The 144,179-nt window shown below is 41.5% G+C and overlaps 2 protein-coding genes across 7 annotated transcripts in view; one reads left to right on the top strand and one right to left on the bottom strand.

The window, feature by feature from the left end:
* The window catches only part of COMMD9 (COMM domain containing 9), a 5,116-nt gene extending 2,148 nt beyond the window's left edge, over positions 1 to 2,968 (top strand). For both annotated transcript variants that reach the window (XM_014873636.2, XM_014873637.2), the window contains 2 exons: positions 1,066 to 1,169; positions 1,996 to 2,968. In XM_014873636.2, coding sequence (XP_014729122.2) covers positions 1,066 to 1,169; positions 1,996 to 2,136 — 245 coding nt within the window. In that variant the 3' untranslated portion in view covers positions 2,137 to 2,968. The remainder of the gene's footprint in view (positions 1 to 1,065; positions 1,170 to 1,995) is intronic.
* A 23,764-nt stretch (positions 2,969 to 26,732) lies between these two features.
* Positions 26,733 to 127,880, bottom strand: LDLRAD3 (low density lipoprotein receptor class A domain containing 3). 5 transcript variants are annotated; one of them, XM_088166787.1, is made up of 6 exons: positions 127,802 to 127,880; positions 95,601 to 95,747; positions 79,250 to 79,375; positions 76,685 to 76,819; positions 33,733 to 34,078; positions 26,733 to 31,521 (listed from the first exon to the last, which is right to left on the bottom strand). In XM_088166787.1, exons 1-6 carry the CDS (start codon positions 127,833 to 127,835, stop codon positions 31,260 to 31,262), a joined length of 1,050 nt encoding a protein of 349 aa, XP_088022913.1. In that variant the 5' UTR covers positions 127,836 to 127,880; the 3' UTR covers positions 26,733 to 31,259. The 5 variants fall into 5 exon arrangements, with proteins under 5 accessions (XP_088022913.1, XP_088022914.1, XP_014729086.2 ...); XM_088166788.1 differs by having other exon boundaries at positions 26,733 to 31,518; XM_014873600.2 differs by having other exon boundaries at positions 76,685 to 76,816.
* Between the last annotated feature and the right edge of the window lie 16,299 nt (positions 127,881 to 144,179).

The raw sequence follows: 144,179 nt of genomic DNA, 5'->3' as shown, positions 1-144,179 counted from the left end.
TTAACATAAAAAAAGTGAATGGTTTCCTGCCCCTCCCAAGCCACCAGCAATCAATCTTTGAAAATTAACATACAAGGCTAAACAGATGTATTTTGTGTTGTTGCAAATGCTGCCAAGTGATGGCCCTAACAGACTGCGAGCTGTAATTTGTTCCAAAAGCAGGAGCAAGGCAGCCAGTTGTGCACTGCCCCCTGGAGCTCTGTGCAAGAAAGCAGCAGGAGCAGGGAGATAGAGCCTTTCCCCAGACAGAAAAAAAAATCAGTTAGACAATAAAGCACAGAGAGGAAGTGACTTGAGTGTCTGTAGTCAGTAGAAGGCTGGCAGCCAACCCCTGGGGAGGACACTAAGCATCTTACAATAGGCAGAATCCAGACAGGCTGCAATTGCCTACAGAGACAGCTCTTAGCAGCCAAGTTAGACCTGTCTCTCTTTCCTTGGGTGAGCCCAAGAGGTCTCAAGCTCTGAGCTATTGATGTTAGTATTGCACCTGCTAAATGGTTTCTGATAGGCTGCATGTAATTAAGATGATATTTGAAATATTTTTAAGGGATGTGAATATTGCAGTTTGCCAGTATGTTTGCTGTACTGCAGGATGCTTTGGTTCCCAGGTTGGGGAACTTGAAATAACATGTTTTATACTACTCAGCTTTCCTGAGTGCTTTCTTAACAGTTTCAGAGCAGAGCAGTAAGCATGCAGGTGCCAGAGCAACTCATGATGAAACACTGGTTGAGTGTAGTAGGCAGCAAGGCAGGTGTAAAGATGTGGAGAAGACATCTTAGTGCTCTCCTTCTCCCAGCTGCTTTGGGAATTTACCTCTGCTTCTTGCACTGTCTTTGCATGTAATGATGGGAGAACCCTTTTGGCCCTTCCAGTGTCATGAGGAGGCCTTCAGAAACTGGTTTATTCCAGAGTAAATTTATGGGAAACCAGAATTTAGTAGCAACTAAACTTGTTCGCTTCCCAGGGCCAGAAGTGGAGAGGCCTGTGCATGGTGGTAGTCACAGCTTCTAGGGTCTGGTATCATCATAACATCAGCCTAACAGAGCCATTTTTTAACCCCCCAGTCTCCCTGCCTCGGCTGGTGGACATGGACTGGAGGGTGGACATCAAGACATCTTCAGACAGCATCGTAAGAATGGCAGTCCCTACCTGCCTGCTGCAGTTAAAGGTAATGGCAGTGGCTGTGAAGGACTGAAATAATGAAGTCCAGCACCTGCCTTGCCAGGGCAAACCAGTTCAGACAGGCATCTGGTGCTAGCTTCGTACCTGGTGGGCCGTTAGGCTTTCTCAGAGATGATACCTGAAATGCCACAGAGCATGGGAATGATGTCCCTGATGAAAATTGTCTTGCACGGAAGTTTTGTGTGCATGAGGGTGTGAGAAGTCACCGTGCTTGTTCCTAGTCACCATTGTTTTCTACAGAAAAAAAGAAGATAAACCATGAAGCTATCATCCTTCAATTCTAAGCATTCCATCAGCACGTTTAGCTGACTTCCATTAGTTGGGAAATGTCTTGAGATTACTAATAATTTCCTTCACTGGCCACATCAATCATTTGGGGAGTATACCTAACTTACTGCTTGTGTTCTGTAGAGTTTTGGATCCCCCCAACCAATAAAAATCAGATGAGTGGGCTTCAGAGGAGGAATTAAAATCTAAATGTGTGTAGGGTGTGGTTAAGTATCCTATGTGCTATCTGCTGAGATGCTTTTGAAGATGCTTTTGATAGAGATGTGGCACCCTGCCACAAGTATCTTCAAAATACCCCAGTACTCATGGCAGTAGATGCTCACTTGCACTCTGTCAATGGGAGTGCACTTCACTAGTGAGGCACACAGCTTAGAAAATGTGCTGTGGTTTTTCAGGATGGAGCTAGATTCCAAATTCAAACCATTTTATTTAACCTATGTATTAAACACTGGCTTTTGTAGTGGCTCTGGAAAAACACATAAATGAATTTTTCATACAACTAACATCTGCGTTCCTATTTTAAGATTCAGGAAGATGCTGCCTTATGTGGAAATAATCCTGTTGTTTCTGCACTGACCATGGAACTGAGCAAAGAAACTCTGGACACTATGTTAGAAGGTCTGGGAAGGATTCGGGACCAACTTTCTGCTGTTGCAAACAAATGAATGCTCAAGGGCATGGATTCCAGCAGCAAGGAAGGGAAGTATTCTCTACCTACAGCTGTCAGAAACTGCAGCCTAGTGTAACATGTTGTCTATTTCAGCAAAACAAAACTAAAGAGGTTTCTTTCTTGAATTAATGAGATAGCTTTTGAAAAGCTAACACTCAAATATTCATTTGGTTGGATGCCAAAAAGTGGTTTCCTATTATGATGTTGAACAAAAGCTGTTCACCGTTTCAGAAGAGGATTTGAGGGCTCAGAGCCTGGCTTAATCACAAGGGTCATAACTGCAAACAGCAAATAGCTGCAGCCAATGAAGCAAGTTCTATCTCTGTCCTGAAATGAGAATCTGAAAGGCTCAAGCTGGGTAATGGGCTGCCTTCCAACATCAGAAAAGGAGGGTGCTTCTCTCTGGAATGTGCACGTACTGAGGTGCCTGCTGGATGTAGCACTCTCTCCCTCTCAATGAAGCACAGCCATGCTGCAGATTGTTATTACAGGATAATGCGCTGAAATAGGGCAATTATGCTACAACACATTCCCTTCTGATCAGCTTCATAGCACATTTGCAAAATGACTGTTCTGTACATCTTTAGCAGCAACTAATTTCCTCCTTCTGTTTGAAAAGACAAAAAGGAGTTCAGGTAATTTATGTTTGGGGTTTATTGGATCCTGGGCTTTGCCTTTGCTGCACAAAAACCAAACTGGGAGAATAAAGAATTGAAGGCGGTTTTCTGTGCTGTAGTAAACCCGTCTGTTGCAATACGTGCCTATACTTCTCCAGAGTGTTCTGTTGTTTGTGTAAATCTTTATTTAATTAAAGAATGAACTGCTAATTGATTTTGTGAATCCTTTTCAGTCTGGAAGAGATGTTGTCCTGGGTTACCCCAGCCTCTTTGTGATGGTGCCAAGTTTCTAGGCTGGTTTAATGGATGTTCATGTTTGTTGCTGAAGAAGGATCTTTTGTTTCCTATTCAAATTGATTTATGTTTTAAATTTCCTTCTCTTCATTGTAATACAGGTTTCAGGGCACCTCTGTACAGTATTAGAGGTGATGACCCTGACCTAGGAGTTTATAAAAATTCGTGCATTGAGAGTGTAGAGGAGTTAAATGCAGAAAATCAACAAAACTCAGATTCTTCTTTCTGATGAGCTTCTATAGAAGTGTGTATCCAAATGTGTTTATGGCAAAATCCAATCTTTCCTACAACACTGGGCTCTCCTTCAAGACACAAAATATTGTTTGCTGTGTTTGGAAATAAGAAATCATTCAAGAAGTGTGCATGAACTACAAGAACCTCGTTAATTAATTTTACACATCCCCCCAAAGTGCAGTCTAGAGTGTAAGTGAAGGCTTGTGCCTTTGAAAGATAATGGTGAAATGCAGCTCATGCATCAAGATCAACTGTGTGACAAGTCTTGAGCAAAGATTATAATGCTTAGTATGGTATCAAGACAAACTGGTACATTTCATATATAATAGGGACATCTCAAATGGAGGAGATGGATATTTAAGAGTATGTTCTGTAAGATTCAAGCTGTGAAAAACATCCCTAACAGAGTCATTCACTTCGAGGAAGTCTCGTTGCCTTGCAACCTTGCCTTAAAAAATAACAAATAGTTTATATAGTAATATTTTAGAAGGTAAGAATCACTGAGGAGGTAAATAATGCAGGATGGAGTACTATGGTGTTAGAGGAGCTGAGGAAGTCAAAACACAGAATAAATTAAATCCTTGAGGTAAATGCTGAAGTTATAGTCAAAACGTAGGGTCCAATGCAATGAAGAACTGATAGTTGTTCTCAGGTAAAACAATTATAAAATTATAGCATAGTTATAAAGAAAAGGAAGACTTAAAACTGAAAAGGCTTTTCCAGTGGCAGAGTGGAGCTCTCTGCAACTAAATGTTGCTTGTGCAGTCTTAATAAAAAGGAGTGTGTCCACTGCATCACATGCCAAACATCTGATGGCTTCAAGGGGTAGATCTCAGGTTATTCTGCAAGACACTGGTATTTTCTAGCCCAATATTTAGGATGCTGTGAGAGCTTGCCTTCAAATCTTTGCCTAAATTGTTAGGTATTTTATTGTGAACTCTTATCTCCTTAGCCAGAAGAGCTAAGACTGCTCAGAAAAAGGTACATAAAACAAAGGAGGCTGAGTAGGACTGTCATTACCCAGACAGCAGGAGAACTTCACTTTAAAGTCCTTTTTTATGGAGCCTGCTACACAGAAAGAGAATAAATTGCCTGCTACTGCAGGCAATCATATGAGATCTTTTTCATAAAATTATTGCTCTCTTAAAATGAGTTAGATTTTCATCCTCCCTCCACATATTGCTGCTATTTGGTAGGACTAGCCTAAGAGATGATGTATGTGTCTCTTCTCTGTTACCAGTCTGTTACTGTGCCAACACTGTCCTCTTTTGCCTACTTCTCTCCTGCCTTTCCATTTCCCCCTTCTGTTTAAGAAGCAGTAAAATCCCCCTTCACTTCTGACGACTAAGCCTTGTAAGTTCTATAATCTGTGCCTTTCAGAATTGCAGTTGCCATTCTTCACTTAACAGTTGCATCTCCTTTGAATGGGGTCATCACCACAAGTGTTTCTGGAGGATTGTCCAAGGACATCACTAAAGAATGAACTCTCATAGTATGTGAATCACCAAATGAACTAGGAAACCACAAGACTTCATTTTGAAGTGGAGCTTAAAGAAGCTCCATCCTCATTCGAGTATTTGAGATACAGAAAATTCGTTTTCTACATGTACACTTGGTAATGGTGCTAATTCAGTTACAGTAAGCAATATAGTGATAAGTTTATTTGTAAAACACAGTATGCAAGTTAAATTCAAATTTTAATTTCACAATCAGACATTGTGTTGAATCTGTGTCAGTGTTGAAAAAGCATTAAAAACATTAAAGCCTACTTTGTATTATTCAAAACAATACAATGTTTCCTTTTGTTGCAAGAAAATGTACACTTTAGGGTGTTAAGATTAGAAATTGTGTGTGTAGATGTGAGCAAGAAAAGCTCAGAAAGAAAATGCCTTTAATATTCTTAGCTTCTACTTCAATTACTGATCTTTAAACACTGGTTTAAAGCAGTAGAAGACTTTCTAAGACTAGTAATGGTTTGGTAAAGGTATAATAATTATATCAAAGTGTTGAGTTTAATACATTAAATTTATATATTCAAATTCTTCTGAAACTACCATGTATACAAAGTTTTTGCTTTTTTTATAACTGAAGTCTTACTGTTTCACTTCAAACAAATTATTTTGTTACTAGTAATCCGGTTTAGAATTGCTTTGGCCTAAGCTAAAAATGTTAGTTTGTATTTTTTTGCTATCTAATTTTCACTGGATATAATAAAGTTTCTTTAGCAATATAGATGGGACCCCTGCCCAGATCAGGATTGAAAAAGGCATTTTGGGATCAAGAGACCAATCTGGGATAGGTCTCTTGTTAAATGAACATATCTCTTAAAAACCACACCAGTCCAGCTTAATCTCACTTTTTGGTACTAGAAACAACATACTTGGTGTAAGTTCCTCAGCTGCTTTATTAACTGTGTTTATTCTGAGTCATAATAACCCCTACAAAAGTAGCAGTTTAATACATTTAACCACTCTTTTATATACCCTTAAAAGATTCATCTCACTAGGTGTAGAGTGGCAGCACTTCAAGTTCAAGAATCCCACTTCTCCAGACCCTTTTCTAACGTTTTGACCTCTTAGTCAGAAACTTTAGTCCATGACACAGTAATTACACAAACTCATGTATTTTTCCCCCTGTCTGCACAAATGTACAAGTAGTTGCTGATTCTTTGCTGTTTTTAATGTAAGAGATTAAAAATGCTTGGGACACTTGGGCCTGCCTTATTAAGTGACTTCTCCAAGGTATAACTTGGTTAACATTATGCAATTTAGTCTCCAGTATCACTGCACCAACACAGCCCTGTATCATTACAATGCAAGAGCTTGGCTCACCCACCATCAATATGTGCTCACTCTGCCCAGTGTTTCCATCTGCTCTCACCATTCACATTCATCTGGCCCCTGCACTACCATCACCAGTGAATTAAACCTCACAAACTACAGCACGGACACATTTATAGCAAGGCTGATGAGAAAGTGCTAGAGGTCTTGAATTTTTCCGTTACACTCAGAAATTCATAGATACCCATAAGAAGCCTCACTGTAAGGATGGCCAAACAGCCCTTGCCCTTTTAAGCACATAAGAACCTGACTGTTGCTGCTTGATGCTTTATAAACCTCTTTTCTGGACTTACTATTGCCTATGGGTCTTGCCACTGACAGTGCTGCTGCTGAAGTACCTATGAAATACATAACAAAAATACCAACGCACTACACCCACTCTGACAATTCTGGTGTATTTTACTGGGTACCACAGGAAGAAGAGGGACCACAGCAGGGTCAGAGCTGGCACTGCAAGCTCACGAGCTTCCTCAGCTTTCTATAACATTGGCCTTTAGGAAAGAAAGAATCATGGAATATCCCGAGTTGGAAGTGACCCACAAGGGTCACGGAGTCCAACTTCTGACCCTGCACAGCACAGCTCCAGCAATCCCACCGTGTGCTTGATGGCATTGTCCCAACTCCTTCAGCTTCAGGCTGGTGCTGTGACCACTTCCCTGGGGAGCCTGTTCCAGTGCCCAGCCACCCTCTGGGAAAAGAACCTGTTCCAAATAACCAGGCTAAACTTCGACAGAGAACAAGAAAATGAGCTTGGATTTACAGCCCTCCTAGTTGGCTAAAACACTCAAGCCTGAATGTCACGGAGAGAATTTGACATAACCACTTAGCTGAGTATTTCCAGCCTTCTAAACTGGTACTGCCTGGCCCGGCTGGGCTCGGCTCGGAACAGCACCTGACCAACTCCCGCCGACACGATGGGCACGTGAAACGAGAGTGACAATCAAAGGATGCCACAACAAAAGAAACATTCCTGAAAGCGCTAATTCCTTTTCCCCAGGAGGTGGCGAGCTCGGTCTCCCATTTCTCTTCCCTCCTCAGTTTCTCGGCAGGACACAGCAGTCTGGGCTGTCCTGAGAATCGGGGAGCAAAATCAGTGACTGCCGGAGTCCAAACAGCACCAAACCAGCAACGGGGATCGTATTCACTGCTCAACAAAAGGTCTCCCAACTGCTTCCATAGCTGCGGGCTGAGGCAGCCGAGCACATTTTAGGGGAAGCTGGCAGAGATGGAAGTGGCAGACGGTTCTCTGGACTGTGCCAGTCATTTTAAACACCAAGAAGAAGGAACTCTCCCTTCTTTTTGCCAGCTTGGATGCATAGTCCTCCAGGGAGGACTTAGGCACTTACAAGGGTAAGAACAACATTGCATTTAAAGGGATGCAGATAACTTTGAATGTTTCCAAACTGGCCTCTCTCAGACAATGCAAATTTTGTGTAGAGTTGTCTTTAAATAGTGATGAGCAGGACACTGTAAAAATCACGTCTGGAGAAGGAAGTAAGATGGAAGCAGGGAGAGTTCCTTCTTTCCCAAGCATATCAGAAAACAATTAAAAACAGTGCACAAAGCACAATGGCATCCTGTGCAATGTATATACAGATTCTCTTGTTGCTTTTCCACTCACTTTCGCTGCTGCTGTTAATACAAGGCCTGGGATGAAAGCATTCCCTCCCCTCGCTGACCTTCCTGCACCCCCTACTCCCAGGAGGCATCATCCTGCCAGTCTGGGAGGGGAAGTGCTAATGCACACTAGCAACACTGACACACCACACAGAGCTGTCAAAAATGCAAAGTAAACAGACAGAACAGAGGCAGTGAAATAGCACCCTGCTTTCATCCTTACTCTCTTCTAGTCACTCTTCTTGTAAAGGCTGCTTTGGAACAATAGTAGGTACGGCTCTTCCCCCCCTTCCCAAGGAAGACACAATTTGTCAAGTTGACAGCCTCCCTTTATGCAGATGAGATAGTGAGGGTTGAGTGCCAACTAGCAGCAGAAATATAATAGCATCCATCAGAGCTGTTAGCTAGAGTTGGCCAGTGCTTTTGTTTGTAATTTAGAGGGCTATAACTCAGCCTTGCAAATAAGATGCAGGAGGAACTCTACACTGAAAACCTTGCAGTGGGCCCTTTAGTTTCTTACACCAAAAAAAAAAAAAAAATCAGGTTTGCTTTGACATTCTGCACTGTGCTGAAAAGAAGTGATAAGAAACCTGGATGAGATTGCAGCATACCAGTGCTTTGCTCTGACAGGGCTAACTGGAAATGCTGATTTCTTTACAACTGTATCAGTGACTGTAGGTCCAGGGTGTTCAAACACGCTTTCTGTATCAGTAAGTCTTAAGGCAAATGGCATCTTCACTCCCAAACAAATCACTGTACAGGTCAGCAAGGCTCCCCAAGTTGTATCTCTACTCCACACAATGGCAGAGCTCAACCCACATAAAGCTCACTGCAGATTTATGACCAGAATCAGCAAGTTACCCACTATCTGAAGAATTCTAGTTCCTTAGGGCTTGGTGGCATTTAGGTACTGGGGCCTCATTCCCAAGCCTGTTTCTGCATTTATCTTGTTTTTATGCCTACACAGAGACATGACTCCTACTTTTGAATGTTATTTTTTTTTCCAATCCACTAGTGTCAGACAGTATTATTCCATGCTCTATTAAGCCAGAACGGTAGAAAGTCTAGAAAGTTTGAAGTGGATCTCAACAGACAACTGATAGGCTTTTGTGTCTGATGACAAATAAACAGTCAGAAGATCAGAGTGAAATCAAAGAAACACAAAGCATAAGTGCACTGCATAACTGAAAGTTAAGAGAACTGCATTTAAATATTACTTTTTTCCTCTCTGAAAAGAACAGCATGAAAGTGTACTTGGCCATCTGTGTCTCAGGATGTTTTCCTTTTCTTGGGCACAGATGGTAAACTTCAAACATCTCTATCACTCCCATCTACCACATAAGCCCTGTAAGCAATCTTATTTACAATTTCTAGCCATTGCTTTCCAGTGACCTCATTTCTCCCTTTGGTGCTGTCTTGGAAGTTCTGGCTAATATTAAAGGCACTGAAATAGACACATTCAACACTCCCTTGTGGGTGTGGTAACATAGTTCTCAATAAAGCAAAGACCCTTTAAACAAAATGAAAGCTAGCTACATTTTCGCCATGTCCTTAGGCAAGTAAGAAATAAAACCCCTTTTCTATGCTTTCAAAGCAATAAAATAAAACAGCTAAGCAAGAAATCCAATGCAGGTGAACCTTCATTCCACCTTGTGGTTTGCACACCACCTCTCCAGACTGCACATTCTCTGAGGCACAGACTTTGTCTTCACAGCCCCTTACAGGAGACTGACTCTGCCACTGGTACTCCATCAGTAACACCAAAGATTCTGTCCCCTGGTGCTAATGCATCACCAAAATACTGTAGTTGTTTCAGGATCAGATTTCCAGGTGCCTGACACAGCAGTGGTCTTATCTTTTCCTAGATAATTAAGGCTGATCTATGCATTTTTATGGGTGGATTGTGTCACCAGTGGCAGCTCACAGAGAAATGGTCTAATTTTCAGAGGTGTGGAATACTTACTTTGGAACTTCAGATACTTCTGATGTACTTCTGATAACCCTCCCTCTGAGCCCATCTAATCTGCACTGTCAGAAGGGATCTCAGTACAATGACCCCCAGGAGAAGCAAGTGTCGTGATATTTTTGGTCAAAATTCCTTCTTCTATAATTCCATTTCCAAAATCATTCTGTATCATACACACTGTCATTCTCCACTCCACAGCAGATTACACTCTGGAAGTGAAAGAACACCATCCTATTTCAAAAATTCAATAATAAATAAAAAGCACCAAAACTAAAAAATAAAATAAATTACACAGACTGTCCTTTGTTGAAATGGTGAAGAGAGCTATGAAGCCTTCTAGTAACTGAAAATGAACTTGACTTTCAGGTGATGAAATTCAATTAATTAGTATTTCTCTAGAGAGGGAGAAAAATCTTTGGGGACAATCTCTGCATACAAAATCAACATTCTGGTCATTAGTGATATTTATTCTGAAGTACAGGCAGCTTACTCACATCAGCAGTGCTCTGGGGAAGGAGAAACCTCTAGCATAGGGCTGTTCTAACAGCAGGCACTGGTGCAACTCTGGACCACAGCCTGGTTTTGCTGAGAGCTCTGCATGCCCTACAAGAAATCAAACTTTTCACAGCTCCTTGGCTGCAGAAACAAACAGGGCCCAGGAGCAGCTGCAGTTCCCCAGGCTCAGCAGCACGTCCAACCCTGGGTAGTGGGACTGAGTTTGGCTTGTACAGCAGACCTGGAGGCCTCGGTGTCACCTGTGGGAGCACAAAGCAGGCAGCCTGGGTGGGGTGAGAGTGAGCCCTGGAAACGCAGATCTCTGAGGGATTGTCTCTGCAGTGCCTCTGAACATCTCACTGCACCTCTGACTTCTGCCTAGCAGCTACAAAGCTATCTTACACCTATTTTGGTGGTTACAGAATAATTAATTTAGTATTAAGCCTCTTGCAGTAAAGGAACCTGCACGTGTGCTGAGCGTTTTGCCAAGACACAGATGTTGATACTGGAGGATTGAGTTCCCTACGACAGCGAAGGCTGAGATGATTTTCTGCTGCCTACAAAGAAAAAAGTGTTTTGCAGAATTTCTCTCTCTCTCTCTCTCTCTCCAGTTCCTTGGGAGCACAGTACCACAGAGCTTTGAAAATGCAACGGGGTTCAACTCCTGGACCTAAATCACTATACAATGCTCTTCAAAGGAATCGCATCCTGCTGGGCTTTACAGCTGATTGCAACCCTTCACCTCTCCCTGACCCACTTTAACAGTGTGTCCTTCTACCCCATCCATATGAAAGGCTTCAGAAGGAAACTGTGAATAAAGGCCACAGTGGAAGACCAGCCCATCTGTTTGTTTAGGAAAAACCCCCTTTGCTTTGTCTCAATTTCAGACCTGCCATGTAAATCAGATTTTCCTGCATAGTCCCCCTTCCTTTCTCCACCTCTCTAGCAGCATCTTATCCCTAGCCTTGTCTCTCCTTTCATGTAGCTGTGACTGGATGAATGGGCACAGGAAATAAATTCCATGTATTTAAAGTCTTTGCTGTATGAAGCTCATGTGCATGCAGAGGGAGGGATTATGGCACTTCCAAATGAACAAGCCTGGATGATTCTGATGGATTCACTGACATTAATTCCATTTTCACACCTAAGGTCCCTTTTGGCCGGGATGTTTTGGTTTCTATTTTTGTTTTAAATACTGGTTTCCAGGCATTCACTATAAGATATGGTACAGAATAAATATGCCCTGGGAGGCAGTAGAGCCTCAGCAGGCCTTTGGAGGTCTGCAGATACCAGGGCTGTCTCATGGGTGGAGTGATGACGTATTGCTCAAATAAACCTGAGATGAAGCAGATGCAGGGAACAGTGAAGGGGCCTTCAGCCATCCTAAGTGAAACAGAAATACAGATTTATTGTTCCTTCTGAAATCAACCAGGGACTTTATCATTGCCATTTATTGCCTTATTAACTCACTTCTATTACAGCACTTATGGTATTTGGACATTCCACACCTGACAGAGAAATGCCTGCAATGAGCTAGTTCTGTTCAGGTGTCCTTTATTTGGGCTGACCAACAAAGAACTTTACGGGTCTGTTAGTTTCCCCCTGAGATCTATTGTATATTGACTACCACAGAAAATGTCACAAGCCATTTTATAATTATAAACCAATCCCTTAACCAGTGTTTCTGCCTCTCTTCCTCCTCTCACACCCCTCAGGAGCCCTACACCAGGAGCCCTCTGAACGCATGACCAAAAAGACCCCTTGTCATTATGTGCTGCCTTTGCATGACCTTCTGCAAACAAAGGCAAACCCAAGCCAGCTCCACAGATTCTCCCTCCTTACCCCCAGCTGTTTCTCATGCCGTGGTAGCACCTTCCTGTCCAGTCTGGAGGGCAGCTCTGCTGTGAGGACACAGGACTGGGCTGTCTGGTGTTAATCAATCTGTGACAGGACTGCAGGCAGCACAGGGCTCTGTATCCAGGTGGCTGCTATTAGGAAGGCAACAACAGCATCAATACTGCTCCAGTGACTACAGCTTCCCTTTTTATTTGGTGCTAGGTGCATTATAGGGAAAAAAAGAAAAGAAAGTGAGAGTGATGCAGGGAAGGGATGGATCAATTGTTCTCTGCTCTTTGCAAGCAACCAGACTGAAAATGTTCCCTGGTCAGCCTGGTGATGAGACATGGCAGGCTGAGAGCAAGCCACTCCATGGGCCTATTTTAACATAACCTGACTGCTAACTAACCTAACTCTGGTTGGACTTAGCAAAGCCTTGGATTTAGAACAACAATACCTATATTCAGCTGAAAAAACAATTTGTGTTAAAAATATATCTAGTAATTTTGGCTATAAATGCCAGATCCCCAAGCCATGCCATGTCTGGAGTATGCAGTGAATGCACCTGGTCCTGCTGATTTCAGTCAGCTGTTCAGTGAGCCAGACCCAGTACAGCAGCAGGGAGCCAGGGAGCAGTTCAGAAAGGAGATTTAAGAATAGACAGTGCTCTAAACAGACAATTGTCAGCCAGTATTTGGAATTTAACAGTCAGCAAGCAGAAAGCCTCCAAATAAGAGAATTAACTGCTGCTTAAGGACTTTGTGCTGTCTCTGCTAGCTGACAACCAAATTTGTGCTGAATCTGATGAAGCAAACTTTAATCCTGCTGTGTTATCAATACTGTGTATTTCCAGGTTTAAACACTCCCAGTAGATAAAATGCCCTTGAAAACTCAGTCTCTTTAATTCCCAACACTTTATTTGAAAACATAATCCTAAATATCTCATTAACCAATGGCCACAACACCCTTCATCCACTCCAAGATCCTTTTCTATTTGATATCTACCACATTATCACCATCCACTGAAGCAGGCTCAGAAGTGCTGTTAAGAGACTCTGTGCAACACTGCTGAAGTCAAATGACAGATCGCCCTAAAACTACATACCCTGACATTCAAGGAGACAACTAAAGTAGAAATACTTCAGGAAAGGCAGTCTTCCAGAAGAGAAAAAAGATGACAAGGTACAGTAAAGACATTTTCACATGCCCTCGCCTGATCACAAACTGAGACTGGTTGAAAATGAATCCCCAGAGAGTAATTGCATTTTATGGTTTTAAGCTCATGCAAATCTCAGGGTTCAGCCACACACTCAGCCCACCACCTTTTAATGTAATTGCACATAAGCTCAGCCATGCCAATTCACTGTGCCTTCTGCTCCCAGTGCCTGAGAGCACACAGAACTGCACTGACCTAAACTGCAGCCATGGGCAGCTCAACACCCTTCACCTAGGACAGGACAGGCTGGAAATGCCAAGTTAAGGCCATACTGTGTCCCCTCCTGAATGGATGGGACTAATCTGTCTCATCCTGTGCCTTAAATGTGGTTTAAAGGTTTACATGTGTTTTGCAGTGCAGGAAGGAGGCCTAAAACCATGAGATATGTAATGAGATAAGCAGTGAAAGGATTTCCATCAGAGATTATGTGGTGAAGGGATTTTGTTGGCTTGCCAGTGGGCATGATGGCCTGCTGATTAATAGCTTATCAGGTGTGAGGACTCTTATTTCTGGGACTGGTGGAAGAGGGAGTGACACACTAACACATCAGGATTCTGTTCTACCCTTGCACAAACCCCAGACTGTGTAATCGCTCTCTTTGTAATTCTCCATTTCCCTCACCTCCACATACGATGGCTGCCTCCCCCCTCCCATTTAGGATGGCAACAACAGGGTATTTCGACTACAGTTTCACCTCCTCTTCTGCCAGAAGCATAAGTGGGCATTTGAAATCCTCAGTGGCAGAGGAAGAGAACACGACCCTACCTTGCAGACAGATCAACTTGCTCCTCTCTCCTCCCCAAAGCAGGGAGCCTCTTCCATCAGATTTTGCCTCTGACTGCACTGGAGTACACCCAGGAACATTTGTACCTAGTGCTATCCATTTGTATTTCGCAGGTCTGGTGAATTTATGACCAGCAATCTCACAGTAATCTGTAACCTGCTGCTCCAATAAACTGCACTACTGGTTCATCAGTGATAGTGATTTGTGCATCTTGTTAAATGCAACCAGATTTACCAGGAATTAAACCCAGACACACCCAACCCCTCTGATCTCTGAGGATCACGTGGAAAACAGGGAGGTTAATTTGCTGCCAGATTTCTGTATTTTTAACACAACAGCTAGAAGAGGATTTACAGGAGATGGACCCACTTAAGCATCCAGTCACCTGCTTTGCAAGTTTTCTGAACACACCCCCTGAATTTACCTTTGCAAGCCACGTCTGCTCCAATGGCCAGCTTGGCTCAGAGCTCTGCAGTGCTCAAGAAGAAATGGAGTGTAATTCTGCAGTGTGAGCCACCAAGCTCCCTGTTGTAACTGAGGCTCCCTGAGCAACTCTTCAGTGATGAGTCAGAGATGTGGCTCACATGCCAACACTTCCCCTTGCACACTCTGTCCCACTCTGGGAGCCTCATCTACAGCTCTTGCCTTGCAGACAGGCAGCAGCCTGGAATGATAATTGGGGATCATAACCTCAGCAAGCAGATCCCCATGGCTTTAATCTCTGGCTGTTGTGCCTTCAGCATTATCAGGAGTCAGAGAAAATCAGATGTGATGGCATCAGCATTTAGGGCAGGAAAGGGCAGGGAACACAGAAGAGTTTTTAGGAATCTGGAATGGGAAGGTTGGTGTTTGGTATTTAGATAATGAGGCTACCAATTTCAAGATAAATTCTCATGGGTTGCCAAAGGCCTCTAATTAATTCCAATTCTCTTTTTTTTTCTTATCAGCTTATTTTCCCATCTGCTCCTTCACCCAAACTCACTGTAGTCTCCATTGCTTAGGAACCCTGATGGGGAGGCTGGGGGAGGGAGGGTGGTCCCCTTACACAACTCCTGCTGCCAGGGACAGCATCCAAGCTGAGCAGCACGGGGGGCCTTGTTGTAAATAAGTGTTTGAAACTGCTTCCAGCTTTGTATATAAATGAAATATTTGTTACTGAGCAAAGAAATGCAAAGCTAGGTAAGACTGGCCACAGCCAACATCAGCAAGGAAGCAGAAGATTCACACCTGCTTATGACACCATCCAGGATGAGCTGATGCTGGGATTTTCAGCTCTGCCTGCAGGAGCTGCCACCAGTCACAGGGATAAACAGGATCTGATACTCTGAACAGCATGTCCTTCCCTCCTCTGAATTGCTCATTTGTAAGTATTTGACAGTGAAGGGGTTAACTTGGAGAGAGTCCCTCGATACCTGTGATGGATATATCAAGTGACCCCTCTGGTCAAACGTGTTCACTCAGACCAGAGCCTGCTTCCTCATTAGCAACAATAAATTCAAAGCAGATGGAAAAACTGCTCTATTCTCTGATCCAGCTTTCAAAGCTCTTTGATTTCAGAATCCCTCGGCTGCTCTTTGACTTTTCTTGCCTGTCAAGTTCCCGGGCAAGATTGATAGGAGAAGGATATCAGTGCAAATTCTGGTTCTGGTCATCTCCTCTGTCAAATTTCCTACATCTGACCATGTTAATTGCTTCTCTCTCCTCCTTTGGTGTAAAGACCGTTTGATTTTTTCCTATCTTTTCTCCATCAGCAGGTTATTACAATGCTTTGGAAGGGTCAGTGGTTAACCCTTTACTATGGCTGCCTTACTTCTCCCACACACTGCTGCCTGCATCTCTTCAGGTCAGGCTGGGAACTGCCCTAGGCTAGGAAATGTTTCTTTACAGACCAGGCTGGTTTTTTCCACACCACTGGCTGAAAGCCATGAAATAAGTGGACATCTGGAAAGGACAGCAAGAGCAACCTAAGCACTGATGTCTGGAGAAGAGTCCACAGCAAGTGTAACAGCAGGAGAGGATCAATGACTAAGCAGTGTTCAGAGCCATAGCACAGCTCACAAGGAGTCTGGCAGGTGGGTGCTGCAGAGTGACTTGGGCAGAAGGCACTTGCAGGGCTCTGAGGACTCTCCCTCAGCTGGCACAGGACATATCCTGCAGCCCAACCCACGCCTTGCTGCCTTTCTCACAAAGGTATTTTTTCCAGTCCCCAGCCTGGATGTGAATTTTCAGCCAAATGCTTCTCATCCCACCCAGATGGGATGAAGGGATCCTCTCTCTTCTTCCTGGGGCCACTGAAGGCTCCTCCCAGCTCCTGAGGCTGCTTCAGAGGGCCCTGTGAAATGAGCAGGCACTGACACACTGAATTCCTCAAGGTCACCTTGGGGAGCAATCCTGACCTTGACACCTCACCGTGGTCTGGAGGCTCAGAGCCATCTGCCTTCCCCCTGCCCCTTGTCAGAGTCTCCTTTTAGCTGCTGCCATCCTGCTGCTTCCTGCCTCACTAAAATCCCCATAACAATTAATACCCCTAAGAAACAGGCAGAGACAATGGGGAGCCCCAGTGGTAGGGTCTTCCCTCCTCCCCTCCCTGTCCCCAAAGCTCCCTTGGCCAAGGCAACACAGACTGGTGAGACGTGGCAGGCACCCCATGCACAGGGAGACCAGCTCTGCCAGTCAAACCAGCTGCTGTATTTTAATTCACTGCTAGCACTGATAAGCAAACCCCTGTTTCCCCACGGATCCATGACCCTGGCCACAGAGGTTGTGGTCCCTATTCCCCACTCTCCTCCTGGGCACTGCTCCTCACCCACAGTCCAGCTCAGGGAGCCATTTGCCATCAGAGGCTATGAAGAAACACTTCTGGAAACCGGGCAGGTCCCTGCCACCCTGGAGATGTCCTGTCAGGCCCTGGCTCTTCAGGAACACCATAGAAAAGTTTCACTAAGCAAAGTAAACTGAAATGAGGTTAAAAAGCATTGCACAGAAACCTCTAGGAAAGTATGAGTAATAAATCCAACCTCAAATCACATTAGTTTGAGGTTTTGACCTCGGCTGCTGGCCCAGGAGTCTTCCAAAGTACAGCAAAATTCACTTTTCAACATCATTGGGATGACTCCCTACTCCTTGCAGAAAGACAGCAACACACACAGCCAGAACTAGTGAATGGCTGGTGGGTTGCTTTGGCCATCAGGGCGTGTGGCAGGCAGTGAACACAGGAGGAAAACTGAGACATTGCCTTTGTTAAAAGCAGCTCTCTAGGCACTGTCAGCAGGATGGAGCTTATGATGCCCAGACCAGCAGAAAGCTGTTTCCATGCAATGAAAATCAACCATGTGCTGATCAGGTTTTTGACTAGACACTCACTTATGGCCAGTATTTGATAATCCACCTTTTGTCCTCAAAACTATTGTGGGCAATGTACATTTTCACACATCCTGTAGCAACACAGAGCGTGCCAGGGGCATACTGAACATGCATTAAGTGCTACATTTTGGAATACATAATGCATTTCTAAACTCCTCAGATGCTTTCAAAGAGCTTTCCATCATCATGCCTCTAAGCTGAAGCCAGTGCCCACAATTCAGATATTGAAAGAGCAAGCCAGGATCCAGGGGTCCTGGCCTGAGTCACACAGCAAGCCCTGTGCTGTTTCACCTCTCCCTGCCAATGTGGTACACCCAGGGTAAAAGCAGGATCATAATTTCCTGCTAGCTGAAAACCTTTAGTTCTCTGTGAGAGACTGTATAATAACCTGCATAAGGATTTTGATGCAGACTGACTGAAAGATGTTTCTCTCCAGAGAGACAGGAGTGGGTGCATGCACACAGAACTGATGTGTGTCTGCACGAAAGGAATCTGCTCTTGCTTAAGTTACATATTTGTTATTCACTAAATCTAGCAAAAGGCACCAAGTTTGTCTCTGAGATTGAGCAGCTGCCACAGTTGTTTGGGAGTAGCAGCAAGCCAGGCCATCAGGGTACCCACAGCTTCTACTTGTTTCTACTGCGGGAGATATGATCAGCACAATTTTAATAATCAGACAGAAGGAAGCTGGAGGGAACCAGAAAACTTGCCATTCAGCAAGGGAAGGTACAAAATGATGCTCAAAGACTGCAAAACTGTTGTTTGATGATTATGGAGAGACTGAAGGCAGTTTTGCCTTCCGCCTCCTTTCAGGGTGCAACTGCAGGTAGAGGAGAAACAAGGAAGCATTTTGTTCACAGCAAAAAAAAACCCCGGCCAAGCAAACAAAACTGATTTCTACTTCAGCAAGTTGGAAGAGAAAAACTTTTGGCTGTGTGTTAATGAGGCTGCTGTGGAGACTTGGGTCAACAGAAGAGCACAATTAATTTTTACTGGAAGTATTGGAACATCAGACACTGAAATATCAAAGCTCTGGAGATGTGTGCAGCTTGGATATTAATTTACTTGTCACCTCCACGGAGTCAGTGCAGATGAGGTAGGGGTTACCCTGCACATTCCTTTTCTCCCAGCTTTGGAAGCTGGAGCCAAAAGAAGGTGTCACCTTCTCCCTTCCCATCCTAAGGGACTTCATCTTAGTTTGAATGAATCACTTCCAACTTCCCTAAGTGTTCAACACCTAGGTAACTTCTTCCAGTGCCATGGTAGGGGCCAACAAAGCAGGCTGCAATGAACCAGAAGAGGGAAAACAGATGTAAAGGGGAGACACTCCATTGCTTCAGCACAGAAGCCTTTGGGAAGAGCAGAAGTAAAATCAGTTTAGGGTTTTTCCACAGCCTGCAGTCTTGGGGCAGATTTCACTACCTATTTTTACTTTGAACTTTAAATAAGTAAATTATTTGGTTTTGTCATTCTCTCTCCTCACAGCAGCTTGCAAAACCTAAGTCATAGTGCTTGCAAAGCAGTCAGCAGTTCCCAGAGATAAAGTACCAGTGAAAGGCCAGCCAGCAGCCTCAGCCAGGGCTGTCATGAAGCACAGGGAGTCCAGACACAGGGCACAGGGAGCAACAAGAGGGGAGTGATGAAGCAACCAGCTCAAGGGCCATCTTTCCCAGCCCCTTCCCTGACCGAGGGATGCTCAGCTTGCCATGATACAGTTTAATATTCAGAAGGTCACAGTTTCAACTTTTGCCTCAGGCCTCTCAGACTCCTTGGCACAGCATTTCAAATTGCATTAGTTTGGGAGAGAGGCAAACAAAAAAAGTTCGTTTTCTCCCAGGCATTGCTTAAAATAGAAAGCAAACAAATGTCATTGCTGACATGCAGAGCCCTGGAGACAGCAGTGAGATGCACAGACACAGACATGCCTGCGACTGGCCTCTGTGCTTGATCGAGACTACAGTTCTTTAACTATCAGTCCAACATTTTCTGCATAGAAAATGCTTTTTCATATCAGATTATGGAAGATCATTGGACAACTTTCCATTCACATACTGGGCCATTTGGTGAAATATCTGACTACTGTGGTGGTTTGCTCTCAGTTTTCCACCACTTTCTTTTCCACAGTCTCCTGTGTAATTTGTTCTGTCTGGCTGTTTCAAAGCACATCCTTATGATGTCCTTTTACTCTATTCAAATCACCATCTGTTTGTTTCATTAGCAGTCTCATTTGGGGGGTGGGGTGTGTTGAGGAGGTCATTCAACATTTCAAAATTAAAAGCTTGGAACTAATATTCTTCAACTAGAAAATGATAAAGTGCTTCTCTTTGGCATTTTCCAGAAGCTTGTCTAAAAGCAACCCAGTGCCAATTTCTTGATACTTGCCCTTTTCTTTTACCTTAACTGAGAATCATTGTTTTACTTGCAGACTAAAGACTAAATGCTTCACACAGTTCAAGGAGAGGTTGCTAAATAATCAGGCTAATACTCCACAGGTCCACTTATTTATCTGAGCACACAGCTTTCAGCAAAGAAATGTGATGTTACTGGACACAATCCCAGTCCCCCCAGAACCACCAGCTCCTCCTACCCTGCTTTCAGTGGGGTCAAATCCAGCCAAGAGTGCTCTAGACCTGCAGTTCATGGACCAGCACCACGTTTGATTGATGAGAGAACTGCCACACAGCTTATCTAGAAAAATGCACAATGCTGAAACATAAGCAGACATAAAGAGGGAAGCGTTTGTCACCCACAGTGCCCGTGTCACATGAGAGACAAAGCATCATTTTTCATGTCTCTACCAGGCATTGCAAGCTTGTTGGGATGTGATGGCAACTCATTGATCTTGGAAAAAAATCTGAGTAATTTCTTGCTGAACCAGAGGGGGTGCAACAAATTCAGCTTCATGTCTTCATGCCCGCCTTGTTCTCTAGCACGGGATGAAAAACAAGCCCTGCCAGAGAAGGAAAAGGAGACTATTGCATTGCATTTGATTATACTGCCTTGTGTTTGATTTTTGGGTGATGCAGGTAGGCTGCAGGGGAAAAGGAAGAGCAGGCAGACTAGAAACATGAAGGGTCACACAGTGATTTGTTTATTCACTGAGTCATTAACTCAGCAGTAACCATCTGAGATGTTTTATGGGTTTAGAACCTGGTTTTGAAAGGTTCTTCTTTAAGTTGTGACTCCTAGACTCACCAGAGTACAGCCGAGGCTATTAATTTCCCAGCAGAAAAAACAAGACACTTGAAAAACACAAACACATTATAACTAATGTACTGCTCATCTGTATGAATGCAGAATAGTGCTTACAGAGAAGTACACTCCCCCTTGCACGGGCTGCTGGATGAAAATGTGGCTGCATTAGAAGAGTGGTGTCTCAGATGGCAGGCATGTCTTGAGTTACCAAGCCAGCACAGAGTGCTGCTAGGGAGAGGCTTTCCCAACCTGCCACTTCAGAAGAGGGATGCTTAGCTGCTTCCTCCCGCTGGCTGCCTAAAGACTGTGAGCAGAGACCCAAGCAGTTGGTCAAGCCACAACAGTGCAGCCAGACCTCTATGCTGGCAAGCTTTGGGACAAAATTATCAGGAATAGTTTCAGCAATAGTGTGGCCAGCTGGGCCAGGGCAGTGGCTGTCCCCCTGCACTGGGCACTGGTGAGGCCACACCTTGAGTGCTGTGTCCAGTTCTGGGCCCCTCACTACAGGAAAGACACCGAGGTGCTGGATTGTGTCCAGAGAAGGAAAGGCTCTGGAGCACAAGCCCTGTGAGGAGCTGGGGGTGTTCAGCCTGGGGAAAAGGAGGGTCAAGGGAAACCTTCTCACTTATCTCTAAACTGCCTGACAGGAGGCTGTAGCCACGGGGGGTTGGCCTCTTCTCCCAGCTAAAAAGTGACATAGATGAGAGGAAATGGCCTCAAGTTGTGCTGGGGAGGTTTAGATTGGATATTAGGAGAATGTTTGGCTGTGAAAATATCCCATAAATCTCAGAGGTTACTTTAATTCCTTGAATTACATTTCATCAGTAGGGCACTGTAAAGCAGTCATGTGAGCTGAAGAGAAAGCAAGGGCAGAAGGCAGCTTTCAGCCAGAGCACACACAGGAGCATCAGACCTTCACCAAAGGGACATGTAATACCAAGCTGACAGAAGAGATCTAACCATAGGCACAAAAAAAATTCCAAAATTCTTCAGGGCATCTTAATAAACTCTCAGACTGAACAGAGGTAAGAGCAGACAGATCCTCTGGCATTTTCCTAACAGTTGATAGTGGTGAGAGGAAGCCTCCCCATAGCCTCAGAGATCCTTCACAGGTGACTGTGAAGTCAGACACTTGCCAAAGAGTACAGCACAAACCTGTTTCCAGGTGACAGTTCATGCTCTTATAGCCCCTTCTCCTTCTTTTCCTCCCCTTCACCTTCAGACCTGTCACAGTCCGTGTGGTAAAAATGATCTGTGCTGCTTCTGTCTAGGGAGATACTTGGATCCCATAATGTAATTTAAGGGCTTTCAGACAGACTTAGTCCTGGGGCTGCCCTAGAGGTTCAGCTCCCATCCTCAGTCACTGTAAGAGGGCTGAAATCCAAAGCCCTAGTATTGAGCATATCTAGCAATCCAAGATCTCTCCTCACATGGATCCTGGAACCACTGGCTACAGGTGATTGCAGAATGCCAGATCAGACTGCATCCCCTGAAACAAGTGCCTGTTTCTTCAAAGGAATGTGAAATTCCTGGGAGTGCCTGTGCAGGCATGTCCTGTGCACTAAGAGGTAATGAACAGCCCCTGGAGCTGCGGGTGCTAGCAGCCCACCATGCAGCAGGATTAACCTCTGCTTACAGCGGGGTTACGAGGCTCATTACCCAGCAGCTGCAGGGAGGCTCACACTGACACAGCGGGATTGCCTTCAGCTCTCGCCTCACCTGGGACTTCACCACACACCTCCAGGGAAAAAACCAAGAGCAGGGGCTGCCCTGACACGGGATTAGCAGGCAGCAATGCACCCCAACTCCCTGTTTGCCTTTTCCTCTCTAGCCACAGCCTCATCTTCTTAGGGTTTTGCATTTGGTACTCTGTTTTGGTGTCACACCACACCTTCCCCTAACAGCCCAGCACAGCTCAAAGTCCACCCCGCTGAGCACAGCAAGTGTTTGCCTACCTGGCCTGTGCTGGGAACTGCTCCTCTGCTTACTTCATCAGATTAACACAAAACATGCTATCAGCACATTGGCAGGCTCTTAATATCTTTGCTGGCAGGATTTAATGGCCTCAGGTCTTCTAAGGCATTTCATTCATCTGGTGACTGTCAGGCTGCAAGAGCACCAGGGTGCTCTCTCTCCCCCTACATCCCCTTCCTCAAAGCAGAGATAAGAGTGCAGCTATTTTAAAAGCAGGAGGTGAGATGAAAGCACTCACTTTAGTTAGGACGCTGCTGCCATTCCATAATTAACTTCACCTAAATTTTCAAAGGAAGAAAAAAAAAAAAAAGCCATCCAAAAATCATTTTGAATCACTCTCTCGCCCACGTTAGCCATCTTGTTCTTGATATCAAGAAAAGAAAGTGGGGACGACTTCTTTTATTTTTTTAATAATATTACCCTTCAAAGCACTATCTTGAGTTAATTTTTCAAATGCCAGCATGAAAGGCAGCCAGGTCACACTCTTCTCTCTGTAGTTCCTTGTATCTCTTTGGGCTACCTATAAACTCAGGGTCAAAATTACCTATCTCCCTCCCACCTCCTCCCCCTCCTTTCCCCAGTTCTACAAATCAGAAAATGTTGGTGCCAGCCACCTGACAAAGTGTTCCTTCAGGGCCTCTAGTACCTGTGGCCCTCCTCTCCACACACTGTAATTCCAGTGTGCATCTTTAAACCAGCATTATTTGCAGCAACCTATTTCCAGCACACTCCCCCAGCTCCCTTCTGGAGTCCACATATTTGTTAAGTTACAACTTTCCCTTGTGGAAACCTACAGAAATACCTACTCTAGGTTAAGACCCAGCCTGGAATCATATTCTAGAGCAAAATCATCCTCCATGTGAAGAGCTATACAGAGTTAACTATTTCAACGAGTCTACAGAAATAATAGGGCTAACAAATATCTAGAAGATAGAAGAAAATAAGGAATTCAAACATTTGTTCATGTTTTTTTGATCACTACAAGAATTTTTCACAAAAAGAACTTAAAACAGTTACCTCCATGTCCAGAGTTACGTTTTTTCTTCTCCCTCCTTAAATCTGCAAAAAATCTTCTGTTAAATGGATTGGATTTAAAAGATTTCAAATACATGGATAAGACAACACTCTCCAGCAGTCGGGAAGCTGGATCTTGGAAGATGCAGGTTCTGTTATTCCTGAAACTCATTTTGATGTCTGTCCCTGTCTCAGTTGTCCCTGCTTAAAAACAGTGCAAATCTTCCTCCTATCCCTGCAATGGATAAAAAGGGAGAGAGTGGTTAGCTGAGAAACATGATGTAAACAAAGCAGCTGAACTATTTCCATTTAGCTTCCTGAAGGAAGCTGACAATTGGTCTAGAATGATTTTCACATATTTCAGGTATCAGATACTAGACAGACTAACTCATGCTACCAAACCTGAAACAACCATTGGTTTTTCCTGTGAGTGCTGCACTTGCAGCTCCACTCAGGGTCACAGTGCAGGAATTTCTAGCCCTGACCTGCAGCCAGCTCCTAGACTGGCCTTGCTGATGAAGATCTGCATCTCTCAGATTCACAGGTTTGCTGCCTTTTTTTTCTCCTGTAGAAGCTCAGGTACTATTTTATTTTATGTAATTCATGTCTTAACCAGCATATCTAACATGATACCTTGCAAGTGGATATGTAAGCCAGTGCCTTTATTTCTGAAGCAAAGCAGCCTCCAAATCCACTTTGGGTAATTCATTGGTTCTGCAAACTCCTCTGCTCTGCACAGATTGCCAAGGGAGAACAATAAATACAGCAACAGATGCATGGAGAATTTTTGCTCTTGACTATGCATCATATTTGAGTAAACAGAAATTAGCAGAAGGGCAGCCAAGTATCAACCATACTTCCTTAGCCTGCAAATTCACTTATTGTGCAGCACGTAAATATTTCTTATTCAGGTACAAAAGCTGGAACACATAAGAAATCTCCAAAGCATTATACATATACATTAAACAGCCAACTTTATTCTCCTCCCCTTACCCCACACCTCTGTGAGACAGTGCTATTTTGGATGCAGCATTGGGTGAGGAGCATTCGGAGCATTTTCTGAAATAACTCTGTCACAAACAAATGAGAAGAAAAATCTACTCTGTCAAACACAACATCGTACTTCTTCATCACTGTGCCACAACAGGACTCGCATCTGTCAAGGAAATAGCAAGTGTTCCAAATAAATGTAAGAGTCTCAGATTCATTCAGTCAAACTGATGCTGCCAGGGTGCTCCTGGAGAAGTGAAAGGTTTGGGTGAAGTCAAGCTGTTACTCCCATTGTTTCTAGACAGGTGAAGGTCATTGCACTTTTGTGCTGAAAAATGACAGTGGTTTAAATCTGAAGGAGTTACAGGCTGTGGTATCAAATAATGAGAGATGAAAGGTTTTACCTCAGGGTAACTGATAGGAATTAACCTTAGGTAAGAAGAAACTAGGAAAAAAAAAGAAAAGCCACAGTGGCTGTTGGGAAGTGATGGTCCCAAATCAATTCTCAGTGAATGGGGGTCTTCTGCACAGTATCCAGCATCAAAGCAACTGCACATCTACTGAAACACTTTGTCCCCATTCCCACAGAAATGCTAAGGGTCAGATCAGCCCCAAAACTGCTCTACCTATTCTTCTCCAGTGGTCTCTGCAAAAAGGCTGTAAGGAATGCTACTGGGATTTTGGGGAGCAGAGAATCATGTTTCAATTTATCTGTTCGAAGTATGTTTGACAGATAAACAGAAAAGTTAATTCCCTAGAGAGATCCATCCAGTACTTTTCCAAAGTGCTTTAGGCAATATGCAGACCCTCAACTTTGCTTTGAAAAGCAAAGAGCAGTGAATTTCCACATGAAGATGTCTTTGCTTCAATTAATAACAACACATCATTTTGGACTACAGCTCCCCAAGCAGCATAACCTGCTTAGTTCTCTCTCCAACAGATAAGTGAGGCTGACTGATTAACAGACTGCTGGCAAACCAGCAAGAAAAGATGTTGCACTCAGAAATCATTGCTGCCTATTTAATTTTTAAGGTGTAAAAATTAGGATCTTAAACAAATCAAAGCAGAGAGAATAAAAAGATTAATTAGGGAGCTTAGCTGGAGAGTATGGTATTTATTATCAACATTTCTCAAGCACAGCTCTTGCTGAGATGTGACTGAACGAGCCAGCTGTGAGACCCCAGTATTCCCTCCCCTGCAGAGAGCCCATTGTGGCAGCTTCAAGAGCTCCATGTCCCTTGTGCCGCTGGTGTGAATTCTGCATCCACAGCTATTTTGGGGCAGTTTGCCAGCGCCAAACAAAGACTTCCATCTGAGAATCTGAGTCAGGGCATGTGATTTAATTAATGAGGAAAACAGTAAAACTGGCATGCCTTTGTGAAGGTAGCAAGTGGAGAAGAATCATGGAAGTGGAATATGTCAACTTCTGTATACTTACAGAGATTCAACTACTTAGACGTAACATTTGAATTAGTTCTCCTTAGTCTGGGAAAATAATTTTATATCATGGAGGTTTTTCTTACAGAAATCCTTTGAGTGACAGGACTTTGACAAGAAGTGGGCCTGGATGGTTCCCCTGATGGTGGTGGTGCCTGCACAAGGCATCTGCCAGGGGCAGAGTCCAGACTCAGGAGCACAACCAGACTCCACGGAGCATCTGCACCTGAATGTGGCTCACAGAGCTGGAGACAAACACTGGGGACATTGTGCTGGGAACATGAGTGGTGGGCAAGTGGCAGGCAGAAAGGGGGAGGTAGAGGCCAATGCTGACAGCCCCTGAGCTCTGTTGGTAAATCCAGATACAGCAGCCAGCACAGAGCATCAACCTCTGCTGTGTCTCTAGAGCTGTGCAACAAAGCAGACAAGAAAACTGGTTCAGACACCTCGTCCTTGACAGCACAAATGGGACAGCAAAATGAGAAATGATGACATTAAGCAATTTTCATTTGTATAAATATGGAGACATATGGATCAGTAGATCTTTATACACATAGATACATGTGAGTTTCCAATATTGCTTTGTTTAAAAAATATATTTAAACCCCACAGAGTTAACAGAACTTAACATGGAATGCAAAAAAGTTCATAAGAAGCCTCATGTAGGAGGCTATAAAACTAGAACAACTGAGACTTTATGAGACAGGGGACATGCTCACTTGTGAACAGTATTAAAACACCAATTTTATTCAGGAATACAGAATACATTTTTGAAGATTCCAGTTTACAAAAGTTTAAGACAAGGTTGGTTTCAACATACAACCTTCGTTAAAGCATTTAAGTAACTTCTCCATTTCAGATTGACAAAACTCCTCAAATCAGGAAAAAAAAAATACAAATGAAGGCCACAGTCCTGTACTGGGATACATTCAGGCAGAATCCAGCACAGTATTGAAATTCTTCCTGCAGTCCATTATTTTAGTCCATGGGTGTAATATAACCTTGTGTTAATAAAAAAATATCGCAGATCTAGTAAGAACTGCAAGAAAAGCCCTTGTCTTACCATTTTAATTCCAGGCATCAGATGCAAAGTAGCTTCCAATAAGCAACAGTTAAAAACAGTACTTGTCATTTGATCACCACATTAAAAACACAGCATTAAATTTTTTCTTCATCTATACAATTTTAAATATTCATTAAAAACCAGAATCAGTGTCCCTCCATCCTTTTCATCGTTAATAGTTTTTCTTATCTACCAGAACCATTTGTCTTTGCTAAGATGTCTAAAAGTAAAGAGCACAAGATTAACAAGCTACAGCATTAATTAAAGTGAGAGTCATCTCTTTCCTCCACTTAGTTTTTAAATCTATCACAAGGGCCCTATTAGCTGTATCAAAGTGAAGTGGCATAAATAAAACTGATTTGGCTTAAAAGTAGGAAGAAGGAATGCAGAGTTATTTAAAAATTGTAAAGCAGTCAGTGTTTTTGTGTATGTCACTGTAGACAAGAGCCAAGAAAATTATTCAAGGCTTTCTTAAGAGCATTAGTGCCAGTTTTCCATTTCCAAAACCAGAGAGGTAAATGGCAATTTGCCTTACAAGGAACTTCAGATTACTATCTAGCAGAATCACTAACGGCTTCATTTTAAATACACAGTACTCTGATTTCAGCAGAGGTTACAGACACTTGCAGCTCTGAATTTTGTTTATTTTTAAATGACCTTCTTTCCAACATGCCTTCATTTACTTTAAGTAGAGTTCTTCAAACTGTTTTGTTCAAATGTATGAATAGCTGCACTGAGAACTACTCAATACAGTTCTCACCATTCAGTACAGATGTGGAAACAGAATTTAGCTCTTGAAGATAACTTTAACTGATTTTACTTTTGTAAGAATGAGTCTATGAAATAACATCCATTTGTTTAAAAACTAAGTAGAAAGGAAAGCTTTTGGATGACTAACATCAAACCAAAAGGTCAAGAACAATTGCATATAATAGGATGATCAATTCCAATTCTACCTGTTACTGAAAAGAAACCCTACCACGTCGTATTGGATGAACATTTAACTTCAGCCTTACAAGCTGCAAGATTTTCAATGAAATATTTAATTTCATCAGCACATTTTCCCAAAGATTCCACTGAATAATGCAGCGTAATGCTGTATTAACACACTAGAAGTGACACATCATAAACAATTTCTGTGTGATACTACAGCAATTTCCAAAGAAAGCAGCCTAGCAAACCTGTTCTGCAAACCAGAAAACTGCAGTAAGACAAGCCACCTCAAGTTCTAGCATGCCTTTTTGGAACAAGATACTGAACTGCTGTAGTCCTTAAAGCTCAGTGGTCCCCATAAGTAACAATGAAGAGGAAGACAAGACTTGTTGCTCTTTTTGGATCTCTAGACAATGATATGTAACACCCAGAAATGCAGGTTAACAACTTTTCCAATCAACATTCAAATTCAAACAGAAAGGCACAATCTCCTTTTAAGTTGTGTTCTCAAAAACTAGAAGATTCCTATACAAAGATAAATACACCCTTAGCTTGAAGGGAAAACATAACACCACTAAGAATGTTTCTCCTTTTTTTTTTTTAAAGTCCAAATGGATTATCTTAATGCAAAAGTTACATGAATATATACATCCTCAAAGAGTATCTTTTTTAATATATATATGTACATATATGACAGTGACTGACACAGAAGACAGAAGAAACAGGCTATATTCACTCTTTTCCTACTTCTTAGCAAGGCAAGACAACGTTTTTCAGATGCCATAGGCACAGTATTTGGGCTGCACACCCTCTGGTGTCTTAGAATACACACAATGAAATGCAATCCCCTGTGGAAGGCTTGTTTGAGAGATAATGGACACAAAGATTTAGTTTTACTAATACAGCTTTAGGCAACTTTAAAAAGATACCTAATTACAATGAAACTACTACAAACTCTTCAATGGTATGTTTTCAAGACCAACATAAAGTTTCTAAAACTGCAACAGAAAATCATTAAGGTTGATTCTGTTACAGCATATTTAGCTCTCTTGCAGAGGCCAAGCAGAACCTTAATAAAAGGCAAGGGGGACAGCAGGGTCTAGTGATCACAGGAGATGCCCCTGCATCCATCTGTACTGTTAACTCATCCAGGTACCTGAGTCTGCTCTACCTGTAAAATAAAGAATAGCTGTCTGATCTTTGCAATGACAACAGTCTGCCTATGACCTTGGTCAGTCAGTAATAAAGCTAAATCCTGCTTTGTGCAGGACAGCATAATTACATTGCTTGAGTTCTCAGCAAGGATGAAATCTGACCCACTCTTGTACATTACTTTGCAAGGACCTAGGAGCATCTTCACCAGTGCACTTCACCACAGGCTGCCTAAGCCTGTAATAAAAGCTGCCCTTAATCTGCTTCCAAAGTCAGCCCAGCCCACCAGCATTAGAATTCTCCAGGACTCCCCACCATGTCCTCAGTCCTGGAATGACCTGTGCTTGTAAATTTATCTGCAAGAGGTCCCTGCCTCTTGCATATTGTGGCAATAGACTCTAGAGCTGGAAATGAAAACAAAAAACAAACAACCAACCAACTTAAAAAACAATGCACCTTAAACCCCTCCCTAAACATTCAGACTGAGACTGAATTTGAGTTGCTCCCTTACATACAGTCTAGATTCTTGGGTTCTGAGCATGTAACCTTTGGGCTGAAGAACCTACCTTACAAAGATGGGGAGGAAGAAAGTAGAAGGTGTGGGCAGTCAGTTTCCTTCACTTCCTTTAAAGAGCAAGGTCTGTTTAATGACATCATTCTTTTACACAGAAAGAGTGGGAAATGTGGGACAGACAAATAAATATAAATAACTTTTTAAGGCAAATTTCCCCCCAGACAAGAGGAAAAGACTGCACTGTTTTCTGTATACTAAGCATAAGAGTGGCATTTAAATTCACAGCTTCTTCCCTCTTGCCACTTTAAATACTTTACTTACTTACTTTACTCACGTGCTTTCACACGGTGATTCAACAAGGTGCACTGAAACACAATGAGGCCTTTATAAGACTTAGGACAGAACAGACATAAATAATTCTGGTTTTCTGCAGAAGTTAGAATTTCAACCAAATGAATGTGAATAATGCAAACTCTGTGAAAACCAATGAGTTCATCAAAAACAAAACTTTGACAGTTTAGAGTTCTTGAGGTGTAGCAGAACTAAACCCAAGTATACACTGTGTACATACCTACACACAGTATTACACATGTGTATCCAGGCATGTACATACACATGCTGGAGATGGGATGCCAAGCCCAACATCTTTCACTGCATGACCTGCTTTCAGGTATTTTGCAATTACAACAAACTACTCACTGACATGAAAAGTTTCTGTGCTGGGTGTTTGTTTCACACTAGTTTTGGTGCTGAAAACTCTGCTGGAACAATTTGGGAGTTTGTTTTGTTGTGGGATTTTTTAAGAGGGAACACATGGAATAATGTTATGCCACACGGGAAAAGAAGTCTTGCTCTGTTGTTTTGAGAAGCTTCAGTGCCTCTGTACTCAGCCTTGACATTTGACAGATAAGCCAACCTTTGTGGTGTTGGTGAGACAACCTATGCAAATTTGGCCTAGATACTGGCATCTGGGAAAAAAACCGAAAACCTTGCTTAGCTAGACTTGTTGCATCCTCATAAGCTTAAACCTCCTTCAGAGGCCACACAGAGATGAGTCAAGTAGGAGATTTTCTGCAATTTGGGCACTGCCAGGTGGTTGGCATTGGGCACCAGACCTCCAAGCAGAAGACTGCCTCTCATGTGCTTCAGTAACCACCAGTTGGCACCAGACAGCAAGAAGAAACAGCTCCCTCGTCGGCAGGATGGAAGGCAGTCTGAAAACAACAATCCTTCTGGCACAGTTCTCATGTGCAACTTCTGTAAATATTATACACACACATATATACATTCATATACAGTAAGCAGTCCAATAAATACATCATATCAGTTCTTTTGACAAAGCACTGGTGTTTCTCTTATTTGTCTGAACCAGAACTTGCTCACAGAAATACTATGGAGGGCTGATGTGACTCTTTGATTTTGGGCCTTTGATGAACCCAAAATGGTGAATTCAAACATTTACTCAGTGTGAATTCAAAGCAAGTCATCATTCAGGCACATGTCTCCCTGAAACCTATTAGCCACAGCAGCTTAACCCACACAGACACAGTAAATGCCTTCTGGCCATCCCATCCACTGGAGCAGTTACACTTCTCTTTCAGCAGTGTGGCTGACCAGAGGATCACTCTGATCCACTGTCCTCTCCAGAAGAGTTCTGTGCCCATCCGTGCTGCCATGGACATCTCTGGTCCAGCTGTCAGATGTGCCCACGGGACTTTCTGCCACGGGGGTGTCTGTGCTGGCCAAGCTTGCTGACCGAGAGCGGTAAGGAGGAAGGTCTGGCTGGTTAAGGGACTCAGATTCGGAACAATAAGGTGGTGGAGGAAGGTCAAACCAAGGTGGTCTGCTGTAAGAGATACAACAGAGTAAGAAGTTACTGAAAACAGTGGGACAGAAGATAGTACATAGTATTCCAATGATTAAAAAAAAAACCAAAACAGTATTTCTTAGCTTTTCAATTATGACACATATCGAGAGATTTCAGCCTGCTCACATGATTCAGGTGATTTCAAAATATCCACACCACCACTGGGAAGCAAGGTTTCTGGCCAAGGTGCAACACAGTAATTATAACCTGTTTAACAATCCCCACGTTGAGTTAGATGCCTATGGACTTCCAACAAAGCAGGCTCAAAGACAGCTGTGCAAGAGGTAAAAAACTTTTCTGTTTAACATTTACACCAGAGAAAACACTACAAGAAGTAAAATTAAGTGGTGGATTTACACCTATAGATGATGATGTGAACGGAAAAAGCTCCAAGGAAACTTCCACTAAGTGACAGAGACTAATAGCTTACAGTCTACAAATAAATAACAAACTGAATTCTCCACACTGATTAATCACTTTGGCTGTCATGAGATCACATGCAGAGCAACTGTTAAGTAGGCACAGGCAAGATGAGAACTGCATTCAGGAAAACTGTTCTGTGGCTCTGATAGCAAGCAAGTAAAGGGACTGAAGGTTTGACCAGATTGATAACAGGCACTGGAGCAATTAGCTCCAAAACTGCTGATGGTTTTATCAGCTCAGGTGAGAAGTGATTACAATCTGGACACCTGCTCATTTAGTTGTCCTTAACAATGAAAATATATCATTATTAAGAAAGTCAACATTAAGACAAGGCACCTGCAGCCAAAAGCAGTAGAGAATAGAAATTTACTATTATTCTTAAATCTCACAGCTCATACTAAAAATACCAACAGGGTGATAGTGAACAATCTGAATTGTTGAAGTTTGTACCATATCCTTTTTGTATAGGGAGGATGTCTGCTTACAAGTTTTGTTTGGAAAGACTTTACAGACAGTTTAAAATGAAGGTTAATTATCTACAAATAACACCAGTGTCATAACTACATTACTACAGAAACATCATAAGCCACACCCACAACAAACTTCAAAGCACTTTCAGCTATTTAAATTAAGAAGAGTTCTGTTCTTTTCTTCTCTTGGTAAAAGGTAAAGCAGTGCAGAGCAGAAGAATGATACAATTTCTTTATAGAAGAAGCGAAGAACTCTCTCACCTTTATTCTTTTCAATGTTACGACCTACAAGTTAGACGGGTTTTTTTGGTGAAATTCCAAATTCAGTTTTCACATTTTGATTCCAGATTGGCACCAGCAATCACTACCAGACAAGTGATACATCCTCCTGCCATTCTCAAAATCTTACTACCAACATGTGCTAAGAGAACATGACTTGAGTTTGCCTCAAATCCCTTTTAATGCCACTAACAGTAAATGGACTTGAGGACCTTTCCATGTACAGAAGAAGCTCAGATTTACTGAAACTGGACCCTGTGCAGGCGACAGAAGCACAGCACTGGACTTGTGTCAAAAGCAGCAGTAAGTGGAGAGCAGCAGCACAGATTACCAGAGCTGCAACCAAGCAGAGGGATGCTTTGGTGAGCCCAGAAGTGTTGGATATTAGGAATCTGGAGTTTTTGAGCTTTCTGTGCTTCCAGACACAGGCCCCTTGGAAAAACACTGCTCTGGACCTGAAACTTTGGAGAAGGCTTAATGAGTTAGAAATCACAAATGTGTAGTGGGTTAGATGTGTGTATTTTCACTGAGTGATGGGTTTTAAATTTAGAGTTTTATAGTATAGTGATGGATATGGGACAAGATGGAGAATTCTGGGTGGCGTCTTTTTCTTTGTTCATCTTCTTCTTCCTTCTTCTTCACAGAACTTAGGTAGTAACCTCTTGTTGGTCAGTCTAATGTCACTCTAAGGGTCGTGGGAATCTATTATTATTAGGTTAAAAGAATAAATAATATGGGTGTAAAAGTTCTATTGGTTTGTTTAGCTTTAAAAGGCCTTGAAGCAGGCTCAGCTGGAGCCATTTTTCCCACTTGTAGCAAGGAGCTGGAGGTGCTGTCGTACATTCTGTAATTCTTTGACAAGATATAATAAATATCCAAGTGTGAACACGAGAATTGCCTCAATCACCTTTCTAACACTCCTGGCTCAGAGGGAACACAGACGAGGCCGATGACAAAGCCCTGCTAAGCGGCGCAAAGCCCAGCACGCAGCCCCACACTCCGGAGCTCCCGTCCGTACCTTTGGTCGAGCACGGCCTCGGAATAGGACGGGGGCGAGTCCAGCTCCACGGGGCCGCGGTAGGGCTGGCCGGCCACGTACTGCACGCCGTTGTTGACGTTGTAGGTGACGCTGCAGTGGTGCGGGTGGTCGAGCACCACGAGGCGGGAGAGCAGCACGGGATGCTGCAGGCGATGCACCGGCAGCGCCATCAGGTTGTTGCGCTTGCGCTGGTGGTGCAGCACCAGGGCGAGGAAAGCCACCACGAGGACGAAGATGACAGAGCTGCCAATGATGGCGTAGGTGATGCTCGGGTAGTAAAGCAGCTGATTTTCCGAGGTCACGTAATCTTGGCCGCTCCCTGCCTCTGCAAGACAGAAGGAAAAGGAAGCCTGGCATTGGTTTCAATTTAAAAATGCTTTTGTGGACTACGCTGTGTGACAAAATAAAGTTTTCCTTTTTCCTTCAGATTCTGAAAAATGAGCTTATTAAAAGCACATGCATGCAAATTGGAGATTGGCAGAGTATCCCTCAGTCCTTCCTCACCTGCAGGAGTGCCAGCACACAAACTACTAAGGAGAGACAAGCTGAGAGAGGAAAATACACACTGTAGTGGGAAGCATGAGCATTATCATGAGAGCATCTCCCCCACCCCTACCTATCAGTCATAGCTTTTGTTTGCAGAGCTGAGACACCCAGTTCCAAGCCATAACCACAGCACCTCAGCTGCACCTGGCAAAGCTCGCTAGAATCAGAGATGTAGAAGGTGCAACACTTAGCCCTGACACCATTTAAGCCCCATGTTCACAAGATCATGCAGCCATTGAGCAATATATTTTTGGGCAGGAATTTATCTATCCTTCTGTGCAGCCTGTAATTCCTTACAGCCTCAAACAGGCTATTCTGACATTCATCTACCTCAAGAAAAATATGAGGCTGAGTAAAAACTGAACCAAACCAAACAAACAGAACCCCAAATCCACACAATTACAAGAGCATGATCCATCCAAATTCTTAATTTCTTGCTGCAGAAAGCTGGCACAGTAAGTCTTGGCATGTGATTTTCCTTTCTATTCCTTATCAAGCAAAACTGCTTTTCAGTCATTCAGAATTGCAACAGAGCCACTAACACACTTCTCTAACAACAGCTAATGAAATATACACTGGCTGTGCCCAGCATAATGGAAGACCTTTACTCAAGCACCCATTGTTTTCATCAAGATGCTTTAGATATCTCTCTCAATATTTGATTTTGGTGGTTTACTTCCATGGTTAAACACCAAACCACAACTTCCAGCATCACTAAAAATAGCTTCTGCATTTGTCAGTAAGATAATGCAACATAAAATGGCTAATCCTTTAAACATCTCCATTTTAAAGCATAGATGCTTTCATAATAAGAGATGAGATGGGGGAAAAAAAGACTGTATCAGAACAAAGAAAAACATAATTTCTTCACTGTGAGAGTAGTGAGGCACTGGAACAGGTTGCTCAGAGAAGCTGTGGATGCTCCATGCCTGGAAGTGTTCAAGGCCAGGCTGGATGGGGCTTTGAGCAACCTGGTCTAGTGGGAAGTGTCCCTGCTCACAGCAGGGGGTTGGAACAATATGGTGTTCATGGTTCATTCCAATCCAAACTATTTTGTGATTATTGGCCCTGCTACCAACTATGAAAACCACCATTCAGACAGAGCTGTTCCACTGATGATGCCACTACAACCACAGAGCAGAGCTTTGCAGGCCAGCTGCAAACCAGACTTTTCCTGATACTTGGTGTAACACCTCAGGGAGGATCTTTGCTAACTTCATTTCCCTGTGTAACTGTGCTAGAAAAAGCAGAAATCACTGTTTCCAGTCCACATTTGGTCTCCGGCTCACTCAGCAAAGTGAACCAAGTCTGCATGAGGAATGTAAATGAAAGCAGAAGGAAGGAAAAGAACTGACATGCATTAGTAATTTTAATTACAGCTCATCACATATTACTCTGGCTCCTTCAATGCACTCCCCAAATTCAACAGCTGAGAAATGAATTCATGTCATGTCTCACAGACAAGGGCCAGTGCAGGGAATATAATGACAAGCAGATCATTTTTATGCAAACATCAAGAAGTTTCTTTGCAAGGACTGACCCATGGATGAATACTACTACCTGCAGCAAGAGCAAGGAGGGTAAATCTATTATGACATCCCAGTAAAGCTGGCTCACTGGTTACAGTGCATTGGCACAAAGCTGAAAACAGGATGCCTTTGCAGACCTGATGAGACCTAACTAATTAGTTACCACGGGGTCATTCTGCAGCAGCACTCTCTTACCTGTATGATCTCCATCTTACAAAAAGGGAAGAAAAATGAGAAGTGAACTACCCATCAACTTTTCTCCCGAAATTTTCAAGTTATCCACCTGTTTAGGACAGCACCTTCTAGGTCCTACAAGAACTAGTTCTAGAAATCCAAACAAGTTAACTAGACTGCTGAAGAAAAACTGCTTTGTCAAAAGTCAGATGGGATCTGATGACCAGCTTTAGAACAGGGTGAAATAAAACATCTCTTATCTGGTTTTACAATCCTTTCCATACAACCACAGACACATTTTGCAGAGATTTGGGATAACTTTGCAGTTAACATACTGCTCTGGAGATTTGGGATTACTGTGGCTAATGAGGCAGTTTGGCATACAGGAGAATTTTACATCAAGTTTTTGCTTTGTCTTCCTATATACCTGATCATATTGAAATAAGTAACTTTTTAGAACTCCTTGATAACATTCTGGGTTTTTTTGGTAGAGCCTGATGACTATTCAGAGGTTTGGAAGGGAATGAGGGGTACTGAGCTGAGACTGCCTGATGAACCTCTTATCCATTTTGCACTCGATGTAAGAGGGAGAAGGTGAGATACAGAGAACACCTGAAACCTCTCAGTTGGACATGCACGACTACTAAAGGAAACAAAATCCATGACTCTTTAGCTCTGCTCTAATAACTTTCAGCAAATGTTTACACATCACAGAAGTCACTGAACTGAATTTCTTGGTAATTCAGTTATCCTCTCCCAGGAGAAGCAGACATTATCCAGGAAGGTTTAAAAAGTTCTGCCTGCTCTACTACTAAGTGCAAATTTATGAAAAAGAGTGAGTGGGCAAGCAAATTTAATTTAAATTCATGGAGCATTTATTATTTTGTGCTTTTTTCCCCCTTAAGAAGATCCATTTTCTATCATGCCACATATAAACAGTTTATCAATGCCACTTATGCCTATTAAACCCTAGTATCTGGGAAATGCTGAATTCACAGATTAGAGCTTTTTGGAGTGTAAAAAGCCTTGTGAATAATTTAGGAAAATACTGATAAAGGAAACATAGCAGGTTGTGCTCAGAGGTCTATTTTATTGACTGTGAACAAATTTGCTGTCTCAAAGTTTAAAAAAGATCTGAGAGTAACTGCATTAAGTCTGCCAGACATAGGGATGAGAGGCTATTATTTTATCTTTCACAAATCCTCTGCTCAAGCCTGGCTTTTCACAGTTCATTGGAGAAAAAGCTTTTGAAATACATAATCTGAGCAGACATCTGTAGCCTTAATGAGCACGAGTCACGGTCCATCTCCAACAAAGATGCTACTGTAACAACACATTTAAATTCCAACTGGTTAAAGTGCAAAGCTACAGCTTGGAAGGTTAAAGACAACAAAAATCAAATGCAGACAGACAGAGCCTCTGCACATTATTTACTTTCTGTGTTTGGAGTTCCTAGGGCACCCAGCTAAGTCTCCAAAACTCTTAAAAAATTCTTCATCCTTGATGATTTTATGTGGCACTAAAACAACTCTCAAATAGATTTTGTGCACTGAACTCTCAGAATGTTCTTTATTCTAGTGATGGTTTTGTAACTGAGTTATCTTTTTTCCCTATTGCCCTTCTCAGTGCTACAAACAAGACCTCTCTCAGACAACACAGCACCTTGACCTCATGAAGTCTCATGCTAGGTTACCATTGTTCCCTTCCTGAACACTTTCACAGTTCCCATAGACACCAGAGGCAAGGATTTGTTTCCAGCTGCATTCAAAGCATGTTTTTGCCCTGCTATGGCTTTCTCTGTTCCAGGCACAGAAGGGAGATTCACTAATGGAGGTGTTACACATACTAAACAGACCTTATCTATGGGAATTGGCCCAAGGGATACAATATGATTACACCTTCGATTAACAAGTACTTGGTAAATGGGTAAGATTTCTGGGAAGGCACAAGGATGAAGTTCCTTCCAGGTATGTCTATAGCAGTGACGGCTTCACAGACAAAGACAGACAATAGGCAGATGTCCTGGCTTCAAATGGCACCAAGGTTATCCTGTGTTTAACTCCCTGCTAATCCCAAGTGTCCCTAATGCCCACAGACCAGAACCACAGCAAACAGCACAGCTCTTGACCTAAGAAACTGGAGCAATGGGTGGATCTATTCCCAGCTCTTGAAGTTGCTCATCAGGCGATTTTCTCCACCTCTGCCTGGCTCCTTGCCTGGCTATCCCCACGTGAAAACTAGATAGTGATGTTCTCACATGCTCGGACATTCTCCAATGCTCTTTTGTACTGACAAGAACTGCATTTTCCTGAAAAGTCTAAGTGTTTCAAATATCAATCAGAAGTCTTAAATATTACTGGATGCTCTGTCTTTACCTATTCTTTCAGATGACTGGAAATTCAGTAAAGACCTTGCCTACATAAACACAGCAGGACCTCTTGATATGAAGAGCTTGTTAGCTGTACACAGATATATATATATATATATATTTTTTACATCACTGTTGGTATTAGTGTAACAACTTGAGCTCTGAGCAATGAAACAGAATTTCTCTGTATAATGCACTTTGAAGGCTCTGAGCAAAACAATGGTTATTGTTCCCAAGAATGTAAAGCTAAGCATAAGACTTGGAACTATATATAGTTATGTAAGTAGCCAGAAAGACACAGATAAACCTAAGGACAGTAAGAGTCAGCAGAACTAACAGCAGTGCCAGCATGTCTCATTCAGTGCACCAGAACGAGTGCATTACCAGTGCCTTCCTCCCCAGACTTAAATCCTCATCCTGACCACGTGCTACAAGAGCTGCGCTTTCAAGTCTTTGCAGCTGTTCTAAAAGAGCAGCTGAGTCAGCCTGAAGATCAAGAGCCTCACCTCTCACATGCCATCCTTTTTTATCTTCTGCAGGGTAGGATAATTACTCCATGCACTTCACACACACACAAAGAAAAGAAAAGCAGCAAACTGAGCAAATAAGTGGAGAACTAAGAAATACTTTGCAGTAGTCATGGCAACTAAAGTTCTAAAATTAACTTGGCAGCAACGTAAGAACCTGCAAAGCCAAAACCTGCCATAAAACACAGAAACAAAAGGTCCAAACTTGGCAGCTGGATGGAGCCCAAGGAGGAAATTAAAGTGTTACTCAAATGTAACTCAGGATTACTCCAGCATTGATCTATGCAGCAGTTCCTGGACATGTGATAGGATAGTTGAATACTTTGATTAAATCACAGCCAATAAAAAAAACAGGCCCAAAAGCAGGGGTAGAACATAAAAAAGGAAGAACTTTGTCCTGTTGGTCTTCTCCTTCTCCTTTGTAAATGAATGGTCACCATCAAGAAGTTTACCATGAAATTAGTTACTACAGTTCTTGTAACATTTTATGACAGAAGATGCCACTCGGGAAGAGTCTGGGGCACTGGAAGCTTTAGGAGCTTGTGCTACTATTGGCCCATCCCAAGCACTAAATTAAACCTGCTCTGCAGAAGGAAAAATCTGATTTTACCCACCAGAAGGCTCTTTGGTAGACCAAGCTTATAAAAGAAATCAAGAATCTGCTTCAAAGAAAGAAAAACAGTATTATCTTCATAGCATGAACATGCTCTGGTGCTCTTGCCAAGACACATGACAACTACATGACACACATGACACCTCCCAGGCTCTAGTGCCAGCTCAAACAAGATGCCCAAGTTGGAGATAACAGCCACTGATCCTAAAGCATAGACTGCTCTTTCCTCCAATCTCCCAAGAGATATTCCAGTCACAAACAGTATTCCCCAACTGCATAAAAGTCTAGGTTTGGGGTCTTTGCTTGCTGTGTAATCTCTTGCATACCATTAATGAGTACTATAGGATAGTCTTGAAAGTTATAACAATATAATGTTTTAATGGAGAAGTTAACTGTGAAATTCAACTAGCAAGATCCAAGTGTACTCAGTCTCCAATATGTAAGGAGTCATGGACATCCACTAAAATACAAGAAGTTCCACCTCATCATGAGAAAGAATTCTTTTACATTGAGGGTGGCAGAGCACTGGAACAGGCTGTCCAAGGAAATCCTGGCATCTCCCTCTCTGGAGACGTTCAAGACGTCCCTTCCAACCCTAGTGAGTCTTTGAGTCTATGATTTCAGCTTCACCTTCACTTATTTAACTAAAGCATACTATTTTCCACCAAATAACCTTGGCAACACTGGCAAATTCATGCACAAGTGCACTGTCCTGTCTTCTGCAAAGGTTAATTGGAGCTCTGAGCCAGGTAAGAGCCTGGACATTGTATCAGCTCCCTGCCAGTGCAAAGACATGCCCTACCTTGATTAATTCTGAAAGGACTTCACTACAGTTCCAAGTCAAAAGTATGAAGGAAAACACGTTTGGCAAAGGCCATGGGTGGCTTTGCCTTTCCCATTCTCTAAATGTTTCGAATCCACATTCCTTGGAATCATGTGAATATCTAGGAGGCGGAAAAACCCAACAAACAAAAAGAAATTAATTAAAATGAAAATTTGTGGATGAAATGCTTTTATTATTATCTTCTATCAACTCTGAAACTAAATTGCATTCATTGCAAAACTGTTACCAATTAATTTATCTTGAGTGAGCTACATGCCTGAAAATATGCATGTTATTTTAACAGACTGTCTGGAAAAAGCTGAACGTGGGATGCTGTGCAGGACAGCTGAATTGCATTTTTATAGTGTTTATTCTGGAGGCTGGCAAGAAGAGACACACAGTGCTCAGCTAGAATGTGCACATTAACTTTTTCCTGGGTGCTGATTAGTGCCATGAACAGCTGGAGCATAAGAAGGATAATAAGGCTTGAAGAAAAGCGGTGCAGGATTTATGGAGCCTGCAGTCAGGTATACATGGCAAGAAATACTGCTTAAATGTGATTTAAATCTATTGTAGAGTAAGTTTATAATCAGTTTATAAATTTAGTCTAATCGTTCAAGAACTGTATTTCAATGGCTCTGATTTTTGAAAAAGTGTTAGTACAACGTCCATGTCCTGTTTTAAATATTAATATCGTCAATCCTATTTTTTTTTCTAGAATTGTGAAGAAGAGATGTTGCCAGATACACAGTACACATAGCTTCACTTGTTCAAGATACTAACAATCTAGAAACTATGAGCAGGTTGTGATCCTGAGTAGAAGAAGAACCAAATCCAAAGACAGACAATAGTTACCAGTCACCTAAATCCCCTTCCAAGGATCACCTTTCACATCACCCATTCATTCACACCTACTCAATGCCCCTTCAATGACTGCCTCCAGGATGCCACAGAAGAAACCAGCAGCAAATCCCCTCCAGCAAGAGCCTGCAGGCTACCCTCTGGCTCTAGGAATCCAAAGGACACTGGAGAGGAAAGCAAGACTACAACAACTGAGTGATGTGGGTAGACACTCAGTCTAAACCAAGAGAAGCTCAGTGCTGGGCTCCAACAGACAATGCACCTGTGTGAAGTTACATTAGGAGATGCCTTGCCTCTTAAAGTTATCCTGACTTTGCATTACAATTGCTTGATGTACAAACGAATGTTTTCTTTCAGCCACAAACTTTGTAAACTCAACTCTTACCAAATAGTGGCCTCAGCTTCAGTGCGTCCAGATTCCACCTTCAGGAAGGTCTTAACAAACATTGTTCCTGGCTGCAAATCAAACTCTAAATATTTCCTTAAATATTATATGTACATACATACAACAGGGGAAAAAAAAGAGCAAAATACAACAGCAGAGACGACAGCAATTGCCTGTGAAAGCAGCTATAGCATAGCCCTTTTTGGCCCTCCTGATCACAAGACCCAGACTGTCAAAAGCCAGAGAAAGAGAGAGGGAGGAAGAAAAAACAGAAAAGCAAATGAGGCAAAGAGAAGAAAAGGAAAAAAGCTGTATTTGAAAGCTAGGGTACACAAATGGGACATTAACAAGCATCTGGAAGGCATTAGCACCAGGAAGAAGATAAATATGTGCTTTTCATCCTCTGATAAAAATCTCACTTCATCAGAAAAGATGACACTTGAAATAGGGAGTGGGAGGGAAACATCCAAAGGCTGTGGATGCCAGTGGCTCACTAGAAAACTGAAATCTTTTCAGGAGGGTCCAAAAGGCTCTGCTCTGAACCTGAAACTATTCCGTAATTACCTGAATGACAGAGAATTCTTATTCAACTTACTGTTAGCAACATCAACCCTGCTAGATGAGATCCAAAACTAAATTATTTTAAAATAGCAGAAATGGTCAGGATCACATGTAGTCACGTGTCAGCAGGGAACAGCATGTTCATTGGGAGTGAAAAATACAACCCCAACAGGAATCAGCTCTAGCAAGGTGTATGCTCGAGGATATATCCAGCTCAGGACATCACACTTAAAAAAAAGGCAAAGATGAATCAGAGCTTGATGGAGAACAACATGAATTACCAGATGCCCACACAGACACTAACTACCAAGAAGGGATTATTTAGGCTGAAGAAAACATTGCAGGGAAGTTTTTAATATTTTTAAATACAGAAGTTTGAAATGAATGAGAATCAAAACCATGCCTGCTCTAACAATGTAAGTGCAGGGCTTACAAACACTGCAGGCAAGTGTCCCAAATTACTAACATGAGAAATCACAGCTTTATTTCATACATCTAATTGATTAGAACTGTCACCTCTGTCAGTAAATAAACTGCAGTAGCACCACATGCCTCCATGCCTTTAGATTTCCAGTTACACTGACCACTCAATGTTTTATCATAGGGACTATCATTCCTGTATGTCCTCAAGAGAGTTTCTCAGAAGTTTTTCTGAAGAATATAACAAATCCTATCAATCTTAAATACCTACAACCCAGGTTGAATTTGAACCACTTACTCCCAAAGGCAAAGCACCACAAGAACTTACCACCTACATGTGTAGCTATGGTGTGAGGTGCAAAAGTGGCAAGGAGAGAATGCAGCACTGGACCAGATCCCCTGGAGTGACCAATGGCCTAGGTGTGCTTTGGAAATACCCTGAGACCTGTGAGAGTCCTGAATGTATACACTGGCCTGTAGTCAGAAATAACAACACTTTCACCCTGCCAATCAAATAATCCAAAACACCCCATAAAAACGACATTTGGGTTATTTCTCCTGGTGAGCTGACAAACATATGTTTGTTTCACCAAACTTGTTTTCAGGTAAACAGAAAAAAAGATGAGAAATGCCTTCTAACAATGAGGATGGAGATCCTGTTGTAAAGAATTTAATATCACTTGTTACATGACCCCATTCTTCTCCCAAGTTCAGTAGGAGTTCATACTTCACTGAAAAATCAATAAATTCCATAAGCCTTAGAAGCCAAGCATGCATTGAGAAAGGAAGGAGGAGCTCATCTCCTCCTGTAGAGTGCAGAGGACACTTGGATACCTTTTCCCTGTGGATGGACTCAGCATAACATTTCAGACAGTAAATCAAGATATTATAGTACCTGGGACTTTATCCAGAACCTTTTTTTTTTTTTGAAATATGCATTATAAAAATTTTGGTCTCACTTCAGCAAGTTTTCATATAAATAAATTAAGCAAAAAATATCTTTAATTGCAGAATGAAGAAAATTGCTACACTTGATGAAAGGTTGTTTGTTCAGCACTGACAAATGCAGCCTAATGAATGTGAGAGTGCCAGATTTTATTATTGCTGAAGATGTAGTCTTTTTTCTTGTTTCCAGAGAGATTGTGGAAACATTTATTTTCCCTTTGACCCTGGCTGACTGACTAAACTATTCATACTGAATTGTGCAATTCTTGACATGAAAAGCATGTGTACAATGCAAGAAAGAAATATGTACTTTAAAATTTGTATTAAGAGGCAAGAATCATAATTATTAATCACTATGTCAAGATAATTACTGTATGCAAGGGCAAATGAAGAGATTTTTGGTGGCACACTTATAGTTCTTGTTCTGTGTGAAAAGACTGGAGGCAAATAAAAATGATTAGTACAGCTTAGCATAGTTTAAAAGGCACTGAATTAGCTAATGTGTCACATGAGAACGAACCTTTATTGACAGAAACTTTGGCTAATGCATAGCAGTGGTAAAGAAGGTTAATAGAAAACTGGCTTATCACAAGGAAAGGATATTAACTGTATTATGGCATGATTCTGCAAAAGCCCAATGAAACCATGTTTGAACACTGGCAGTCTATTTTGGCCAGCTTACTTGAAGACAGAATTGGGTTGATGGATAGTACAGCACTAGAAACAAAGATGATGAATGGGGGAAACAGGGCTTAAATATCAAGAGAGAAAAAAAGCATGCTTTATTTAGTATTGAGAAAATGTTATTAAGAGGAGATATGGCTGAAGTATTTGTAATAGCCAAGGGTTATAAAAAATAAGCTCAGTGACTAATTCTTAGATTATTGGGCAGATCAGAACTAAAGGTGAACAAGGGTAAAAAGGAAAAAATGCAAGACAAATTTAATGAAACACTTCTCAAACTTCTCAAGAAGAAGAGGAGAATAGGTAAAATGATGCTTCATGACTAAATTTAAACAAAAGCTGGGGGACTGTGTGGGCTGGGTAAAAGCTTTTAGGGAGCATAATTTGTAATAACTGAGACATGTTTCCATTTACACACACACACACACGAGCATCTGCTGCAATTTTAAAAATCATTCTTAAGAAAGGTTAAGAGTTTATCTAATTTGGAAGAGGAAGAAACAAAACCATTTACTACTACTCCTTTATAATACAGATGCAAATGGCCAACTATAGTATTTTTTAATAGTACTATTCCTTTAGGTATTTAAAGACAAATCACATAAATGTTACAGTAATCCAACAAGATAGCTAAACCTATTCCTTACCTAAAAAGCAAGACTTAAATTAATAAAACCATTCACTTCAAGCTGCAGAGCTAAAGATTGTCAGTCAGGATCAGAAATTGGGAGTTCTCAGCTTCCATCAGCCATAACCTGCTCTCCACACACACAGAGACTTTAATGAATTATTTACTTTTTCTTTACTATCAAAGAGAAGGAAGTTTTATTGCTTTACTCTTAAGGTGTGCTTAATTATCCTTGAGCAACCCAGTCCTGTCCTCCCCAGCACTCTGTGGTATTTTAACAAGCTGTCTACATACAGTGTTCACACGTTAAAGATGGAGGCTGATTTAATATGCTTATGTCTCAGCTTAAAAACCTGTCTAAACACAAATTAGGAAATAAAATTAAAAGGAAAAGAAAGGACCAAATCACACTGGATTCTAGTCTAAGTGAAGCATCCCAAGTGTCTAAAAAATACTGAATAAAATTGCAAACAAAGCACATATGGACACTTGGTCTGCACCACTCCTTGCTTCCTTTACAAATGGTTTTAATTTTTTAGCTAATATTGTTCCTGTAGATAAGGACCCCATAAACAAAGATCTCTGGATCCTAAAAGCTGACTGATCCTAACATCACTGTTTAGCAGCCACTCTTGCCTTGAACTTGATGGTTCCTCATGCTCCCCTGTGCAACTCTACATCCTTCTCTTTGAACATTTGAAATACACAAACAACAAATGGTGCAATTTGCTTTCATCGGGCTTTTCACAAAAGTTTCAAGAGCTGTAAAATTGGAACATAATGGTTACCTGTGATTCATAAAGTGACAGATGACCTAGGAGACTTTTACCTAGGAAAAATAAATCCTAAAATACAATGTTCACACTCTGGGGTGTAACTACCCTGCCTTGGGAGTGTCACTGCAGTTTTGAAGGGATTAAAACAAAGAGCAGTCTCCATAACTAAGCCAGCTAAAAGTTTAATTAAATACAATTGCTTGCTGTGCTTCCCTTCCCCAAACAGCCTCATACATATTTATCACTGTAATTACAGCAGTAAAACCCTCCACAACTAATTATGCCATGCTTCTCATCTTCTATATGCCTGGAATTTTTTACATAATTACTACTGAAATTAATTGCAAGTTAGTTAATTTTGCACTTTGTCCTTTCAAGCTTAATTGAAAATTAAAATTTTTCAAACCAGTCATTCTTGAAAGCATGGTGCTTTTACCTCAGATGGTGCCATAACCAAAATGTTAATTTAATGGTTTTTAGTAATATAGCATAGAGGGGTAGTGTACGTTTTATCATTTAAAATAAGTGCTACACTTTCCATAGAAGATTCAGCCTGGTCAGTGCCACTTGGCCTCTCATGCAGTGTATTAGCATGCCAGCCCTTGAGACAGAGACTACTACCAGCCACAGGTAGCCCAGATCAAGCTGAAACATGGAATTTTATTTGACTATGGATTAAGCATTGTCCTTAATATATCAAGGGTGACTAATGATTTTGGATGTCCAGTTCTACAATTGATTTTGAAAAAGTAACAAAACACTTCCTCCCTTAAGAGGCAGGGGAAGAGCCAAAATTTGACTTGGTCTAGAAAAATAATTGCCTGAAAGTTTTTGTCTTAGCCCAGGAAGCACACAGTGTCCTCATTTTCTAGGGTAGTGTCTGTAATCAATTGTGATTTATTGATTTGCAAGTGCCTTTAGAGAAGGACACTGTACAATGCAAAATCCTCCTATCAACTAAAGAAGTATCTAAATCCCATGCTGTGACAACAGACAGAAGATGCAGAACCCCTGGATGGGGATCCCAGCAATTTCTAAAACACAACTGGTACTCAGAGGGGACCAGTGACACATTTGAGCAAACCAGAGGACATTTCAGGAGCCCACACCATATATTCCCATGTAACTCAATCCACTATTTTTCTTTTTCACTGTTATTTTCATTTAAACCTTAGATCCTTAGGATCTTATAACAGTGGCAATTTTAGGGGGTTTTGGCCCCTAAAATAGTTCGTTATTGTTTAAAACAAAACAAAGTCTGTATTTCAAACACCTTTCCAATCTTAACTTCAAAGCTTCAATCTTTCTGTGTTTATTTTTTTCCATCTGTCAAGAAATCTTGCAAATTTCTAATCACATAGAAGACTTTCAAAAACACAAGAGAACTTTGCTAGGACACAGTCTCTATAAGCCAATGGCTCAGTGGGTAACTTTTCTTTTAGAATCTTCTCTTTTCAATTTCTGTAGATTAGTTCAATATCTTGTTGCAATAAAAATCAGGGCGGTTGGGGAGTAATTAAAAAGGTAATTACTAAGAAAAAGCACTGAAAGTCAAGAGCCCAAGAACACCAAGAAAGCTCTTCAATAAGTGTTGTAAAGACCTATGACAAGTGATCCCTTAGCAGTAAAGCAAATGAATACAGTATTTGCTCTGTCTCAATAGACTAAGAGTAGCCTGTGAGTAGCTGTGAACCTGTGAGCCAAGTGTATTATTAGCTAGGAAGTTCTGAACAAACTAGATTGGTATAGTGTCAGAAAGCAATGATTTCTGTTTTACAGATAATTTGCAATTCATTCAGGAAAAATCCCTATTAGTTTACTATGTCCAGTTTAAAAGAGAAGGAAAATATAAATTCACTTGTGCATTTTCACAGACTGACTATAGTTAAATACTTCCACCCACATAAAACTGCAAAGCTCTTTGCAAACCAGTCTCAAATTTTCTTAACCGAAGAAACCTCATTCTGCGAATGGCTAGCAAGTGTTATACAGATGTATACACAAAATTACAATGAATGATTTGGTGTGAAATTCATTATTTTTGTACTCTGCACCTTTATCTGATGGAAGTCTTCTATGCTCTTATTCAAACCTCAGAAAACAGGCTTCAAAAAGTTCATGCTAGTTCAGATGTTTTAAGGATGTCTCAGTGCATACTACACTAAGAAGCATTTTTAAAACCTAAAAAGAACTAGGAAAAAAAAAAGAAAAATCAGATTCTGTCAGCCTTACAAATGTTGACAGTCATTTATTTCAACTACCCCACCACAATACTTCTGCTTTAATTAAACATTAAATCAGTCAAGTAGGCATGCAGATTTAATTACTGCTGTGGTTTAAAATGAGCTTATTTTCCCTTGAAGCCAGTGAAGGTTAGCAGGATGACCTCAGTATAATGGAAAATCCTCAGTCTGGCAGGATGCTGGACACGAATTTGTCCCTTATGGCACAGTTTAAATATCATTCTCAGTAATACAATGCTCACAAAGAAGTACTGCTTTAACAAGTTTAATCCATACATACCTGAGGTCTATGGCAACTGAATATTTGATGGAAATAAATCAACCTGTTTTAGGGAAACAGCCTGCTCAGCATTAACTTTGTCAGCTCAGTAAGAGTGGACCTGATGCAGAAATCCCCAAACATCGACATGTTTGATACTTTTCTCCTCTGAGTCATCACTGTGACCATTTCACTGAGCCCCCTCAGTACACGAGTCAGGCTCAGGGCACTTCAAGGGAGCTGGTCAGAGCTCTCATAGGGGGCAATGGGTGCTACAGGAAAGGGGACAGAAAAGAAGAGTCTTTCAGGCCACAAGGTATCAGTTCACAGCATTTCCCATCAGACAAGAGACTGAGGACTGTCACCTCGAGCACAGTCTCTTCCTGTTCACACCAGCGGTTTGGAAGAGACCCAGAACACACCCACCACGATGATGGCAAGAAGTCTAAGTCCTCTCCTGAGTTATGTCCTACAGGGACCTCTGGGATAGCTGTCAGCAATTTGAAACCCACCCACCGATTTCCAGAGCTCTGTGAAGGAAAATCTGTGTATGTCTTCATCCTTTTTCTGCACTAAGATTTTTGACCAAGAATCTCAAAGGCTGTGTGTCAGATGCAGACAGTGATTTTGGTCTGGGCAAAACCCAGGCAATGAAAGCAATTACTTGCTTAGTGATAGATCTGAGTAGTTGAAAACAGGGCAAAGCTGTTTAGTAGGAAGCAACTACAGACATTTGTATTTATTAAAAAAACATAAGTATGCAGTGAAAAGCAACTGGCAGCTGAGAAGGTACTTAGTAATACAGTCCTCTTGCATCTAAAAATTGCAGATGTTCCTGAGTATCTCTGCAACCCTACTCTAATACTCTGTCTAGACAAAAACACCATAGAATGTATAACATATGACACTTTCTACATCCTCTGTGGGGATTAAGCAATAAATCAGATTTTCAGACTAAGAAAAATTGTATTCTTTTGAAAGTGACTTGCCAAATTTCAGAAAAGGAAAGATTTTCTACCCTTGGGAATAAACCCATGATGCTTTAAGGATGAGTACCAAGAGATCACATCCAGGAAAATAATTGAACCAGTTTTAAAGTAATAGGATCTGCAGAGATCAAGGAGAAAACAATGACATATTCAATGCTGCACACTCTCTTTTTAATGCTGCATCTTACACAAACACTCCAAACTTGACACTCATTGTACAGAACAAATATTATGCATGTTCTTCATTGCATGCTAATTCTGTAACAGAACCACAGCATTATGACATTTAACACAAAATCAGTATTCTTCTATTCTCCTTCTTCACTAGCATCTGATAACAAAGTCAGTTGGGGCTGTGGGATTCTTTCATCTCCCCCAAGTTCCTGAACCTTCCCAACACCTTTAGGTTGTGGCCCAACAATTACAGAGTTCACCCAGGAAACAGGAGATGCCAAGTCTCATCTCTTCTGCAAGGACTGCTTATGCTTTTCTGTGCAGTGAAACATATAAGTACATGAACCCTACTTATGGGGAATGGAATACAGAGCTGCCTCCTCCCACGTCTCTTTTGCATTATCCTTCCTCTTTCTCCCCCTTACCTGCCCAAAGACTCCACAGTTCTCTCCTACAAAGCAATAAAATGTAATAAAAATAGTGTTTCCATCCATATACCCTGAAGCTGTAGAGTTCAAGGTTCTTTCTGAAGGTGTTTTGCTCAAAATCATTTTTGGATGAGGGCAGCGAGGTGTTCCATTCTCCAACCAAGATTTAACTAACCATGATAGAGGATGAAAGGGAAAATCAGCTTATCCTGGGTCTTTCTGAGGTAAGTGAATGCAAATGTTACATTTCTGGTGGAAATTAATCCTGTTAGTGCATGTGAGCCCTTCACCTTGGGAGTCTTTGGTAAATGAACTCCAGCTGAGAGCATCTCAGTCAGCTCCATGTGTGAAAACCAAGCCAAACTGCTTTGCTCCACCCAAATGGAGGCAGATACAGAAACTTCAGCTGCATTAATCCAGGTCCCTTTTTGGACTAACTGCTTGCTATACATTGGCACAGATCTTTCAAAACCACATCCTTCTCATTCTGCTGTCTCCACCATTACCATCAGCATATGGGGGATAGATTAGCAACAAACTTTCTATGTCTTCAGCATAGTTTCTTCATTGAAACTCCAAATGTAATTATTAATTGCTTACTAGTTGCTTGTTGTTTCACTGTTAACAGGATACAGAGCATTTCACTTAATGAACTGTACATCCTTATTTAACAATCCTTTATACTGCACTGCTTTTAAACAAGGGACTGAGTGACAAAATCTACTGCATTATATCATACAGGGCAAACACTTTCTTAAATAAGGAAAATTTCCTTTCATCTGAAGCCTACAGACTAACTTCATCGGTTCTATTTATTGCATTTGGTGAATACATGCCACAAAGCATAAGTATTTGCATGGCAATACATGGTGTGTGATAAACATCTGAAATACTTCAGGCAAATTCCTTCTTTTCCAGCACAGGAAAGCTCCTATACATCCTATACCGTGAATTTTTAACACTTCAAGGGGGTAACGTAAATAAACCCTAACTCAGACTGAATTGTATGACAATAGGCCAAGGCTCTGACTTTCTCCTGTAACTAATGAACATCCTTACAAAACACATAGTATGTGCTCTTAACTGTTTTTCTTGATACCTTATAGTAAACCAGGTGTCCTGGAATTTTCCTTTCACCCCTTCACTCTGACCTGATCATTAAAATATCATAAAAAGATGCAAGCAAGTGCTTTCATCTGTCTAGAAGAATATTCTGAACTAGGCTGAAAAGCAAGAAACAGAAGATACAGACCTCCACTATTCAAGCCACAATGCATCCATGGATGAAGTCTGCTGTTCATTACCTAAAGCTTTTTGCCAGGATCCTGTTCTCCATTAATATATGTACATGTACATCTGTTAAGACTGCATTAATGTTCACTTTTGATTGCTCTGGACAAATAGTTAACAATTAACCTGCACTGCTGACTAAAAAAAATGATCTTTCTACCGTTCCTATTTAATACAAATGCTTTTTCCTCAGGAGGAAAAATGCATTTTTCTGTAGTACCCAGAGTTGTGAGTGCAGGTTTGCTGTTCTGCCTCGTGGCTATACTGTGCATTTAAATCATACACCATTTAAGATAAAATAATAAGAAGTTTATGATCCTGTCGGTTTTTAAAAGCTAATGATATGTGCTACTTAAAGCAAACTGCAAGCCCAGTGGGAGACATTATAATTAATACAGTTTGTTCAAAGAAAAACTAATGCAATTCCCCCTCATCTGTCAGCCAGCTGCACTGCAACCTGAATGCAAGGAACAAGGAACAATAAAGCAAGTGTGTGAGAAAATCAGACAGAATTGGGACTCAATAAAGAACAGTAAGAATATAAGCCAACTGCATCGATACCAGGCAGGAAGATTTGAGTTTGTAACATCTATTTAATAAATATATATTTTCTCCATCTGTTCTGGTTTCAGGTTTATATTTCCTAGCAGACAGTACAAGGCAATTTTGAAATGCTCTCTCCTAAGGAGAGCTCTTCAATTGTACTTATAGATTATGAGAGTTTGCAAATTCAAGTAGAGAGAAAAAGCATAGCAGAAAACAGGGAAAAGAACAAAGAAAAGTTTGCACAGCAGAATAGGCCATGGGAATTTCTCTCCAGTCCCTGAAATCGCACCCACACCAATTAGTGGTGCCCCATTAGCCACTAATCTGATATTGACTGTAATCTCATTTACACCAGATTAATTACTACAATACCAGATGACTTACTACTCATTTGAAATTGAGTATGTTATACTCAGATCAGGTCCTGAACATTTTGCCAATCTTAATATTGATTCCCCCATGGCATCTAGTCTTGCAAAATTCCTCCCAGTAACATCTACAAAGCCATTCTTTTAATTTTTTTTTTCTTTTAAACAACACCACCAACAAAATTTTAAGACTGGCTGTCAAGCACTCACAACAAATTTGATGAGTACTTGGTAACAGTTTCATGCTCCAATATTAGTCTGGTACTTCCAAGCACCTGCTGAGGCTTGAAACAACAGAGACATTTCATTTTTCGCACTGACGCAAATGTAAATTCTTCAGTGTGCTGTGCTGCTGAAGTGAGACAGCCTTCATCTGAGTGACAAACCAATCTCATGGACTACAGGATAGCTTCCAGCTAGGACATGTGGATGAGAACAGGTATCCTTGGTAGAAATCTACCTAGATAATGGTAGGGACTCAAATTCCTCCCCTCCTGCTGAGCCCGAGTGACCCAAGAGCTGTCAGCTGAATATTTAAGTTGAGGTGTACATAAATGAATTACCACGTCAGTAGCAATATATTGTTGAGCACATCTTCATACACAGAAAGCTGCACAGCTTCATTTTCTTTCATTGCTGGCCTTCATTTATGGCCAACAGCTGTTTCTATCTTTAAATGATTAATACTTAATTTGGAAAGGTAAAGAAAATTGTCAAGCAGGTTTTCTCTACACTATTTATAAAATTCACCCGGCCCATAAGAGGAGTGACTGCAAGATGGTAACACCAAGAATCTTGCCCTTAGCACATTTCCTCCTAAAGCACAGGGTATGCATTTCTTTTCATTGTGTTACAACGAAATGGGTGGGTAATGACATGCACTGCAGATCTACTTAGAAACACAATTACTCAAAATTTGGCATTCATGAAGTTTCAAATACATTTTTTTCTTAAACTATTTTTTTTCCTTCCCTTCCCTGACACCTCTACAGATGTGAAAAAAACCTAATTTATACAAGTAGCAACATTTATCTTGGTAAAAAACTTGTAATAATATACTCTTTTTCAAGCAAAAAGGCAATTCTGAGACCACATAACCCAGAGGAACTCAGAATTGCATCCCTCAGCACCCAACTAGGTAAGTGAAAAACCACTGTCACCACCAGCAGCAGATCTCCTCCTCACAGTTGATTATTGCTTTAATTTTTGCTTAGCTCAGTATTATAGAGCTGTGCATGTGATCTATATATATCACACTTGTTTGAAAGTGTGACCACCATGAAGAAAAGCAATAATAGATAACTATTTTATTGCTGATTGACTACTATAAATGTTAGTAACTGTTACAGCCTCTATTCTTCTCAATGCCTTCATACTCTTTAAGGGAATGATGGTTTTGCCTCACACAACATACTGACCCCATTCGCTGAATTTTCAGCTTGACTGGTCTTTTCTTTGAACTGATGATTTAAAGTGGTAGACACTGCATTTTTTCCACATTTATTTGTCAATGAATTAATGATATCTTTTAGATTTGGGTAACCTGCGGACTGTTTCACTGAACTATGCACAGAAATTGAACAGAAGCAGCTGAATGAACAGCATTGAACAAAGAATCCACATCAATGAACTGCATAATCCACATATATTTTATGTGATGTGGGGTTTATATTAATTCTTTTCAGTATGTACAGAATCATATAAAATTCAGAATGGTAAATGGGTTTAAGGTTTAATGGCTTGCAAGTAACCTTTCAGACTCAACTTTTGAAGATGCCAAAACAAAACAGTGTCTTCTCACATACCCTAAAAAGCAATTAAAAAACAAGAGCTGTTCTTTGCAGAGCTGAGGGGGCACAGGAGTGTGCCAGCTTTGGATTGTCAATAAACCAAGAAACAATGAGTCTCCTCTCCCTAGTGCCTCCACTGCACAGGGCTGGGATGCTGTAACTTTAGGGGAATGGAGGCCACCATACACACACACTGTGTGAACATGAAGATGCCAACAAAGAAATTACTTTCCAAGTGAAAAGCCTCAATACATCACCAGATGCTTCTTCCTGCTGTTAGTTAGTAACAGCAAAAATTCTCCCTCACCTGTGTAATAGAACAAAAGCCATTTTACTGAATGAGCCTCAGTGCCTTCTCTGTTCCCATGTTTACATCATGTTTTGGGCTTCATCACTGATTGGCAACAAAAATTCCTCTATTTTCAACAAGAGCAAATCTGAATGAGCATGAACTTAACTCCTGAGGAAGCACACTCTGGAAACACTTTTAATTGCACTATTTTAGTGATAAGGTATTCATCTCTTCCTGATAATTAGTGGATTTAATTAGTAAGTACAGTCTTTCAAAGAACTAAAATCTGACTTTCTAATGAAAGCTTAATGATATACATAAAATCAGAAGTAGGGATAACATACCTAGAGTCATTAAAATTGTATGTCAAGACTACAAAAAGGCTATCCAAGCCCTTTATCTTCTCAAGAGACAAAAATTACCTGTGTAAGCAAAAAATACCCAACAAAAAAACCCAAAATGAAACAGAGAATAAGGGAAATTATAGACTTCAATTCATCATTATTTACTTGCACAGACAAAGCAAAACAGTGACTTAATCATATTCTGATACTTCTATTTAATTACTGGACTAATTTTAAATGAAAATGTAAAAATATGAAGAGGGATAAAAACATTTGATAGTGAGATTTAGAGGCCAGAGTAAGTATTTTGAGAGCATAATGTAAATGCTTATTTTGTGAATATCCTCTTGTCACCACATCATTTTTTTATACAGCTCTAAAGTGTTATAGGAATTCCTAGGTGAAATGGATCTTCAGTATTAAACTCTTCTTGCTTCTCAAGAGGATTAACAAGGCATAAAAGAGTCAAGCTAAAAAACAAAGACTAATGTCTACAATCAGACTGTATTGATCAGAAGGAGAACTACATTTTTTCTGTTGCACTTCAAATTGCTGATTGATACAAGCATTTTCCACAAACTAAAAAATGTCCATTTCACCCATGCAGAGGTCACACAGCAGTTCTGCTGGCAGCCAGCATAAGAAAGTATTAAAAGTTTTTTGGGAAACTCCATACAAGAGCTCCACATTGCTAGAAGTGAAAGAATCTACTAGGAGAAACATGATTTGAATTGAACTGCAAACACAGAGCAGGATCCAATCAAGATCACCCTATTCCAAAACACCTTGCTGTAGATGCCCTGGGGAACTGCATGAATTAACTCCTAAGCTTTCCAAGGGCATGTCCAAAGGAGAAATGGATTCCCAGCTTCTTCCTGAACTGTTTTCAAGTGAACTTGTGACAGTGTGTTTCTGTCCTGCTGGATATAAAAGACAAGACACTAATGGTTAGTGTCTTTTTAATGTCTTTTGACAAGGACAGGACAAAGAGGGTGAGTCTAAACTGAGAGCAGATTCAGATTATGTATTAGGAAGAAATTCTTTATATTGAGGGAGGTGAGGCACTGGAAGAAGTTGTCCAGAGAAGCCATGGATGTCCCATCTTGTCCAAGGCCAGGTTGGATGAGGCTCTGAGCAAACTGATCTAGTGGAAAGTGTCCCTGCCTAGCTTGAAGCTAGATGACCTTTAAAGTCCCAAGCCAAACTGGTGTAGGATTCTATGATTAAGTAAGCAATCAACAAATAGTTTATATAAATCTCTAACTATATCCTTTGAAGATAAAGGAAGTGCTACTGCTATCTTAAAAATTTGGGGGAAAAATTATTGTGACAAACTTGCTGTAAGTCACGTAGTAAGATCCCAGATGATCAAGGAACTAAATTCATTCTCTCAATTCTTTGATTAGATGGCCCAAGTGTCAAGGATGCCTTGTTTCATCTTTGAGATCTCTGGTGATGATTACAGTGTGTCAGGAAGCCTTTAGACAGATCATGCCTATATTTCTCCTCTCACTAAAAGCGGAGTAGAAATAGAAGGAAAGTATTTTTTAAAATAAAAACTATATCTTCCTTGTTTTGCAAAACCAGTTACCAACAATGTAGATCTTCTTGGTAGCACTGAGAAGGATCAAGAGCAAGGAATACCTTCACGTATTCAGCAAGTAAGCACTCTGAATTGCACTGTCAAATGTGTGACTAAATGTCAGACTCCTTCCAGCAGCTCTCTTCCTTCTCTGAATGATACATTCAAAAAGCTCCACAAATATACCTAGAGAATCCTTCTTCCCTAGAAAGATGCTCTGTTATAGAGGGATCATTAGAATCATTATAATATCAACAAAACAGCAGATTAAGATCACAAGAGTTATCAGCAATACCCTGCTCCTGAGTCTGCAGCCATGGCTATGCCAGCACAAGCAGCTGGGATGTTCTCATTTACTCTGCAATTGGCCTGGAGTACAAACAACAATAAATTCTGAAGCCATAATGGACTGGAAGATTCAGGATAAAGAAATGACATGAAAGCATCCTTCTTTACATCTCTGAGGATTAAAACAGCTCCTGCTTTTAGGTGAAGTCTGCTCAGCACAGGATGGCAGTAAATGAAGCATGCAGTATCTGCTCACAGATGGGGCTCCAATACCTTTCCTAGATTAGTGACATTCTGCTGAGCCACTGCATCCTCAGCACAAGTCTGCAGCCTAAAATCAAAAATAGCTGGGCTATAATGCAAAGTGCTACTTTGGGTGAAGAAATTTCTTAAAAACCAGTTCTTGTGTCTGAAAACATTATGCTGGATAGGCACCATCATCAGTCTTTCTTGAGCTGACCTAAACTCAGTGCTGTGGTTAACAACAGAAATACTGGCTAAATCTGTACCTCTGACTGACAGAACAGCACAAAATTCCCAGGATTAATGATTCTAGAATCATGGTCTTGTACTGATCCTATCCTCTGGTACAGGGCAGTTTGAAGGAAGACAGTATTGATCATCAATGCCTCATCCATGGGTATAATTTCAATTCTTTGGGGCTGAAAAACAGGGTGTTTGTTTCTGTGAGTGCTTTAGGTTTGTTCATTTTTGCAGTTACTGGCTACTGTTAGAAATTCTACTATAGTTCAGGGGCAATATTATTCCCATGGATCAGGGAACAAAAGAAATAAGAGGGCAAAGAAACAATCAGAGTCACACAGTTTGCATGGAAAATTGTAACAAAGAAGGCAAAAGAATGTATAATATGGAAAGATGCAAACACAAAAAGCTTACTGTTAACGTGACGTGATGCCAAAGAAATAAAATAGACTGAAAAGAAAATATGTGACAGTACATTCTCTGGATCATTAACAATGTCTAAAAATATTCTTGGTCAGCAGCTTTCCTTGACACAAGCGATCTGTTCAGAAAGGCAAGTCAGACTCCCACTAAATCCTGATCAATAAAATCCACAGGATAGAGTAACATCTTCTCTTGGCAAGTTAAATAACCAGCTTTGAACATCTGACTAAGCATGGTAGTGAGGGAACTAACAATTAAAGTAGCAGAAAGCTGTGGAGGTAAATGAGGGACAAGTGCAGAGAAGTTGGAAATATCAGTGTTCAAGCTGCACATCAAAATGCCACTTGTAAGCACTTGATTTACACAGCTGATCTGAAAACCCATGTAAATAAATATTTCCTTTGGAAAAAATATCTACTTGGCATACAAGAATCAATCACATGATTACATGTTAATAGACAGAAACAGAATGCTCTGAATGCATTTAATTATAGTAATGGGAACCAGAAGGGAAAACATTACCCACTGGAGTGACAGAGGCTATGGCAAGTTCTTCTGATAGAAAATCAAACATGTTATTCCAGAGCCTTCTATGTGTAGCCCAGAGAAAAATGATCTTCCCTTTGCTCTAACAATTCTAAACACAAAAACTCAGCACTCACATGATACCATTAATAGCAAAACAGGAATTAAAATATAACTAGCATAACCCTGGCATGGCACAATTATATGAAAGGCTGATAATCCCTGTGAGTGACTGTAACACACCAGAAAAGCTCAGCCACAACACAATCTAGAGCTGACTTCTTTATCTGTGCCAAAGAAGCACAAGAGCTCTTGAAACAAGCACAGACTTACTTAGCAACAGCTCAAGACATTTCACTCATCCATGACAGAGGCCATGTAGTTGTCAACACAGGAAATTATACATACAACTCTGACATTCAAGTGTGAAGTTTCTAATTTTAAAAGTTCATCTTGAGAAAGGTCTAGCTCAATTTTTATACAGACAAGTGTCTGAAGTGGCCTATTTTCAATTTATAAAAATGTGATGAAACAGGAATATCCACAGCAAAATATCTGGGGCAAAATATGGGAAGAACTCCAACATTCTTTCAGCTTTCAAATCAATCTCTGTATTGGACAAGGAGCAAAACAAAAGCTTTGACTGTTAAAGCCCACAGTGATGAGTTGAATATGCATGAACCAGGTCCTGGAAAATGAGCCCACCAGTAGCAGAGATGCTCTGGATCTGCTGCTCTCTGGAAGCCAAGACCATGCTCACTGCAGAGGGTGGCAGGTTTTACCACTGAACACTCCCTGCAGCTCACAATTCTCCCCTGACAGCGAGACAGCACTTGGGGTGTGACAAACCTGTCATGGTTACTGATTCAGATGAAGCCTTATCTTCATCCCTTATCTGGCTGCAGATGCCAGGACAACAAAAAATGCAACTGATTTACCTTGCTGGTGTGAGGATGAAGAGCAGTGTTCAAACCAGACTCGGCTGTAAAGACATTCCAGAAGTCATATTGAATAATTATCAAGTTACTGCTTTTCACTCTAAGATTAATATCACATGGAAGTGATTAGATTTAATATTTTTAAAAACTGGCCTTTACCTCTAGCTACATATATAATTTATTAAATATTGTGCAACAATCAAACTACAAGTCGAGTAGTGGTAAGAAGCTGCATTCTCCATGTTCTCAGCATTACACAGACCCACGGAGAAAAGTTTTTTGCCTGACATATAACTCTCTATTTAACAAGTGAAATTCACTTTCATCCTGAACAGCAATCTCAACTTCGTCGATTGCAAGCTTCAAAGTCAGAATTCATGGACTGAACCCATTTAAGGTTAAGGACATGTTAACTTACGTGCCTTGAAGTATGATCTGGAACCAACTGCTGATCGAATCCCTGTCCCCACAGTGAAAAGCTACAAGGAATTTGTTTCCACAGAAGGATGGGACAATTTGTGAATGCTATTTCCAACAGCATTTGACAGAGCTCACAAAAAGTAATTTTGGCACCATGTACCACACACTGTATCGTCACAGAAGAACACTCTTCTCCCAGTGTAAATAAATCCTCCCATGCACATCACTTGTCCCTACCAGCTCCTGCCTGTACATGACTACCACCCACAACTAGACTCTAATGAGCCTTCTAATTCTAGTTTTTTGGTAGGTGAACTACTTGACATGGGAACTCCCACAGCTGCCCTCCAGCCAGGAAAATTCCAAGCAGTAGGATGTTTCATGGGATGTTCTCATGCCCTTCATGTTGGATCAGACATACAATCAGGAACAAATACATCAGGTCTCCAGATGTTACAGGAATAAGACTTGGTCAAACATCGCTCCCCCAACAAACACTTCCTCTATTGTACTAGAAAAAATTAGGGACTCAACACTATTTTTTTTAACCTAACAGCCAGAAGTTTTTGTTCTATGTATTTTCACACAGCCTCATGACACAACCCTTTTCTTTAAGAAAGCCAGCAATTATTCAGCAGTAACCCCCCAAGCCTTGGTGGGATGCACAGAATGCCATGCAGGACATTCTCATTTGGCAAACAGCACCATCACACCGTTACATTTGTTTGGTTTATATTGTCAGGACGCTTTAAACTTTTAACGATTAGTTATAAATCAAAGCAACACGACTCTTTTTCAACAGTACAGATAGTCCTACCCAGCTTTTGCAGATGCATCTCATGCAGATCTACAGACAGACACTAATTCCCCTGGCAACTGCACAAGCTAACAAAACCACATTTACATAAAAAGATTGTGAAATAAACTCCTGGAAACCAAGAATCTCAAAGTTAACAGTCATCTCTTTGTCAATGTTAATAATGTGCATACTTGTGTGCATGTGAGTGGGCAACAATCATCTGCAAAATGAAAAAACTGCATTAGCATTAAATTTTGAATTTTCTGTGTCTTGCTCGGATTGCAGATTTAATCACTTTTTAATACAGGCTTCTTGTCCATTTTCTTAAAAAGGAAATAAATAGAGGGTTGTAAAAAATGAAACGCATCCACAGAATGTTATTGCTTTAGCCAAGTGATTATTTTAAACTGTTTTAATGTTTTGAAAGCTTTGTCTCAAGTAATCAAACACCACTTTAAGGAGGCTGTTCATGATATTTATGAATGCAATTGCTACAGCAATTTATTCTCAAGCTATTAGCTCATTGGGTCTCTTGAGTCAAACACAGGATTAGGGTAAATGAGTTTGCTGAGATGCCTGTGACAGTGTAAGACAGGAAGAAAGGGAATCAAAAAGCTACTGCCAACAGCAGAAAAGGAATCCAGCAAGTTAAATGCTCACTTTTATCAGGAACACTGCCACACTACCATGCTAAAAGATTCACAATATTCAAAGCTTTGTCTCAGACGAGAGCACAAGATCCTCACTGAAATATAGTCCTTTATTTAAAGTGTCAATACCTGATTTGCATTTATTGGCATTTTCCACAGGACCCAGATTACAACTTCCCTTAATCTGTGGGACACCACCCTCAATGCAATTCCACTGCCACAGCACGAAGTGTTCACAGAGAGCAAAGCAGTTCTTCTGTGTGAGCTCTCAGGACTCCCACTTCTGGACTTCTCTGAACACATCTCTTCTGAGCAAGCTCTTGCAATGAATTTAGCTACTGGTAGATTGCAAGGAAAAACTGACAGTAGGATGTACCTAACAGAAGACAAGACTGAAAAACCTGATCTTTGGAAGCCCATTTGGAAGCGTTTTAAGGATGCAGTGGTTAAGCTGTAAGAAATGATGGTGAGTCTGTAGGGTGGGAAATTCCCTCTGCCCTGTAGGAACGAGAACACCACCAACACTAAGGACTCCTGCTCCTCAATGAACCAAACCTGTGCTTCATTTAAAGCCCACTTGGGCAGAACACAGGTGGCATCATAATTCATAACACTAAGTGCTTTTAAATGACAACAGACAGGAGTTTTGTCCTTGCAAGGAATGAACCTTCACAATCCTCGTTAAGCAAGTGAAACTAGAGAAAGCAGCAGCTTTCTCGAGGGCTGACAGAACAGATGGCTAAGGTGCAGCATGAAACCAAGAGGGAAAAGACAATCTCTTCTGAATATGCTCCCATTCACAGTTTATAGAGAACAGACCTCTCCATCTTCTTTCTTAGACTACAGAGTGGTAAAGCACCTCATCTCCCACTTACATCTACTTTTGAACCACTTTTCTACCAACAGAACAAAAACCACATCAGCCATACCACACACCATTTACCACCAGAAGCAGAAAACTGCCCAGGGGAGGGGTGACACCAAACTGCCAAGCACACAAGGGCCAGCAGAAAAACCTAGAGCTTCTCATGTCACTATGAGACACTGTGCAACACCCTTTCAGGTGCACCAGAAAATGCCAAATAAGCTGGTGTGGGGGACACCAGAGAATTTTCCCCAGTTAGAGAGAGAAGAGAGTAACAGAATAACTATCACAAGCAATAACTGCTCCTTTATGTGGGTAACACACTCCCTCATTTCAGCAGAGCACCCCTGTCTCAGCAAATGAAGACCACTGAACATCCACCTGCCCTTCCAGACACTCTGTCTGAAGGGCAAAGAAAAGGATTTTCACCAGCAGTGGTGAGACAGGGGCTGGTATAGCACTGCCAGTTAATCAATTTGAGATGGAACAAGAAATGACAGAAGGAAAACACCTTTTAACAAGCAGCAGCAACAACTGGAAGTTTTAAGAGAGAGACTGGTGGGGCAGAAGAAAGGAAAAGTAGGACTCACAAGCTTCACTGTTATGGCCAAAGAGATCCCCCTTTCTACCTCACTGAATTCCCTCTGACAGTTTCTATTATTTTCTTCTTCTTCTCCTTCTACCCTGCCATGGAAGGTCTCCTAACCAGATCTGTTTTCTGGACGTTTCATGAAATACTTCGCTAAGTACAAATGCTTTTCTGCTGCCTGAAATCATTGCCATGCAGCTTCAAAGTGCCTAAGAAAACAGATGCTGTTGAGCACTTGCTGAGGCTGCAGCAGAGCTACCTTTAGCCACAGCAGCTGGACACCAGGCAGAGCTCCTTCCCTCCTGCAATGAGCCCAGGCCATTTCCTGGGCCAGGCAAGGGACAAGGACCTGGAATTGGATCTAGCCTAAGGAACAAGCTAAACAGAGAGGAGGAAAAACCCAAGCATTCACCCTCAGGCTTACAAGACACACTTTCAGTCTGGAACACTTAATGTAAACTATGTTGGGCAAAGTAAGGTTTAGAAATTGAGATCCATCAAAGACATAAAGAGGTAATAAATTCAGTTGGATTAATGTGATTTACCAGTCACTGACTCTGAAAATCAACCTTCATCACTTCCATCCACAGAGAGAGAAACTAGTGCCAAGAAAAATGAAAGAGAATCCTTGTTTGATCATTGTTTTGAGTTCCAGAGATCAAAAAACCCCAAACAGTATAATAAATAAAAAAAAGTGAAGTCATAACATCTGTATTCCTCCTGTACTCTTCTGAAATGAAGCACCTATACAAACACATGAGACTTGCAGGAAAAAACCCCTTGTAATAGAATGCAAAGGACAGAATGAGATCAGGCCAGGTTGAACCAGGCACAGAACGTCAACAGAAAGGTCGATGTTTGAAGATGAAACCACACAGCAGCAATTTAATAACTTCCTAATGACAAAATGGGCCTAAATGCAGCTGATCTAACCACTGGAAAAGTAACAAGCTAAAAGACAAGCTCAGCGCTACATGATCCTACCTCTGGATAATGAGAATCTTCCTTCAAGAGTTATTTTAGCAAGACTCAGCAAGAACTGGTCCACAAGACCTTAATAAAAAAATGCAGCTGGGATGGAGTGCTCATTAAAAGCAGGAAGGACATTTAATGTACAGTTCACAGAAAGAGTGGAAGCAGCCCAGTGTAGGGCAAAGCTCACTTATCTCAGCATTGGTTTTCGCCCATAACAACTGAGATAAATTCACTATCTTATTCAGGAAACCAAAACATCTAGAGAGTTTGTCCTGGAGGCAAAAGACAAAGGAAAGGTAAAAGTTAAGAGTCATTCTGCACTATAGGCTTGTAGAGACCCTGAAACCACAGAGGCTATGTAACACTTGAATTTTCCTTGGCTTTAGCACAGAGGTGAAGTTAGAACAGGAAAAACTGTGAGAGCTGCAGTTACAATAATCCCCCAGAAAGAGTAATTAAATCCTCACAGCCTGAGGCCTTGAAACTTAGACTGAACAAAGCATAGCAGAGTGGTACAGCACAGGGCAAACTGAATTGACAAGATATGGTGATCCTTTTTGAAGCCTCTACAAGGAAATAAATGGAAATAAGGATTCTGTGGTATCTGCTCCAGTCAGCATTCTTTCAAGCAGGGAGAAGCCTTGCTTGTATTAAGTTATCTTTGGTGCTTCATTATTTACCTCCTTTAAAGAAAACCCACATATATAAAAGGGTGATCTTTTCAAGTTTGCCTAAGAGCACAGAACCTACTGGAAGTTGACCTTACTTGTACATCTAAACATATTTTGGAAAAAAATCCACTTCATAATTTTTGGCTTTCTTGTTGGGACAGAGCCATAGCACACATAAGAGAAACACATTCCTTTCTCAATGTGAGAAGGGAAGAGGTGTGCAGCACCCTCTTCACTTCCTTGGCTTTCTCACTGCATAGTAAAAGTAGAAGGGAAAAGGGTATGGAAAAGAAAAGAAAGAAAAAGGAAAAATCTAAAGAAGCTGCTCCTAACTATCAGGAGAAGAGACAGAATATGATGTGATTGCAATTCCAGAGACAACTGCCATAAGAGTAAAGTAATGGTTTTGGAGAGGCAGTCCTGCAGCCCCTGGAAAGGAACAAATTGAATAAGTCTGATCAGTTTTTTTTCCCTCCTCCATCTCCCACAACTGAAAAACTTGGGGAAGAGCAGAGCAGAGAACTCCACCCTGTTACGCATGACAAAGACTTGTGGCTGAAACAAGCCAGGGGAGATTTTTCTCTGAAGCACTGCTCACAGAACTCCCAGCAGTGAGGAATGCTTCTACACAACTGCAGGCAGCAGCCTGCACTCAACCCAGCTGCAAAGGCTTCGTCCCCCTCCTCCCTTTTAATGTATGAGGGGCAACAGTTCCTGCTCTGCACCCCCATCTCTGCAAAGCCACATTTGTTGCTGTGTGCTGCACATGGCTGGGGTTGGCCAAAGGCTTGCCCCCAGCTTACACTCCAGAAGTGGATTATTAACCCAGGTCTTGTGGAAACTTCCTCCTCTAGCAGATGTTTAATGCAGTAACTTCTTTCAGGACATTCCCCCCCCACCACCTCCTTCCACTGCAAGGGCTTGCTTCTGGCATCCAATGGGAAGGTACTGCAGCCAACAAACACACCTCATGTCAAAAGCATCAGGACACTGCCCCCACCTAGCAAACCACAGGCAGGGAGCTGCTAGCAGCATCAGAGAAACTTGTGACATATGCTATAAATCATGGCTATAAAATATAAGCAGTACAAATAATATGGTAAAAAAGGCAAAAAGGAGATTCCTGCTCCAACAGCTATAGCACAACCAGAGCAGAAACTGACTCCTTTTCTCACCTGATTGTGAACTGCAGACACCACTAAACTTACATTAAATCTCTGCTGAAAGAAACACACAACTGCTACAAATAATACCAGTTCTTGTAGAGGGCCACTGTCTGGTAATCTCCTTGGAGAGAACAGATGTGGTCCAGAGATGGAACAGAAAGGAACTCATACCCAGTCTTCTCAGGGAGATGTGTGATTCCTCCTGCCTGTGGGTTTTGAGAGTTTTCTTGTATTTGTTTATGTTTTAAGCCTAGATGATCTCCTACCCCTCCAAGGTGACATTTTAATAGGAGAACAATGATTGTGTAGGAGAGATTTACCTGAACAGGGCAACAAAACTTTGTGATGTTTTAACTAGAGGTAACAGAGTAAAGTCTGGATACAGCTTACTGCAGAGTTCTCCTTGTCTGACACGTCTACAAAAGCCAGAAAAAAGCATGTGACAAAAGAGCAAGATGCAAAATCTGAAGATAAAAAAACCCCAAAGTAAACGAATAGAACAAGTGAGGAAAAGCCCCTGATGTCTTGCAGGAAAAAAAGGCAATTAAGAAAAGGGGGAAGCAGCACAAATTTGACTTAATTTCTTTACCTGAACAGTTTTTCCAACAAAAGAAAGTAGAGAATATGGTGAGGGTGAAATGATGAATGAAAGAGCACAGAAACAGGAGAAACAGGTTCAGTATGTTTCCTCTACTCTGCATTTACACCAGGCTTTCTGGAAAGATTGACCATATTGCTGATGTACAGGTAAGAAAGACACAAATCAAAAGCATTCCAGTACCTTGCTGGGAATTTCATTATTCCAAGGTTAACTCACTGCAGAGTGTTTTTCCATGTGCTTGGTTTCCACCTCAGACAGGCCATACAGTTTGCAGAGGCATCTGCTGGGATCTGTCTCCAAAATGTGGGCTCACAGCACCACATCTGCACGTTTCCTCAGGCACTTCCAGCCAGCTCTCCTTCACATACAGAGTCTTGAATTACATCTATCTTGGCCAGGAAGGCACTCCCTGAATATTTTCTTGCAATTATCAGTCGTGGCTAGAACCTGATCTCATACGGCTGCCAACTAACCATCAACTGGGATTTACATATCAAGAGGTGCAAAAGGTAGCCTGGAAAACAGGGAGAGGCCAGCAAGTGGCTTCTACAAACACTCAGCAATTCAATCACATTTGTGCTATAAATTCAATGAAAAAATGAAGAATTTGTGCTCAGGATTGTAAACCTTGGCAGCTAATTCATCACAAAACTGATCATGTGTGCACATGAACAGCAGGTTACTAACACCTCAGTCTTAATTATATGAGCTGCCTCCCACACAATAGCCATTGACAAGACCATGCCCATCTGACCCTTCCATAAAATACAATTAAAAAAAAAAAAAAAGGTAGGAGTATGGCTTAAGCCTCTACCTGTGATGTGCAGCTGCTATTTGCACAGTAAGCTGTGCTCACTGCCACCAGGCCTTTCATCACAACAGCTGCTTCCATCCTCTCATTCCTGCTGTAGCCACCCTGCTGTCTGAGCCCAACTCTGAAGAACCTCTCTATCAAACCTATCCCCAACACACCTGTTCCAATCTGGTCAGTTAAATTCCGCTTTAATAGCAAGTAAAAACAACAAAGAAAATCAGCCTGGAATTTGTTTAGTCTTGAATGGAACATATGGCCTTCTCATTCCCCTTTTTGTGGTTGATCACAGTTGACCAGTTTCTAAGCAAGGACACAACTTCCCTCCCAGCACTGCATTCCTGAAGGCACATACTTATTGTTCTCTAATTCTAGAGTATGGAAAAAGTAAATTAAATTTGATGCTCACTTACTGTAAGGACCCATACAATATTCCTGTACAGTATTCCCACGACTATGGATTCCTACAAGTATTAGCACAAGATACTTAGCAGAACTTTAATTGCACATAATATTCCCTTTCCCTCAAACTAACTCCAAACCACATCCTCACAAACCAGTCAGCCACTTTCTAGCCACCATGGACTTCAAAGTTGACTGACAGAACAGTTCAAGTTTTAGTTCAGAAAACCTCCGAGGTCTAGAACTTGTGCTGCAGCACAGTCCTTAGTCTTCTGTAGAGAATCATAAACACTATTTGCCATGGGAAAAACACTTCAAAAAGTCTAAGTGTTTTTCTGACAGCCATCACTACATTAAGGTTGGTGTTTGCTTGCTATTCAGCATGAAGGAGGTAGAGGGAAATGACAATCTACAAAAAAGCACTTGAACAAATGGAACAAGTTAGTTTTTAATTCCCATAGGTTTTAGTGCAGTGTAATGCATTTCCTAGCTTCTTAACAAAAACACTAGATCCTCAAAAGTATTTCCACTTAAAAACTCAGTAATCATTGCATTTACTGTAGTGCAATAATGCTGTTAGAAGAAATGAAGCTTTGAAAGCTTCTGCTTTGAAGCCTGAGAGGATGTGCTTCAGCACCAATGACCAGACCCCACAGTGACTGACTGGTGCATTGCAGGTGACTGACAATATTCAGAAATGGTTAATCATATTTATTTTCTTCCAATGATTTAATCTTTTACACATCTTTCAAAAGTTAAAGGTTTGATATTTTTCCCATGCAAAATAGAGATGAGGCACACAACCCAAACTGCCCAAGGTTATTTACCAAACCAGTAGCAGTGAGCATCAAACAGCTCCAGCAGCTGCCACCTCTGTGCTCAGGACATGTGAACAGCACTCCCAAGTGTCCCTGCCTTCAGCCTTGTTAATGGAAACACTATTTAATCATAGGGCATGTGTATCAACAGGAGTTCTGAACCCAATGCTTCCCACTCACCAGGCTGTGACCTCCTGTTTTGACATCTGACCTAAACTTGAACAGAGTGCTAAAAGCACTTTATGGCACCATACCCTTCACACTCCTCCCCCCTGCTCACTCTCCAGGTTCTTCTGTTTGCATAGACTCTATATTACAAATAAACAGAAAATTCATTATTCAGCTTCTAATTCGCATTGCATGTTGATGTTTATGTAATTGAAAACCATATCATTACTTTATGTTTTAACATCCCTCATAAATATGGATTTTTAACACAATGCTTTACAGCAAATTAGCACCAAAAAACTGGTAATGTGAGATGGGAGCATGAGTTACTTTGGCAAGCTCAGGGAAGAGCACAGAGACTAAATAAATACTGGTGTGATGTCTCTCATCACTTCACAATTTTCAGCAGGCAGAAGAAAATCGGCTGCAGTTCCCAGCTTTGCTAGGAAGCCTGATCAGACTCTGGGACACAAGTTTTAATGCAAGAGTAGCAAAGAAGGGAAAATCTAGAATTCTACAGCCTCATCCTTCACACATTTACAGGTACTGAAATGCTTGGCTGAGGATGAATCTCAGCTTAATCTAAAGCCTGGCAAGAAATTTCCTTTTTCATGATAGATCCACTTAGTTACCAAGTTTCATTTGCTAGTTTTAGATCAGGCAGTATGAAATACCTTTCTCTGGAACCCTGGATGCCAACTTCCTTGGGCTTTAAAGTCTCCCTCAAGCAATTTGTGCTCCACAGTGAATACAGCACACTGGTATAGCAACTTAAGTGTGATTTAGAATAAAGAAACAAATGCCTTTAGCTTCAACTGCTAAAGTTAATGCTTCCATTGACCTGGCTGGGACCAGCACTTGGAAGGAGTGGGCATGAAAATCAGTAAGGTCTGGTCGATACACTTAGACATTAATACCATCTCAGTGATTTGGTATCTCCCACAATTCAGTTTTCCATACATTTATTTGTCCTATAGGATGATATAAAATCATATTTTCTGTAAGGCAGAATAAAACTGCAGCTATGCTAGCACAGTGAAGTGAAACCACTTGGAAAAAAAACTAGAATTACCCTAATCAAGGATTTCTCAAAGTAATAGACACAAACTGCCAAGGCCTGTTGAGGTCCTGCACTCATGGAATCACCTACATTTCCAGGGACAATTCTGCATTTCTACCTGCTCTCCTTCCTACAAACCAAATGCATTGCTGCACCACAGATTCTAGCTAAAGGGACATCTGGCTGACCTGGAGTCACTGCACTTATTCTTGTTGAGCAAATGTCAGTAAAACTTCTTTGCAGAGCTTGGTACCCCGGCTCTAGGGAACTGTCTACACTGAAAATACACTGCTTAGGACAATCACAATATTGGCTATGTACTGAACTGCTACAGCATCTGAATGGAGACCCTTTCACACCTGGCCATGCTGGTGCTGCTTGTGGCTTTAGCTTTGTGTAAGAACACACATACAAGCTTTGACAGAGCTCACATGCCACAAATTATTCCCAGATATAACTGAAGCAGTGAAAAGATACAGATTTTAACCACATGCAAAACTAGTTACAGCTGGGGACAGAGTTGCAGCCTGACATTTTAGGAGCCACATCTTCCAACTTCACTGTTGGCAGCTGCAGGCAGAAAAAAACCAAACCAAAATAAAAAAACCTACCCCAAAGTCTGACACTCAAGTAGCTGAGATCTGGTTTTCCCCACACACGCAGGTATATGCAACAAAACTGGTCTTCTTGCCAATTCCACTGCTGCACAAAAAAATAGTCCAACTCCTAAAATGATGTGGTGCTCTCTGCCCAAGTCCCAGTGCAAACTGCTGAACGAAGCCACCTTCCTCAACAGTTCATCTTGGGAAATCATTTCTAACCAGTGTTTACAGACGTGACAATGCCAGACCAAGACTAACAAAGGCACTGAAGCTTAAATTAACCTCACACTTTTTGCTGATGTGGTTAATGCACACAGGTCTCAAAGCTAGACTTAGGCTATAGCATTATTACTTACCTGAGATTAATGCAAATAATCAGGCTAAACAGCAAGGTTTAACTAAAAGTGCAGGCTTGATGGGGCCAGACCTGGTGGGAGAGCCCTGCAGACCAGCTCCCAGCTGGGCTTCAAAGTAGAATTACAGGTTGGAGCAGGCCAGCCTGATGAATGAGGGTTAGAATGTGAAACACAAGACACAGCCAAGCTAACTCCCACTCTGCTAGCAACAGTGTCTCTTCAGTACTCAACCCAGGAAACCTCTGATGAGGCTCTCCCATGACACATGTCTGCTATGACAACTCCCACTGTCCAACAAAAAACAGGTTGTCCCTGTACTGAAACTGCACTAACAGAAGGTTTCATTTTAAATACAAATGCTATAATCATTTTCTACAGTAACTGTAGAAAATGCACTTGGTCACTTGGTCACCTTACCTGGAACAGCAAGCCAAAGATTAACATCTGTGCCTTTTATTTGGATTCCCCCCAGTGACAGCAAAAAGACTTGGGTCTGGACCTAGAGTCCAGCAACAGGAACCTTTTACACAATTAAATCACACTGGCACAAATGAAAAGTTAATGCAATTCAGCAGCCAGGGCATGGAATGACATGCCAATGCATACAGTGTATTTCAAACACCAACACGATGTTATAAACTTGTGGAAAATGCATTTCACAGGTATTTATTTATTTTTACTAATGAGAACTCAAGAGATAATTTAATGAGCGTCAAGATCAATGGGGAAAAAAGAATGTCCTTTATTTCACACCTGTCTTCCTCAAGTGTAACATTTTATAACCTGTTTTCAAAGTTTTGAAGCACAGGCAATGAAACTGGATATCCATGTCATCACCTTTTTCTGGAACTTTTAATTAATTTAATTTAAAATGCCACAAAGTGAAGGTAAGAATATCTGGACACAAGCATTCAGAGCTCAGATTTCATCTCTGCACAGGTGAGAAGACCCCATACTTTTTCAGGCTCAGTTCCCAGCTCTTCTCATCAGCCATTTGATGAAAGGAAAACATCCCTGCACCTCCTGTTTTTGTAAGGAGCCTGAGAACTGCAATTTCAGTTCCAGCAACAAAAAAACCCAACCCATCAAAATTTAAAAATCATGGTATTACAGTAAAAGTCCAATGAGGCACTCCAGTGAGAACAGCACTTCCATGATGGGAGTAAGCTGTGCCTTGAGGGAAGGCATTGTGAAGTACATCTGTCTACAGAACATACTTAATACAAGCTGGAGGCACAATGGTAGTGCTCTGTCTTCACTATCTTCAAGGAATTGCTTTCAAATCAAGATGATTGTTGCCAGATGCTATTTTTCTTCCCTATTTTCCCTGATAAAGCTGTTGGTAAAAATGGTGACTCCCAGTGACACAACACCCCATCCAAGATTTGACCTAGACTGTAAAATTGATTTTTACAGTAGTCAAGTCATCCTCTGCTGGGAGCTTTGAGCTTGAAGTCATTAAAGGTAAGCTGAGCAGGAGACTGGGTAAAGAGTCTGGACACCTCCCAGATTTAGAAACACCTTTGAAAGTAAGTTTGTTGTCCATCTGAAGGCTTGAAGTCATTGCTTGTCTATTGCCACATTACAGCTGCTCTTAATAGAACATCTGCTCTCCAAACAGGGGTAGCATAACATTTTGGCAGCATGTCTTATTTTTCTGCCAAAATGACAGGCCTGTAGAATCAACATGCTAGTCTACAAGGAGACTATTCCTCAGCTACATTTGCCTGTTCTGCAACAAAATCTTGTCATTCTCACAAGCTCAGGGAGTTGAGAGACACAGCAACTCAAATCCACTTGTACCAGCTGTCTGGACCTCTCCCTGAGATCCCCACATCTATTTTAAACTGCTTTAATTCCAAAGCCTCCATACACAGTGAAGTAAGAGTTGCTCTCTCAATCCCACTCAGAAGATACCATGTGTCTGAATGAGTCTGGGCCCATCTACAGTAATGCCAGGGTTCTTATCAAGTGACCAACAATCCATTTTACAAATGATGGCCCTCCCTGTGGGAAGCAGCACAGACCACAGAGTCCATGTGCTGTCCAAATTAATGCAGAGCTGAACTCATCAGTCACCTGAAAGGTCACTACCAACTACATGAACACCTGCCTCCTGTAGCTCACCTTATCTGTTAGTCCCCATATAAATGGATCCATTTTTTTCTTGACAAGAACTCTCTGAAATAAATAATCTTTTGAGAAGGAAAAAAGAGAAAGAAGAAGCAGCCTGGATTCAGGGAATGGAGGAACATAGGAAAGAAAAAATTCACAGCTAACAAAACCATTTCCATATAGCAAGTATTACAAAAGAAGGATATTAGAGAGCTAAATATGGTCAGGCAAAGCTTTCATTTAATAAAACATTCAATGACATTTTATTTGTATCCTTCCTTTATGTTTCCGCTTCTATTCAGTCTGCCTCTGAGTATTAAATTCCTGCTGCAGGCTGAATCTGGGCTAAGATTATGCACAATAATTGCAAGTTGAGCTTCAGTTTACAGACTGAGACAATAATGAGTCAGAGAGACTCAATAAAATCCTTCATACAGACAGGATCAGACTACAAAGCCTTGGGATGTCTAAGTGATACCACAGCATTTGGGAATTTCAGAATTTCAATTTACCACGTGCAAAGGGCTGGTTACAAGCTCCATACGGAGTGGGATGTTCTGGGGGCTATTTGTGTTTCATAAATTAGCTTTTATGTTATTTCACTGAAATTTAGAATACGTTTGTTCCACTAAGCTGTTGGTTCTAAAACTCACTTTGCATTGCAACTCAATCATGTAAATATTGGCAATGGCCTTGGTGCTTACCTCTACAGCCAGCTGACTTCCAGATTTGCCTATAACTTAATCCACAGAAAGTATCATTACAGAATTCACATTATCACGTAAAAATTCATTTTAGGAAGTCAACATCTGAATGATTTTCCTCTTATTCGACACATTATTTTTATTTTTTACAATGCTGAGAAGTTTTATATAAGCAATTTATAAACACCCAAGAGAAAATAACAGAGACTTCTAAGACAGTGTATACTTCTAAATTTGTTTTAGAATGCTGGGGTATATAAAAATCCTAATGCAAATTCAATGAAAAGATTCACAAAAAATAAAAGGAGGAGGAATCCACATGGACAGCAGTGGACATTACTAAATACAGAGGACAAGAATTAACATCTGAACACTCACAAAACATTTGGTTTGTAACTTAACCACAATGGTACTGTTTACAAACAACTGCAGAAGTAGAATTTCAGGAATATGACTGAAATCAAGAGCCTCTCTTTACAGCAGCAGACAGAGTGAATACAGACTAGCAGCAATAAAACTCCCTTTCCTAGGCAACAGGGTTAAAGCTAGTAAAGGTATTTAGCAACTTAGAAAGAAAAGATGGGCCATGAAAGAAAAATGGGTTTGAATGAAACTACTCAGTATGTTTTTGTTAGTGTTGAAGTCTTCTAAACTAAAAGTACAAAATGGAGGAAAAGAAGCACTGTGAGGACACGTTTAGATGAAAAAAACCCCAAACCAATTAAGAGAATAAATTAAACACAGTCCTAGAGCTGAACAAATTTACTTGGTCGTTGGAAGATACAGAGAAGGAGTAATTCCTTTCCAATTGAGTGGATGCCTGTCACAGAACAGGAAATCCCCTCAGCAACAGATAGGCCTAAGGAAAACACCCAGAGTAGATACTATGAATGATTAACACTGTCAGCTAAATAGAGGCATAGGAGAAAAGTGTGTGGGGGAGAGAAACTTCCCCCTGAATTGAGATCAGTTAAACACAGAAGAGGAGCAGAGATTTCTAATCACTGCTGGTATTATTAAACCTGGAGTAATGTCCTAGAAAGAACTATTCTGAAGTAATTCATATGTTTGAGTGGTGTGGATAATCCAAGCAATTATATCCTCCATCCAATCCCAAAACTCACACACATGCTTTCATGAATACATCACATTCCAGATTAAGGGAAATATTCTTCTGTGCTACTTCACTGCTGGAAAACTGAGATGACCAAAGTATAGCTGGGGTGGGATTAAAAGAATTGCTCTGAAGTTTATCATGGCAGTGACAAGAGCTACAGATAACTTCTGTGAGGAATTAGAGAAGAATTCTTTGACTTGTTGCTAAATTGGCACTTTTTGATCTGACACTTTCCTCATGACATGCAAACCTTTGTAAAATACACAGCACTCAGTTACAAATGGTAAGGAGAAAAGAGGGCAGGAATGCCCTCCAAAATTTGATCTTCCTCTCATTTTCACAACTAAGTCATGGAGCCCTCCCTCCTCTTAAATCAATCTTTTATTTGTGACTAAAATTTATCTTTATAAATGCACATCTTCAGTTTCATTTCAAATTGCAGCATGTTAGCAGAGCTGCTATTCATCGAGGATGGCACATTTTGAAGTGTTCCATGTCAAAGCTGGGTCAATATGCTTTTCAGTAGGAGGCCACATTCTTGTTTTCCTCGTCTACAGAGTGACCCTTCTTCACTGAAAGGATCCTTATGCATGGAGGAGTATCTGACACAAACAAAACTGATATGCTACTGGAGCTTTGCAGCAATGACAGTAGGATAAAGGAGGCCTTTGAAGTTCATGGAAGAGCAGGAAGAGGTGATAATTTAAAAAGCTTGTCAGTATACCCAAGAGCAGAAGGGGAGAGCAAAGTATCAATTAATAATTCACACTTCTATTTCCCACGTTATAATGGTATCTCAAAACAGTTTGCAAACATTGATTAAATTAAAGACATGCCCCTGAAACAGACAAGTACAGCTGAAGCTCTCCTACCAGCCAGGACGGCACCCTGGGAGCATTTCCTTTAACTGATCTACACCCTCTTTCCCATCTGTTAAATGGTGATAACAACACTATCATGCAGTGGTTCAGAAGCACAGTGACTTCTAAATCGACACATTTACAGATAGAAAAACAGCACACAAGGATAATCTCATATGGCAGATTACACTCAATTACACCGAACTAAAGCTACCACATTTGACATAACATAGCCAGTGGGAAGAAACCCTTCTATCTTCATTTTATAGCACCATACAGATCTGCCTTGCTCTGACCCCAAGTACCCAGAGCACTTGAGCTGTAGTTAATGCCCAGGATTCTTGGGTACTGTGCTAACATAAACACATTGTAATTACAGTAATTAGATCTGCCTAGAAAGAACTGTGAGAAATTAAAGACTGTCCACAGTAGCGTCTAACTCTCAATTAACAAAGTAGTTGGTGTGTTTGCAAGCCAGGACAGACATACCTGTAGCTGCAAACTCCAGAGGAAATTGTCATTTATATTCAGATGGGAAGTTGAACACATCACACTGTTTTAATCCCAGCTTTGAAAGATAGGTATTCATGCATCGTCCATTTACAGACAGTGAAACGGCAATGCAGGGAGGCTCTGAGCTGCCAACGGGAAAAGCCAATTGCACAGGCTCCCCACAACCAGCATTTCACTTTGGCAACTCCTCATTCCCAACCCCATACTTGGATCTTGTTTTTTTTAATAAGCCCACAACCATGGCTGTTCTTGTCCTAATGGAGAGAGTTCCTTCTTCCTTGTCTGAGCTTCTTTCACACATGTAATCAGAATGAATTACTTTGCTCACCCTCTTACTAATCTAACATTTCCAGAAGGTCCAAATATGAAGACAAAAGTAACAGTCTCATGAAATACAGCTCTTTTCTTCTCTTGAGCCTGACAGTCAGTTCCAAAAGCAGATTGTCATGACAACAAACAACCTGGAGGCAATCCAGCCAATTAATCTGCAGAGGAAGCAGTCATCCCAACCTAGAAGAATAGCACTGCTGCTTTAAGCTTCAGAAGCAAAGAAAAAAAAGAGAAAGCAAAAGAAACCTTACCACCCACATTAATGTGATTAGGCTGCCTTAGAGCTGTAGTGAAGAACAGTCCAGCCCTGGGCACGTGTTAGGCCCTTGGCAGCCCTTTCGTCCCACTCCCGACAGAGAGCAGGGCCAGGCCAGACCCTCTCCAAGGCTCTGATCCCAGCACAGCTCCATGCCCAGGCTGTGATGTGGCTCAGCATGCACAGGAGTTACCAAGATGACCCCTCCAACCTTTACGTGTGGAGCCAAGGAAAGAGCTCATAGGTGAGACAGAGGTATGGCACAGAAGAGACTGCCACACACCACTGCTATAAACCCTGCTTTGTTGGCATTGCTGTTGTTTTTCCTCTTCCTCTGTGAGTTGTCAAGAATATTTATCACTATCTTTATTTTCCACAAAGGATTAATTAATCAGTTCAGGTAGATAGTAATGCAATTCTCCTTCAACTTCACTAATTACATCTTCCTTCATATGCTGCTTTATCTCTCTTTATCTGTCCTGCTTTCTATAGGCTGAAGCACACCACGTCTCCCCTGAAAATATCCACCGTTTCCCACATTTATTTCTACTCTGATCTCTTGGTAGTAACTCAGACATTAAAATGTTCAGCAGCAGATGCCCAATACACACTGTTTGTTAACCTCAAGTCATTCTTATATATTTCAAGTTTCATAAAATATTGTGGTATTAAGTAACAGAAAACAAAACCAAGAAGCACTACCTGTGGACTTACATGATAGGTTAAAAAGAACAGAAATGTCACTGTTTTTTGAGATTCTCCCAAGACTCAATAAACAACAATTTTCAAATAAATATTTTCTTCCCTGTCTTCAGGAGAAGGGTAGGAATAAATGCTTTCACTGTAGACCTGTCCTGCAGTTAAAAATGTCTTTCAGAAGGCAGCTGAGGAATGAAGATCTAAAGCTTTAAGCATACACAAGATTTACTCATCTGGTAAACAGACAGATTCACTTCCAACTCGGGTTTTACTATCAATCCCCTCAGGTCCAATCCATCTCACAGAAGTACTGGCTCCCAGCAACTTCAGTGAGCACTGGATCACAGATTACAAGCACTTCCTGCAAAAATGTGTTTTTACTAGCCTGAAAAAGATACCACTCTTCTGAGCACTGAGAATACAACGCATGCATGTGCACACTTTCTATACATTTCACTCCCACTATCTGCAGTGGTAGCCAACACAGAGCAAGCCAACAGAATCACATTTTCTGCTGAGCCTGTTCTGTGTTAATTTGAGTTGGTATAATATGGCAGAAGAGAATAAAACCCCTGTTCCTACCTTGAGGGCTTTCGCAGCTTTCTTCATCGCTGTTGTCCTGGCAGTTATTCTGACTGTCACACACAAAGCTTTTATCAATGCAAAGACCATTTTTACAGTGGAACCGGGCAGTAGAGCAAAGCAAGGGATTTGCTGCTGCAAAAAGAGAAAGTGATACCTTTCATTAGGAATTCTCTTGCCCAGGCAGTTAAATAGCTGATAAGCATCAACCACAGGTCACAACTCAACAGCTGGTCAATTCACTGGGTGTGTGGGAGTAACTTGGCAATCAAACCAACCCTGGCTCTCTAACCAGGGAGAGCTGAAACTTCTAATTTATGCAAGATTCATTACAATTAGCAGAGATTTAGCCCACCCACTGTTGTGATAAGCCTTCTGTTCATTTTCCTGAGAGCCCAATCATGATCACTGTTCCACACATTTGCTCACACTGAAGACATATGGAGGGTAGAACTGCCTACCATAAACACTGCCTGTTGATTCCGATTACAGAAGACTCAGTTTAGCCGAAGTTTCATATTGTAAGACAACAGTTCTGACTGAGAACTGCCAGGCAGTGGTTTATTTACCTTTGATTCTCTTCCCCATTCTCCTCACTATTTGGAATTGATACAATGGTAATGTTGAAATCTCTCAGCTTCTCACTGTTTATATTTCAACTCCTTTTTAAGGAACAATGTTTGCACCCTTCATATACGTCATATATAACCATATCCTTCAGCACAGTCACCACTTAGCTGAGATATGCATAATTTAGCTGGTTTTAATATCTACTCATAAATCAATCTCTTTCCTTTAATACTTTTTGGCACTCCTCTCTGAACTCCAAGTGATTCTTGCTAATGGAGTGACTGAAACAGAATGCAACTTTCCAAATGAAAATCTTAAAAAGGCTGCTTAGGTGCCCTGTCTACTTCAAACTGCTTCTCTGCCACAATAACAGAGGGGATTACACTTTCCAAATACTAACTGGCTTCCATTTTTTTTTCTTTAAAATAACAGCTACATTTAAAGAGTTTTTAACGAATAAACGAATAAATGAAGAAAACTTTAAAGTCTGTCCTGCACATAACCTGCAGGACAAGTAACAAACACTCCCAATTTCTCCAGCTCCCCAAGAGTTTGTTTAGCACAAACATGCTAAAACCCCATTGGTTTGAAACTGCTGAACACTTGCATACCACATTGGTTTCTGAGATCACCTTAGAACTACATGGTTGTTCCTCTTCATAAACAGTAACTAGAAATTTAGACATGCTAAAAACCACCAAGTGTCTCAAGGGCATAGAATAATGGGGAGATCAGTAGCATGTTATCATCAGCTGTAAGCTCCTATTGGAGCTACACACTATAAGCTCACAGGAAATTGTGTCATTCCTAATGAACTCAATAAGCTGGTGCACTTTCAGTTGAGACCTGCCACTTGTCAGTCCAACACCTGAAGGATATTCAAAACACTTTTGACAAATCTTGGTTTTAGTCCACTTGCTCAAGTATAGATAGATATACATATATATATATATATCTGTAAGTTTATTATAACGCAGCGTAATTTCCTTAGCCTTCAATGCTTCCCTTTCTCCACAGAAGTGCTGACTCCCTGCCACAGTCACACAGTCCTTGCAGGGCCCAAACCAAACTCTCCAGCACAGATGCCACCTCAAGAGAGGTTCATGCTGTGGGGGAAAGCACACCAACCACCAATAAGAAAGGCAAGTCCTCCGTGAAACAGACACTGATAGATCACTCTAAAGATTGCCCCTTTTGTTATCTGTGAAAGCTGCTGTCTGTTGTCCTACTCCTGACCTTTAAAAGTCATTGAAAACAAAACCTCAGCATGCCTCTGACAGGAGAATGAGCAAGTATTTTGCTGCAAGTTTGCACCTAGAGACCCATGCTTTTACCAGCTCTCAATAGTAACAGAGCTGCTGGATTCAACATAACTTTCCCCTACTATGCTATATCCTGCTATGATATATCCCTGCTAGACTTACAGATACAAATGAATCTGTGCAGCCACACACAGAGGGTTTATCCCAAAACAAGCAGTACTTCAGATCATCTCTCTGCTACAACTTCCCTGCTGCTGTGCATTGGCAGGCATGTCTGCCTTCAAGAATCTGTCTCTCCTTCCAAAAACCTGTTTCACTAAACATGCCATTATTTTCATTTTTGTTGTTTGAGAACATGTATAAACAGAGAAACCCAGATGTGCTGATGACCAAATACATCACATATTCTTCAGTGATAAGAAACAGGCAAATAAAAATGGAACAATTCAAATTATATTTAATAATTGTCCAATTTGAGTTACATTTGAGTACAGAGAACATGCTGAAAGCATGCAGCTTAAAACTCATTTCAGGGGCTTGAAGTATCATACAGGAATTATTTACAAAGCAAGACTGAGATGGACCTTAAAAAAATAAAAGGTTAACTCATTTTCATGAAGTGAAACGCCAAGGATCATCATGGAGAATATGTGACTCAGAAACTGAAGGCTACTGAATGTTTCCTTTCTAAGTGGCATCGGCTGGGTGAAATGAGCACAGTGCCCTCACTTACTGCAGTTCTCCTCGTCGCTGCCGTCGGGACAGTCCTCGAAGCCGTTGCAGCGGAAGCGGCCAATGATGCAGTGGATCCCACTGGCACAGGGGAAGAACGTGGCACCACACTTGGATTTGGCTTTTGCTGTGAGAAGAGACAAGTGGGCAGAGGTGAGGGGAACTATTTACAATGGTTAGAGACCCTATTGTAGCAGTACAGTTAAGGGTGCTCTATGCAGTGCTGTTGGCACGGATGTTAGGTGCCTTCCAAGCAAACCAGTGTCTCTAAAAAACACGAGAGACCCTTATAAAAATATTTTTCGGGCTGCAAACTCAAATAACACTGCCTTTATCAACATGAATTATATAAAACTGAGTGCAAAAGGACCACTGTATCTCCTGCTGCACAGCACAACTATTCATAAAACATTAAATACTAACAATAGCATCAAAATGTGTTTAACACATGATTACAGAATCTCATTATGATCTCAATTACTACACATTTTTTACTTTACTGCACAGCAACTCTTCACAGCAAGAGAGCACTGCCCTCAGACATAGTAATGAAGATGGTTCCACCATGATGCTCAAGGCAAGCACTAGTTAAATCCTGTGCTATCACCAGCCTAGAACAAAACAACTCCTAACAACAAAAGCAATTTTACAAGACAAAAGGTGACATTTTTGGTTTTTCAAATTATCTCCTGACTTGATGGACCACAAGGACACTGAAGTCTTCAGACAGTCCACTCTAAAATAAAGGCAGTCTCTGCAGGAGAAGCATGCTGGTACCTGCAGGAAGGTGTGTATGGTGCAATGTGGTAACACCACTGATGGGATAACTCCAGGAAAGAAGCCAGATCCAGAGCTTGCTGGCCTTTTAAGCAAATGTTTCCTACTCCTACACCAAATCTACCCAATCTAAGATGTGCTTACAACTCACAGGTTTTGAAATATGACAGACGAGAGGCAAGTATTTTAACGTGGCCCTATGGCACATCAATATGCCAACCTGCACAGTTTTACAAGGCCAGGACAAATGTACCAACGTATAAACAAAAAAAGAGAAAAGTGTATCTAATAGGGATGAACAGCATTTATTTGGAAGGCATCCTCTCTTCCAGGATTAACTACTAAGTACAGCTGTATCAAAGCCTTCTTCCACTGCTCAATAGTGTGCATATAAATGGTTTGAAACCACAGCTACAGTAATTCTCACTTGCTTTAGCGTCCTCCAAAATCAAATTCCTGCAGTTCCTCTCTTACATGTTTTTCTTCATTTTATTAGTAGTTTTCAATTAGAATGATGAAGTCTAAAATAAGATGTATCACTAAATTTCATATATTCAACTATCACTTTTTCTGAAGAGTATCCAAGGTCCACTTGGGGAAAAGAAAGTGAGCCATTACTTTGTAGAAAAAGATGATAAATTACCCTGAAGTAGCCGCTGTGCTTCTCACCTCTGGCAGTAGAAAACCATCAGCAGAGACATTTGAGCCCCTGCAATTCTTCACACAACTTCAAAGAGCAGCTTCCTGGTAGAGTTCTGAGACAGACTGATCTCAGCTAAATAATTCAATAATCACGAGGTGTGAGGCACCATCATACTCCCAGTCTTTAAACAAAGGCAGCAGAACAACCTCAGCAACAGATTCAGTGTCATCAAAGCAAGCAGCCTGTATTAATGCACTAACAAGCCAGCCAAGATGCTGCTGAAAGAGAGTAATAATAGCACATGTACATGAAGAGGTGCCCAACGTTCACATGTTGTGCTTTTGTTGTTCTTTTCCTTTTTATAAAAGCTAACATCTTTCTGAACGTTTCCCAAGTGCTTCCAGACAACTTATTTTAGAGGTGTATTTTGAGCCAGAACAGTTCCAGAGGGGACCAAAGAAAGAAGTTCCATGAGTTTCAAGAAGGAGAAATAAGAAAAGCAGGAAGCAACTGTGCTTTTGCCTCTGTTAACATTTACTGGATCCCATTTCTCCAAGCAGATTTACTTTAGTCACTTGGTCTGAATTCAGAGGATATCAACTTTCTGGCAAATCATACTCAGTGATGCTCTTTGTACTCTCTGAAAATCTTGACAAATTAAGGCTTCAAAAATTATTTACTTCTAACATTTCTAGCATGGACCTTCTCTTACTCTGGTAGCCTATTCTTCCTGACAGGTTTCAGACTGTGAGTCTCAAAGGCAGAAGAGGAGAGGTCATGTGGCTGCATGTTCACCAGCAGAATGGAGGTGCAGCCAGAAGTTGTGGTGAGCACTCCAAGAGCCCCATTCCAGGCATGACAGGCACAGGTCACAACATCCTGGGCTGCTCTGGCCCCCAAGGGTACAAAGCACATCTGGGAAATTCCCTTGAGCTACCACAGTAAAGCCATAAGTAATATTTAATGTTTGGCCACACCTGGAATAAAACCATGCTGGAATGACCAGAAGTCAAGTTTCTGGAGGATGAACTCTTTCTTCTGGATAAAGCACTTAGATACACCACCAAAAAAGAGGGAGAAACCATTCAGGACAATTATCTAGTGTAAGTATTACTTAGATAGTTATACAATGTTTAGTTAAACATTTTATCCTCAGACATTTTTCTATCTTTTCCTCCTCCTCCAGAGACAGCAGCCAGAGACCAAGAAAATTCTGTTTTAGAGTAACTATTCATAAAAAAACCGCATACTAGTACCCACAGACCAAAGACAAACAAGGGACTAAACACCTTCATATTATCTTTAAGTTTCCCTTTTCTATAGTCCACTCATTTTATTTTTTTTTAATTGGAGGGAAGAAAAAAATAACAAACAAAACCCAAAAGCAATTCTCTATATTTGCAACAGACATTATATATAAACCAATCCCAATTCAAACTCATACTTACATTAGAAACCTCAGGAATATAAAAGAGCATTTCAGCCACCAAGGTGATTCACTAGTCACTCACTTACTAGACACAAGTCCCAAACAGAACTTAGTTTTCCAAGTTCCAATTCCAGACACACAATGCATTTTTCATATGCTGTACACAAATGCAGGAAAAATGAGAAACCAGTAAAGGCTTAGTCCAAGTCACGTCTCCTGACTATGGACAACTACACTGAGGAATTTCAGCTTTATTTTTAATTTGACATCCTTCTTGTCCCCTGGCATAGTTTTCCCAAGTTTTTTAAGTAAGTGTTTTTTGGTCACTGCTCAAGAAGTTCCTATGGAAGGGACAATCATTTCTTCCAGAGCAGAAACCTACCTTCCCATTCTGCAGAATCCCTGGAAATACCCTAAACATGAAGGGCTATAATTTTCTTCAGGTCTTTGGCACCCTAACAAGTAACAGATACGTATACCAGGATCATGACATCCTATAGCACATTCAAGTCATGTGCTGCACTATCCCAGCATTCCTCTGCAATTCCAAGTCTCATTACATGACTGCTACAAAAAGAGTTTTCTTCTCCTTTGCTCATCATTGTGTCTTTTACTGCACAGGTTTCAAGTTTCCAGGCAGATCTGTATGTGAGAAGCTTTATGTTTCTCTAACAGCAGCTATCTATTTGGCTATTTCAGTGATTTCAGCCTCAATAATTAGCTTTCAAGGACAGCACTGTCTTTGCACTCTATATTCTTCTCTACTACGCTTGGTTGAAACAGGCTCAGGATAATCAAGAATTACAGGGATATCAGGAAGTGACAGAAGAGAAGTGGAAAAGGACACAGGCACATGTGGGTTGTTTGACCTTATTTAGCCAAGGGATTACAACCAGCTAAAGGAAAGGGAAGAGAGGAAGTTGGTTGTTTCTGAAGGAACAGGCAAGTCCCCCTGAACTCATGTCTCCAGAAAGAAATGGAGAGACCACACATTGGACAGGAAGGGGTGAAATACAGCAAGAAACCAAAGAGCAAGGTGCAAAACTGTGGCTAAAGAAAGGCTACTCGAATACAGATCCTGTCTGGATTAAATATAGCAAGTACAGAAAACACCCCAAAAAACTGCCATTCAACCAATTTGTGAGCCTATGGCAAAAAGGATCAATTCACTCCAGTTCCAACCTTCATTTGTTACCTACTCATGGCAGAAGTGACCCAGGACTGGAAGATTAATGTGAATCTGTATTTACATTATATAAAAGGGAATTGCCACGGTATTTAAAAAGAGGTGTCAGTGAACTACCATGAACTTGAGGAACCTCCTGTGACTCCATTACCCATGGGAAGAAAATGCTCTTCACTAAAATATTCTTTTCACCTCTTAAAGTTCAAACACGAAGCAAATGCTGAAGATGGTGGCAGAGAGCTGCTGGCCACAGTACAAGTTTGCCAAATGTTCCCTCCAGGTTGCTTTGCTTAAGTTCAAAAAAACTATTTTGGCAGTTGTACGTGTGAGTGTGTGAAGTTGCTCCTTATGCTACACAGAACTCAATCCTCCCACCCTCTTCTTTCAAAGCTCTTAAAAAAAATACTAACTTCCCATCAGGACCAGCAGTACACTCCACTGAGGATTTGACAGTTTGCAGGCACAGCTCTACAGCAGTAACAGAAAAACATTTTGCTATCTTTAGGATCCCAAGTGTGAAACTGTACTATTTTTAAAAAAGTGTAATCCGTTTTATTATATCTCAGCAGAGATGCACAATAGCAGAGGAAAAGAAATCAGATTTGGCATATGCTGTGTAAAGCCTTATGTTGTATATAGATAACACTCTTGAATAAAAGCAATTTTGATACTCATGGCTACAATGACTTGGAACCTGCTTAGAAGGTTACAACTGATTTGCAATGGGCAGTTCGATTTTTCTTTTCATAGATGGAGCAGCAAAGACATCAAATGCATTTTATAATTAACAGTACATTAACTGTAAGTTTAACAAGACCAAGTGCAAGGTGCTGCACCTGGGTTGAGGAAAACCCTGGTGTTAAGACAGGCTGGAGGGTAAATGGAGAGCAGCCCTGCCAAAAAGGGCTTGGGGACTCTGGTGCATGAGACTGGACATGACCCAGCAATGTGCACCTGCAGCCCAGAAAGTCAAATGCATCCTGGGCTGCATCCAAAGCAGTGTAGCAATGGAGGGAATTCTGTCTCTTTACTCTGTCCTTGGGAGACCCCTGGAGTGCTGCATCCAAGCTCTGGGGAATCTCAGCACAGGACAACTGACCTGTTAGAGGGAGTCCAGAGAATGGATCACAGGACTGGGGCACCTCTCCTATGAGACCAGGCTGAGAGTTGGGGCTGTTCAGCCTGATGAAGAGAAGGCTCTGGGGTGACCTTACTGTGACCCTTCTGTAGCTGAAGGGGATCTACAAGGAAGATGGAGAGGGACACAACTTCAGCCGGAAGGGAGCAGTAGATTTAGACTGGATACAAGGAATAAATTCTTCACTGTGAGGGAGGTGAGGCACTGGAACAGGCTGCTCAGAGAAGTTGCAGATGCCTCACCCCTGGAAGTGTTCAAGGCCATGCTGGATGGGGTTCTGAGCAATCTGGTCTAGTGAAGGGTATCCTGCACAGGGCATATGGCAGGAGGACTGGAATTAGATGATCTTTAAGATCCTTTCCAACCCAAACCATCCTGTGACTCTATGACTGTTACTCTTGAGCCAACTTATCTATACTTCAAGCATTTCACAGCTAGTTATAGTGAACTGGTCACTGCATGCAACGTGCAAAATGCAAAGAGAGCACACTGCAGGCACCCCACACGATGTGGACTGCAGACAAGCCTATTTCCTTCTTTTAACTTAAAAAAACATTTCTGTTTTAAAATGTTTCTCAATTGTTTTATAATCTGAAATGAGGAAAGGGGACGTAGCAGATATAAGAGCAGACATTTTGTGACAACGTACAAGATAGCAGTAAACTCCACAGAACTTGAGCATCTTTGAACTAAATTGTTGCCTTAGAACTTCTGCAAGCAGCAATCAAGCAAAGTAACTTTATGCTGCTTCACAGCTACAAGTTTCAATTCAACAGGTAATGATTACTCAGCTAATCAAAACTTGATTACTTGTATGCGACAAGAGCAACTCTCCAGATAGAAACCACTGCGTGCAGATGCTGCATTATTGCAAGGCCATCAGTATTTTGATAATGAACTACCTTAAACTCCTCTGCTGTTGGTAATTTAGGTAAAGGATGCCACAGCCACATCAGACAGCACTGTAAAACCAGATTCTTTTGATGAATGTGTGGTGAGATGCAGCATTTCAGTAAAGGCTTTAAGTGAAGGAGGTTTTAACTTTAATTAACAAAGAAGGATTGATTTGACAACATTATGTAACACTTGCTGGATGGTACCAGGATATGATTCCTTTCACCCCAAGTACCAATATAAATCCTAACCCTGTTAACATTTAGAGTTACTTTGCATTAGTTAATTGCTGTTTGGACCCTGCAGTATATTCAGTTCTGCTCCCAATGGGAAAGCCACTGCTACCTGCAGTCACTCAGCTGCCTCAGCACTGAAGGCAAATACATCATTTGTTGCTTCACAGAGCTCTGGAACAAGGCTGTCTTGCACAACAACACAGAGAAGTTTCACTTCCTCTGCTTGCTTTTTCCTATCTTTTTTATCCTGCTTTTTTAATCTAGAAAAACGCTAGCACTTCAGTAATATTGCCAGTATAAAACACACCCAACAGTCCACTATGCCAGAACTTCTCCAATTCAAAACAAAACTATTTAATTTACTGAGTTATGATATAAAACACAGTCAACTGCAGAGCATTCATTGCACCTACAAAAAGCCCTTGGGTCACTTTTGCTCCCTGTTTAACAAGGCAGGTGAAAGATTTGCTGTTCTTAAACTGGTAATGCTAACACAGAGTGAAAGAGCCTAAAATTTTAAAGGAAGCAATTTTATGTTTTTTTAAGTAGTAAAATTAGCCCAGTAGGAAACATCAGAGGTTGCCTCCAATATAGTAAACTATCAACCACTTACATGAGTGATATTTACACTATAGTTAGCAGTAAGAGAGAAAGGACAATGCTAAAGCAAAAAAAGCCAAGGGAGTCTGCTGCCATGAAGAGTAAATGGCTTCCTTCTAAAAGGGTGAAAAAATAAAGCACTTCAGAGCTGAATTACTATGAGTCAGCGGCCTTTAATTCTTGCCAGACAGTAAGGCCCTAAAGTAAATTTTCATGGTCTAGGAGTCTGTGTTTTAGTCCTTCAAAATCATCACAAAGCAGAGATGTCAGAGGAAAGCACAGACAAAAACCTTGGTTTTCAGACATTCAGACAGTAAAGCAGCTGCTCACTAGAGAAGTATTTTAGAAGTTACTACTCACTAAACAACAACAATAAACAAGCTACTACTTTTACTACAAGTGACTACAAGTTTCCAAGTTACTACTCACTAAACAAACGACAATGTAAGCACAATTTCAGAGCTGTTAAATGACTCTGGATGCAAACAGGCAGGACAGAACACCACCCTTAAGGTACTTCAGTAGCAGTGCTCCTCAGGAACATAGGCTACAATCCCTGGGTACCACCTACCTGTTCCTTTTCTTTCAGTTGTATCGCTGATTCCACCCAACTGTTAAACCTGTCCAATTTCAAGCTCTCCAACTGGGCTATTTACTGACCCCCATCAAGAGGATTAAATAATTAGCACCACAAACCCTCTTGATCTCCCTGCATAAAGAGCTACAAAACCTAAGCACTTGCCCTTACACATGTGTAATTGAGCTTCAAATGAAACATTCACCATGGTCACTTAATCACAAATCTTGTTATAACTACTAAGTATTTGGTTGGTTAATCATGAGTAAAAAACAAGAGCTAATTCCAGTTGGATATTCCAAGTTTGAGAGCCATCTGAGTAAGTGGCAAAAAGATCAGCAGCTGTCTTACAGCATCTTCCAAATAATACAGATGCTCATTTCATGCATTGTTTAATATTCAGCTTTGCTTAAGAATTCTGATGTTTTTACCTACTTGCAAAAAATATTCTTGGTCAACCAGGAGAAGACAGGAAGTAGCAAGAGACACAGAAAAAGACTTAAAAGCATTCAGTGATTCTGAGATGTGACTAGAGCTAGTGCTGCTCACAGACTCCTTATCTGGAGATATTAAAAAGCCACCTGAACATGATCCTGTGCAATTGGCTCCAGGTGGACCTGCTTTAGCAGGGGGGTTTGACTTTGACCTTCAGAAAACCCTTCCAATTCCAATCATTGTGTGATACTGAGATTCTGTGACTCCTCTTGTTTTCTCTCTAAGCATTTAAAATGCACTAGATGGAGATGTAGTGTAAAGCAGGGCACCACAAAGGTAGACTGTTAGTCATGTTCACAAGGAAAGCCAAACTCCCAGATCACACTCTCAAAAAATGCCACAAACCTCACACTTCCACCTTCCACATAGATGTTAGCACAACTCAGAGCTATGGAGTATTCAATCTGCTGTAATTATACTAGTTATTTTAACATACTGCTTTTATATTAATATATTTATTATTTACTTTTTTCATTGTGCCTGTATCACCCTCCTTCATGCTCAAAGAGGATCACAGAGCACTTCAAATCCGTCAGTATTTGACAGCTAGCTCCACTAGCTGTATCTACCATTGTCTGTCTTGGGACATATCCATTAGCAGCAGAGGCTTGTCATCACCTCCAAACTGCAAATAGACAATGACCGAAGTTCACAGCCACCTAAACCTCTGGTAAGTACTTTGAACCTTATCACAGCCACTCCACACTTCCCAAGCAGCAGAGAGATTTGATGAACTAAAGACTACAAATTCAGCTCTAATACTTTTGAACTGTGTTATAATCATAAGGTTGTAACAAAATCCTCAGATGTGAAAAAGTGATTTCAATGCCAGAGTTCCCCTTTTAGGATTTTCTGGGTTTATTTAGTTTTTTTTTAAAGTACCAGGTCACTAAATCACTTACTTGCAAATAAGCAACTAATGAACTCTTATCTTCTCCAAAATGTAGTGAGCTTTCATACAAGACCACAAGACACTTCACAACAATTTAGCTCACACTGCCTATAAGCTGTTCACTAGCAAGACAGAATATAACTTATCAGCAATGGTAACTACTCAATGCTAAAAAATGCACCTGGCTAGCAGCTACAGACTGCAGCAGCTGAGATGCCTTCACCTTTATACATGGTGGGACAATCCAAGAACTTGTTGCAGGTATGCAATGCTGGATCTTAATCCCAGGAATCTGAAAGCATCTCCAAAATATCACCCTGTCCCTCATCTTCTGTACAATTACTCTTAGTCTACATCCAGCTTTAATTGATGCTTTAAGAATAATTTTCTGGAGCTACTGAATAGGAATTCAAAGCCAGTAATCTTTAGTGATGGGTAGGATTAGTCCTGGCCCACTGCTGTATTTCTAGATCTCAACTGGCTTAGACAATCCCTTCTGAATAGGGCAGACATTTCTTTTTAACAAAACACCACATCTCATTCTTCAGTGCACTGAGCTCTGCTTGTTGAACTGAAAGCCTGGTATTTAAAAGGATAGGAGCCAGAGTTACTTTGTGCCCTTTGTTCCTGTACATGAAAGCCATTCATTAGACTGACCCTGCTGAGTGGTTAAATCCAAGCAAAATGTCTTCAGTTGTAATAACTGTACTATCATAATAAGCACTTATTAAATACCTTATAAAGATTGCACAACTCATTGTCTCTACAAGACTTTTCTTCTCTGTCTTTTAAAGTGGCTACTGTAGCTGGTTCCTTATTCTTAGCAGTGTGGAAGTCATGATTTTGACTGCTCTCAAAGCAAACCTTAACACAAGGTGAGGACACACATCTAAATTCAGACCGTCACCAGAATGATTTGAGTTGCTGGCAATGACCATTTAGTAGTCAATTTTGCCTTTGCCTCTATTATAATTTAGGGACTTATGAAGAGGATAGCATGCACACACATTGTGCCTTAGTGTATCAACTTGTGAGCCTCCTGTGGAGCAGACTCAAAGCATGCTCCTGATTGAGGACAAACTCCATGATTTACCTTAGTTTTTTTTAAAAGCAGCAAACAGCAACAAATCTAAAATTTTCCTCCTGAAATATACCCTACATCAAAGAGGGCAGGACAAGGCAGTCTGACAGTCCTCATTGGAGGCTTCCAAGCAATGACATGGCTTTGAAGCTATTGCAGTCCCCGTTCAATCCACCTCCTTTCCTACTGCAGCCTGTGCCAGCAAGTGTAGGAGTTTTTGCACTCAAGAGCTTCTCCAATGACAGACCAACTTCCTCAGACACGACTTTGGTTTCAGTGGGATTTTTTCTCTGTTAAATACTTTCCAGCCCTCAAATGTAGCTGTTAAAAAAAAACCCCTACTTCTTTTGTAGAAACTGAGTGCAATTAAGTCAGTCAAAATTCACCTGAACAAAACCTAGCTAATCTGCCTTTGTTCTCCAAGAGTTTCAGTTTCCTAAATGAAAGGGTTTAGAGCACAGGAAAATATTCTTCGCATGATCTAGGAAACCCGGGCTACTAATTGCAGAGCGTGGGTTTCATTTGGCATTCCTGTGAAAAGACTGTTTCTCTCTCCTCCACGGCCGTGTGTAAGTGATCATTACCAACTCCGCTACTCCCCAGCGTAGGGAGCTCCAACACCTGTTGCAAGCGAACACCAGAGGGAGCAATAAACACTCGTCTGGTAAGAAAGCTTCATATTGGAGATGGAAAAAAATAAGGAAAATAAGGTACGGCAAACCTCGGGGAAACTTAAAAATGGTTACTGTGGGCAGCACTTTCAAACTACAATATACTGCTAATCCCTTTTAAATCCCCATCAGTGCATAGACAACGAAGATTTCGAGCAAGCATGCAGATACAAACACTTTGAATGATGCAGGCTTAGTTGTGCCACATCTCCCACCCCAGCACTCCACACCCCCATGACACCAGATCTATAAAATCTTCTGAGACTGTAATTTATACAAAACCCTGTGTGCATTTAGATAGATTTAATGGAAATGCAAACATACTCAACATAGAAAAGATAGACACAGAATGGAATGTGACAAAATAGGTCATGTTTATTATACATAAACACACAGTTCCAACTCTACAGGGTAAAGGCAAGAACATAGTTACGAGACACACAAGAGAAGATGAAATCAAATATTAATATGCTAACATATCAGCAATGAACAAGTAATTACAGAATCATCTCAAATGTTATTCTACTTACCTGATAGACAGACAAAAAAATAGACAAATGCTTGCAAAACCAGGCACAGAAGCATGGTCACAACCGTAACCAGAACACATTCCCACCTCACACCTTTATCCTTGCACTATGGCATGCAGCCCATCAGGTGCAAGAGCTCCTGCAGTGTTTGTCCCCAGGAACCTGGCTTCAGCAGAGGTGCCAAGGGCTTCAATTCCCTGACACAGGAATAGAAATGCTCTTACTGGATCTACTGGACTCTTGGATTAAACCGATTTCTCAGATTGCCCAAATGCAAGCCACAGTGTTCAGGACCACGAGAACTAGCCTGCTGCTGTGAAACTGCAGAAAAGCTTGGCTCACCACATCATGCTGAGTGCAACCCAGGACTGCAGGTATTACAAAACCTTCAGTTCTGATTGCACTGGGTTCCCTGCAAGCACACGTGTCTAGGCAAAGAGACAAAACTGACCTTTAGTGCAAGCCTGCTTGGCAGGTGGCTTCAACACCTGTCTGGGGAATCCTAATTATAATGGAGCAATTTTGATGCAGCACTACATTTAATAAAGACATTCTCCCCCATGGAGGAGACTTGCTCTGTCTGAAGGACGATCAGAGCAAGGTTTGATGACGATGGATTGCTGGTGATGAAATGAGCTTTTTATTACCACAGTTCCGGATGTTCCTACAGACCAGCTCTTGCTAGCCAGCCCAGGAGTGTGCTGGCAGCACATCCTTACAAGCATGGATGATGCCCCATTGCTCAGACATCTATACAACCCAGTCACAGCTTTTAGCATTGACTCAGAAACCTGCTTTGCCTTCGTGTTGAATGAGCAACAGTGCCAACAAGAAACGAGGAGACAGAGGTTCTGAACGTGAGAACACTCTGCCTCAAGGCTATCCTTGCACGCAGTTTCTTTCTAGCCCACAGCTTGCACTCTTTAGGCCTTGGATTGACAAAGATAGTCACTGTGCCACTATTTGCTCATAGCTGAACATACAAATTCGGCATCTCTCAGAAGAGCGACAAAGGAAAATCTAGACTCCTGGGTATTTGGTATGTCTCTAATTCTGGCTGCTGTCATGCCAGGCACTTAGCGTGGATGATGTGCCATGCTCTGAATCCTCACCATCTGCTGCTCGTTAGCTGACAAAGGCAGCACATGCCATCTCCCCACTAGCTTCTGCTCATTAGTGACAAAAGCCATTCTGTGTTCACAATGTTCTCTCTGTAATAATCTAATACAAAGATGTACCAAGTGCAAAGGAAAGAGGAAACAGAGATGACAGAGTAAATTATGAGCTTAACTAAGACTATTAGTGCACTCTTAAATCTCAAGATGAGAATCCTTCCAAGAGCAAGACATAGGTCTTGGCTCCAAAGGAATAGGCCAGCAGGTAGGTATAAAAGTCAGGACTAGAGATAATCCATTTACCTCAAAATGTTTCAAAACCTGCAAGCACACATTTCTAGGCTCTTACCATTCAGGCTGTTTTGGAAAATTTTGTATCTTCCATATCTGATAACAGAAAGAACTGAGTGCTGACAGCATGCAGCTCCCCACCTGACCAGGGCAAGCACTAACCCCAGGTATCTATAATGCCTGGTATGCACCTAGAGGAGGATTATGGATCTGTGCAATCAATCCCTCGAAATTTCACAGGAAAATCCTGCTGGTAAAGATTCTGCATTTGTTAAGAAGAGCCTCAACTTCCTTTATAAATCATCTACACAAGTGAAAAGCAGTAGTAATATCAGCACTTCAAAGAAATGTGCATGACAGATACTGGATTACATGGGCTGAGGAGCAATCCAACCGAATAGAAGCAGAAGAAAGGGAGATGAACTACAAAACAGTTATCCACTGGGAGATACACTGATAGCAGTTTACTCAAACTATAGAGAACTGGAAGTACTCACAAAACATTCACATTGATATGGTAAATTAATCTTTTTCAAGCTCAATTAGTTGCTTGGAGGAAAAAACAAAGCGAGGTTGTTCTTCAAGAAGCCGTTCTTATGTACAAGGAGAAGTCACTGTCTCAGCTTATTCCCTCACTTCCATGCCTTTGCTCAACCCTCCTCCCCAGATAAAAACAGGTAACATTTTTCAGTCATTACATCACCATTAGAGAAGGCAAGAGTATGAGAAATGTTCTGTGCACTAAACAGCACAAAGACAGCTGGCATGGGACGTGTTAAGGTGACAGGTAAGGGCACAGAGGAACCACTGAAGATGACAGATGGTATGTGGATATGTGGGTTCTGGCAAGTGTGGGAGATGAAGGAAAGGCCATAAGCAAAGTGACATGGTTAACAGAGATGGTCCTGCAGAAGAGGAGACAGAAAAGGGACAAAAGGAAGAGAAAATACATGAATGGACAATGTGCAGATAATTCTGCTTTGCATCTTATTTCCTCCTCACACTCAGACCATCACGCTTCCACTTGCTGGCCACAAAAAATGAGAACCAGACCTGGAATTCCAAGTTTTCCTGTTTAAAGGGGGACAGTCAGGATGAGATGCTACAGAAACAGAATTGATAAATTATTGTTGGACATCCACATTCAACCCTAAGACGAATCAGAAGAGAAAGACTTTCCACATAACCACACACGAGTGCATGACTACTTCCTCATGCTCATGCCACAACACAGCATACTCATCTTCACAACAAATGAACCCTGTAACCAAGCTGCTACTCACAAACAGACATTTTAATATGAAATAGTTACTTGATGAGGAATCACAGACAAAGCAGCTTAAAGTACAGCTGTGAGTAGTAACACACTGGGAACTCAGCCATCTCATGCTGCTAATGCAACTCCTATAGCTTTGTGCTCACCACCAACAGCTCAGCTACTGCAAAGTAAAATCACTGCAGAATAAAAAGAACTAACTAACTAACTTCGCTGCAAGGTAAGTTTTAGGAAGTAGAGCCCTGTTCTGATGGAAGGCAAGTAACAAAGTGTAGACTAAAATGATTCAAAAATAAAAATTTATACATATAAGGCTGTTTGTCAATGCCTTAGCTCTGAGCTAGGAACAAATCTAACACCAGATTTGGTCTGTATAAGCCCATCCAATTTCTGATTACTTTATAATGTACAAGACTGGTTGGAAACACTACAGTGGAGATTCAAATGAGCACTATCTCCATTCTGTTTTGGCTTATCTGACCTGTTAACAGCAGGCCAGCATAGGATTCACATTGATTGCTCTCCCTGCAAGTCTTTTTTGTATGCTAATTTTACATTTGTGAGGGCGATCCAATAGCAGATAGATGTATAGCAAGAGGAAAGAACAGTCTAATTATCTCCATCAGTTTGTGTAGGATCAAAAGGATGCTCATCCAGGAAACTGTCAGCCAATCAAGCTGGATAAAAGTATTTGAAAAAAAAAACCCCAGGAAGGACAGCTCTGAAGCAACTTAAAATTCATAGTTGCAGCACAGCCTACATCACTGAGGTTTATTTGAGTCTGTGGTGACAAGAACAGCTTTTATGAACTGCCATTTTACAGCTATTTATATTTTATTGTCAGTTTACTACTGTCTGTAATTCATCAAACCCAACTGATTTTGATAAGGAAATTTTTGAACAGAGAGTCACAAAGCATATTTTCTTTTTACTGATTCCTGAGTAAATACCCAGTCCAGTCCAGCCTTCATTAAGAAAATCTTCATAACATCATCTAATTATATCAAATGAAACAAAATTTATGCAAGGCAGACAACAGCTACAGTCTTAGAGACACAGACACTCCTGGTGTGTATCCTATAAATGCAAGGAAGTACTGTCATTCAGCATGTTTTAAAAAGAAGAAGTAGCACAGTGAAAGTCATGCCAGCAGTCTATTCAGGAGCCAAGTAATGAGGAACCTGAGCTGCATAGCTGTTGTCATCAGGAACACCTCACTGAAAGGTACAGGCTGAACTTTAGACATTCTTATTCTTGCCAAAGCTCCCACTGATATAATTTCTGCTAGGGTTTAAACAGATATGCATGACACCGATCAATCCTTGTAACAGGCCTATCCTTTAATGTTAACATTTAAGTGTGGAAAAAAATTTAATTAACCTGTCTTCAATATTGCAACACAAGCCTGATGCCTTATGAAGACATTAATTACTTCATACACAGATAGTTTTAATTCTTTAGAAAGCAAGCAGAGCTCACTAGCTTAAAGCGAAACTATATATGGAGTTTTACATGGCACAGTTATTAAAGCCTCATTATTTAAAAGGGATGGATTACTGGGGTTAAAGAAGAGCTATCAAGTTTAAAAAAGCAAGAGCATTTAACAACACATGTATTTCTAGTGAGGTAATTTGAAAGAAGCTATTCTTTTTTCCTTCTGCTCAATCAACAAAGCTAATGCTATCTTGGAAATGTCCTGGGAAAGTTAAGCTTCTTATAAATTCAGTTTAAGTGTAATGAAAACCTCTGTAAAGTACACACATAGAGAAATCACATTTGCTACATGAAAACTAGTAACATCTCAGAAATTTCTCAGTTGCTTTAGCAGGACATGAAATTTGATTTTTTTCACTCTCAACTGGATTTCAAATCACAGCATTATGCTACAGCATAATTTTGCTGTCTGGTTAACACATGTAGGCTAGAAAATTTCGTGTTATGGCTGAGTAACATTAACTAAATCTTACATAATGCTAAGGAAAAGATGAAATCACAGACGAGAAGCAGATCAGACTTTTTAGCTCTCTAGACCTAGAAGTATTTTAGGAAAGATTAAAACTTAAAAACACCAATTAGCAAATTAATTGTAACTATTTTTTAGAAAGTTAAAGTTCATGGAGTTAAGAATTGCATTTTGATTGGAGAGAACAGAAATCAAAGGATACAGTCAACAATTTTGAAATGGAAGGAACTAGGTTTGATGGTAATGAAGGTCAACTTACAGCACTGCATCATTGTGCTGAAGCAGTACAGGCAGGATCCCTAAAAATCACAGAACATCATGGAAGAATTGTAAGTGAAGTCCATCTCAATTTATCCATCTGTTCAGGTACCTCCCCAAGTACTGTATTGAAACTGGACATTGAAGAACATTAAAGACCTGAAACAATAAAGCCTAAGTGTTTTTTTTTCCAACGAGATCTAAATGAGCAAAGTGGCAGCAGCTTTGTTCCTTCTCTAACACAGCAGTAACACTAGCTGTGATAAAAAGCACGATAAGGTCACAGCAATGGTCACTTACGGCATTCCTTCTCATCACTGTCATCGAAGCAGTCTGGCAGCCCATCACACTGCCAGGCCCCTGGGATACAGCGTCCATTACTGCACATGAAGTTTCCAGGAATGTTGCATTCATTCGTGAAGTTATTCCCAGGCAACAGTTGGCTGTCTGCGGCAAATGAAAGAGAGGTAAGTTCATTGAGTATTAACAAAGGCAGCAAAAGCTGTCATTGAGCAAGCTGTTTATCAGTGGTTGAATGAAGATGAAACAAATGGACCCTGACCCTGATTATTTTGTCATTATCCTATCAGTATTATGAGCATGGTACTTGGTAGCACTTTCTTTTTCTTAAATTCTCGTTGTATCTGTTCTCCATTCTCATACGCTATTTTGCAGATTTCCTCTTGCTATTTTCTTTCTAGAACACACATGCAGCCTTTATGTACACTCAGGTCAAAGTGATGTTGAAAAAAAAAAAAATCTCTCTTCTTCACAGAGTCAGTCTATACAGAAATAAAACAGATGAAGCTACATGAATTCAGCTTTATCCTCCCATGCTTTTGTCAGATTAGTACTTAGTCTGCAGAATACTTTGTTGTTGTTGTGAGCTGAGGGCTATGCACAACGTAACATACTGACTAATTCATATTAAGTTTTCAATTAAGTTTTAAACATTGTGCTGCTGATAAAAGTTAGAATTGAGCTTCTTGGTGTCAATACAGTCCTTTGGAACACATCTGTCCACAGAACAGTATGGCAGCTGGCACACCAAGTCTGCCAGGTGGAGGGGGCACAGTAGCAGGACACTGAAGATCAAGAAAACAGTGGGAGAAAGAAACCTAGAGCTTAGCCTTCAATGTCAGACACAGAACTAGTCAGACATTTTAATCTCCCATTTTTCTCACTTGGTGCACTGTCTTTTGGAATGCAGATATCACAGAAACTCGAACTTCAGTGAAGGAAGGATAATGACACTCAATGGCTTTAATAGGCATCAAAATGGCATGACCTGTCACAGATCTGGGGGGAAGCTGCAAGACAAGGCAGACAGTGAGAAAAATAACATTCTTCCCTTTGTCTTCCTGTCATAGTCTAGACTAGTCCCAGGCAACATGCACTTGAGTAGGCAAAAAAGCCCCAGAAATACAAACCTTTCCAGGTAAGGATGGAAGAGTCCCCTTGCCAACCTGCATACCTTCATGGTTTAGAACCAGGAAGAACAAACTAAGCTGACACAAAGCTTAACCATTTACCTATCATTTATCTATTTTGAGGATAAGTACATAGTTTTTGGAACTCTGGGTGAAAGGCAGAGCTGTATTGGTTCCCTCCACTGCCCACCCCTACACCATCTTGCTTCCTGTTGCTCTTGGAGTCCAACTCCTTCCCCTCCCAGGAAGGTTTGAACACCAAGGGCAAGGAAAACCATTATGAACACAACATGGCAAGTGCCCCTTTGTTCAATGCTGCACAGGGCACACAGCAGATCACAACTGCCAGCATTAGAAGTTTCAGGTAAGACCTTTCTCCTAGCTCAGTCCTGAAGTCCCAGGAAGGAAGCTGCTTTGTACAGACATGTTTGGAGAACACATCTTCCAAAATAGGAAGTTTTATAGCATGATTAGTGCAAGAGGCTTTTCAGAAACTTCTGAATCAGCCAAATGTAGATTGTTCCCTTCCTCTCCCACAGGGTATAAAAATGCTCCATCCATGACACAGGCAAAACTGCTAAACTTCACATCACTATTTCAAAAGACACGAGAAAAATGCTTCAGGGAGGTACTCTCTATAAGCCTATGTCTCTCTCAAACAATGTATTTCCTTTCAAATGTTATTTCTTGCAAATGGCTGACTTTCCTGGGGATGTATCTGCCAGCACAGAACAGATGCTTTAATAGAATTTTGCCCTGAGCTGTTAAAAAACAATGCAGTTCAGAAAAAAAAGGTGGAAATAAGGTCTCCAGAGCCATCTGTAATTCTCCTGCTGCATGTAGCACCTTAAAGAAAGAGAGTGACAGCCACCAAAAAGCATGCCCAGGCATACACCTGGCAATTAGACATCTTTTAGCAGTGTCATTCAAACTTCAGCTTCATGCCCTGGAACACTGTTCTTCCTACGGAGAAATAGCAGGTTTGCTCTCTACACTGTTACAGCCTACAGCACACTGGAACAGGCTCAGCTCCAGCTCAGTCAGGCAGGGCCCTCACTGCTCCAGCAGCTCCTGGGGAAACGCTCCACCCAACTCTGCTTATGCCCGAGTCCCTGACTTTAAATCAGCAAGGGCAACAGTTCGTCCTTGGCTACTCCTGCTGTGAAACACTGAACAGACACCGTGCTGCCAGTCAGCCTTACAGCATCACTGGTAACTGAGGTCTGCACTTCTGTGCTCAACCAGTGAGGATTTTGGTGTTATGGCGTTTTTTTTCCCTTAAAACAGTAACTGAACACATTCAGCTCAGTCTTTGTATCACTGACATCAATGCTAAGTAATGACGAAATGTAAAACCACCACACTCAAATAGGTGCGGGGTGAAGCTCACAGCATTTATACAACCTTTTATTAGCAAACCACTCCAGTGCATGAACACCACCTCTGCCTGCTACTGGAGAAAATCTACCAGAGTAAAACAAAATTACAGGATGCTATTGTCAGATAAAGATAGGAAAAGATAAAAGATACCTCGGTATTCTTGACAATGTAGAAGTTCAATCAATGTACTCAAGCTAGTTATAAGGTATATAAGAGCTTCAACAGCAGAAGCTGCACAGTCCCCTCCAAAAGTAGTTTCAGGTCAGGATGGTACTACTGGGAGACTTTCCCGGTAATTTTCATAACTGTCATTAGAATTTACAAGTTCTCAGATATTACAGAACTGAAATGTCCTGGCTAAGAATAAATCTCTGATATAAACCAGAGCTTATTCAAGCTTGACAAGAGAACTAGAAATTATCAAGGCTTTTGCTCTCTCAGAACCTAAACAAGTAAGGCAGTACATTTAGGCAGCAACATCAAAAAGGTGCCAATCTCATGGCACCTCTCCCCATTGCTCTGCACTACCTTCTTATCCAACCTCGTATCTCTCATTCAACCTGCTCCCCTTCCACGTGGAAGCAGCATCTATTTAAAATGCAAAGTCCTTCTGTGAATATTTAAGTGAGTCTTGACTTGGACAAGTTGCTAGCTAAGAACCAACAGCAGCTCCCACAGCCACCTGCCCCAGCTACAGAACTGCCTTTGCCCCACGGAGCATCCTGGTGATCCTGAGAAAAAGCATAACTGGATGCGTCTCAAGCACTGCAACACCTCCTGTGCAGAATAATCAAAGGTCAGCTCCTGTCAGATCTACTGCTGTTATCTTGCTGAAAAGTTTCAGCCATGATCTCAACATTCCTTTAAGGAAAAGATTTAGACCAAGCTAACTAATTTTAGAAATTTTTAGTTTCAAAAAGCAAAAAGCATGAACAAAAAACAACTTCCCTAAAAAAGCATTATCAAGTCCCCTGTTACTTTTAAAAACTCCTTTAAATAAATGCCATACTTCTACCCTATTAGACTGAAGCAACATTCCAGGAACAGGTATCAAATTTTGTTACCCAGTAAGCAGTTTACAGGATTTCCTTTGTCATATAACAACCTTATCCTCAATATTCTTTCAAAGCAAGGATGTATTACTAACTCTTTCACCGAATAAACGAGACTGTGGCAGATCAAGATACTTGCAGACAGCCCTACCCAAGCTTTGCTGCAGAATGGCAACACGGGAACTCTGACTCAGTCCAGTTTCAAAGCAACCAATACTTCTCTTAAAACACAACCTTCATCAGCTCCTAGGAGACTTACATGTTACAGAGAGCAATTTGAGAGTCACAGCCAATGCATCTAGAACTCATTTCGTGCATTACTCCATGCCCAAAAAATCCACTGGTGGATAAAAAACTGTCAAAACAATGGCACATGTGGAACTGTTTTAAATGGTATTACTCCTTCTGCTTCCCTCACACTTTGTAAGTCTCTCCTAATGGATCAAAAAAAAAAAAAACAACCCCTCAAAGAAATGCTCAGTGTGGTCCTCAGGAATGTGATGTTCCAGCCCGCTCAGCACACAGTGCAGGACTGTGCAGGCACAAGGAGGAGCAGTGTAACAGACATGGAAAGGACCAAACCACATCACCATGTCCATTTTTCTAACAAGGTCCAGAAAGATGTCAGGTTTTGTGTAGCCAACTTGCTGCACGGCCTGTTGGCAGGGGCAGAAGCTCCTTCAATCTGGCAGAGCTGGCATTCCAATAGTTGACATATTTACCCTGCAGCCTCTTTTAATTCATTTTGAATTCAACCCAAATAGGAGCTGCACGGATGTGTTCAGTCAAGTAAAGGAGGAAGGAAAGAAGGGGAAAAGTAGTCCATTTTCACTGTAACACATTGCTCACTTTAAGCAACATACCATCTGGGCTGAATACAAAAAAATGGACTCGTGTTTCATTCTGAAGGGGACTGAGTAAGGAAAATCAATCTGCTTTAGCAGCTACTTCCAAAGATGTTGGTATCTAAATATTTAATATTCCCTAAAAAAAGAATCAGGGAAAAAGAAATGAAAGGACAAGTCATACTGAGCAAGCACTTCACACTGTATTAAGAAAGCAAGTCAAGGATATCCTTCAAAAAACCACCTTTACCTGAAAGCACTCCAGAGAATTGTGCACATTACAGAACAGATCATTACTGATCACACAGCTCTGTATCAGGAAGTATAATCAGTAAGAGCAGGCAATCAGCGTGGCCGAGGAGGTTTTGAGAAAGAAGAAATACAGGACACTTATGTGTTCATTGCCCTCATCAATGATGCTAGTAATGTCAGCCTCGTGGCAAAAAAGGATCTATCACCAAGGATGAAACATGAACTCTTCACTGCCAAACATATGGCATGTCTTCTATGGGAATCATGGGATCTTCATAGGACACTTTCAATGGATTGCTGCTTAAAGCTTTTCATATGTGAAGAGAACTATTTTGATCAGGCTGGTATGTAGCTGTGAGGCTGAAGGGTTACTGATGATACTTTCCTGTCACACTATGCACACATTATACTCCATACTCATTTTTAATTTCTGCTTAAACCCTTGCCAGGTGTAAATCCACACCAGGTTTGATTTAAGCACATCAGGAATCTGTTTTAACTCTATTAAAATCTGCAACGTGTTATGAAAACAAATGGAGAGAGACTACAGCAAGTCAGTAACTGGAATTTGCAGCAAGATGGCATCCAAAAGACATACCTTCAATACCTGCCAATATTTGATCACCAGCAAAACACACCACAACTAATGAAAAGCCAGCAATATTAGCAGACTTGAACAAACATTTTTTCATCTTCCTCTGTCATCTTAAAAGACTGCAAATAAGCACTGTCAAGTGACTGGTAGGCTATTACCAGATTTGATTCCTCAGAGAACACAAAACTACTTCCCAACGCTTACATTCAGGTCCAGTTGCTTCTGTGAATTTAGCCCCTCAGGACAGATGTTTCTTTTCTCACTTCTTTATGTTGACATGAAGCATGTGACTCACTCCATGTCTACTTTACAGAGATCTACTAATGCAGGTGATGCACTCAGAGGAGGAATTCAAAAGCTGAGCACGAAGAAAGTGTTCTGCTTATAAACTTCAGTTTAACATGTGCATGCACAAACTTCAGTGGCAGTAGAGGTGTGTTGTCAGCAAGGTAACACCAGTGGCATTAAGACTTGGATTAATTCTCACTGCACTGAAACAGAAGGCAGAGACAATTTGTGCTTATGGGAGAAAGTCAGGACTCATGCAGTCACCCAGAGACTGTGGGACAAACTTGCTCAACCTCTTTATTACACTTTACCCCCGGTTAAAATTAAAACAAGGCACTAGTTTTGAACAGGAAGGTGCCAATACTGAATCCAAGCACATAGGGTATGAAAAGATTGCTCATTAACAGCACCAAAAAGGTAAGGAAAATACATCAATGAGGGTGAAATTTACTTTCCATCTCTAAAAAAACACCTTCGGTATTACCCAAAAAGTTGTTTGCAGCTCAATATTCGTCAGTGTATCACGTAAATCAGCAAAAATGCCAGTCCTCAGTTTGATCTGCTTTCCTATGCACCACTCCAAAGGTCCTTGCCAGAACAGAAGAAAACCATGCCAGCACACATTCAGGCTGGCTTTGGGAAGCAAAGAGCAAGACAGGCGCTCTCTTGCTCTGCAGTGAAACCTCTGACAACACCTAAGCCATCTGCCACAAGGAAAAGACACCTGCCACCAATTATCTGACAACTTAAATCCCCTTGAACAGTTTTAATCCCTATCCTCCCCATCCTCATTTAACCTACCTGATGATTACAGTGCTTATGTTATATTAGAAGTTATGAGGGCTATTTGTAAAGGCAGAGTGACAGTCACACTGCAATACAAGAGCTCAAAAATGTTTCTTCACTGAAGCAGCAAGCAATTAGTGATTACTCAAGGAACTCCTCATTGATCAGGTTTGACTTCCTCTCCTCCAGTTTTCCAACTGTGATCCATGAGATACGGTATATTTGGTACCTGGCATTTTCAAGATTTAAAATGGATCAGTCCTAGCCAAAAGATCAGAAACTCCTATGGTAACTTCAAATTAAATGCTAAATATTACTGAGGCAAGTCAAAGACAATGGGAAAACCAGCCCTCTCAGAGCACTGAAATGGATAGTATCTTTTAATTTAGACAGAGAAACTACTGTGGTGAGGAACCCTGACTACCATCCAATACCCATCATTCACCCATTAATTCCTCACTGCAAAACCTGCCTTTGTTGAACTGGAGACCAGTTAATCCATCATGGTCCCCACCATAAATAACACAATATGCATAGAACAGAGTATCTTCTTCTAAATATCTTACAGCATTAACTGAAGCAATTAGCACATTCCCTGTAGGAGGTGGCTGCATTTCAGCACTTAGCCATGCAAGCACCTTAATGAAATATAATCTTCTAAACCATTCCCTAATAAACAACCATTTGATTTTTTTCCTTGCAACATGTACAGGAAGTGAGCCAAGTGAACAGGCTTTCTTTAATCCTGCACCCTTCATGGCTGGATTCTATATTTGGGGGACTGGGCATTTCACTAAAGCTTCCACATTTGCTTGTCTCAGCAGCAGTGCAGCTGCTTGAGTACACACCAAAAATACATCCCTCAGGTCTGCAGGCTCTTGGCACACTTAGTGTGGTGGCAGGGAAAGAGGCTGTGGGCCATTAACAGTGCAGTGTGAACACAGCTCCAAACTAGTACAGGTTTAAACAGAAAAAGGGCAGAATACTTGAGATTACTGAACTGGGTGCACCTCGAAAGACAAGCATTCCCCAGCAAGAAAGTCAAATGGAGATTTTATGCTCTTCTTACAATTATTATTATTTTATGCTCTTCTTCTTGCAATTTTCTCCTGAGGGGAAGAGGAGAGGCAGATACAGATCTCTTCTCTCTGGTGACCAGTGCCAGGACCCAAGGGGATGGCCTGAAGTTGTATTAGAGCAGGTTTAGGTTGGGTATTAGAAAAAGATTTTTCACCCAGAGGTGGCTAGGCACGGGAACAGGCTCCCCAGGGAAGCACCAAACCTGACAGAGCTCAAGAAGTTTTTGGACAATGCTCTCAGGCACAGAGTGATTCTTGGGGCATCTTGTGCAGGGCCAGGAGTTGAACTTGATGATCCTGATGGGTCCCTTCCAACTCAGTATGTTCTATAATTCTATGGAGTGCAAAAAACGTACAACAGATCTTAAGACAGAATTTAGATTTTATTATTCCTGTCTTTCATTTAACAATACACTTGTAATTACTTGGCATCAGTTTTTGTATCAAACAGATGTACCTACGAGAAATTAAATGGGGAGTAGAGGTAAACAAGGAGATAATAAGCTCATGTGATCCATCACACTACTCCAATTTCCCAAAAAACAGGCCAAGCTGACATTCTGCCCAGAAAATACTGAGATCATGCCTGAAATGTGACAGCAAGACTGAGTCTGATTCATTCAGCATCAAATTTAAAGGAGTAACAGAAGTGATGAAAATAAACCCTTCCATTTAACAAGAAGTACTATGGGTCTTTTACTGTTTTTCTAACAATTGGGAAGGGCTAGGTTTAAATTTCCTCACATGATATTCTATGCCAATAAAAAACCTACCTACCACAATTAAGTTTAAGTTTCCCAATCAGAATCAGAATATTCGCTTTCAAAGATCAAAAGCTTTTAATTGCCCTTTGAGACTTGTTTCCGTAAGGACTTTTTTTGTGGTGTGCAGATGCAAGAGATCACAAAAGGCTGCTGTTAACCACATTTTCTTGCTTAGAAACATATACTGAATTACTTGTATTTCAGGGCCTTCAGAGAAGATGGTTAGCTGTGCAAATTTTGGGATGTTCAGCTTGACTAGATGGGCAAATTCATCTAGGCCTTTCACATGATGTAAGAAAAATCCCACAATTGTTCTGTCTGGAGAAAACAACTGAATTCACTATTAGGTTATTTCCCCACAGGCAAGTGGTTCTTCAAGCTGTTCTGTTGTGTCACATGACAATCACTTAAAGCACTGCTCCAATGAGAAGTAATCACAAGGACTGGCAGAATTTAACTGTGAGGCTGTAAAAGTGTTAATTCTCTAAAAAAAAACCCTCCATAATGTCAGTTGCTCTAGGAGCATTTCACCATGGCAGTGGTTAAAGCATGCTCTAACTTATAGGCAGAAAAACCACTTAAATCCTTTGGAGTTGGTAGCTGATACAATGCCCAAATTTGCAGCAGTACAAAAAACACAGAAAGGAAGAAAGAATGCTACAACAGGATGCTAACAAAATATTATCTTGCCTCTTCTTCAGTGAGTAGTCACTCAGAACTTTTAACAATATTTAATATTTCTGCAGTCTTATGTCTCACCAAACAGATCAGACATAGAATCAACCTCTGTAAGTGAATGTAGTTTAAGAAAGAGCTATGTGTTACTGGAAAAACAAACATACAAACAATAAACGGATATTGTTAGCTGAGAGGCAAAGAATGCTTCAGCCAGCAAGGAATAAAAACCTAACCATATAAAATTACAACCTCTGCACCTACAGAGACCACAGAATCCAAGTCCATGCCATTATGACAATATGGAATGGTACAGCTGCTCAGGGGCAGAAACACCATGTCAAACTATTCTATGCTGCTTTCTGTACATAGCTGTGATAAGCTAAAGGTACATATCCTCAACAGTTCAAGCTGATTTAAATCAGAGCAAACAGCCTCATCTTTCTTTAACCCTAGCCATAAATTCCTGTCTTCCTCTTACTATCTAGTTGCAGAAACTCTACCACAGGTGAGCAGCAAGCTCTAAAAAAATGTTAAAGTCTATATTCTCTATTCGAGTGTGTAGTTCTCAGTGCTGTCTGTATCAACGCACCACAAAGTTTCCATCACAGAAGAAAGAAACATGCAAACCCCCTCCAGATTAAGAACACAACAAGGACTGTAGTCTTTTCTCAGGCTAAGTCAGGTAACCTAAAGCAAATGCTTCTGCCATTTTCAACTGCAATAGGCACCCCTTAGTTTCACAAAGTTGCTTGTCTTTAACAACTATGCCACAATTGCTTCTTTAAGCAGCAAAGTTTTCAGAGCACTAATTTCTTCTTGGTAGCTGTATCAGTCTTCTTCAGTAAGGAAAGCTGCCTGTCAGAAACCAAACATGCCACTCTGTGTCCCAGCAAACATGAAAATGGTAAAGGCTGGTTTCCCACACTGACATCTTACTGGTGTCACAGGGACTTTCCAGTCCACCTACCCAGGACTCACTCTGGCAGTCACATCCTTCTACCAGACACTTCCACTGCTGGGACTGAAACCCCTACACAGTGGGTGGCTCCAGGGACCCAATGGGTGCACCTGACTCTGCACAACCCACACTCACACTGTCAGACAAGGTTTCCTTACTGCATTAACCCTGCTTTCCCATAGTACAGTCCCAAATCTCTGGTTGCTTTAAGTAATTTAATTGTGGTGCATAACATAAAACCAGCTCGAGCCGGTGCCTCTGGAAATGGAGCCTGAACAAAGCAATCCCTGTGCTTCCCTACCCTCAGTCTGTGCTGCTGATAGTCTGGGACAGTCCTCCTGCAGAGCCCTTGGCTCCTGCTGTGTCCCCGTGTCAGGTCCCCTGGCCAGTGCCACAGGTCCCTGTGCCCTTTGCTGTGCTAAGGGTCAGCACCAGGTCACAGCCCCCTCCTTGTCTGGGGCTCCCACCACATCTCCCAGCCAGGGCAAACCTGCAGCTCCCACTGCAGCTCCCACCACATCTCCCAGCCAGGGAAAACCTGCAGCTCCCACCACATCTCCCAGCCAGGGCAAACCTGCAGCTCCCACTGCAGCTCCCACCACATCTCCCAGCCAGGGCAAACCTGCAGCTCCCACTGCAGCTGCACAGCCAGTGCCTGCTCCAAGTGTATCCCTCAGCACTGGTCACTGACAATTTCAAACGTGTGCTAGAGACAAAAAGTGCAGGGCTCTGAAAGCAATCTCATGTGTAATAATGGTGGAGAAAGCAAACCAAGATGAAGTTGTGGTAATGATTATCTTCCCGATGACAGAAATGGCAGAGGGACCTTCCCATCGAGAGTTTGCATTTAGGACAGCACATCAGGAGGGGAAGATAAGCTGTGGTACTGGTAATGAGGGGAGAACTTGGGCTCAGACACGACATGAAAAGGTCAGACCTCAAAAAAAGCCTGGGAAGACACAGATGCATGAGGCTCCACAGAGGAACCAAGCCCAAGGAAGGCCAGGACGTAGGACAGAGTAACAAAACAAAACATCAACACTGTCCTTAACAATAAGGAAAAAACTCATAACCCTTCACTCAACACACTGAGCTAATTTCCAAGTATGCGGAGACTGATGACAGATAACCATGATTTTCATCTAAGCAAGAGACAGATCTGCAGACTTCCCTTCCCTAGGAAGGCAACTCAGCTCCTGCTTTGAAGTCTTGCCCTAAGAAAAGAAAACAAGGATACCAGAAACCTCTCTCCTGAGGCTCCTAAAAAATCTGGAAGTGGAACAAGAATATTTTTCTAAATATATTGAATCAACAGTTAAAATTAGGAGAATTACCAGAAGACAATCAGAGCCAATGAAAGGCAATAGTTACAAGGTGGTAGTGACAGCACATAGACAATGAAGATGGGATAGTATTCCTAAACAGAAGCATCACCTGGAAATAGATGATAACCTCTTCAAATATATGAAATCCAACAAAGAGGTAAGAGTGAGACTGAAAAGTGGGCATACACGAAGACCATGTTAGAAAAATTTCAACAAAACAAGCCAAAACAGAGCCTTTATTTCAGAGCATCACCAGGCTGGATTATAATCAGCCAATTCTCATCACTCTTATATATATGAAACCATGACAAGCCATGGGGCAGCCACAGCAATCAGACTGTCCAGGAGCCCTCACCACTCTCTCAGTATTTTGGAGACCCCTGCTAACATACTGTTCAAATTTAACCACAGGACACAAGCCTCTTCAAATGTCATGCCCCAGGTCTACTTGAAGAGATTTTGCCATTACTTTAGAGTTGAGAGGTTTCTTTTTATAGAAGACTGTGTATTTGCCCTTTTCCTGTACCTCTGGTCATATGTCCTCCACTAGGTAAGCCTCAAAGAGAATTAAGTGGGGGCAGAAGATATGGCTTAGGAATGACAGATGTAAAAAAAGTAATGGTTATTTATTTGAAGTTGGAAATTTCCCATCATCACTACCAGAGACTTAGAAAATAATAATTTCAAGTGAAAAATAACAGCTTTTATAACCACTTACTTAAAGTATGATTTTCTCCCATTCAAACTGAGCTCTTTGATGTGCTTTACACAGCAATAATAAAAAATTATCCAGAAGATAAAGTTACTCAGTGTTTGCTGCATGGATTAGACTGCTGCTGTTTTCTGTAAGCAAATCAAAACCAGAAAAATAAATGTCATTTGCATTTTGTCAATAGAAAACATGCTGTTAGGCAGATAGATGGCAGGGATTATACTGAAGTGAGAGTCTCACTCTTTACACTGGAGTTTAGTTTCACCTTATGTCTTTCACTGACTGTACCAGAAGCCATAGCCAAGAGCAATGATGTTTCCCTGCAGAGGAATGTAGAGAGTGCCTCCACACAACAGGACATTAAGATAGGGAGCACAGTGGGGCTTTGCAATCTTCCTGCAAGGCACTAGTGACCGATTCTTTCCAGCAAATACTGCCACAGCAAGATGCCATTCCACACACCATGTACCCCAAACTGCTTTTGAGCTAGCAGTAAAATCAGGGGGTTGACTGCCACATAGGTAATCTTGGAGTTTGGGTTTTTCAACAGTTGCTGTATGTAACAGCACAGCAAAGAGTGAAGAATACGTATCTTGGTCTCAAAAGAAAAAAAATATCCTATACACCCTATTCAAAGTGCCTGTAAAACACAAAGTCTCAAAAAAAGCTTCCTAGCATGCTCTAGTTAAGAAAGATTACATACTTCAGCCCCTAATCCAAATATTCTGGGTGTCTCACTCGAGCCCTCTTGCAGCTTCCAAACCTGGATGTGTTTCATTCAGACGAGTCAATCCTGGGGACAAACTCAGCTAACAAAAATGAATACATTTCTGGTTAACTACAAAACCATTCTTGCCTTTTAAGGCTTCATTCAACATTTTTTGCATCAGGTATTCTCCACTGAGACAAATCAAACCTCAGGAGATCTCTAAAGCCTCATGCTATAACCCTATACATCATTTTCCTGGCTGAACAAACTGAAATGTCCACATTCTTGTTGGCACCCATCATATTTAGGTATGCTACCAAGTGTAAGTTATGTAGAAGCTGGGGCAAAGACATGTCCAGACAGAGCACGCTGTGAGAGCTGTGGAGCAAACCCATGAGCCAGGGAATCACCTACAGAACTGCACAGACTGGGATCAGAAGAAACACACAGGATCTCAGGAACTTCATGAAAATTTTCAACAAAACAAAAATCGTAATATTTCAGTATGCCAGAGAACTCAAAATGCAAAAGACATGCACTTTACATATTCAGTAATAAATTTTTGATTCTCGAAGTGCATACTACTTGGTTCCAAGGCAGAATATATTTGTTTTCACACAAAATCCAAACTGGAACTTAGGAGTGCACTAAGCTCATAAATTTGGCAATCTTTTCTTCAAGCTTCTTGGAAAGTAAGCATTATCACTGCAATGGCACCTGAAGCTAGCCAGAACAGAGGTTCTTCAGCACCTTGCTCAACACAGTAATGAACAGCAGTTTCAGCATGTTGCCATTAAGGGTTAATTTTAATTTTGACTCTTGCTGGCCTGGTTGGCTATTCTCATAAATACCAACCCAGCAGATATAATTGCAAAGCAGGTATATTTGGTTGCAGTCACTCGACCAATTTAGTGGCAACTAATGTTTGAAAATTGCAGGGTGTAAATTTAGCATAGTGGGTCTCACATCATGTTTTTACTGCTGGAGACTGTATTTGATTAATGAGAATTAAAAGAAAGATACGTCACTTTATGAAAGGTTTTCGTTTTTTCCCCCAAATCTCTGGAAAGAAAGAAGGAAGAAAAATCAAACTGTATTGACTTGATAATGACGAAAACAGTGCAGCTCAAAACTGTGCATTTCTGTGTTTCAGCAGTCATTTTTTTCAAGTTGATGAGCAGAGAATTGCTAGTGCCAAGCAATGCCAAGACTTCTGCCAAGCAGCCATCAAATCTTGGTAAGACAAAACAAGCAGCAGGAGATGTCTTTGGAACACAAGGACAACCTGAACATATTTTCTCTGTAACAACAATGTTCAATTTTTTTTCACAGCCCCAAGAAATCAGCGACTGGCTAGCTCTAATTGTGGCTCTCCCACTACTACTCACATAGACAGGAAGGTGCAAATGTGTTTCTCACACACTACAGGAAGTTCAAAAGACAATGAAAACTGCACATAATAGGTATTTTTAAGGACACTTTGTTAAAGTAATATGCAGTACCAGACTGACAGTGTGGGACACATATTGAGAAAGCAAGAAAATTACAGCCTGAAAAATATTCCAGGCTGGAATATTTTCAGCTCTGTTCCCAGCCGATGAGCTGGTCGAGCTCAAGGCTAGGGAGAATTTCTCCCAGGGTGATCATTTGGTCAAAATAAAAAGGAATTAATAACAAAGATAGAACACACCTGTTGTGGTGTGTGACCAGCCCCTGGCAATGGGGTGTCTTCTCTCTGAACCAATCACCTTTTCTCTACTCTTGGAGTTGCAGTCATGCTATAAAACCAAGTGTGTTTCTGACTAAACTTGTCTCTTTCTTCCTGTCATGAAAGATGCCCATGTAGCTGTGCATCTTATTTCCCCTAGTTAAAGGGTTAAAACCTCTTTCCAGGGCTACATGATAGCTACAGCCATCAAAAGCGACCACCAGGGCAATGCCTGCAGACACCAGCCAAGGCTTCTCCTGCTTAACAGAAGTGTGCAACAGAAGCAACAAAAGCAAAGCAGCCCCCAGCCTTTGCATTTCCACGAGCCAGCGTGGCAGTGCATCACTGCTGTTATGACAACTCTGATTCATCCTTGGCAGAACAATGTCTCAACCCACTCGTAGTCCTTATTTGCTTCTGCTCATTTGGGGTTGAATCTTCTTAACCAAATACCTAAGCAAACTTATTCCAGCCTTACTGAGCCTCTGTCACACAAACCCTCTCTTTATAAACACAGGCCCATAATTAAAAGAACAGGAATCTTGCTGAACATTCAAAACTCACTTTTCTCCTGGGGAAACCTGAATTGAAGACACTTGGGATCAATTAAGTTCTTAAAAAGGCACCTGAGATTCTTCACAGACTCATTTCTCTAATTTTGATTCCCAGTTACTGCAGTAATTTTCTTAAAAGTCGAGGTGACACATTCTGCTCAGATCTTCTGTGGAACAGCTGCAGTCACAGCTCCCACCTTCACTGCTGGAAATCCCAGTAAACTCCAACAATCCATACACTGAGGCTTTGCTATTCTGCAAAGCTACTCCACTAGCATCAGAAAAACAGGCCTCACAGGTGAGGTACAAAGCTCTGAGGTAACAGACCCTGCTATAACGTTGGAAAATTAGTTAAATGCTTCAGAAGAATTTCACATACTTTGCATCAGACAAGATATAAAGCAAATGAAAAAAAAAAAGATTAAAGAGAGCGAAGACTTTCCTCCTACAAGACAAGTGGGAGGGGGCTTTTATTTAATGCAATTATCTTCCCTAAATTTCCCAATACTTGCAAATTACTGAAGTATGTGGAGATCAGCACTTTAGCAAAAAAAATCACTCTCACAAAAGCAAAAAGTATTTGGCCAAGAAGACGAATCCTGTGTTTATATCATAAAGACCATGAACTTGGGACCACTTTTAATATTCTTTTTATTACACACAAAAAAGTCACTATCCTTCAAGATGCTTCCAAAGAAAGGATGCTTTCATTGTTATTATCACTAATGGTCAATTTAACAGGACAGCTGTGCCATCCTGTTAGCAGGAGACATTACACAACACAAAAAGACAATAAGCCACACTGTCTAGGACACAGGATAAGCAACTTGATGAGAATGGTGATGTCACTGGCTAACCTGTGACCCCATATATTACACAAGACATCAGGCTGTTCTGTTTTCAGAGACCCCCCAAGCAAGTGCCTCAAAGCCCAAATCATTCCAGACACACCTTTGTTCATCAGTATTTACGAGGATGCTCATCATTCATTGTAACAGAATGTAAACTCCTTGCATTCAAGGCCTAGAAGAACTGAGTTTTGTGAATGACACCAACAACTCAGTCGCATTCTCCTCAAGTCTGGAAGAAAGCCTGTCTGCATCTCACACTGCTTCGTGTGGAATGAGACTGCTGTGACCCTGGTGACCAGCCCAAACAAAAGAGGATAGCTGAGAGTCAGGAGAGCTTCCTTCAGAATACCTCATTCATAATTTAACTGTTAACAGCCATGTAACTGGAGTGGCTGCAGGAAAAATTAACTGTATAGTTGTCTGTGATACTGAAAGCACTTCAATTGTGTTTGCTTTCTACTTAAGCAACAGGACTTTTGTTTATTTCAAGGGTTAGTCCCTTGAAATAAAGAGTTGAAATAAGAGTCCCTTGAGTTTTTTGAATTTAAAAAAAAAAAGGTGAAGCTCAACTAATAAACAGAATTTATTTAACTTCATTTTTAATCACTCAAGAAAAGCTGAATGTGATTACTATAGTCTCTCCCATTTTCCTCATCTCCTATGCAACTAATTTTCACATATTTAATCACAATATAGCCTGTAACATAGAAAGGAAATATTTATGCACTTGTTGCTTAACTGCAAGTTTTGTGTACGGCTATTTCTGATTCAGGGGTTAACACAAAAATAGTATTACTTTTGACCATGTGCACTGACCCATATTCTGTGAACATTCTGAAAGTATAAAGGGAACACTAACACGGAAAATAGAGTGCTAAAATTCACCCAGGACCAAGAAACTTTGTTCAAGCTGTAAGTGTCCTAGATCATATTGTTGCGTTTCATACACAAAGCAGATTATATGGCTCAACCAGAAGAATTTAAGATTTTTTTATTAGCTCTTTGAACTATGGCTGTGTTTTCTCCAGATTTTCCACGAAATAAATTTAAAAGTAATAGGCTAAGAATTGACTGCATTACAGCTGATGACTGCACAATCTTAACTGAAGTGCTCCACCAAACAACATCCATTCATTCCATGTGTGAACTCAAAAGAGGGTTATGTCTATAACCTCAAACACAGACATCCTTAAGCTGAGGATAAAAGTTCTTGCTTCCTTTCACCCTATCCGATCACCAAGTTCATTCATGTGATCAGGAATGGCACAGAGCATCCTTCTGCAGTCTGGAAGCTTCATCTGAAAAGCAGGAAGATGTTCACACAGAAACTGCTACCACAAGGTAACTCTGCAGCTTCATCACCGTCATCATCTGAGTGGCCATTATGAATTTTTCAGTGTATAGCAGATAACCCTGTACCTGGCTGACATTCTTCATCACACTCAGACACAACAGGTCATCAATCACAGTGACTGCCAGAAGGGTGGTGACACAACTTTTCCAGTATGTCCACATACCTTCTGTGTTTCAGAAGCATCTTGGCTACAAGAAGCACACGCTGACAGAGATGCTTTGTGATCAAACACTTAGTTAGCACTGAAAAAAACTACCATGGCAAGATCAAAACCACAGTAAAACTTTAAATGTAAGACAGAAAAGTTTCCTTCCCCCATGTATTCCCAAACCAAAAGCACAAAATTTATTGTGCCTCTGGAAACCGAACCAGAAACTAATTACCACTTTCCCAAGTCTTAATTCTTCTTTCTGCTGCACCTTTATATCAGAGCTGCTCCACTGAAGCTGCTAAAATCTCACTTGAGAAAAGCACAGATTCAAGGACTACTTTTGTTTGTGGAAAGTAAAGTTTTAAACCATTGTACTCAGACTTAAAAAACACTCTTTTTCCTTTCTCAATTTGCTGCCTAGAAAGGTCAACGATAAATATTCCTTTTAATACATGAAAGAATAGATTTAGGAACATAAGGCAGATATATTGCTGTGCAAAATGCAGGTACGTTGCTGTGCAAAACATTCTAGCTGCAACACATTCAAGTTAAAACTCTCAGTTTGGCAACTCCTCCATGGAAAACTATTTACTCAAAGCAGCAGCATCTTTTGTATTCCTCCTTGTACCCTGAAGAGAGGCAAGAGTGACTACAGACAGAACGAAGTGCAGCAGGCTAAAAACATGAACTTTTTAACTTTAATGAAATGTCATCATTTGAAATTTCATTTTGAAATTAACACTTTTTAAGGAAGCTTGGTAAATGGAAACTGAAGCAAGAATGCAGTAAGTCTTTAGGGAATCCCACAAAGCAGCTGATTGACACTGATATTTTTTCCAGCCTAGTTCTTTTAATGACGTTTAAAGACATCAGAACACATTAAAACAAAACCAACAAAGGGTGTTTGGGCACTGGAACAGGCTCCCCAGGGAAGTGGTCACAGTCCCAAGGCTGACAGAGTTCAAAAAGCATTTGGACAACGCTCTCAGGCACAGGGTGTGATTTTTGTGAGTACCCTGTGCAGGACCAAGATTTGGACTTGATGATCCAAGGGCGTTCCTTCCAAATCAGGATATTCTGTGATCTCTGAGAACTGAGCTGTCAATTCATTTTACACCCACAGCAGTTGAAGGCAAAAAGTTAATGCACTGAAACAAACCCATCTAGGTTATTTTAAAGAATCATGATGCCAATTCTCAAGAATGTATAAAAATAGTAACAAAATCATTCCTGGTGTGTGTTTAAGATAGGACTGAATCAATTTAGAAGCTATGTATGTTTATATAAAAAAACCCAAAAACCCACCACAAAAAACAAACTGTATATTTTCCTTTAATGCCTCTTTGGCAAACCAGACTGAGATGAAAGACATGCTCCAACAGACTGTGCACTGGTTTTTAGGATGCAGCACAGTGTTTAAAAACATTCGGCATTGCCAAACCCTGCACAAGTGTTAAACAGTTCAGATTCTGCAAGGTAAGGCCATGTCTCACATTTTATGAAAGTAATCAGAAAACCTATGAATAAAACCCAGTTGTAGCTATTTATTTTTGCACCTTCATCTAGGAAATGATGAAAGATGCTTGCAGTGTCCTAGAGGATAAGCTATACAGATAAATGAATACTCCTTCCCCATCTCTCATTTCTACATATGAGAGTGTGATACTACCCTGCTTCCTCATTTGTATTTTAGCTCATATCTTACACAGAACAGAGATTACCCTATGCTAATAAAAATAAGCACCACATATTTTCCAGGATATCTATTTTAAAGTTCCCCTCTCTAGCATCCAGAAAATAAATCTGCCATTACACCACCCTAGGAGACTGGAGGCACTAAGTTCTTGATATCAGGAAACACTGGAAGAAGAACCTACACATCTCCAAATCCTCACCTATGACTTCTCACATTAAAAAGTACTTATACATATCCAACTGCTATCCACTCCCAACGTACATTATAATGAAAAATGATCAGAAGTAACTCACATGTGATTCAAAGCAGGGATATAAAAGGGACAACTGAAACAGCCTTCTCACATAAGCTTAGAGGCAACAGCCCTAGACAAAAGCAGCTGACCTGTAAGCACTTTGAGCATCAGCAAGAGGAAAAGACAGCAGTCTAGGAGTAGCTGACTTGGACAAAGAAAAGAAGCAAAAGTGACAAACAGTGACAGTCTGTCACACATGCAGGGCTGAGTCCTCCAAGTTCAGCCTGAGTCTCAGCCCTTCCTGGACTTGCTGCTTTGCTGATGCAAAAAGAAATCCACCACCTCCCCTGATGCTGTTTGCCCCATTCTTTTTGTAAGCTACTCCAATTTTATTGTGGCTCGAGGGCAAAGCACTCATGGAGGAGAAGGGAAACGGCATGTGCACAACAACCTCATAAAACATAGGCAAAAGCAGAGAAGTGGAACTGACAGTGGCAACTACCAAACTACCACTTCCTAGCGTCTTACTTAGCAAATCAATCGGAAATCAGCTCCAGCAATTAAGTGATAATGAATTATTGATGACACTCACTTTGGGGAACTGAGCACTTACCAGCCTTTATGAAATGAAAGAACCTGACACACCCAGGCACACTCGGACACACCCGGGCACACCCACACATAGGCAGGCACACTCAGTAAGTGCTATGCCCATTCTGCAGAGGGCACAAAGCCAGGCAGACAGCAAACAATTCCATGACATTGAGGATCACTTATCCCTAGCATATTATCTCAGTTCTGTTTGTACACGGTCATACATCGCCTTGATTTGTAACATGTTCCTTCTTCAGAGAGGCACAGTGAACGCTCCAGGTACAGAATTCAATAATTTCAGTAACCACATCCTACAGCCTTTTCAGAGGTGGGGAGAAAAATGCTGCTCAAAGTAATGGCAGCAATACTGGAGCCACGGAAAAACCACTTTAAAATGCGATCGACAACATATGTTCAGTGGCAGAATTTGCCCTTGAGAAGCAAAGAAGGTATTCAAGCCCTACTATTTCAAGATACTTTAAGTCTGTGCTTAACATGTCTTTAAGTCAGCCAGCTTTTTTTGCCAATGCAAATATATTCAACTAGAAACTCAGAAGAAAGCCAAGAATTCAGTCTTGGATTTAAAACACGCTTGCCAGCCACTCAAGGCTGTCAGTAATGCCACACAGGAACATTCCCTACGACTAACACGTGAAACTTTTCTAGGAAACAGAACTCACTCTACTCCCACCGTACTTCACACCTGACCATTCCAACTGATGCCATTATCTATTTATACCATTAAAAACCAAACACACAAAGGAGGATGTGAGCATTCACTGCACATTATTATCTATCCTGCCCCTTCACAAATTTTCATCAGACTTAGCAAGCAGTCAGGCTACTGTCTACATGCACTTAAAGGTAAATCTCTCACACTTCTACAGCTTTCACCCTCAACAGCAGCTGCCGGAGCTGAGGCAGACACAGACGCAGTTTTACAAATTAGCAGCCATATGTCATCCAACTGGTGTGAAACACCACGATGCCCCTTCAAACACCACAATGGTTACATGCCTGTGAGTGTGCTGACTCGTAGTCAGCTCTCTGCCAGGAATGCTGGTGACATAAGCTTCGGGAGGGGGAAGATAAATGTCAGTACCTGCAACATAGTCCAACCTTGCAGACAGGATGCCTTTCAGGGAAGGGCAGCTTTCTGTGCAGAACTTGAGACGACGGGAGATACGGTTCAGACCTGCCACAGATGTCTTACAGGATCGTATTATTCTGCTTCCCTTGGCTTCAGTTTTCCTTATCTGTTAATGACTACTAATGCTCCCCTATCCCATGGGAATACTGCCAGCATCCATAATTTATGTTTCCACCCTACTTGGATGCTGAGAAGATGGGTACCTGAAGATATATATTGATCAGTTGTTTGCCAAATATATAAACTGGTTTTTAAGAAATATCATTAAAAAATGCAAACAATTAATATTAAAGCCCATCTGTATCATATAATCATTAATCAACTATGGACATGACACTTAGTGCTAGTTTAGTTGACATGGTGGTGTTCAGTCAAAGGCTGGACTCAATCCTGGAAGGCTTTCCCAACCTTGATTGTATGTGGGCTTAATTTTAATAGGAACTAAGAGACCTTACAGAGGTCTCTCTGATACAGGCCCAAAGGAAGTTACACTGATTGCTTCTCCAACTGGAAAGTTTGCTCACAATGGAGATCTGCCTAATTTTGCAACTACTGATGAGAAAAATTCAGCACCAACACTGCAGGGAAAAATTAGCTAAACTATGCTTTACAGGCTAAACAATTTCCCCATGAGACTACTCCCAAGGAGCAGTGGCAGTCAGCAGGTCAGCAACTCTGGATTCAACCTCAGTTAGGACTTGAATATCCTGCCAATGATCAGCACTGTTTCTTGTGTTTCCAGATTTTATTTGACTCAGCTAATTGGCCATTAAGCTCCAAGGGGGTGGACATTTATCTACAGATAACACAAGGAAATTGGAAAGTAAGCAGCCTGAGGCTACCCTGAAGACTGTTAACCAAATAGCAAGGCAGAGCTCAATTAAAACAATTAATCAGAAAACCTATATAGTCCATTGGCAGATTTTCAAGGATCCCATTAGAAATTTTAAGGATATTCAATCTGATTAGACACTGAAATCTATCTCATGTAGAAGTCATTAATAAGTAAAGAGCCTTTAGCTTTGAAAGCCTGAACATTTTCAAAGCCACAGCAGGAAGAGACACTGGGCTTTTCCTCTGTAAATAACATGCACAATTCTGCATAAGAATGGGAAACCCTTTCTATACTATATTGAAAAATGTGAGACTGATGAAAAGGTACAGCTGTGAGAACCAATGCCATCCAGTACCCACCACTTTTGGGTGGACTCTGTTGATGTAACTAAGAGACACACTCTTACATGCTACCTCAAAAGAACCTCTGTCCTGGACCTCTGAATCAAGAGTATTCCGTGAAACATCTAATACCTCAGCTGTTGAAAAGGGCAGGCATTTCAAGCACTTGAAATTGCAGTGCAAATAGGAAATTACACTGCAAAACACTTAGTCTCTCATTTTATGAAAACTTGAAGAAGAAAAATGGCTATTGTACTCTCAACATTAATGGACATATAATTCAAGTATGCAGTAAAGTCACTGAAACTATTCTGGACTCTGTTTGAAAAGAAAAGTTGCAATGAAAAACATTTCAAAAAACATGACGCTGTCAGTAATCTCTATAGGGAAAAAAATCTGACAACACTACTTCAAACTTGCTTCAAATTTAGAAGCTCACATTCCTCATGGAATTTTCAGGGTACAACTGCTACTGCCAACTTGTATCGTTTATAAATACTCTTAGGAACTCTGCTATCAACATCCTTTTTATCTTCTAGGTACTCTGTTAATGTTCTAGACAGACCACTTTGATCTCTGGACAGAAGTACATTCCTGATTTGTATACTGCACATGGTAGCTCCATTTTCAGAGGAGATAAAAAGAATAGGTTCCTGAAATTTAAATACTGCTTGCAGATAACAGAGGGAAGTCCTCCATCTTATTGCAAAAGGACAAATGCTTGTGGTTTGATTAAGAACGTGTAAACTGAAATATCACAGGGATTTACTTTTCTCTTACCTTCACACTTGCTGATACTCAAAGCCTGTATATTCACAAGACTGGAAATGCCTAAAAAGAGTAGGCAGATCTCATCTTTTAAAAAAGGGCCACCAAACAATTCTTAGAGAATGTAAATCAGAATTCCAACAGGACTCGATTCAATAAAGGGCAAGTTTGACATCTAGAACTCTGGTTACATAGTAAAACGAATGATCTGTTCATTTAAAAGTTCACGATGTTTTGGGTTGGTTTTTTTCACAATTCTACCTGTAACTCCATTCATGCTTTCATTTCACTCACAATCAGGTACTGAAATTCAGCCGTATGGATTGCTTGCCTCCCTTTCCACCTTCTTTTTACCTTTCAAAAACCTGCTGAAAGGAAAAAGAAGTCTTTTCCGAGTTTGAAAGACAGCAATCACCACAAACACTGTTCTTCCTCAGCCAATACTGAATTATGCCTACTTAGTTTAACGACTTGGTCTTTTAAAAGTGATTGAGCAGTAAGCTCTTCCAGACTCGAGGATTTCACAAGTGCAGTCTGCTTTCTGCCAGACTGAGCAGATCTTGATCTCAGCACCTGTACTGTGCCTTTCTAGCTACCCAAACAAGCAAAGATGTTCAGATTTTACATGACGCCAAAGCCTTGAGAATACATGTTTCTTACTGTTGCTCAGATCATGGAAGATTTAGTTTGGCATCTTCAGTCTGGCATCAGCATCAGAGCCCCAAACTCTTCTGGTAGACAGCCATTCTCCTCAAGACACAAACCATGCACTTCAGGTTCCAGATCACCGTATATTCAGTTTAGGAGTATGCAGCTCCACCCAGTTTTTAAGACTTGACAGCTTTGGGTCCAGCCACAAGTGCAACTCGTGTCATTGGCAGGAGGCTGGCTAACTAATTAGGACTTATTAGGCCCTTGAAACTCATTGATTGTAGTGTGTTTCCTCTGAAAGTCACACATGCTGACTCTATCAATTTATGTCTTTATGAAGAACGAATGTGCTTTGGCAGGTGAAGCAACCCAACATATGTAACTCTCTAACCAGTGTATGACTGTGCATATTTAACTATCCATATACTATTTAGCCATTTATAAATCACACCTTGTATTGTGTCAAGTAAATATTACCTGTCCTTCATAAATGATCCCTGAGAAATGGCTCATTTGCTTAAGATGCACAATTCACTTATAAATTGTACCAGAAACTGAGTAAGACCAAGTCTCAAGTAGTCTGCCCTTACTAAACTCCACCTTCCAAACTCAGCAGCAGTGAAGTCCCACATAACCTAAAGCTGAGCCTTAGCACACAGCATAGCTAAGCAATGGATAGGGCAGACAGGGAGAAGAAAAGCAAGCACTGGTGGCAGAGTGAAGCAGAGCACTTGCAATAGAAAGAGGGAAGGGAAAAATGACAATCCCTAACTGCAGGTTTGGCACAGGTACAATAAGTATACATAACAGCATCCTTCTCTTTAAGTACAGAGGCATGATGAGGAAATCCATGGCTAGCTCTATGCATCAATGGGTACAATTTGATGAAGTCATGAGGCACAAAGGAAAAAAAGAGAAAAGGATGCTGAAAGGAGGAAGGAAGTGACACAAATCATCAATGAAAAGAAGCATGTAAAGACTAAGTCATCAGCATACAGCTTCACAAGAGAATGAGAATGCAGGCAAAGAAGGAAAAAGAAAGGGATTCCAATCTGAGAAAAAATGGCTATCTTTAGCTGAAGAATTTTAGCTAAGCTTATACAAAGAGGAGCAGAAACATTTAATAGACCTTAGCATAACTTCTTCTTGTGAAGAAGAACGAAATCAGGAGACAGCAGCAGAATACCAGCCCTGGGACTGAATTAGCAGCCTCGAAATGCCAAAATGCAAGCTCAAGCATTACCTTCTGTAGCCATGTGTGAGCAATGACTGCATTCCCTGCCAAGCAGCCACTATTTCACAGGTTCAGCACGGTCCTGAACCACGGCTTACCTGTGCAGAGCACCCCGGACAAGCAACAGCACTTCGAGTTGCCAACCCTTGCCTTGCCTCACAAAAGGGAGACAAAGGGCAACTTGACAAATACATGGATTTTCACAAGTGTATCAGCCTGCTGTCTCTATCATGCCTCACATCTTTATACACCTAACACTCCTGTGTTTGAGGAATCTTAATGCCTTTACACTAACAACAAAAAGAAAAAAAAACAGGAATATGTGACTAAAAATTCTCACCAAGAAAAGTCTACTTACCACACATCAAATCCATACCAGGCAAGGCAGAACATCTCTTAAAGGCAAAAAACCTACTATTTTGAACTCTAAAAACATATGCCTGATATTTGTGGCATATAGATCTTGACTAAAACTAGGGTAGCACTAGAGAGAGAAATAAAAGAAGAGAACTGGCGTCCAAAAAAAAAAAAAACTAATTTGAACAGGTAAAAGATCAATAACACAACCTGGAGCAGATCCTGCAGCACTAAGACCCTGAATAGCTTTGCCCAGAAGAATACAAGTCTTCAGTTGACACAGGTACATATGGCTGGCAGTGGTGTTCTGTCTGGAGCTATAAGCATCATCTGACTCATTAACAATTGAAGTGATAAATTCATCCCAAACACATAAAGCAAGAGAAATTACTCCAAGCAACTAAGGAATTCGAGCACAAAGTGATACTTAGTAGCTAGAATTCACATCTTAATTTTTAATGGAACCACAACCTACTTGCTGCAGTAACCGTATTACATTTTATCAAAATAGAGATAAATTCTCACAGGAAAACGTTACCTGAAATCAAACTTTTCATCCAACAAACCCAAGTTTCAAAATAGACCAACACAGGCTACCTCACGTGATGTAACTGGTCTCCATCTAAAATTTTCAATAAGAGAACCCTGAACTAGGAATCTCCCCCATTACATTCCCTAGGAGCCATCTGGAATCTGTCTAAGCGGATGAAAGATAATAACACCAGAGACCCAAAGCAAGGTGTGGCACTTAGGGATTTCTCCTTTAATTTAAAAGGAAAAAACTAATCAGAATCCCTACTAAAGAACAAAAATAGCACTAAAACCTGAAAAATTGTATTTTTGCTTCTATTGAAACAAGCAATTTCATAACACAACAGGATACTTCAACCATATTCAACTTATACATGTCCCAATCTTTAATAAATTAAGTCTCACAGGCTCCTTAAGAGACACCAAAGCCGTTTAAAATGGAAATCTTTTGGCTAAGAGGACATAGCACCAGGATCTCAGATTTCATTAGCTCCCAATCCTAAATGATCCCAGATTTTAGCAGTTTAACAGCCACATCACCCTTCCATTCATTATCTCAGCTCCCTGTTCACTCTGACATGTGACACAGCAACTTACTCAACCATTTACACATTGACAAAGAGCAGCTTTGCTTGATATGTTTTAATTGTGACAAGTTCACAGCCGTCCAGCCCATGGCTGGAAGAAGGCTTAAGGAACACAGAGGAAAAAGTTATCAGCGGCCACCCCAGCCCCTCCAAACTGCTTCCATTTTCATTTTGTTCATCTGGGCCCTTATGATTATCCACCCAGGTGATTCTTCAATCCTTCAACACATTTCTCACACTAACAGGAGCTACCTATTATTTCTCTCCAACTTTCAAAGAGTACACATTTTTGTAAGCTAACTAAAGTAAGTTTGTGATTCCACAAGTTCCTTTGCAACCAAGTGGGTAAGTGAGGATCTGCATAAGCAGCTGAGAACAAGAACAAGGAGAGACCAATGGCTCCATTTAGAAATCTCACTGCCTCAGCATTTCCCATGTCAAATTAAAACACACACACCAAGCCACCTACTATTACACTATCTTCTCCCTTAAAAGGATTTTTGTGCCCTGATAGACAGCACTGCATGCAAGGTGAGGTTGGCCTAAAATGCCTTTTAGTCTGACAATTTCACTAACACAAGAGGCTGCATGAAAGCAACTAAACATCTGATCAAGTTACTGCAGCTTACAAGATTCTGCATGTCAGATAATCAAGTATCTGGACACACACACAGTCCATGCAAATGCAAACATATAAATCAAAAGTTTCACTATCAGAGATAACTAATGTAGGCAAATGCTTTCTGCCGTGGTGTTTTGTTTGCTTGTTTTTCTTAACCTATTTGTTTCATTTTCATTCTTTGTTGTTGGAGTTTTGGTTTTTTTTGTTTCTTAATATATATGAGCTCCTCTTCAAAAATTCTATAGCAGTCAGTAAATGCATGATAAACTGATTATCCTAATGGCTGACTACACAATTACCTCCAGCCATGATCTACTTACATTTTAAGCAAAGGGCAATCTGTCATTCTATGTTTCACTTGAGAGCTACCTTAAAATACGTAATTAAAACTGTTTCCACTTGAAATATTCCATTCTGCATCTTAGACACAGCCCATTATGAGGTCCTGCTAGAGCAGAAGAGTTACGTTTTAACACTTGAAAAGACAAAAATGCCAAAACCCTGCTATTGAGACCCAAGATGTTTCTCGTTCCTGCCAGCTGATAATGAAGCTGTTTTCAAATTCAGACCCTAAAAATGCCAGTTGAAATAGTTATTACAGAGTGCCTTGTACCAAAGGTGGAATATCCACAGCTCCAGTCTGCAGCAGGCAGGACAACTGAGCAGCCTACAAAGCTTTCTAGCAATTCATAAAACTCACCAGCCTGCACAGAGACAAGACACTGAAATGGAGAGCACTGCTACCAGCACAGCAGATCTCAGGCTACAGATTCTTCAGGCCTACTCCATTATTGCATTTCTGCTCACACAGAGAGTAACCACAGAACAGGATATATCGCAGACATTACTCTGGTAAAACGTACCAGTTTGGAAAAATAAATTAAAATTTTAAAAACATAAATAGCACAAACAAAAACTAAAACAAATTATTTCTCCAGGTGATAAATTAATTTTTAATTAGGCCTTCCCACACTACCCTGAAACACAGAGATGCTTGAATCTCAACTTAATTCATCACTGCTACCTAACAAATCAACATATCCCTGCTACAGTCTATTAGACTTACAGCAAAGGGAACCATTTTACTCCTCACCCAGCAGATAATCAGCATACAAATGAAAGCAGGATGCAGGTTCCTGTTGTCACAATAAAAATATTACAGTATCACAAATATCACAGGAAACAAAATATTACAGGAAATATTACAGGAAACTTTTCCTCTAAAGAGGTATGGAGCTTGCTGGTCTCAGTGTATCAGACACTACAGACTGACTGCATGCTTGTAACAATTTATTTCACATTTGTACAAAAGATGCGTTTTTACCACCTATTTTCTTTATAACAACCTCTACTTCCTATCACAACATGTGACTGCAATATTGCAGTCATGTTTCTATCCTCTCAACCCGGCAACTGCAGACTCTTTGCAGCAATTATCCCAAGCGAGATGGGATGGCTGAAAGCTCCTGGGCCCTGCAACTCTCCACATTCAGTGAGTAAGAGAAATCCGTTTAAATCTAGCCAAGGACACACCCCCACCAAATCATCCTCTGCTTATTTCAGCCCCTGCACAAAAAATGTACTTGCAAGAGTAAAGTCTGACAACAGCCTCAAACATCAAATGTCCAATAGCCAGAAACTGATTCAAGACAACTTGTGCGTGGGCACAGGCTCCTGTGAGAAATCCCACATCCTCCTTAGCATAGCTGTGGAGCTTGGCATTAAAGTGAGTAATCCTGGCTGCTTTCCTTATGACCACTGGCAGACTCACATCTTCAGCAAATATCCAGTGCTTGTTATTTATTACTGTCCCAAGCAGGACGTTTCTTGACTTGCCAACTACAGGAATCCTTCTCCATCTCTCCCACACTGATGTGCTACCCATGCCCATAGCTGGCTTGTGTACCGAGAAATACAAACACTGGTTATGAAGCACTAGACTCAGTTTAAGAGTTTTTAAGAGGACTGCCTGAAAAATACAGAACAGACCTACTGAATACACAATACAGACATGAGTCTTCAAGTAGAAAGTGGTTTTCTTCTCTCCCTGTTTATCCAACAGTAGAAACCACTACTCAGCACTGCTGATTACTACTGCCATGCAGTACAAAAGGTTTTCAGCAAAGAAAGTCCACTATTAGCAATACCTCTGAATGTCTGCACAAATGAAGACCCATGTAAGGAAATAATGGCTATTTCCTTAACACCATGTGGAAGTTTTGAATTGGCAGATATTACACAATGCAGACTGATGTGGTAACATGACTCTTCATGTTACCACGACTCTTCAAATAGCTCCAACTCCTGCTTGATTTTAGGGATGTTCCAGTTTTTTGCAAGGTGAAGTTGCAAAATGCAATGAAAGCCTATGTGTGGCCCTTCATGTTTATGCTGTCTGTGAAATGGGTCCTGATTCTAACAATATTAGACCAAAAGACTGGAGGGAATAAGACACAGAAGCCCCTCCTTAATATAGAGCAAGCTGAGTATATCTTAAGAGGCATAATATCTATATCATACATTTGACTTATGAATCAGAAAGGTCCTTATACTGAACTGTGACACCTGGGGATGATACTCAAAAACTGCAGTTGTGCATTGCATTTTGATTCTCCAGTCAGTTTAAGGCTAACATTTTAAAACCTTCTTCAGTTAAAACAGAAAGGTCTGTAATTGTCAGAAAAAACAATGTCCCTTTTCTGCCCACTTTGTAATCATACTTTTAAAAGCAATTAATTTACCTGAGTGCTTGTGACTCCTGCCATCATTTCTCTCCTTAATGGATGACATACAGGTTGAAGAAAAAAAAAATACATCAATCTATGTTCAAAACATATTCAGTAGATTTAGGCTTCTGAATAAAGAAATTGACTTGCATAGACAGTACAGTGGCAGTCAGGATTACAGAATTCTTTTTTTTCTGTTAGGGACTGTTTACATTTTATTGGTTTTTCAGCTATAGTGTACTTGCAATTCTCTCAAACAATCCATTCCAAAACTCATTGTAACTGTGTGTAGATCAGCTTGCATTGCTTCATACAAGCAGTAGAAGAAGATAAACATAGATGTCTGTTTTCTAACTAACAGACCTTCTTCTATATTAACTTAACCCGATAATGTTGTTACAGTCTGAGCTGGAAAACACGAATCCTTGCAGGACCTAACCTACATCCAGGAACTCCTGGGCCAACACTGAGCCAAAGTAAAGTGCTGGAAACTGGGTCACACTATGATATGTACAGGGCAGCAGGAGGGGGATCAGCACTCAGCCTGACCTGCTTATACTGGCAAGAGCACGAGAGATGAAAGAAACTGGGTGTGCATGGTGTGTGAGCTGCCCAAGAGCTTGATGAGACTTGAAATGAGGTGGGGACTAGGAAAAGAAAGGAAGGTAATCAGGAAGCTCCTGTGCAGGGAACAGAGGCTGAAAGTTCAGATCAATGGTCTCTTTCTGATCAATTACCAGTTAGTTTCCAACTGAAATTAACCAGCCTGGTGTAAGTTCAACCTCAAGTATCATAACAAAGTAAAACCTTTCCCATGCAGATAGGCTCTTTCAGGATGAAAAGCACTATTTGATACAACTACAATATTATGAATAAAGACAAAAGTAAAAGACCAACTTTGCCTTGTAAATATTCACTGCCAATGCAAATCAACAGCTACTTCTGCATGCCAGCAGAACAACTGTTTAGACAGGGACACTACACGCCGTTTATCTTTGGTTAACTGAAATTCCTCCCTAGGGTTTCAAGGCTTCCCATCTGTACCCAAAAAAGATTCAATAGGAAAAGAAGTATTTATATTTTATACCAGGAGTTACCAGGAGTAAAATTCAAAACAGAGTGAAGGCCAGGCAGAGACAAACTTATGCTCCCTGTGGGAAGCTTGCAGGGGTGCCAAAATATACAGAGGAAGCAACATCTAAAAAACAAATCCCTGAAACCCCCTACTTTATTTTTCAAAAGAAAAACAGAACACATGAAAAAAAAAGTTTCAGAAATTTCTTTGAATCTGCCCCAAAGTAAGCCAGAGCCTCTGGTTAAGTAACTGCAAGAATGTTGTGCAAGAATGGCAGTCAGCAGTCAAAAAGCTTAAGTACCAACTTCCACATAGGAACAGCTCTTAGCCACTGCCCCCAAGCCAAGGTGGAGCAGGAACACGGGGTGTGGGTGGCTGGGAAACCTTCAGATGTAAAGATCAGTATCTTGCAGATGGGAACCCTCCTTGTTAATCTAAGGGTGGTATTGCAAGCAAATATATTCAACACATGGAAACATACAACTTGCTGTGAATAATTAGAAGAACTTTTGGCAGTAATAGAATGGAAATTAACAAGGAAGAAGGCAACACAATCCAGATAAACAAACCTGAGCTTCATCTGAAGCCTCCCAAACATGGAACGGCGGAAATAGTTCTGCAAAGACACCTAAACCTCCAAAGACTTATGAATGTCACAGTCAAAGTTTGAAGTTGTGTAATTTCAAAACAGTGCAAGTCCTGTAACTCTTCTCCTTCCTACCCGTCTACAACAAACTCGAACATTTACCATGGAAGCCGTGAAACTTACGAGTTCTTCATGACAACAAATACTCTTGAAAGAGAAGAAAAGAAAATAATTTGAGCTTGATAATCTGAGTTTTACACACTGTGTGTCATCACTTCATCGCCAAGGCGTGATTCGGAAACAGACACAGCAGCATGCAGCCAGGCTACTTACACTGTCTGGAAAAGCGCCCGCTAAGATCAAGTTGCAGAAATAATTCACACCTGCAGCAAAGCTGCACAAAACATCATCAACTTGCCAATTTTGACAGGCATATGCCGACCGTGGCAGGGGGAAAGTGTTCCTATACAGATGAATATGAACAAGAAGTATGAAATCCCCTTTCCGCACCCCAAGCAAAGCCAGGCAGGACCCGAGCGCTCCACTTGGCCGTATCCCGCCGCGGGCCCACCGGCGGAGGGTGGCCCGCACCCACCACGGCCTCCCTCGCCCCGAGGCGGCCTCTGAAGAAGGGGGCCCGCCCGGGATGTACCAGCCGAGCCGCGGCCACTTCGACGCCCGGTTCGGCCCAAGGGCGCCCGAACCGCAGCGCCGGCCCGGCCCCGCTGCCCGCTCCACGCGCCTCGCCCCACGCCGGCCGCGCTCAGCCCCGCCGGGGCCGGGACCACCCCGAGCACGCCCCGAGGGGCGGAGGGGCCGAGACGCACACGCCGCGCCCCCGCCGTGGGCATCCCGGCCCGGCCCGCCCGGGGAGGGGAGAGAGGGGAGAGCAGCGAGAGCGGCCCGGGGAGGGGCGGCCGGCGGCGCCCCCGGCCCGCCGCCAGCCGCGCAGGGAGGCGGGGGTGCGGGGAGGCCCCGGCGCCCTCCCCCGCCGAGCGGAGCCGCCCCCTCGCTCCCGGGCAGCGCCCCCGCCCGCACTCACCCGCCGAGCCCAGCAGCAGCCACAGCAGCCACATGGCCCCGCGCCGGCCGCCCCGCAAACTTCGGGGCTGCTCCGCCAGTGCGGCCCCACGGAGCCTGCGGCGGGGAGCGGCGGTGCGGGGGCCGGCCCGGGGGAGGGCCCGGGGGTGGTGCCGCCGCCGCCCCGCCCCGCTGGGCGGTCGTGCCCACCCGCCGCTGCCGCCGCCCCGGCCAGCGCGGCTGAAGGGTCGCCTCGTCTTCCTCGCCTCTGCTGCACATCGGACACCTCCGGCCGGTTCTGACGGCCGGGTTGCGGTGGTGGTAGCGTGTCTTACAACTAACGCTCCGCTTGCCGTGCAGCGGCGGACAGGAGCCCTTTAGGGAACACCTGGAAGAGTTTGGGTGAGAGCTGCGCCCCTGCGGACACGCTGGGGCATAAATGCATAAATGCTCGCTCAACACCTTCTACAATGACAAAGGAGTATACTGTTTTCAAAAAGCTCCCCTTACATCTCCTGATGCATGCTCCTCTAAACTTCATTCCCTAACTAGAAGACGAGGTATTTCCATAGCCAGTCAGTCAGAATCACATTGGAAAATCTGAGATCATCAAGTCCAACTTATGACCAAACACCACCTTGTCAACTAGACCTTGGCACTGAGTGCCACATTCAGTCTTTTCTTACACATTTCCAGGGACAGTGACTCCACCACCTCCCTGGGCATCTAATCACCCTTTGTGTGAAGAAATTCCTCCTAATATCCGACCTAAACCCGCTCTGGCTCAGTTTAAGGCTATGTCCGCTCATCCTGTTACCGGTTAGCTGGGAGAAGAGGCCAGCCCCCACCTGGCAACTTTCAGGCAGTTGTAGATATAAGTTATAAGCTCTCCCTTGACCCTCCTTTTCTCCAGGCTACACAATCCCAGTTCTCTCAGTCACTCCTCACAGGACATGTGCTCCAGAGCCTTCCCCAGCTCTCTTGCCCTTCTCTGGACACAGTCCAGCACCTCAATGTCCTTCCTGAATTGAGAGGCTCAGAACTGGACACAGCACTCAAAGTTTGGCCTCACCAGTGCCCAGTACAGGGGGACATGCCAAGTATACAGGGAAATCAGAGCCAGCCTGTCGGGTTTACTATTCTAGTAAAGAGCATTTGGGAAATTTATATTGCATTTTCAATCTAGGATCCCAATCCTGACCCAACTGAGTTTCAGTGGGAGCAGGGGTGAGCCTTGTTTTAACAAACAACATATATGATGACCAGAAAGAAACTCACCTTACTGTGTGCCATTCTGCTTTCATGCAAAAATCATGGGCAGTTCATTAAGTGGCACCTTTTGGTTGTAAAGTATTCCCCTGTGTGTGTGTCAAGTACATAAGTAGATCTACATGTGTATAGAATAAAGTTTAACTCTCTAAAAAGCTTGCAGCATGTATTTAAGAGCTGAAGAAGAAGGCTTAGTGCAGAAGGTATTTTAGCTAAGAATTAAAGCCAGTTTATGGCAGTAAAAAGCTGGCAAATGATGTCTAAAACTGTGCTCAGCTAATCTGCACAATAATAATGTTTCAAGCAGAATTCTTGAATTCTTACAATTCATGTTTAATATACTCAGAGGAGCTTGTGGAGATTTACTGATAAGGATTTCACAGCATTTGGAAATATTAATTTAATTTTTTATTGAAAATAAGGCTTTTACTTGAATACTTAGATGTAGCTTCTGTTAGTTTTTCAGTGGTATTTTAACCACTGATAGCTAATTCCCTCATAGAAGTCAGCTTGGGAACTAGTTTCCAGAAGGGGGTCTGAGAAGGAAGAGTGGTTTCTGACTGCTGAGGGATGTGGCTGTGGGAATTTCCTCTGCCTACCAGGACACCAATCTCTGGCTGCTGCCCTTCCTTTTTGGGGTCTCAGTGTGATACCCCAGCGTGATCAGCTCACCACCAGGTGGGCTCCAGCCAACTCACCCTGACTGCATGCAGCAATTGGTGTGCAGAGGCAAAGCAAGGTGGATGGGAGCCTCCTTAGCAGTTCCCAAAAAGCAGCATCTTCTAGTTTGCTGACAGATTAAATGGGAAGCTCTCATCTGTAAAAGCATTTTATACACCTCAGTTTCTTAGCCAGCACAGAATAAAAGGTCCAGTGTGATTCCTTGTTACCTTTTGGATGTTGGGCTCCGTGATTAAAAGTGTAATCCCTGTTAGCACAAAGATGCAGGGAGAACAAAGACAGGGAGAGAAACCTCAGCAACTTCATCAGGGAAAATGGACCTCACAACACTTGCTGCTCCCAAGCACATCAGAGAAAACTGATTAAACCTCGGTAGCTGATGTGAAGTCTGCCAAGAAACTGCCTCCCAGATGCCTTGCAAACTAAAGGTGATTATTGCCTGTGGTATAGGATACATGAAGGGATGAAATGGGAACAGCATTTTGGGAACCTGCAAGACTTACCATGCAATGTTTAGGGCAAAGAACAAAGGAAGGGAGAAGGAAATCTCTGAGGTGGATTAAGGAGGAAGAAATGTGGGAAAATTAAGGGAAAAAGGTATGAAAGGGGCTGGCCAGATCTAGCTGAGCCCTGTGTTTGATCACTACAGCCTGTCCTATATTCTAATTAAATCCTGTTTCTAGCTATCTTACATGTAGGTGCACTATCACTTCTGAGGGAATATGTATGAACACTAACCTCAAACTAGATTAGCCAACAAACAAATAGTCTGTGTAAGTGAATAGGACCACAGCCCTCAGGCCAGCAATACACACTCTCATTATCCTCACATGAACTGCCTTCTCCCCTCTCACCAGGGGAGATTTCTGGGTTTGTCCCTCAAAACAAGATGTGATCCCAGCTCTGCTGCAGACTTTGTGCAGCCTCAAGCAAGTCACTCTTGTCAACCCATGCTTTGACTTTCGATGAAACTACCAGCCATCTACACCACAAAGATAAAGGATAAAGAAATAATTTCAGGTTGCTCAGAATGTGGCTAGGTTCTGAGTTGCTACCAGTAATGCAGGGTACCAGCCTATAATCAGGACAAACAAGGAATATACTCTGAAAAAGAGATTAGCTTCATAGTAAATTATGCTGAAGTAATGGCAAGTTGTCACAGGATCTGTTACAAGAAAGCCACATTTTTTAGCTTTGTGCACTGTAGGTAAAGGCTAGAAAGGGAAATTTTCTTCAGATAGTTTATCACAGAATCCTCATTGGTATTCCTACAAGATCACAGAATTACAGGATCACAGCATGAGTAAGGTTCGAAAGGACCACTGGTGGGACCATACAGTCCAAATTCTCTGCTCAAATAGGGTTTCCATAGAACACATCACTTGGGGTTGTGTCCGGACAGCTTTTGAATCTCTGCCATGAGAGAGACTCCAGAACTTCTCTGGGAAATCTGTTCCAGCACTCAGACACCCACAGAGAAAAATTCTTCCATATATTCAGGTGGAACTCGCAGTGCATCAGATTCTGCCTGTTGCCTCCCATCCCAATGCTTGGAGCCAGCAAGGAGAGCCTGGCTCCATTCTCTTGGCAGCCCCCTTCAGATACGTTAAGTACAGACACATTGGTGAATTACCCTCTCAGCCTTCTCCAGGCTGAACAGGCCCCGTTCCCTTCTCCAACCCCTGTAAGAGAGATGCTCTAGTCCCCAGATCATCCTTGTAGCCCTCCACTGGACCTGCTCAGGGAGCTCCATGGCCCTCTTGTACTGTGGAGCCTGGACTGGACCCAGCGCTCCACATGTGGCGGCAGCAAGCCTGACTATAAAATTGTTCTTTTTTAGGTTTTGCAGGCCATGGAGTGTCTCCAATTCACATTGGCAAGCCTGCCAGCTCTTACTAAGGGGGACAAATGATTATTCCTAAGTAGATTGCAGAGGATTTGCATCCCCAAGAGAACCTGACCTCTCTAGGAAGTACCAATGCTCAGCGTATTGTAAACTGAAGCTCAAAGTTTTCATTTATCATTTCTAATCAGCTCACTATACAATCCATATTTAATTTCACAATTATTCTTGAAAGGTAGAAGTTGTTTTTTTAGGGAGTTGGCGTTGGTTTGAGGCAAAAGAGCAAAATGCAATAATGTCTCTAGGTACAATCTAAATTTGCTGACTTCAACCTGTAAATAGGACTCTGAACAAAATTAATACTAGTAATTTATATGTGTCATGCCCAGTGACAGGATTGATAATGATGAAAAGTCAGGACTGTTGTAATTAAGGATAAAAATTTGTAATAATATATTGCAATATTTTGTGTATGACAGAACTGCCACTTAGCAAGTCTGAGAGTTTGGAGCTGTGGTTAGCAACAGCTTTTTGAAGGATTCAATATAATAATAATCAAATGTTTAACACACTGCAGCAAAATGATAAATATAGATCCAAATATATTTATGAACTTGTCATCAGCATTAACATCTATCAAGTTAAACAGGTATATTAGCATATCAGCCTATATCCATCTATCCATTAGAATTAATCTTCATTAGGGCTTTGTGATGTCCTGATCTCTAGTTCTCCTGGCTGTTGAAGCAATATTCTCTCTGCAAAACAGAGTTGGAGATCAATTTTTAAAGGAGTCATAGGGGGTATTTGGATTCCCTGAAATGAGTCTTTTGCTTCTCTCATCTTGACATGTGAAGGGCTATTAACTATGTGCATGGATGTGGTCCTCATCACTATGCCAGTTTAAAACATAAGGATCAAATCAAAAGCAAGGGACAGTTCCCAGACATGTGCAACTACATTGGCAGCCTTCTCAAAGAAAGCAAATTGAACTAGGATGGAGCTTAAAGAGGGAGTGAGAGAAGCCTCTCCTGCCCACTGTGTACCACGGGCTCCAGAGCTTGCAGAGACAGGAAGCACCTGGGCACACTCATGCATCTTCCCTTGAGCTCCAGCAGTGCCAGCCTTGGATTCAGGGATTCACTCAACTTCCTTGGCCTGCCTCTGTGCTCCCAGGAGCACAGTCCCCACAGCTTCCTCAGGCATGCAAATGGTTAATTCTAGGACTGGTCTCTAGAGATGTGAGCTACTCCATACTTTGTGCACAAATAGAGTTTAATGAGCCTCCAGAAAGAGTATGTGATGATGGACCAAATCTGGGATGTTCTGCTAGTATGAATGAAGTTATCTTAAGTGTGGAACCCTCTTCCTCCTGTCCTGCCAGGCTCTGGGCTCAGCAAGTTAGAGACTCGTAGTTCTCAGTAGCCACTGGCTTTTCTGCTCTAGTGCTATGAAAAGGGGAGGTCCCAAAGCTTTGGCCCATTCATTTTCATTTCTTTCTTTGCCCAGTCTGCAAAGGTCCCTCTGCTGCCAGCTCCTGTTTGGCCTGAGCTGCAGCTCTAACAACGCTCCCTGTTCGGGACTCGGAAACCAGAGATGAAAAGTCTTGTGAGGTCAATTTGTCTCCAAAATCTGGGCAATGTAAGACTGATAGTGCAATGCTTTTGGTCTTGAGCTGTCCCATACTGCCAAAGCCAGTAGGAGGCTGGAATGCCTTGGCAGCAGCAGCATTTCCTGACAGCAGGGCAAGGGGCTTAGCTCACGACTCTGTGTACTGTGATGGCAACTTGGGAGATGTCTCTGTGTTCCCTGATACCACAAAAGGTGCAGGATCTCACCCCTAATTTTTATCACTCAGGTGGCACACAGCTGTTTTTTTCTCATCCTTATTTTACTCTGAGCTATGTTAAATTTCAGCTGGGTCATTTTCAGAGCAGTTTTCCCTCTTCTAGACACTCTCCTCCCCACACCCCCCTATACTTGCCAGCACCAGTCTGTCTATACTATTCCACATTGCTTGCTCAAGCTAAGTAAGTTCCCAGTTCCAGCTACTTGATACAAAAGACAGCGTTCAAAATCAGAAATAATGCTGGAAAGTTCTGATACCTGTTTCATCTTTTAATCCTATTCTGTGGAGTGACAGGGGGCTACACTAGCAGAATCAATTGCAAAATAAAAACACTTTACAAAATATTGCATCCTTTCTATTTTACCTGTTGTGCTGGTCTTGGATGAGGTGGAGGTGATTTTCTTCACTGTGCTAGCATGGGTCTGTGTCTGGGATTTGTGCTGAAAACATTGAGAGTAAAGAGAGGTTTTTGTTATTGCTGAGAAGTGCTTACACAGTGTCAAGGTCTTTTCTGCTTATTGCATTGCCCCACCAGCAAGTAGGCTGAGATTGCTCAGCTGTAACAGCTGACCCCAGCTGACACAGGGTAGCCCAGACCATATGACATCATGCTGAGCACAAAAAGCTGGATGGCAGGGGGACATTCAGAGTGATGGCATTTGTCTTCTCAAGTCACCATTACATGTGAGGGGGCCCTGCTCTTCTGGGATGGCTGAACTCCTGCCTGCTCTTGGAAAGTGATGAATAAAATCCTTGTTTCACTTTGCTCGTGTGCGTGGCTTTTGCTTTCCCTATTGAACTGTCTTTGTCTCAACCCATGAGTCTTCCCACTTTTACTCTTCTGATTCTTTCCCGTGTCCCACTGGAGGGAAGGGAGAGAGTGGCTGTGTGGGGCTTGGCTGCTGTCTGTGGTGAAACCAAGACACCTATTTATAAATGTGGAGATCAATTAGGAAGTTCTATAGTTACACTTCTCTAGCTACAAAGCCAGACAGAGTTCTTGTTTACAAGCTCCTCACCCCCACCTCTCACCCACTCAGGTCACAGTTGTATTACACTTGATCTTCTGGGTACTTGTGTTTTTCTGGAGGGACTCATTAAAAAATCCATTGCACTTGAGGGGGAAATGGGTGGGTTTAATTCAAAATGTGAGTTTTATTCTTTACCTAACGTGTCAATATTTTCAGCCAATGATTTAGAAAGAAGTAATCACAGACAGCATGTATAACAGCAAGATGATTATGCTGTTACCAAGTCTTCCAATCACCTCTTGTACAATCAGCATATCAATACTTTCCACTGAGGTAATGGGCAGTGTGTGAAATTTCCAGGCTGCTTCCAGAATCTAAAGCAGATGAAGACAAATAAACAGGGGGGATTATTTGGCAGTAAAATATCTAATCAATAAGTGAATGCCTGAATCAATACATGTCCCCTAGCAGTTTAGCTCCAACTGTCCCTTAAAGATAATCTAACAAATTAGTAATAAAAGTCAAATTGATTTGTATAGATAATGAAAATTTGCTGTAATTTGGAGCAAAATGACCTAAAACTACATTATGCATGTAAATGCCCTGCTACTGTAAAATGTTACACCTCCCATGGTGTTTATGTCACCTGAAGGTCTGAAAGTTTAACTCCTGCCTCTGGTTTAATGCCTATTTTAGAAATAGAGTCCTTGTCTTTTGCTATATGTCGTAAAAAAAATCACATCATGAAAGCTGCCTTTTAAGTGCATGTGTGGGAATCTTTTTCTAAATATTTTCACAAAATATTTGGTGCTATCTTGCACTGATGCTTTTGTATAAAGGGTAGAGGAAATGTAACCAGAAGCAGGCAAGTAATTAAAAACACAAGGTGGGAGGCAATGGAGTAGCCAGGATCTTTAAAACTTCATAGGAAAATAAGCCCTAAGCTAAAACTGAATTTTCTGAGTGCCAGATCTTAAATTAATTCTTTTAGAATTGAACCCTGAGGTACTAAATCAGACTCCTTTAAAATCATCTTGACCACAAAATTACTTTGTGATTAGGTAACAGACGAAGGAAGGAATGCATCTTATCTCTTTGAAGCTCTCCTGAAATACAAGGCAACAAGATGGCAGAAGAAGATAACCTACATGGTGTTTGCAGTTCCTAACTGGGAACCTGGCTGGTATTTGAAAAACTGGGAATTAAATAATTTTTGCTAACAAGGGTAAATGGATTTTTTTTTTTAACATTAATATGTGTGTTTAAAATGTTTTATTTTAAAATTATGATCTGGAATTTCTAGTTTGTCCAAAATTTAGTCTTTTCAGTGGCTAATGTTCCTCAAGCTGTTCATGGATAAAGTCCTCTTAAGCACTTCTAGGGTTCATCTGGCTTTTTAAATGTCTGCTTCAGGATGAGCTAAATCCCCAGAAATGCCTAGTTTCTCTCAATTAAATGTGAAAAAAGCCCACAATGTCTGGCTTCAGTGGAAACAACAGCCATTAGAAATGTCTGGAGCTTATACAGATGCAGAGCCAACGCCCTGTGAGCTGCAGCCCTCCTGGGGCAAGAGGGGCTGCTTAAACTGGGGCAGAGATGCCTTCTCCCACCCCTGAGATGCAATCATTGTGAGTACAGCAAGAAGTTTGCACCCTGGGAAGCACAGGAGGCTCAGCAGAAATTTATGACCCACACAGGAAATTGTCCAGGTTCCTCTAATTTACTGAAGGATGAAAAACTCACTAGTTATTGCAAGAACTCGTAATGAAATATAATTTTGGGTGCATTCCCTTTTTCGGAAAAAGGAAAACTTCAGTATCTGCAGCATTCTCAGTGTGGTGGTTCTAGCAGCCCTGATTTGAGGAAAGTGCATCTTCCATTTCCCAGCTTCTGAACATTTGGATACTTCCTAACTGAGAAATGTAATGGCTAAATCCTGTTTAATGTATAAGATCACAGCACAAACTCGTGTGACCCAAGGTCTGATGCAGGGGCCAGAAATACTGCATCTCTATTTCCTAGAGAGGAACCTTTAGAGGAAAAGGAGCAGCAACTGAATGGATGTGTCCCACCAGCTCAGTTATCTCAGCTTGACTGCACACAATATAGACACGGGTATGGATTTGGGCATGTGTTGTGGTGTAACCTCAGCCCCACACAGCCACTCACTCACTCTCCCTTGGTGGGATGGGGGAGAGAATCAGAAGGGTAAAAGTGAGAAAATGTGTGTGTTGAGATAAAGTTCTGTATGTAAAGCAACAGCCATGCACACAAGCAAAGCAAAGCAAGGAATTCATTCCCCACTTTCCAATGGCAGGTGTTCAGCTATCCCAGGAAAGCAGAGCTCTGTCATGCCTGGCAGGGACTTGGGAAGACAAACACCATCACTCTGAATGTACCCCCTTTCCTTCTACTTGCCCAGCTTTACGTGCTGAGTGTGAGGTGCTGTGGTCTGGAACATCCCTGTGGTCAGCTGTGGCCAGCTGTTCCAGATGTGTCCCCTCAAGGCTTCTTGTGCCCTCCCAGACTCCTCACTGGTGGGGTGCGTGAGGAGCGGAAAAGGGCTCCCTGTAAACACTGCTCATCAGCAAGGAAAACATCCCTGTGTTGTCAACACTGTTTCCACCACAAATCCAAACACAGCCCCGTGCCAGCTACTCTGAAGAAAATTATCCCAGCCAAACCCAGGACAATAAGGGGTATGATTCTGTGATATTTTTATTACTGACTCTTTGTTTGTGACCAGTGCAGGGTGTTGGATGGGAATAAGACCCCGAGTTGTAATGGGGAGTTGCTCTTATTTTACACAAGAGAGCAATGGCATATTGAAACACTCACTTTGATGGTTTCCCTTGTCTGCAGGGAGTGCTCAGTAAAAGCTTTCTGCTATGTCTGGATCGACATAACTGGGATTGTTGGTCCCACATGAATTGAGCCAGGAAGTACTGCAGTACAGAGATGGTCCAGATAGGAAAACAAATGCCAGCGACAGACAAGATCTAATTTCAGCATTAGGCTAATGATGTGACTGATGCCGAGCCAGTAGGAAATTATTATGGCCTAGATTAGATTATGCATGCAATGTCAGAAGGGCCTTTCTCTACCCCTGCATGCATCCCTGCCCTTCCCCACAGATTTACAGAGAGCAGTCAGCCCCTTGCCTCTGTTCCATCACACTCTTGTTAATACAGGTAGATTAGAAAGCTGTATAAGCAATTACAAGCTCCATCATAATGTTCTATCACCCACCTTCCCTCACTCTCTCCTGAAATCTCATTAAAGAAAGAAAAAAAAAACCAAACCTGTCTGTATGGAAATCCAAAGTGACCTCTCTTATGCATCCATTGGTATTTGTTTCACCTGCCAGAAGTACAAAAGATTTTTCAGGTCCAGAAGCTGCTTGCAACGTCAGCAGGGCCAAGACCAAAATGAATAACTTTGCCATGAACCAGAATGGGAATTTGAGCCCTAGCAACTCCAGTCTCACCTGAAACTCTCCAGGCAGCAATTCCCACTGGCACAGCATTGGCCAACAGGACTTCCTCAGCAAAAAAACCCACTTCTCCTCTTTTTCTTTGTCCAACAAAAAGTACAGGTTTGAGTTACAGTAAAGGATAGCTATGTTTATGAAATGTTCTTTCCAGCCTCACTGATGTGGAGAGAAGCCATCTTTTCTCATATTCCAGCAAGAATTACCAGGGCACTGTGCAAAGCCACACATCCACACGTGGTAACATGAAGCTCATGTTATACAGGGGGATGGCAAGATATGCAGTAAAGGTCTGTCCAGCTGACTTCAAGAGACTTCATGGAAATAGGGAAACACCACAGAATGGCTATCAGGGAAGCTGTTTCGATCATGTAGGCTTATTGTCAAACCTCAGCACAAAAGGCTGGAAGAAAGATACCACTCTAACAGGAGGGGTAGGAGAGGATGTAGCAGAATACAGGAATGATCCCTGTTTCTCCACATGTGGCTGCAGAGCAACAGGGATTGTGCAGAAAGGAAAGAAACTGTAGGGAGGAAGGTTTGGGTTTCCCCACTCAGCAGCATGTACTCAGATGTGTAAGAACCTCCTTGCTTGGACCCAGGTGAATCTGAATCAGCTTTGCTGACCCAATTGTCTCATAGGTGTGCATCAAACTTAAACTGAAAACAAAATAAAGTTTTCACTAGCTTGAAATTTCATATGAAACCAGTGAAAAATTACCCAAAGTCAAATAGGTTCATTTTTTAAAAGCTGGTGCTAATGTCTGTGAAATACCTTCATTAATCTGTGTTTTACACTTAAAGTTTTGCATGAGATGTTGCACAAATCCTTAGCATGGGCTTATCCTGCACTTAGATGGCCAGAGGGATGATTGATTTATTTGGTAGCAGCTGAGTGTTTATTCAGCATATAGTTAGAAGCCCTTCAAGATTGACTAGAGCACTGTATAGGCATTCCTTTGGGTTAGCTTGTAAAAATTAAGTGATATACACAGCGAGTGTTTCCCTCAGACATTAGCAGAAGTCAGGCCTGAGCAGAACTGTTTGAAATGCTGGTGTCTGAGTTTGCTGGGATGGTATGAAAATGGGATTTATCTTTCTTAACACTCTTTTCAGAACTTTACTTTTGAGACAATCAATTATTTCCAAGTTTGACCTTTTTAATGGTTAAATTGTGACTCACACTGAGATTTAGCAAGTCAGATTAAGCTGGCCTGAAACAAGCTGACAGGTGTCATTTAAAAGATAGCTGTCCATACTCTAATTTCTGCATGGAAAAAAAAAAAAGCAAGCTCCAGCTTGGAAACACATTTGAGTACCTATACAGTATGCAAAGATTGTAAAGCATATAAAATGGATAAGTAAAGAAAAATTAATCAGGAGAATCCTATGGCAAACAGAGTTGCAGACTCTAAAAGAGCAGCACAAGTTGTATAAGTATTTTGTCAAGACTGAGACAGATCATAGCAATAGCATGAGCCTCTCATGGCAAATTTCCTGTCTTCATCACTAAGGAAGGAGGACACAATTTTTTTCTGTTCTGTGCAGAGGAAGAAGGACTTAATGAGTTCATGCCACATCAGGTCTGTTAAGATACTTGAAAGGAAATGGTAAATAAACAGGAAGTCAGGCAACAGCAATGCTAAGAAACAGCTATTAACATCAGGCAATCTAACACCTCTAGGTCAAGACAACTTCTGTCTGGCATATTTTTACAGATTTTGCATCAATCCTGTACCAAATAGATGATAAATAGTTAAACCAATGTTTAGAGTCTGCCCTATTGTTCTGAAGCAGGAGATAGAGTTCCCAGATCATCCATGTCAGAGATGTATGGCCTAAATGGAATGCAAAGACTTACCAAAGGCACTTAAGAGCTTCCAAGAAATTCTTGCAGGAAAGAGATACTCTCAAAAGATTGCAAAATGACATTTAAAATATTCTTTCTTGCAGCAGGTAGGATTGGAACAAACTTCTTGCCCTTAACTCTTACCTCCTCCAACTCCCTTTTGGCAGTGATATTGAGGAATTCTTCGTGGCATTTGTGATTCCTGTTTAACAGTATGTCTTCATGAGTGTCATTGTAGGGAATCACTGAGGACTACCCCTATCAGAAACATCAGAGAAATGCAAGAGCAGACACCTGTGGGGGGAAAAAATAGGGGAGGAATTAAAAATGGACAATAAATCTTTGAATTTAATCTGCATTCAGAAGAGAGAATGGGGACTTATACCAGGAATGGAAAAATAATTTCACACTGTAAAACTAGCCCAGAAAGTCTTTGCCTTGGCAAGTACTGCTGTGCTGGTATCCATTTCCAGTGTGAGTTGTTTGAGCTGACCAAGAAGATATCCTATTCCATCCATGTTCCCTTTTGGGAGCCAACAGCATTTCCTTGTGGTTGTTTCCCCACTACTCTTTACCTGTTTGGATGAGTTTCCCAGGGTGCTGCCCCTGTGCTCAGCCCTAGGGAATACCACCCATGACTGTCACCTCTGCACGAGGTTGTTATAACAATGTTCTTGCAAGTGTGGTGCAGCACCTGCCTACTTGCCTTAGGTGATGAGACAACCTCCCTGTTTTTTGGGAGGCAGGCAGTTGCTGTCCTGCTGCACTCAGGCAGTGTTCAGTGTGAGGTCTCAGGTGGCCAAAGCCTACCAGCATGGCAGAGACCAGTCCTTCCATAGGGAAGGAAAGGGACCATGGGGCAGAGGCTCTGGGAAGCCCCCAGGCTCTAGTTTTTCTAGCCTGGGCTAAGTACCTGTCAGGGCTTCTTCCCCTACAGCCTTTCCAGAAGAGAAGCATAGACTGGTGCCTGGTGTTAGCTTGCCAGGGCTTCGTGCCCCACTGGGGGACCATCAGATTGGATTGATTTCACAGATTAGAGGCTCCATCCCAGTCTCCCAGGCCACCCCATCCATGCTGTGGTTGGCAGTGCATAGCAGCCTGGCACACATCAGCTGGATTTTGTACTGTGTTTATACATTATGAGTGCCATAATGTGGGGTGGCTGCTGCCAAACCAAACAACCTCGTGGCCTGCTGCCTGCTCCCTGCACTACCACAGCCCACTAATAACGTGTCCTGGGAGCAATGAAGTGTCCCTGTCCATGCCTGGGCCATCTGAGCCTTTATCTGCTGAGGTGGAATTCTCTGGGAGAGGGGAAGGGTGCAAGGAGGGGAAGCAGGAGCTGGGGTGCCCCCCTCAAGTCCTGCTGGACCCCGTGGCAGTGTCACCACTGTCACCTGCAGTGAGCAGGGAGGAGAAGCTGGCAGCTGGCATCAGACATGCCTGCACTTTGCTTCAGAAGACTTAATGCCCTTAGTCCCCTTCTCCACCTGATGTGTCTACATACAGAGCACAGTCCTCCTCTAACAGGCATTATATTATTATAGGCATCTATCTAAGGCACCTGGGACCTAGACAGTGTAATTAGAGAGCAGTTAAGGTCAGACAAGTGATAAGTTAACAGTAGTCTCTGACTCAGCTTACATACCTTGTTTACCTTCACTCAAAACCATTCAGTTTGCTGACAGTCATACAATTTTCTGCTAGGTAATCCTGAACACCTGAGTGTTTGGCCCTGAAATCTTTCACAAAATTACCAAAGTTGAAGAGTGAGTTACTGTCTTCCCAGATAGCATCTCCCCTGGCCTGCCAGCATGGAGCTCTCCCATGTGTGTTTAGTCATCTCTGATGATGTCCTGTGCCTGCATGCACATGGATTAGCAAAAATAAATGGCCAATGCAGGGAGGAAAATACTTTCCTTGATTTCATATCTCATCCATGGCAATTATTTCCTTTTCAACTTAATGCTCCTCTTTGTATCTTCTTCCTTTTTCCCTATCAGCCTTTTCCAGTAAACAAGAGAGCTTGCAAGGTTAGCTGAGATTTTTATTTTTTTACTATATGAGGGGTACATCAGCACATTAAGTTACTGGACGTGTAGCATCTGTAGTTGCTCAGAGCACTGCATCAACCACACCAACAGCAGACAACCCAGTGTGCTCTTCAGCAAAAGCACTGTCCTCCAGTGCCCAGGGGAGACAGTCCAAAACATTATGCAAAGGATAAGAACGACTGTAAAAGTTGTTTTGCCCTTAAAATATGCAGGGCTTCAAGTAAAGGAAATGATTCTTTTGGAGCAGAAAGCCTACCCCCTAAATGCAGATCAAGCCATTAGAAAACAACTTAATACAGAGTACTTGGATTATGATATTACTAATATTTTCAGTTTTAAACTATCTGGCCAAAAACTACCCCAAAAACATGTTAAAATAGAGTTTGAATAACAAATATATTCCTAGAGCTGTGTTTGCTTTTTGTCTCTCTCCCATTGCACTGTCCCACTTTTCTCTCATCTGCTAAGTTCATCATCTGCTTGTTGCATCAGGTATGTACCAAACCCACCTCTGCTCTGCTGGGACATGAGCTGGGCCCTGCAGAGATCTTTAGGGAACCACCATGGAAAAGTGGCCATGTCCTCACTGAACTACATGTATTTGGAGAGGACAGCCATCCCTCCAGCCAGAGGAGAGCAATCATAACAGCTAAATCATGGGACTTCAAAGCTTTCAGTGCTTTGTAAATCCTCAGCGCAGCAGCTGCCGGGTATTGTCATGGTGAGCAAAACTGATCAGTCTCATTTAATCATGTCACACTTCATTTGTGCCACAAGTGTCAGGAAGCTGGTCAAAACAAGGTTAACGGGCTACACTGCGTCACAGGCCAGTAATCAGATTAAGCGGGCAGTTGCCCAGTTACTGGCCATTATTGTATTCACCCATGATACTGCTTTTAACTATTTGTGACTGGATTGCCAATCTGGTATTAGAGGCAGGAAGGACAAGGCTAAGAACCCAAGGGAAATTAGTTATTGCTAGATATTAAATGAAGCTTCTAAAAGGTGCAAAATAAAAACTGACTAGAAAGATATAGAAGTGTTTGCATTTTCATACATAATCTATTGATTTTTTTTATATTGTGTGGACACAATAATTTTTAAACTATCATTATACACACATGTATTTACCTCAGCACAATCCATTAAGCAATCTATTAAAAACTGAGAAAAATGCACGGGGCCTTTTCCTACTATTTTATAGGTCATAATAAAACAGAACCTTTCCTTTGACACCTCCTTGATTATTCAATTTGGGATGCATTTTTCTTGGCTGTCAGATTTCATTGCTACATCATCAGCTCAACGGGGATAGAGCATAAACTGTATGCTGTCAGTGCAGCTCCAGGTCATGTTACAAATCTGTGGGGTCCTGCAGACTAAGTATGCAAAGAGAGTGATGTAATTTGAAAGGAGACACAGGTCAGTTATGCTAATGTCCCTGGCTGCCTGGCATCAGCCTAAATGCTGGGCTTTGATGTAGAGTTGCTGTGGGAAATAACAATGTAATAAATTGAAAGAGTTAAAAAATACTATGTTCTAAAGCCAGTGTGATAAATAAAGATAAACAGTCTCCTGCTTTCTCTTCCTTCAGTTTTTAGAGGCTAAGTCAGAGGATTTTGCCGAAGAGGGCAAGCATGGCAGTAGGGTCCTGGGATGGTGGTGCCTCCTGATGGCACTCGGAACAGCTGCTGTGCTCTTCCCTTGCTGCTTCTTAGGCAGATAAGACTGAGAGGCACCGAACCAAGCTGGCCATCCACCTTACACCATGAAGTACTTTCCCTTTGCCAAGATGCTAATTTAAGGGAGAGTAAAACTGTTCCCAAGTTTGCACAGAAATACATAATTAATGAAAAGATAATTAAATTGGTTTATTATTTTGGAAGCCTGACCTTTTCTACACTGCGATTCATGTTCTCTGCCTTGGCATGTGTTCCTGTGAAAAATTAGACATCTGCTTCTCTTCTGTGACTCTGGTTTTACTGGCTGTAAAGCGTATTTGATCCTATTATGATATGAAGCCTTACTATACAATCAAAGCAACGCAAAGTTTTGTGAACAAAGCCCTGATTTTCCTTCAAGCACAGCTTTGTCAACAGGTAGAGCTCCTCCAAGGTCTCTGCCTCAAGAAGTTAAAATACTTAACACAAACAGGAAGAAGTGCATTTTCCTCTATGCACTTTCCTCAGTCGTGGAAACAGAGCCAGAACAAAAGAACAGAGCCAAGCTAAGGGCGATGCTGAGATGCTAGTAGATAACAGTGCCATGGGCTTTGCATCCTGCACCCTGGCCAGCAAGGAGCAGGTTTGCACCCAGCCCTGCCTTAAGTGGGGGCTATTTAACCAGTGAGGCAAAAAAACACTGCTGGAAATCATCTTAACAGCAGAAGAATCG

The sequence above is a fragment of the Sturnus vulgaris genome, chromosome 6 (assembly GCF_052056855.1).
Source record: "Sturnus vulgaris isolate bStuVul1 chromosome 6, bStuVul1.hap1, whole genome shotgun sequence".
Taxonomy (NCBI): Eukaryota; Metazoa; Chordata; class Aves; order Passeriformes; family Sturnidae; genus Sturnus; species Sturnus vulgaris.
This window is presented reverse-complemented; position numbering and strand designations above follow the sequence as displayed.

What these genes read in the sequence shown, in the direction of transcription:
- LDLRAD3 (XM_088166787.1), bottom strand. Translation starts at nt 127,835, where the DNA reads ATGTGGCTGCTGTGGCTGCTGCTGGGCTCGGCGG. An exon ending in GCTGCTGCTGGGCTCGGCGG is followed by an intron (nt 95,748 to 127,801) that starts GTGAGTGCGGGC and finishes CATTTGCCGCAG; the next exon opens with ACAGCCAACTGTTGCCTGGG. An exon ending in GAGGCCGTGCTCGACCAAAG is followed by an intron (nt 31,522 to 33,732) that starts GTACGGACGGGA and finishes TATCTCTTACAG; the next exon opens with CAGACCACCTTGGTTTGACC.